Source organism: Lampetra fluviatilis, chromosome 16 (genome assembly GCF_964198595.1).
Source record: "Lampetra fluviatilis chromosome 16, kcLamFluv1.1, whole genome shotgun sequence".
Classification (NCBI taxonomy): domain Eukaryota; kingdom Metazoa; phylum Chordata; class Hyperoartia; order Petromyzontiformes; family Petromyzontidae; genus Lampetra; species Lampetra fluviatilis.
In genome coordinates, this window is record NC_136290.1 from 1,639,764 (window position 1) to 1,783,942 (window position 144,179).

Here is a 144,179-nt window from a genome sequence, read left to right on the forward strand (position 1 = left end):
AACCCTTCTTGAAACACAAAGATAACTTTTTGGAACAATTTTATTAGTCCCGATATGCGTGTTGTGTGCGTGTGTCTTTTTTGCCACTTGTTGACTTGGCAGCTTACGCGGTATGGCGTTCCTTGTGCTGAAAATACCTCGGGTTCCCAGCAGGGCCGGTGGGACGGCGTGTGTGTGTATTAAACACACGGCGCTCTTGCCTGCGCCATTCCTCTTGGCGTTGCAGCTCTCCACTGCTGGTTGAGTTGGCGCGATGCTCGCCGTCGACGGTGCGCGATGATTCCGTCGTCAGATAGCACGCGCAGCTCACCGCTGGTCACCGTTCCTCACTCTTGTCTTGGTTCCCAGCTGGTGCTTGTCGGTGTGTGTGTGGGTCGAACCCACGGCGCTCTCGCTGGCGCTGACACTCCTGCTCACGGGCGGCTGGTCAGGCTCTTTCCCCTGCTCCGTGCTCTCTCCTTGATCGTGCAGCTGCCAGCTTCACACGGACACCCGCCCTTACTTCAGGGCTGCGCTGGCTCGGGCTCTTTCCACTGCTCCGTTCTCTCTCCTTGCTTCCTCCGTGCTCTCTCCTTTATCGTGCAGCTGCCAGCTTCACACGGGCACCGCTGGTGCCTCTCCCGCCCTCACTTCAGGGCTGCGCTGGTTCAGGCTCTTTCCACTGCTCTGTTCTCTCTCCTTTCTCTCTCCTTGCTTTTACCCTTGGCGTGCAGCTACCAGATTCACACGGGCACCCGCTGGTGTCTCTCCCGCCCTCACTTCAGGGCTGCGCTGGCTCAGGCTCTTTCCACTGCTTTCCGCCCTTACTTCAGGGCTTCGCCTTGTCGTTGCTCAAATTTCGTGCTCTTCGCCTTCTTCCAAGAGGGCTCTTGCTGTAAGCTGCTCGTCGCTGGCTGGATCACTCACTCTAAAAACTTGTAAATTGTATTAGCACACCTCTTACACAACTCTGATAGCTTAGTACTGTACAACTTATCACAATCCCCGATTCTGCAAGCAACTCAAAACATCAGGATAAATATAGAATAAAACTTTCAGCGATACTCTGTCGGTTCATGCCGAACTCAGCTCTTAACAACACATTGTCCCTTCTCTCTACGAGACACGACACCCATGGTTGATCTCGAGGCCATGCCCCGGAGCCTGCCCCTTTGCAAGACTGAATTGCATGATCTCTGTCCATGCTTAAATGTGAAATTCTCTCCCCTCTTTGCGCGTCTCTTGCGAAAAAAAAACAGATGCTCTCTGTCTCGTTCTCCTCCCGTGGCCGCAGCGGCCTGGCTGCCCCCTTTTTGTTTTCATTCTCCCCCCCCTCTTCATAGTGTTTGTTATCTCGAGGCCAGACACCCTTCATACGTATTTTATGGCTACCATGTGTTTGTGTTAAATTGTTGGAAGACAAAGGTGGCCGGGGAGGCTCTGATTTCATGGAATACATATTATCTAGTCTTGTGTGTTGGACCTATTTTTGTATCTCTTATTAGTTACTCCCAGTCAAATATCACGTGGTTATTATTTGGTTTATATGTAATGCCCCTCGTTGTTACCACCCTTATTCCAAGGGTTTGCCAAGCTTTGTTGTAAGTCTGTGTCACCAGGGATCGGTGTTTTATTTTAGAGTTATATTTTGATATCCCGAGGTTGGAGATATAACCAAGCCCTCACTTTCTTGACTGCCAGAATTCACATTCCTTGGCTCTCTTGGTGAAGTTACATGGATAGCAAGATGCAATACAAAACAATATGAGTTGAATAAGGGTGAAATAAAATAAGTAATAATAAAGCCACTAATATAGACTGCAGTCTATAACGTCGATTTGTTCTTTTTACTGAGTTTCAAACTTTTACCGTTAAATAAAGCGCCAGTTGTAATGTCCGTTTGTCTCTGCTATGTGCTTTGGAGATTTGTTTGTGAACTGTCCAAAACGTCCGGGGAGGTCATGTCATACGGTCCTTTGACAATCTGGAGATTTTGCAGATAGTTGTTAACCTTCCTTTGCCCCGGAGTTTGTTATTTAATGGCCTTTTACGACCTCCAGATGCTTGGTGCTTGTGGGAGGGTGTTTTTTATTATTATTTTAAAATATATATTGGCAGTATTATTTTTAATATAAATTTTTGAAAAAGGCCTTTATATACAACAATCTTAATTACAAGCAGACATGCCACTTTCATTATTTACAGTGTATTTCAAGTGTTCTCTATGAGATCCATTAAAAATATACTGTGAATACAAGCTGTGAAAGTGTTGTGTTATCATGGGATCTCCATTGCCTTTCTAGCAATAAAATAGGTGTTATGATGTTAAAAACACCAAACAGAAACCTTTTGCAAGGAATCATGTCTGCATTAAACACATATACTTGTGGTGAATATGCAAACAAAAAAACATGCTCTGGTCTTATATTGTCTTTGTGTTTACACCATTGGAACCTCATTTGCCAGTAAAAAATATGATAATTGTTTTTTTACCCTTCTATCTGGCAACAAAACTGACACCTTTTTTTTTACAAGGAGTCATGTTTGCATAGACCACAATACCTGCAGTCATAATGCAAACAAACACATAACTCTGATAATGTATGCACTGTCCTTGAAGTTGATTGGCCCACATCCGAGACAGCTTTCCTTAGAGCCTGGTCTCACATGGGTTGGACCAGATGACGCCAAAAGGCGCACAACTCAAAGACAATGCACCATCAGAGTATGAGAGCTTGGGGTAAGAATTAACACCATTGGAACCTCATTTGCCAGTAAAAAATATGATAATTGGTTTTTTACCCTTCTATCTGGAAACAAAACTGACACCTTTTTTACAAGGAGTCATGTTTGCATAGACCACAATACCTGCAGTCATAATGCAAACAAAAAACATAACTCTGATAATGTATGCACTGTCCTTGAAGTTGATTGGTCCACATCCGAGACAGCTTTCCTTAGAGCCTGGTCTCACATGGGTTGGACCAGATGACGCCAAAAGGCACACAACTCAAAGACAATGCACCATCAGAGTATGAGAGCTCAGGGTAAGCATTTACACCATTGGAACCTCATTTGCCAGTAAAACTATGATAATTAGTTTTTTATCCTTCTATCTAGCAACAAAACTGACACCTTTTTACAAGGAGTCATGTTTGCATAGACCACAATACCTGCAGTCATAATTCAAACAAAAAAACATAACTCTGATAATGTATGCACTGTCCTTGAAGTTGATTGGTCCACATCCGAGACAGCTTTCCTTAGAGCCTGGTCTCACATGGGTTGGACCAGATGACGCCAAAAGGCACACAACTCAAAGACAATGCACCATCAGAGTATGAGAGCTCGGGGTAAGAATTTACACCATTGGAACCTCATTTGCCATTAAAAAATATGATAATTGGTTTTTTACCCTTCTATCTGGGAACAAAACTGACACCTTTTTTACAAGGAGTCATGTTTGCATAGACCACAATACCTGCAGTCATAATGCAAGCAAAAAACATAATTCTGATAATGTATGCACTGTCCTTGAAGTTGATTGATCCACACCCGAGACAGCTTTCCTTAGAGCCTAGTCTCACATGGGTTGGACCAGATGACATACATTATCAGAGTTATGTTTTTTTGTTTGCATTATGCCAGTAAAAAATGATAATTGGTTTTTTACCCTTCTATCTGGAAACAAAACTGACACCTTTTTTACAAGGAGTCATGTTTGCATAGACCACAATACCTGCAGTCATAATGCAAACAAAAACATAACTCTGATAATGTATGCACTGTCCTTGAAGTTGATTGGTCCACACCTGAGACAGCTTTCCTTAGAGCCTAGTCTCACATGGGTTGATAATGTATGTCATCTGGTCCAACCCATGTGAGACTAGGCTCTAAGGAAAGCTGTCTCAGGTGTGGACCAATCAACTTCAAGGACAGTGCATACATTATCAGAGTTATGTTTTTGTTTGCGTTTTAACTGCAGGTATTGTGGTCTATGCAAACATGACTCCTTGTAAAAAAGGTGTCAGTTTTGTTTCCAGATATAAGGGTAAAAACCCAATTATCATATTTTTTACTGGCAAATGAGGTTCCAATGGTGTAAATGCTTACCCCGAGCTCTCATACTCTGATGGTGCATTGTCTGAGTTGTGTGCCTTTTGGCGTCATCTGGTCCAACCCATGTGAGACCAGGCTCTAAGGAAAGCTGCCTCGGGTGTGGACCAATCAACTTCAAGGACAGTGCATACATTATCAGAGTTATGTTTTTTGTTTGCATTATGACTGCAGGTATTGTGGTCAATGCAAACATGACTCCTTGTAAAAAAAGTGTCAGTTTTGTTGCTAGATAGAATGGTAAAAAAACAATTATCATGTATTTGTGTTGTTCGCCAAAGGCCTGATAGTTCATTGTCTTTGTGTTGTTCACCAAAAGGCGAACAACACAAAGAAAATGAACTATCAGGACATTGAGAGCTCAAAACATTGTAGCTGCTTACCCCGAGCTCTCAATGTCCTGATAGTGCATTGTCTTTGATGTGTTTGCCTTTTGGCACCTTCTGGCAATCCCCGAATGTAAACATAAGCACAAAACTACTTTTTAATGCAGATGTGTTTGGTTGATTTGTTTACCTTCCTTGTACTTGTGTAGTGAGTCCAACTGAGTCGCAGACGTTGTCTTGGGAGCAACACTATTAATTAAGCAACTTCAACCTAACATCACACAATCTACACTCGGGTATCGGATGCCCATCTAACCACGCTACGGCAGAAGTAGACATGGTTCGCTATCCTGGCCCGGACCACAAGCTGGGGCCCGGACCACGTGGCTAGAGGCTTCGTCTCCGCGACGTCGATCTTCTTCACACCAGCACACGAAGAACCCCGAGCTCCTCACGGGGCCCCCGTTATATCCCCCTGGGCTAAGGCTGGCTCCGCCCTTCGCCCCGCCCACCTTCCAGATCTCTTGAGCTCTTTCTCGAAGGCTCCCGAGAGCTCTTTTAGACCACATGACCGCCCAGCAGCCCCTGTCCACCAGTGGCGCCCCTCCAATATCCGGTCATGTGTCAGCAGGTCAACCAGCGTATCATGCCCCAACGTAACCCTGGCTGGCTGACTCTCCCTCTCGCTCCCTCACTGGGAGCCCACACCGCACATTGCTCGCGGTGCCTCCACGCTGACCAGCGCTCACCCAAGCCCCGCTAGGGCTGGTACTACACCCCGTAAGCAGGCTACACATAATGTTAACACATTATCCACCGTGGCTTCGTAAGCCCGGCACCACACAGTGACAATCACAGTCACTACATTACCACCCCCCCCCCCCCCGTAGCTTCCAGCCGTCTGGCTGCCAACTCTCCCCCAAGGAAGCAACCGACGTACAAATATACAGAACATAACAACAAGTGTGCTCCAACAAACAAAACAACGCAATAAATTACCCAACCCAACTGTACAATATAAATACGAAAAAAAGAAAAAAAACGAACAAACAACACAATAATCGCACGGAATGAGATCCCCACAATCAAAATCTCTTACCCACAATGTGTAACAACACCTGTGAGCTCGATGGCGAGCAGGATCAGCCAAATACTCGCCATGACTCACGCGAGTGCGACAGCTCTTGACGGTGTGGGAGTGTGCAATGCGCGGGGATCACGCGAATCGAGTCTTTGAACGAGAAAAACAAGCGCACTCTCTGGGCGCTGGCAATCGCGATAGGGCATCGGTGTTCATATACCGAGAACCCTTACGATATGTGACATTGAATTAAAAATCCTGCAGGATTTCGAGCCAGCGTGACAATTGACTGGAGGACTGGTCCACACACAGCGCGTACTGGAACGCCGCGTGATCGGAGCGCACCTCAAAGTGTCGCCCGTAAAAGTATGGCCGATATTGTTGCACAAAAACCACAATGGCCAACAGTTCCTGGCACGTTACGCAGTACCGCTGCTCAGCCGGAAACAGCACCCTGCTGCCATACGCAACCATGTGCTCCACGCCATTTATTACTTGGGATAACACCGCACCAATGCCGGTATTACTGGCGTCCGTGTTCAAAATGAACGGCAACGAAAAGTCGGGATAATGCAGGGGAGGGGCGTTAACCAGCCCATCACGAATAGAGCAGAACGCAGCCTCCTCCTCCTACCCCCAATTAAAATTTTGGCCCTTTGCTGTCAGGGCGTGGAGAGGTTTAGCTACAGACGCGAACCCCGCGACAAATCTGCAATAATAAGAGGCAAAGCCGATAAAACTGCGCACCTCGCTGGCAGAGGTGGGGGTCGGCCATGTCCGAATGCAAGCAGTTTTCTCGGGGTCTGTCGCAATACCCGATTCGCTTACTATGTGGCCCAAGTATCGAACAGATTTTTGGAGCAGATGGCATTTTTGGAGCTTGAATTTCAGGTCGGCCGCATGCATCTTAACGAAAACAGCCCACAGGCAATCCAAATGCTCATCGAACGTGCGGCCGAAAACAATGACATCATCTAAGGAGATTAGGCACGAATCCCACTGGAGGCCAGCCAAAACCAATTCCATCAACCTCTGAAAAGTGGCCAGCGCAGAATGGAGCCCCATCGGGAGCCAGTTAAACTGGAACAACCCTTGCGGTGTTTGAAAAACCGTCTTGGGCCTTGAGGCCTCGTAAAGCAGCAACTGCCAAAAACCCAACAAAAAGTCAAGGGTGGAAAAGAACCGCGCGCCCACCAGAGCATCCAACAAATTCATGAAAGAAACTTTGTTAAGCTTTCGGAAATCGACACAAAAACGCAGACTGCCATCGTGCTTCTTAACAAGGACGATCGGAGCACCCCATTGACTGGTGCACGGCGAGATGATATCCACGGCCAACATTTAATCCACATGCCGCACGAACGTGTTCCTTTTCAGCTGGACTCAGGCAGTAAGGATTCCCGTGCCAATATGGTGGCTTAACAGGGACGTGCGACCTATATAAAAATTTACTTTCACTAATAATGTCCGAAAACTCCCGCAGGAGCGCTCTCACCTTCCCCGTTTGCCCCATGGATAAATCGCTGCATTCCAAGCATCCATGCCTCATCCACATTCCGAGGTCCATGAGACCGAACGCCGACCCTGATATTCCCCACGACATCTGCTTCCGGACATGCCGGAGACGCATGAGCGATCACGGAACCCTCCTGAATGACCGTAGTGTCCGACCCGGCATTAAGGACTTGAATAAACAGTGCCTGGTCCCGGGAGACCAGCGTCTGAGCCGCTACGAGTGACATCCCCCAACTAAGCTTATTCGAGGGACCCAACACAATACCGTCCCCCACAGTGCACGCATCGAGCGGTTTACGCAATCGAAGGGGCACCAACATTTGCGCACCGGGCGGAATCCAGACCGTTCGGCACGCAAGTGCTTGCACCGTGGCGTTAGCAGAATACATGCAGGTCAGAGATGGAAGAAATGCCATACGCTGTCCCGACGGCAATTCCAAATAGCCTTGGTCGAGACAAATCTACAGGGAAATTTTGCCGAGATAATCAGTCCCCAGCAAGCACGGGACAGCCAGGGCCGTAGAAACCAAAACATGGCCCAACAATGAGACATCGGCAATGCGCAACTCAACAGAAATCCGACTGATTATCCCCAACGATCCGCCGATGGCGGTGAAACACAGAGCATCCACCGGCTCCAAAACCCAACACCGGAGGGGCAAAATGTTGTTAATTAGTTTGAAAATAATAGTTGAAGATGCGCCGGTGTCAACAAGCATGCAAACTTCAACCCCCTCAACGAACCCAAGCACGGCCGACGACCCCACGGTCGCTGCGATCACGTGATGAGCCAGCTCTGACCACTGATCTGGTTGGAGCCGCCACGCCTCGCGAACATACACCAACTCCCCCCGAAACCACGCGCGACCCTGACGCAAATCGGACCCCCCCGATGGGTGAAGTGAACACCGGGGCCAAGTGTGAGGTGTGCCGCGACTCGCCTTAGGAAGCAGGGAGTCGTAGGAAGGTGTACGTCCCAGGGGCCGCCGTCGAGGAACCCGGCAGCCCAACAGAACGTGCCCCGGCAGGCCGCAGTTGTAGCAGGTGACCCGTCCGCTGTTGGACTGGGACGAAGCAGACCTCGGCCGCCACTGGTCGTCCCGCCACCGATCTCCATCACCCCGACGATCGCCGCTCCGCTGATGCAGCGAGCACATGGAAGACGCGGAGCACGCCACCAACACCCTGTCATGTTGCAAGGTCTGCTGCACCTGTATGCACTTGGCGATCTTGAGCGAAGACACCTCCCCGTCCTCGGCGGGAAGCAGAGTATGGAGATCCTTGGCGAGTCCCAACATCTTCTCGAGAACTAAGGCGTCAAGGCCATCGTAGAACATTTTCGGGAAGGCGGCATTCGCCAGCGCCAAGGGAACACTTCTGTAGGCGAGAGCCTACTCACCGTCCCCTTTTCCGCCTCACGGCAAACTTCTGACGGGTGTTCAACGCCTGCATGAGGGTGGACCTCTTGAACAGCGGAATGGCGAGGAATGTCGCCAAAGCATCATCGTCGAGGGCGGCGGGCAGTGCCTTCAGCGCGTACGACTCCGACCATCCCGCCAAGTCGGCATTTGTGAGAAATCGCCGCTTAAATGCCACCAAATCGCCGCTGTCAGCAACAAATTATTTAATGAAGGGCAGCTGACGGCGGAGCGACTGGACGTCGATCAACGAGGACGTCCCCACTTCAAGCTTGGCGGGCTCAGCGCTCCCCGCTGGCGGCAAAATGGCGCCCGCTAGCGCGGGCAATGGCAATAGCATTCCTTTTGTGAAATGGTGTCCGAGTCGCCCCGTCCAGACAGCTCCACCGCCCCATCCTTCGCCGTCGAGGGTAGGGACCGCATCTCGACGAGAATGGAGGACGCTGCTTGGAGGAGGTCAGCGAGATGGCCGTGCGGATCCCTGACGAGCTCCTCCAGTGAAGGCGAGGCGCTCCGCGCCCCAACTGCGCCCTGCTCTGCCGGCAGCGCCTCTGCTCCTTCCTCGGCGGCCGTGGGCAGAATCAGCTCGTCTTCATCATCCGACGCCCGTAAACGAACTCTGCGACGCATAGACATGATTCGTCTACCGCTAGCTACAGTCTAGCAAGTTGGCCACTTCCGACACCAGTTGTAGTGAGTCCAACTGAGTCGCACACATTGTCTTGGGAGCAACACTATTTATTAAGCAACTTCAACCTAACATCACACAATCTACACTCAGGTATTGAATGCCCATCTAACCACGCTACGGCAAAAGTAGACATGGTTCGCTATCCCGGCCCGGACCACAATCTGGGTACCGGACCGTGTGGCTAAAGGCTTCTTCTCCCCGACGTGGATCTTCTTCACACCAGCACACGGAGCACTTGGAGCTCCTCACGGGGCCCCCGTTATATCCCCCCTGGGCTGGAGTTGGCTCTGCCCTTCGCCCCGCCCACCTTCCAGATCTCTCGAGCTCTTTCTCGAAGGCTCCCTAGAGCTCTTTTAGACCACATGACCGCCCAGCAGCCCCTGTCCACCGGTGGCCCCCCTCCAATATCATCCGGTTACGTGTCAGCAGGTCAACCAGCGAATCATGCCCCAATGTAACCCTGGCTGGCTGACGCTCCCTCTCGCTCCCTCACCGGGAGCCCGCAACGCACACTGCTCGCGGTGCCTCCGCGTTGACCAGCGCTCACCCAAGCCCCGCTTGGGCTGGTACTACGCCCCGTAAGCTGGCTACACAAAATGTTAACACATTATCTGCCGTGGCTTCGTAAGCCCGGCACCACACAGTGACAATCACAGTAACTACACTTGTGTTGTGTAGTAACTCTTGACACCAAGCAGGATTGTAGAACCACAAGGAGATGGAACTTCAGGTAAGGGCTTACGCCAGTTTAATAACACTCTTCACACAACTCTGTGTACTGCACACTCACTGACTAGTTACACTCTACACTCAAAGCCTACACCCGTTATGGTGCGCGTCAAAACTCTGGCCTGCACGTAGAACTTCTTACAACTATCTACGCCCCGGTACGGCTTCCCTTGCCTACTTCCTCGTCTACCCCGGGCAGAGTCTCACCCATCACCGCCCGGCGACGAGGTGAGGCCTCTACCCCTCTAGCCTTTCTACGGCGGCGGCTGGGGTGTTCCTACGCAGGCTTTCGTTCCTCTTCCCATGGCGGCCACTTCATTCTCCCTACGGCAACCCCACCTTCGTCCCGGGGTCCCCCTTAAGTACGCCGCCGCCTCGATGACATGACATCATCACATCACGTCATCCCACTCCTCTACATATGATATGACGTCATCCCACTACTCCTCGACACTTGCACCACTATCATGTTTTTGTCCTGTTTGTTGTTGTAACGTTCTGACCTCGTGTCCCTACTGGACATCTATGAAAAGAGCTGTATAGCTCATCAGATTCCTACGGCAGTATAAATGAATATTCTGATGTATGTGAGTCCAATTATGCAAAATTAACATCTGTAATTTAAAAAATCGCGTTACCGGTATTTACTTTGATCCACATTGCTCACTGTAGCTATTAGGTTGCGCGGAAGGTACCACTCGCTCAGTGAGTGGACGATACCAACAGTTTCGCATGGACTTATACATTTAAACATAAAAACAACCAATAAACATCATAATAAAATAAGTGCAACTATTATTGTACAATTATGAACAAATTACAATTTATATCAACAGAATATGGTTACGTTTTATTTGTAAAATTGTGAAATAATTGGATATAATCACCCCTGTGGTTGATAATGGTTTATCCGCGGGTTTTAGCGGAGAAATGTTTTAAATATATTTTATTCAATTGTAATTAAACTTTAAAATATACGTCTTAAATATACAAATACTTTTTTTTGGTGTGTTAACATCCCGATTGTAAATGTTGTTTTGACCAATCAACAGGCGTTAAAGAAGGAGCGTTACCACGACACACGCACAAAACTATTAACTTTTATATATAGACGTTTTACATTGACTTAAAACGCAAAGTAGCACTTGCAAACTGACCAGCGGAATTATTTTGTTCAGCCGAGCGATCCTCCGCGAGATGTAATGAGTCAGCCTCGCGCTGGGAATTACTGTGTGCACGCGTACGTGTGTGTAAAAGTGTGAGTGTGTTTGTGTAAATTGTCTATGTTTAAATAGTGTGGTGTACTGTAGCATGGGGTGTAGTGTGGTGTACAGTAGTGTGTGTAGTATCGTGTATGTATGTGCTGTAGAGTGTTGTGTACCGTGCCGGTACTGCCTGGACCTTTGTGGAATATAGAAGTCCGGTGCACTGGTTCTAGCTCCAGTCATCATGAGGGGTGGACAGTTCTTCACTCGCGGTAGGAAACTAGCAAACAGCAGGAAGTGGCACTTCTTTTGAACAAAAGAATAAAGGGGGTGTGGGAGCATGGCGGTGAGGTGTGGGAAGCTATAAGTCACAGGCTACTGTGAGCTTGCCTCATCAAGAAGAGGTTAGGAATGGTGGTGGTGGTTGCTTACGCCTCCAGCGAAGATGAACATTAGTGGAGGGATGCAGACAATGGCGATGAGTCAGACGCCTTCTAAAAACCCCTGTCCCAGGTGCTAGCTAAAGTGGCCCCTCAGGATAAAGTCATCTTGTTAGGTGACTTTAATGCCTGAGTGGGTCATGATGCAGACACTTCTGTCCAGCCCAAGGGCTTGTAATTACAAACATGCTGTTCCGGCATCGGCACATCTACACAACATCATGGATGCACGCTGGGTGTAAGCAAAACCATCTGCTGGACTATTTAATTATGGACCAGCGGATGCGGGCCCATGTCCTTGACACCAGGACTTACTGTGGAGCTGATCTGACCACTGACCATCGACTTGTCATCTGTAAGATGCGCCTGCCATTTTTCCACTCCGGTGGTGGGTGTCCATCTAGGACCCCATTCAAACCCACAGTGGCCTGGTCTCAACTATCTTCTTGGTTCTTTCAGTAAAGTCACGCAGAAGGGAAGTAATAAAATAATAAAAATAAAACATAATAAAATAATTCTCACGAAGTTTCGGCCACAACGCAAGTAGCCGTCTTCAGGTGAAGAATGAAACACTGCCAAGCTTGGAGCGTATATATAAGCTGGGTTGGAGGTGGAAGAAGAGCGCCTTGACAATTGAATTTGCATATCAAGAGGAATTTAGCATAATTATGGGAAATGCGTAGGAGGTGGGTGGGGGGGTTTTCAAAGTCATATTATGCCCATGCATTATGCAGGATTAGCAGCATCAGAGAGAGGGGGTAGCATTAACAAAGGGAGGGAATGTTAATAGTACGTAGAAGCCACGAAACATGTCAATGGGAGAGCGGCAGTGGGAGGCCCGCAGCGGAGCAAATAATGCATTCCCTGTGGAGAACACAAGATACACAGTCAATGCCAGTGAGTGGACTACGGTCTGAAAGTCACCATAAACGTGAACAACAATCAGTTAAGATCCGAAATGGTTTATTACGTCCTTCCAATGATTGCTGAGCCAGAATCCATCTTCTCGGTTGAAATTGTCTCTGTGTTTGTATATGTGGATCGCCTCATGAACGAATCTCTCATGGTAGCCAGATGGCTTGCAGAGAACCTCTGTCTTGGAGAAGTCAATGTCATGTGAGCCCACTGAATTGTAACAGTGATCTGCCACGGCTGAGGTGTTTGTCCTACCGTGTTTCAGGTCTGCTTTATGTTCACGGATGCGGTCCGAGACATGTCGTTTGGTTTCTCCAATGTAACTGCTACCACAGAGGCAACTTAGTTTGTAGACGCCTGGGTACTGTATGTCTGGAACCACGTCTTTTACAGACGGGACCAGATCACGGATTTTATGTACTGTGTTGAATCGGACCTGGATCCTGTGTTTAATCAGGATTTTGGAGATTTTTTTGTGACCCCAGCAATGTAGGGTAAGGTGATGGTTTTCAAAGGCTCCTCTACAGGATCCTTCTTGATGGTTGGAGTGATGGCTTTGCGGATTGTGTAGTCGGAGTAACCATTAGCCTTAAGAGCTTGGCGTACGTGTTTGAGTTCACTGGCAATGTGTTCCTGATCGGAGATGCATTGGGCTCAATGGTATAGAGTCTTGATGAGGGAGTTCTTCTGGGATGGATGGTGGTGGGAATCCGGTTTTAGGTAAGCATCCGTATGGGTGGCTTTCCTGTAGACAGAATGGCTCATTGAACCATCAGGTTTCCTTTTAATTAGGACATCCAAAAAGGGTAGCTTGCCATCTTTTTCGACTTCCATGGTGAATCTGATGGCTGGGTGTATGAAATTGATGTGGTCGAGGAATTGGTCTAGAGCAGGCCGGCCATGTGGCCAGATGACAAAAGTGTCATCTACGTACCTCTTCTATAAGGTCGGGCGTAGAGTGGCAGTCTGGATGGCGTCAGTCTCAAATTTCTCCATGAAAACGTTGGCTACAACCGGAGATAGGGGGGAGCCCAAGGTCGGGCGTAGAGTGGCAGTCTGGATGGCGTCAGTCTCAAATTTCTCCATGAAAACGTTGGCTACAACCGGAGATAGGGGGGAGCCCATTGGGGTGCCCTCAGTTTGTTTGTAGAAAGTTCCATTCCAGGTGAAGTATGTATTGGTTAAGCAGTGTCTCACCAGGGGGGTACCCCAGTATTCAGTCCTTGATGAACCAAGTCTTCAATGATTGCGATGGTGTCAGGTACAGGAACTTTGGTGATATGCAAATTCTTTTGTCAAGGCGCTCTTCTTCCACCTCCAACCCAGCTTATATATACGCTCCAAGCTTGGCAGTGTTTCACTCTTCACCTGAAGACGGATACTTGCATTGTGGCCGAAACGTCGTGAGAATTATTTTATTATGTTTGATTTTTATTATTTTATTACTTCCCTTCTACGTGACTTTACCGAAAGAACCAAGAAGATGAATCCCTGCAGTCACGAAAGCTTTAAATCGAAATGGTCTCAACTAGTTGAGGATAGTTGCAAGTAGAAGTTTCAAAATTGCGTTGCAGCTGGAGTTGGCTGAGGGGAAATGGGTAAGGTTGAGTACTGTGGGTCATGCAGCTGCAACGGCTGCACTGGGTATGCGGTCCAGACCTCCCCAGTGTCCCTGGCTGAAAGAGGAGGTGTTCTGGCTAGTTGAGAGAAAACGACAGGCCCACTCCCATCGTTTACAACATCCAACATTGGAGAATGAGGAGGCTTATCGCAGCCTTCGCTCCGAGATTCGGAGAGCCATGCGAGCGCCATGTGGTGCTGCAAAGATGAGTGGTGGGCGTGGGTTGCTGAGGAGATGGAATCTGCCTCAGTAGTCCGCAATTAAAAATCACTTTACTTTTCATAAAAAAAGTAACTTGCAGCACCTTACCAATCACCCCCCAGGAACAGGTCTAGGTTTGCAGAGCATTTTTGTGAGGCCTTGGGGGAGGGGAATTCCCTCAACCCAGACAACATGAGGCAAGGTGGGGACAACCCTGCTCGGGCTGTGGACCCTCAAATATTAACATAAGTAGCCACTCCTTCTGAATGGTTGGCTGAGGTGCCATCTGTGGACGAAGTGCGAGGAGGGATCCGAAGTCTGAGACCAAGAAAAGCGCCGGGCAGAGACGATCTGCTAAGTGAAAATGCTGAGGGAGGGTGGCATCTGTGTGCAGACTGTGCTACATGACATCACAACTGTTTGGACCAGAGGATGGGTTCTGCAGGATTGGAAGAATGCCCTGTTGGTCCGCACAGATTTTAGCTATAGGGGCATCTCTCTTCTAAGTGTGTCAGGAAAAGATTACTCAACATCGCCTTGTCAGGCACCCTGAGGAGAGGCTTGTAGAGCCCCAATGTGGTTTCAGACCAGGGCGGTCCTGAATGGATGCAATATTCTCTGTCCGTCAGCTACAGCAGAGGTGTACGAAATTATCACAATACCTACATCTCTGCTTTATTAACCTGGTCATGGCCTATGATACCATCTACAGACCAGGGCTGTGGGCAGTTATTCGTGCTTTCGGAGTCCCTGACTCTCTGCTCACAATCATTAAGGGCCTTCATAATGGTGGGCAGACCTGGGTAAAGCTACGTGGCCAGGAGTCGGAGCCATTCCGACTCCTGGGATGTCCTCTGGCTCCCACATATAACATAATCTTTAACCACTTAGTTCGAGAAGCTTTACATGGCTGTACTAGAGGAATTTCCTTCTGGTACAGCAAAGCCGTAGCCATGGAGTCAACATTGGGGGGGACCAAATCTTCCAGGGTGTCTGGGGTCCCAACCCAGAAAAGATCTAAATTTTTATTTAATTTTTACAATAATGTCTAATAGTGTATTGTATTACATTGCTCTGTTTTGACTTTTTTACCATTTCTTGTTTCATTGTATGTAATGGCTGTCTTGCCTCATGGCAGATGTGGAGCGTGCGTTCACAGGAAGTTCCTGTTTTTTTATGCTAATTTTGGTCACATGACCAGGAAGTGACGATTTTAGATTTCCACTGTACCACGCGGGCATCGGCCATTACACAGATAAGTCAAGATGGCGGCATGCATCGCATCTCAGTGAGACCACAGCCGCACTTGTCCATTGTGGGAGCTTAAGAAGCATTATCTTTTTACCTTGTTACAATCAATAAATGACGATTGGAGTTGGACGTTCATCCTGGCTCCGAGGATTTATTGAACGCAAGGTTATCTACTCGACTAGCGGTGCAACGCAGTGCACAGCGAGGCCGAGATAGTAAAAAGACAGTCTTCTTGAAGCTCCCAACCGGTGCTGCAGCCAGCCCTGCAGCGAGTAAAAAAGACACTCTTCTAGGAGCTCTCAAGCAGTTAGCCTGCAGCAAGCAACCAGCTCTCAAGCAGTCAGCCTGCAGCAAGCAACCAGCTCTCAAGCAGTCAGCCTGCAGCAAGCAACCAGCTCTCAAGCAGTCAGCCTGCAGCAAGCAACCAGCTCTCAAGCAGTCAGCCTGCAGCAAGCAAGGAGCTCTCAAGCAGTCAGCCTGCAGCAAGCAAAGGCGCTCTCAAGCAGTCAGCCTGCAGCAAGCAAAGGCGCTCTCAAGCAGTCAGCCTGCAGCAAGCAAAGGCGCTCTCAAGCAGTCAGCCTGCAGCAAGCAAAGGCGCTTTCAAGCAGTCAGCCTGCAGCAAGCAACCAACTCTCAAGCAGTCAGCCTGCAGCAAGTAACCAGCTCTCAAGCAGTCAGCCTGCAGCAAGAAAAGAGCTCTCAAGCAGTCAGCCTGCAGCAAGCAAAGGAGCTCTCAAACAGTCAGCCTGCAGCAAACAAGGAGCTCTGCAACGAGTCTGCATTAAAATCGTGCTGCAAGCATCACAGCATGGAAGCCACAGTTCAGCAGGGAGAGATACTGAAGAAGGTGATTTAAGCAATCCAGGACCTCCCATCCTGCCTCAAGAGGACCAAGGGAGTTCAACAGGGGCGGTTTCTTCATTAGGGCGATTGGGCGACGCACCACCAATGTCATTCAACCACAGAGTCACGCTAGCCGTCACTGTGCCTCTGGATATAGTCCAATCAGCGTCATGCTACGTTCTGTGGAGTACCGCCTCTTTTTGGGCGATTTCCCTCCAGCTGAGAATCGCCCCGAGTGGTCCCATAGACTTACATTCAAAGATGATTTTTTTTCGAACGGGGGCACTGCAATGCATTCTCTATGGCTTCTGGGAGGGCTCGCCCTAACGTGCTAACGTCATCATACGTAAGCACGTTTCATCCAACAATATAATTTGTCGCCACCTAGTGAAATCTTTAATAAAATAAACTTGAGTGGTTTGTTTTAATAGTGAGTATAGAAACAAACAAGATGTATTGTAAGAGTCACTTTATTTTTCATTAATATTAAAGAAGTGAAGTTGCCTTTATATGCTTCAGCTGTTAATTTATCCATTGCATGGGTGGACCTTATCCTTATCAATCATCCAGACATTTGCCCCCCCTGAGAGATTTTGCAGGAGCCGCCACTGGAGTTCAAGGCCCCAAAAAGAGGTCAGGCTGACACAAACGGCCCTGGAAAGCTATGATGCTGAGAAACAGGACCTTCATGCCAGGATACAACGGGCATGGGACCGGGTTGAAGCAGATTTATCTGAAGCTTCAAACGCCTCAGACACAATGGCCTCAATTCAGCGGGCCATCCAGCGAGTGAAGGTGAGCAGCTCAAGCTACAAGCTCCTGGAAAATAAATACATCTCCCTCCTGATGAAGGTGAAAACAGATGAGGGCTTTGAGGGAGTGCGCATGCAAGAACACTTGCTCGAACTGCTCGATGATAATGTGCAGGCAGTGATACAAGAGGCAATGGACCGTGTGGAGGGCTTAAGAGAGACACGATCTCAGCACTCTGTCTCATCCAGGTCCACCACAAGATCTAAAGGCTCAGCACACTCAAAGACATCATCTACTAGTATGGCAGCAGCTCAGGCACGCACAGCAGCAGAAGCAGCAACGGCCCGTATTGCCTACATGGCTGAAGAGGAAGCCATGCTAATTGAAAAGGCTCGCATACAAGAAGAAGCAAGCATAGCAACTTCTGCCGCACGAGAGCAAGAAAGTATATTAGAGGCTACTGCCACACGGAAGAAAATTGAGCTGGATGCTAAGTTAAGCACCCTACAACTCAAAAGGGAAGCAGCTGCTGCAATGGCCCAGGCAGAGGTGCTCGAAGCAGCAGCCAAGCTGGATAAGGAAGAGAATTGGAGTGAGTTTGGCACTTAGATACCTGTCATGGACCGTGATCAACTCACCAGAAAAAATATTTTGGACTGGTCTGAACAATGCATCAATGCTCCTCCACCAAACAATGCTGAACAAAGGGTGGACGTTCAGGCATCGCCATCTCCACACCGAATGAACATGAATGGTGTCTACAGGAATGGTGGAAATGCATATCCTGCCCTGGCAGTTAGTCGCCAACTCAGCGTCGCGCACGTGGGGTCAGACGTGGATGCACCAAGTCAGACCCACATTCCAGACAGTCACATAAGGGGATCCAGCCAACGTGATCGAAACCCTTTGGGCCCACAGTCCAACGCCATCGCAAATGACGGCATGCAAGGCAATACAGACAATAATGCCACCTCACAAGCGCCAGTATGGACACACCCTGGATCAGCAGGACTAGGGGACTTTTCTAGGTACCTGGCTCACCGCGAACTAATCAACACAGGACTCGTTAAGTTTGATGACCACTCTGAGAACTATCGAGCCTGGAGATCTACCTTCAGGAATGCAATCCGAAATGCAGACATCTCTGCAAGTGAAGAACTCGACCTGTTGGTGAAATGGTTAGGAAATGAGTCTGCAGAGTACGCAAAGAGGATCCGGTCAGCAAACATTTACGACCCCACCTCAAGCTTGCATGCGGTGTGGGAGAGGCTCGAGGAGTGCTATGGTAGTCCAGAAACCATTGAGAAGGCTCTCTTCAAGAAGTTGCAGAACTTTCCAAAAATCTCTGGTCGAGACAATAAAAGGTTACGGGAGCTTGGAGATCTTTTGATGGAGCTTGAATCAGCCCAGGCTGACCCCTACTTACCAGGTCTCATTTTCTTGAATACCTACAATGGCGTGAACCCTATCGTAGAGAAATTGCCATTTGACGTGCAGGATAAATGGAGAACAGCGGGTTCAAGATACAAGTCAGAGCATCAAGTTGCATTCCCCCCATTCTCTTTTTTCTCAAAGTTTATTCGCAACCTGGCTAAGACTAGAAATGACCCGAGTTTCATGTTTGGCACCACGGGGATTTCCAGTCCAGATCTCCCAAAAATGGAAAGAGCAATGACGAAACGAGGAACAGCGAGAGTGCCAATTTCCGTACACAAGACTGAGGTCTCTCCTACGACATTCGCAAACTCCGTCCAGGCGACCACCACAAAGAAGAAGATAGAGGATCCAGAGAAGCAATGCCCATTGCATGATAAACCTCACTCCCTCCAGAAATGCCATGAGTTCAGGAGGAAGCCATTGGAAGAGCGGTAGAACATGCTCAAAGAATTTGGAGTGTGCTTCAAATGCTGTGCTTCTACAAACCACCTTGCAAGGAATTGCAAGGCAGATATCAAGTGCGAGGAATGTGGCAGCGACAAACACGCAACTACTCTGCACACATTTTACTCGAAACCCAGTGGCACTAAGGCTTCTGATCCCGAAGCAGAGCACGGCGGGGAGCAAGGCGAGACCGCTGCACTCACTTCGTCAATCACAACCAAATGCACAGAAGTCTGTGGAGAAGGCTTCAAAGGAAGATCTTGCTCAAAGATATGCCTCGTCCGAGTCTATCCCAAAGGACATCCTGAAAGGGCAGTAAGGATGTACGCCATAATGGATGACCAGAGCAACAGGTCTTTGGCAAGGTCAGAGTTCTTTGATCAGCTAAGCGTAGGTGGGAATTCCTTTCCATACACGCTCAGAACATGCTCAGGACTGATGGAGACAGCGGGAAGAAGAGCGAGCGGCCTCATGGTGGAAACCATGGATAGCACCATGAAGCTAGCCCTTCCTACGGTGACAGAGTGCAATGAGATACCGGACGACAGGAGTGAGATTCCCACGCCTGAAGTTGCACGTCAACACCCACACCTGAAACCCATAGCAGAGTTCATCCCGCCATTGGATCACACGGCACAGATTTTACTTCTGCTCGGCAGGGACATGCTGAGAGTCCACAAGGTTCGCAATCAACGCAATGGACCTCGCGACGCTCCCTACGACCAGAGACTCGACCTAGGATGGGTCATCATAGGTGATGTTTGTCTCGATGAAACACACAAACCAGACCACATTAGCACATTCAGAACGAGTGTGCTCGTGAATGGACGCACGTCGCTCTTCAAACCGTGCCCCAACCACTTCACGCTGAAAGAGAAGCTTGGAGACAGAAGTGAAGGCTGTGCCGTGCAGACTTACAAGGAAACCACCATGCTGACCACAACTTCGCACGTACATCCACCATCTTCGCTGGATTTTATTCCTCCACGTTTCTCCAATCCAGTCCTCACTGACAAGAGGAAGCCAAAGACGAAGCCGCTGCTCGTCGCTCTGCTGGTGGTCGTGGCGGTGGTTGCTGCGGCCGTGGCCTCTTCGTTCCTAGACCCGCAGCTGTCATCCGAGTGGGAATCCTGGAAGGAGTTCCACGGCAAGGCCCCACAACCGGACCATACCATCCCAAGGCTTGAGCTTTGTGGAGCGGTTCTTGCTACAGAGGTGGCGGAACTGATCTTGGACGAATTTGACGTCAAACTGGACGTGGTCAAGTTCTACACGGACAGTAAGGTCGTACTAGGCTACATAAACAACCAAACCAGAAGGTTCTACACCTACATCAGCAACCGGGTGGAACGCATCAGGAGATCGACGCAGCCGGAGCAATGGAATTACGTTCCAACTGACCAGAATCCAGCAGATCTCACAACTAGGTCCGTCCCTGCATCTCTGCTGAATCAAACCATCTGGCTGACGGGTCCAGCGTTCCTGTTACGACGTGACGGTGGCCCATGTACTACCAAGGAGACCTTTGGACTCGTAGAGCCCGAGTCCGACAAGGAGATTCGTCCTCAAGTGACAACTTTCGTAACAAATGTGCGACCAAGAAGTCCACTGAGTCCACACCATTTTGAACATTTCTCGAAATGAACGTCGCTCGTGCGAGCGATAGCACATTTAACGCATATCACAGACTGCTTCCATCGCCCGATGAGAGACACCACTGGTAGCTGCAATGGATGGCATCACTGCACAGTGCCACGCGCTGAAGACGAGCTTTCCAGAGCAAGGAAATCAATCTTCCGCTGTGTGCAACAGGCAGCTTATGCAAGTGAGATCAAGGCCATCAACAAGGGAGAAGACCTTCCTAGGGTCAGCACCCTCAGGAAGCTAAACCCCAGGATGGACAAAGACGACTTGCTCAGGATCGGTGGTCGGCTAGGGAATGCAAAATTAGATGAGAATGAACGAAACCCCCTCATAATCCCAAGCCAGAGCCATATCGCAATCTTACTTGTACGCCACTACCACGAGAAGGTCAAGCACCAAGGTCGGCACTTCACAGAAGGAGCAATCCGATCTGCAGGGCTGTGGATCGTTGGAGCAAAGAGGTGCATCGCCAGCACAATCCACAAGTGTATCCGGTGTCGTAAGCTACGTGGAAAACAGGAAGAACAGAAAATGGCAGACCTCCCAGCCGATCGACTCAGTGTGGAACCTCCCTTCACCTCTGTAGGGATCGACGTGTTCGGACCATGGACAGTCATCTCCCGCCGCACCAGAGGAGGGCTCGCGAACAGCAAACGTTGGGCAGTGCTGTTCACCTGTATGAGTACACGAACAGTGCACATCGAAGTCATCAAGTCCATGGACTCTTCGAGCTTTATAAATGCACTCCGGAGATTCTTCGCCATCAGAGGGCCAGCCAAGCAACTCCGTTCTGATTGTGGAACCAATTTCATAGGAGCATGTAAAGAGCTTAAGATCAATACGGAGAAAGTCGAAGATGATTCTGTCAGGAAATACCTTACTGACCAAGGCTGCACATGGATCTTCAATCCTCCCCACTCTTCGTATATGGGTGGAGCCTGGGAACGTATGATCGGGATTGCTCGACGCATTCTCGACTCCATGCTATGTGATGTCGGGTCCACACGGCTCTCTCACGAGGTCTTGACCACTCTCATGGCCGAGGTCTCAGCCATAATTAACTCAAGACCCCTGATCCCCGTCTCAACCGACCCGAAGTCACCATTCATCTTGACTCCTGCTACACTTCTTACCCAGAAGACAGATTTGCTCACAGCACCTACCGAGGAGGCCAGCACTGCAGACCTCTACAGACGTCAATGGAGACAAGTGCAGAGCTTTGCAAACACGTTCTGGCATCGCTGGAAAAACGAGTACCTTGCAACACTCCAAGTGCGCAACAAGTGGCAGTCTAACAGACCAGACATCTAAGAAGGCGACTGCGTCCTACTGAAGGACAACCAAGCCAAACGGAATGAGTGGCCAATGGGCCGCATCCTCAAGTCGATTCCAAGTGCCGATGGAAAAGTTCGAAAGGTCGAGGTTATGATTGCGAAGCAAGGTGTCGCAAGAACTTTCATCAGGCCCATAGTTGAGATAGTACTACTTCTCTCTCGCAAAGATATGGACAAATAAGTCGACCCGTTGAAGTTGTTATACACTTGTTAATGAGATAGGAAATAAATGGTGGTATCTCCTAGATACCAGACGGGGAGTGTCTTGCCTCATGGCAGATGTGGAGCGTGCATTCACAGGAAGTTCCTGTTTTTTTATGCTAATTTTGGTCACGTGACCAGGAAGTGACGATTTTAGATTTCCACTGTACCACGCGGGCGTCGGCCATTACACAGATCAGTCAAGATGGCGGCAGGCATGGCATCTTAGTGAGACCACAGCTGCACTTGTCCATTGTGGGAGCTTAAGAAGCATTATCTTTTTACCTTGTTACAATCAATAAATGACGATTGGAGTTGGACATTTATCCTGGCTCCGAGGGTTTATTGAAGGCAAGGTTATCTACTCGACTAGCGGTGCAATGCAGCGCACAGCGAGGCCGAGATAATGGCAGAGATTAAGGATTGATAAAGTAAATGTATGCATTGATTTGTATGAAGACAAGTTCAGATATTGTGGCCAAGGTTTAGCAAATTTTTGTTTTTATTTACATAGCATAGCAAAACATTTTATAGCAATATTTTGGGGGGGACATTTTGAGAATATTGGAGGGGATGTGTCCCCCCCAATATATATTATAATTCCGGCGTTGTGGTACAGATACAATGGGAGGCTAATCGATGCCCGGGTGCGGTCGAGAGATGGCTCCCTATTGGTAAACCATGTTACATATTCTGATAATCTGGTGATTGCTGCTCACTCAGAGTCGGAGTTGGAGGCTCTGCTGCTGAACCTGGAGTGTGCCACTAAGAGGAGGAGTTGGAGGCCCTGCTGCTGAGCCTGGAGTGTGGCATTAAGAGGTTTTACCATCAGCCCCACAAAAATAATCACCTGCATGGGTTTTTTGTGCTACCAAACACTCCACCCCCTCAGCTCCCCATCGGTGGTGGAGCAGTTGTGGAGAGAGTGGAGAGTTTTGCATACCTGGGCAGTGTTTATGACCAGTTACGGTTTGACTGCAGAGGTCTCCGAATCAGTCGGGCGGCATTATCTTTTCATGTGCTGCGCAATGCTGTGTGGAAACTACCTAGTCTGTCGCTCTGCACAAAGCTTCGGGTCTTCTCGGCCACAATCATGCCCCCCTTCTCTATGCTTGTGAAACGTAGACCCCTCTAATGGAACATCTGCACCGGTTGGAAACATCCAAGCTGGCATGCCTACAATCCATCCTGGGTTTATCCAGGCTGGATTGTGTAAGGAGCTCAGAAGTCCTTGAAAGATCTGGACACATTCCCGTCAGTGAGCTCCTCTGGCAGGCAAAGCTTCATTGGCTGGGTCATGTGGCCCGCATGCCCAGCCACCGCATGCCCAAGCAGCTTTTGTTTGGCCGCATATAGGAGGTTAAATGGACATAACATGGGCTGGAGAAAAGATGGACTGATGGTGTCGTTGAGGATGTGGAGCTGAGTGCACTTGCCGACAACTGGTACCAGCGGTGTCAAAATCGGCCTCTATGGAGAAGGCTCGTTAAGGACGCTACTGGGCAATTGGAGGCAGTCACCCTTCAGCAACAACAGGCGGCAGAGGAGCGATGCTCACAACAATGAGTGGAGCGCCGGGCGACTAAAATGCAGCAAATTGACACAGTAGGGGGTACAGCTGGTGCATCTGCCAGTCATCTCAGTCAGCCAACCCATGGCACCTGGGTCTGTCCCGTGACCTGTCAGCGAATCTTCGACACTTCACATGGCCTCAAAGTGCACCTAGCCTGGCACAGGTGCCGTGGTAATGTCACCGTCACTTCGTGGTGAATGCCGGGTATTGTTATTGGTGTATTGTAATCTATAGTGCATTGTGGTTTGTATAGCACAGTGTGTAGTGCACTAGTGTGTACAGTGTGGCGCTGAGTGTGCGTGTGTGTGGTGCATGCTGAATGTGTAAGTATTGCAGGCTATGTGTACGTGTGGGCCGTGGTGGTGTGAGTGGGGGGTGTCTATGTAGATAGATTAGTATGTGCGAGAGGCTAGTAACCCCTCAACCTGGCACTTTCTCTACCAAGCACCATGGTGGAACACCAAAATAAGCTCGTGCTCAGGACCATGGGGCCAGGCGTTCGTGATCCCTTGTGGCCAAACTCCATCTGGCAGAACCAGACTAAACCCCCCTCTCAAGGTTCCTCTAGGACAGGGATAGGGAACGTCCGGCCCGCGGGCCGTATAAGGCCCGCAAAATAATTTGGTCTGGCCCTGCCAAGGCAACCGCAAGCGGGACTCGAAATTAAATAAATCTAGGAGCAAACCTGGAAAAGCAGTTGCGAGTAGCAACATCATCAATACCAGCTAACATCACACGCCTCACCAAAGAGAAGCAGTTCAGCCATTACATTAGGGGTTAGTTATTTAAATGTTTGACCAAATATAACAGGATAATTTTTAAGTTGATAATTTTTTATGGCCCGCGAATGATGTTATAAATATCCAAATGGCCCTTGACAGAAAAAAGGTTCCCCACCCCTGCTCTAGGAACAGGAGAAGACTGAGATTGGCCACGTGGAATGCTCGGACTCTGGTTGCGGAGGGGAGGCTGCCACTACTCTGCCGGGAGATGGACCGGTACTGCTTAGACCTCTGTGGAATACAGGAGGTCCGGTGGACCGGTTCTGGCTCCAGTCATCATGAGAAGTGGCCAGTTATTCACTCACGTGGCCTCAAAGTGCACCTGGCTTGGCATATGCGCCATAATGATGTCACCTTCACTTAGTGGCGAATGGCGGGTATTAGTGTGGGGAGCGGTAGTGTAGCAGTGAGCATGCTACCCTACAAAAGCGGCGACCCGAATTTGATTCCTGTTCATGGCCAACATCAGTGACGATTATCTGCACCGCCCCTGGGCCTCTCCTAGGTCACTAAGCCTCAAATGAGTACCTGGTGTGTGTAAACATCGCCACTGGGGAGACAAAGGCAGCCGGGCATAGTGCTAGCCATTCACCCCTCGTGTACCGTACTGGCCTTTGGCACTGCTTTCTAACAGTACTTACTCAATGGTCTGTTAAGGCTATATGGAGGATCGTTGTCGGGGTGTGTACGCTTGCCCAGTGTGTGTGTGTCTGTCTTTGTGTGTGTGCATTTGTGCTCATGCGGGAATACCCCATGTGTGTGCAATTGTGGTTACTCAATTTCTAACAGAACAGCATAGAAACATTTCCTCGAAACTGATACAGGAAGTATGTGACATCCTAGGCACCAAGAAAGTACGCACTTCTCCACACCACCCACAAACCGATGGGATAAATCACACCATCACTTCCATGCTATGTCAGGTGGTCAATGAGACTCAGACAAACTGGGACTTACACATAGGCTGGATCCTGGCGGAATAGCGGCTAGCCCCGCATGCATCGACGGGATACAGCAGTGGGAGACGGTGAGGGAGGCGGCATAAGCCACAGCGGCTTCCGCCCATTCTGTGAATGAACGGGCTATGCCAAAGGGAGTGATGCCCCTGACTTTCATAGTGGAAGATAGTGCATGGCTACACTGCCCACAGGTCCCCTTAGGGACCTCGCCCAAACTGCACCTGTCCGTGGCAGGGTCCTGTGAAGGTCGTGGAGATTCTCAGGCCTCAATGTATACTTGTCCAATTGGGACGCCGGCGATGATATGTACAACCGGTCAAAGCCTACTGCGGACATGCCACTAAACTTGGAAGAGCACCCACTACACTCACCAAAAACTGGTTTATTGCGAATACATACACCTTCACCTCTTCACTCACCATCATCACTGCCGAGGTCGGGGAAGTCACTTGCCGCGACTAACCAACCTCAAGAAGGTTGCCTTCCTTCTCCAAGACCAACGACAAGGTGCAGCAACATCTCACCCAGCCGAACCTAAATGGCCTGGTTACCCGGGCACGGGCCCGGGCAATGCTCCCACAGTGATGAACAACCACCGCATGCTAGACCACGGAACCGCAGATGAAAAGGACATTGTTGTTCTTTCGTGCCAGAAGTTGCTCGCTAGTTGCTCGCTAGTTGCTCGCATGTTACGGTTGGAGGGTCCGGTTGAACCCCTTGTAAGCACCGTCTTGTTTTACGGTTCTTCATTTATTGCTGTCTTAAATTCTGTTCTGCATAAACATACATTCCATACCTATACACAAAGTAACAAGACTCGGGTTGAGTTAGAAATTGCTTGGTATTGACCAACAAAAGTGTTTTTTTTCGACTTGCAGGGCTACCCCGAATCCCTTGTATTCACATGGGCTGTGTTTAGTCGAGGACAACTTTTTCTTCGGGGTGGGGGGAGGGGTGATGTATTACTGATACGTGATCCGAGGGTAGAAATACTTGCGTAATCCAAGGGTACAGTGTCAGGATGACGTCACCGGGAGAGGCGGGGAAATCGGAGTAGGATGGACGCGTGTGGCATGAGCTCGCGTGGAATAAAGAAAAGTGTCGACGAAAGCCTGGTGGACCCTCTACAAATATATACACATGCGGTATTAGAATTAGGGACAATGTTAATTTGGTGAGTTAACTTGTACTGTCTTATTTGAACCCTGTTTGTTATATTTGTTTGCAGGTCTCACTGAAGGAGTTGGATCTAAGTGGAAATTGTTGGCGAATGTACCATCAAAACTTACCATCCACTCACTGCAACCATAAATTCACCATTGAAGAAGATGCTTTCGTTGACCTGCTGAATTTAACTTCACTCAGTCTGAATAGAAACAGCCTCATACTCGTTCCCAAAAAGCTGCCACAAAGTCTGAAAACGCTATGGCTGGAATTCAACCACATTACAACTTTAAGCAGCGGAGATTTTTATGGCTTGCACAATCTTCAAAATTTACACTTGTGTTGTAATTGTTACTTGTCAAACGCTTGCTACAAATCGTTCAATATATCACACGATGTTTTTACCCTACCAAATCTCACTTTTCTAGATGTATCTAGTAACAATCTAACAGATGTTAAGCTGAATCTTTCAACAACAATACGAAATCTCGTCATTGGCAATAATGACATTAGGAAATTAAGAAGACAGCATTTCCATGGCATGATGCACTTGGAATCCCTGGATGTGGCCTTGAACTGCCCACGGTGCATCACTGCATCCTTCCCCTGCAAACCATGTCCAAACAATGGACCACTAGATATTGACACGTTTATTTTTTCTGACATGCCACTTTTAACCCACATAGACTTAGCTAGCACATCACTCAAGAAGATCCCACCCCTGCTGTTTGAGAACAACACTCACATGACATATTTAGATCTGTCACATAATTATTTGGGTGGTGAAATTGAAAATGGCATATTTCTAAATTACCTGCAACGAATAGAGCATTTAGATCTATCCTTTAATTATTACTTTCAAAAGTATCCAGTCGAGCTGAAACTTTCATCAAATTTTGCAAATCTCACTTCTTTAAAAGAACTTATTTTGACGGGTCTTATTTTTCAGTATCTGGGTATAAACAATTTAAATCCTCTGAAAACCCTCCTAAATCTAACTTCCATAAATTTATCACTTAATTTCATTAAGCAGGTGAATATTATGGCATTCAAGGGACTTTCACAATTAAATGAGATAATTCTCAGTGAAAATCTGATTTCACCAGAAAACAATGCAGGCTGTCTTATTCCAAAACCAGATGTATTTTTGAACACTGTGGAAAAGAATGAAGGCAGTGTTTTGCTCTTGATATCAAAACACGACAAAAAAGTCGGTGTTCCACAATGTAAGATGTATAACAAAGTCTTAGACCTCGGCAACAATAGTATTTTTTTCATACAAAAAAAATACTTCCATGACATGGGGAACATTGAATGCCTAGTTTTGAGCAGAAATTTTATAAACCAGGCATTAAATGGCACTGAATTTAGCAATCTCCCAAAACTTAAATACCTTGACCTTTCTTATAATCGAATAAGTTTGGTTTTCAACACTGCTTTTTCAGAGTTGCCTTACTTAGAGGTGTTGGATCTCAGCTATAACCAATATTACTTTTCATTAGATGGGCTTGTGCACAGCATCAATTTTATTTCTGGTATGTCTGCACTAACAGAGCTTCGCCTGGTAGGGAATGGTATCAGCAGTCTGTCGACAGACTCTCCCCTGTACAGTAACACTCTAAAAACGCTAAACTTTCAAGGAAACAGACTTGACATATTATGGGAGGATGGAAAACATTTCAACTTATTTGAAAATTTTACACAGCTGCAAAACCTTGATATGTCTCACAACAAGATAAGGTTTATTTTAAAGAACAGTGTGTTTGTGCATTTAAAAAAACTGAAAGTGTTAAACATTAGCCATAACCGACTGACACGTATTCCTTGGGATGAACTTGCCAAACTAGAACATTTACAACAACTGGACCTTAGCTACAATCATCTGACACAGTTATCAGATGTATCAAATAGTACATCCATCACAAAGCTGATAATGCGTAACAATAATATAGCTTTTATCAGTGCAGATTTTGTAAAATCAATGCGACTCCTGACTGTTTTAGATATAAGGCGCAACAATCTAACTGCAGAAAGCCAAGAAAGGTTTTCTATTCACAATATGAAACAACTCGAAGTATTGCAACTCTCTGGAAACCCATTTCTGTGTACATGCTCCAACGTATGGTTTCTGTCTTGGATCAACTCAACTACTATTATTATTCCTAAGCTGGCTACCAATGTGAAATGTAAATACCCATTGGACACATTTTCTGGAAAGAATATAGGAGTTATTTTTTCCCTGAACGAGTCACAATGTGAGTATATAACCACTGGCATGGTATTATTTTTGATATACAATGTGTTAATTATTTCATTGATGGCTACATCATTCATCTGGGTACGTTTCCGTTGGAATTTTGCACATTTGTTCAGGTCATTTTGTCGAGGAAAAGTTAATTATAGCTATGAAAACCTCAACCAAAACTCCTATGATGCGTTTGTCGCATACGACTCATCAAATGCAGATGTGTGTGAGTGGGTCCTGAAGGAAATTCGTGTTCATCTGGAAGAGAAATCAAACTACCCCTCGCGTTGTCATCTCTGTATTGAGGACCGTGACTGGATGCCAGGGATCAGTATTTCGAACAACTTGGCGACCAGTGTCTACAATAGCAGGAAGACTGTGTTTGTCCTAACAAAAGACTACATCACCTCCGGCCACTTCCGGCAGGCTTGGAGTATGGCCCAGCAGCGAATGATTGATGAGAAGAAAGATGTAATGGTGTTTGTCATATTGGAGAGGATGCCATCGAGGTTTTTATACTCACGATATATGCGCATGCGAAAGCGCCTTTGTCCAGATTCTTTTCTGCAGTGGCCACCAAATCCACATGCCCAGCATCTCTTTTGGAAATGCCTTCGGGCTGAGATTACAAAATCTCAAACAGAGCAATACTGGCAGGTAGCCCAATAAAAAATGTACGTGTTTGTTTTTGGTTGTAAACTACAGTATATGAAATTTAGCTGTGTTACAAAATCATAATAACAACACACTTCATTGTCCTTTACGCAACCAGAGTAAATGCAAATCATATTTGGTTGGCATGTTAATATATTTTCTTCTGATGTATTGTCTTATGATACAAGCAGGCATTTTTATGTATTTTATGGACCTATTGTTACGAGGACATGTGCAGGTGATGGGTTTGTGTCCTTTATTTAACGCATTGTTATTCACATTTATATTCGCCAACAATAGCAGTTATGTTTTGCTGCATTGTTGACTTTGCAGCAGTGTGCTCTGAAAACAAGAGGCAGAATAATGTTACCTCAAGGGCATGATCTACAACGGAAACGATAAGACAATTATCATTGCCAGCAATGGCTGTCCTAAAATTGTCCCAGTGGATTATGGCCTTAAGTCACGAGAACTGATGTAGGGCAACCACTGATGGTGATAAGGGCCGATGTACCGTGTTTGTGCCCTACAAGTCATTCTCTGAAGAGTGAAGTTAATTTAGCATTGGTAGTGGGGATCGGACTGTCGGCTTGTGTAAGATATCTCAGTACTGATAATTTTGGATACCAAGTAATTATATATTTATGGGTGCCAGATAATTATATTACTCTGAAATTAAATTCTAAATGTGATTGATTTTGTTTTATTCTGACAAGAGGCAAGTACAGAGCACGGGCAAAAACAAGGGGAGGGGATATAAAGACATTATGTGGACAGAAGCCCGGACACAGTGCTCATGGATTAGGGGAGGGAGAGGAATGGGCTCACTCACTGCCCTCCTTACCTTGGGACTGCGAGCGGGAATGAGAACATTTTATGAGGGGAAGGGAAGGCAAGGGAATAGGAACAAAAGTAAGGGGGAAAGGGTGGGGTGGAAACAAATGTGATTATGTATTAAATCATTCTACTTGGTTTTGTCGTGAATTTATTTTTGTAAATAAAATGCACATATGTATGTGCTGTATGTTGAACTTATTTTGCAGCACTGTACATAGCCAACCATGCTCAGGGCCGGATCATGGTCTCCTGAGGCCCCTGGGCACATGTCTTTTGGAGCCCCCCCCCCCCACTTTCCTATATTGGTGTCTTTCTTGCCTTCCTCCTTGCAAAATCATCCACTAGATCGTCAAAATATAGCTGTCTGACAAGGTATGACTATTGATATAAGTGACAAAAGTGGCAATGATCTGAGACGTGTTTGGCACATGCTACTCCGCAGCTCATTTTTTATTCTGCCTTAAAGGGCAAATGTCCACTCACCCTGGCAGTTTATCACTGGCAAAATTAGACAAATCCGAAGTGCCACAAAAACATTAGGGAACACTGACTGCAGATTAAGTGCCTGCAACTTCTCAAGCAATTTAGTTAGGCACTTCTCACCCTCAGTCAGACATGAAAGACTTGAATTTGATGAGTTCGTTGGCAAAGTTCATGTCCAGGTCTGATGGAAATGCAGCGGAGAGTGCATTTACCTTTTCCACGATGACATCACTGTTAGACACCTGATCTGACATAAACAGAACTCCAAAGAGATTGTTGATTTAAAGCTTTCGTGACTGCAGGGATTCATCTTCTTGGTTCTTTCGGTAAAGTTCCATTCTACGTGACTTTACCGAAATAATCAAGAAGATCCAAAGAAATTGGTCAAACGCTTGTAAGCGTCCAAACGATATTGAAGGCATGCCACTAGCTTATCAATGACCACATAAAATGTTTCTATTTTGAACTTCTCCCTCCCCTAATTTGTCACACCTGACTGAGCTCTCATCAGCAAATGTTTTGCGTTTCCTCTCTTGCTGAAGATCGTGCTTATATGACTGTCATATTTAAGGCTGCCCTTTCAAAAGCCTCAAACTGGTCTCGCTGTCCCGCCACAAAATCCCTCAACGAAGACAAAAGCTGTGCTACTACAGAGATGTCAATGTCACTTTTCTGTGGGTGCATGCTTGTAGCGTAGAATCGGTCAAGTATGATGTCCCAGAAATGTGCCATGAACACCATCTCTAAGGTGTCCAATTTAACACATAGTCCAGCGGCCTCAATTCGAGTATCTCTTTTCTCATTATCATCATTACACATACCACCGAAGGCCTCTCTAATGTGGGTGTATTTTTTCCACAGTGCCTTGGTTGACTCTGCCCGAGCACTCCATCGAGTACTGGACAGCGATTTTAATGTTAGTCTTCCGAAAGACTTTCCCCCATCTGTGTGTGGATGAAGAGCAAAATATGTAAAGTGACTGCAACATGTAAAAAAACTCATCATCCTCTGGGCTACTGCCGTCTAAGGTGTTAACACTAACTAATTTAAATGAATGTACTGCGCAAGGCACATACTCTATCGGAGGGTTTTTTTGTTTCAGGTGGGCCTGTAGCCCATTGTATTTTCCTGACATGTTGCTTGCATTGTCATATGACTGACCTCTACAGTTTGAGAGGTCCAACCCAAGGCCCTCCACCATCAAAGTCACACAGTCTGCTAAACTTTTACCAGCGTGGCTCTCAATTGGCTCAAAAGCCCAGGAATCGCTCCACCACATCCCCGCTGCTGTTAACAAACCGAAAAATGAACGTCAATTGGTCCACTGGTGACAGGTCTGGGGTGGAGTCAACAATTATTGAAACATATTTGGCGAGTTTTCTGACCCATTAGCTCAATTAGTTATTCACATTGTCGATGACAAATAGGACACTGTGCCTCTTCCTTTTCCGCCAAACTTTTTAATATGTTCAGCTAAGAATGGGTTAAAATGTGATAGCAATTCTAGGATTCCAAGGAAATTGCCGTTATGGGTTGACCCAAACCGTTCATCATCTCCATTAAACGCAAGTCCTCTTTCACCCAATAATTTGATCACTGCTACAACTCTTTTTAAAATGTCCCTCCAGTATTTACGTTCCCCATCAAGTTGCTGCATGAGATCTGCATCTATTGCACTGCCCTTTGTCCGCTGGTGCAAGGCAAGCATGCATGATCTGTGTTCTGCACTCTTTTCGTGTTCCCCTATTTCAGAGTGCTTCCAGTCACTAAACCCCTGACTAAAGCCACCGAGCTTGCTGGAGAACAGTTTGCATGCAAAAAAGTACACAACCTGTTGAGGGTGAGTACAGTAGCCACTGTTTAGAAACCTGCCCATTTGGCAATATACAGTTCAGAAGTTCATTGTTGAAACTTCTAGTCTTTCCACCAAGCGCTCTATCTCGGACTGAAGTTGGCTATTTTTCACTGCGGTTTTTGAAGGGGACTGCTCCTCTTTCACTAAGCACTGACTTAACAATTTCACTGGAAGTGCTTTGCTATAATGCAGGGTCAGTGACCTCATAGCACCATGAATGGCTTGGTTGCTGATTTGATTCTTGTGAACTGCCCAACTATTCCTGATGTGGAAATGATGGTTCTTGTATACCATTAGCTGTTGAGGGTTCGCCTTCAAAGGATGGCTCTGGGGGAGTGACACTATTACTGGAAACTGAACTAGTGCTAGTTCCTTCCTCACAGCTGTCCCAGGTCGTGAACGGTGCGGAGAGGGTTATAGCCTACGGGAGCACTGTACTGTCCCCCACAGAGCAGCATTATTGCATGACGCGCAGAGAATTGTTGGCCATAGTGCACTTCATGCAGCAGTATAGGCCGTACCTTTACGGACAAAACTTTGACGTGCGTACGGACCACGCGTCTCTTCAATATGCCTTACGGGTTGACCAGCCTTCTGGCCAACTTTCCCGCTGGTAAGAAATTTTGCAGGACTATTTAACGGTCACCTACAGGAAGGGTGTACGTCACTGCAACGCGGATGCGCTGTCCCGGTTACCACCAAGACACCGGTGTGTATGTCTAATGGGTGCCGGCCGATGTGAACCATCGGCTGTGGAATTTCCATGTGCTGTTGTGGCGTCTGTCAATGTTTGACCACCCGCGACAACTGCTCCTTGAGACAATAAAATTGGTCTCATGCACACTGAATGGGGACACCTCCAAGTTGAGAACGCCTCCTTGTTAAAGTTGTGGCATCACGTTGGGACGAGGGGTAGTAAAAATGTGACAGCGGGAATGTCCCTTATAGCCCTCCATGAGGGGCTGTTGATGAGGTGGGATGAGGAGCTGCAACGTCATTGCATTGTAGTGCCGACTGCTCTGCGGGGTAAGCTTACACGGGCTGTCCACGTGAAATTAATGCACCTTGGGGTGCGTAAAACTTTGCTGACACTGAAGCATGACTTCTTTTGGCCCGGGATGATGGATGACGTGTACCACATGGTTAGGGGATGCACTGACTGCACACGCCGCAAGCCGCTGCCGAGGCAGGTCAAGCCGCCGTTACAATCCATCGCGGTGTCTCGTATTCATGAGCTGGTTGCTCTGGACATCCTAAGAAAGTTTCCCGCCACTCAGAGGGAAAATAAATTCCTCCTCATCGGGGTAGAATACCTGTCCTGGTGGCCGGTGGCGTGGCCTCTGCCAGATCAGTCAGCCGCATCGATTGCGGACGCATTTTTACACGGGTATGTTTTGGACAAAGGGACCCTGGAATAAGTCTTTACGGACCAGGGGCAAGATATTTTTCTTTGGTTCTTTCGGTAAAGTCACGTATAAAGATAAAATAATAAATTAAATAATAGCATACGACGTTTCGATTGCAACACAAGCAATCATCATCAGGTATAATGAAATAGCGACATAAAATCTAACCAGAAAACTATAGACAGACATATAAGCAGACAGATATCACCAAGATACATAGAGCGAGCAACACAGGTACAGAGAGGGGTGATCGTCTCTGTGGGGTGGCCTTAAATAGACAGAGGGGGGCGGAGGCAGCGAGAGGGAGGGGTTAGAGACAAAATTTACATGTCAATGAGTACGAGGAGACGCGTAGAGAAGTACGCAGGCTTAGAGGGAGAAAGAAACACACTAAAATTAAATAACCTAGCAAAGTATCGAAATGTTATGTAAAACGACACAGAGAGTCGGTCAACACACAATTAACGCATAGCCTGGTCGATTACGTATTTCAAAGATTGCTAAGTTAGAATTTAAGTGAAAATTCCAAAGAAAGACAAAAGATAAAAAACAAGAGGAACGGAGACACACAGACAGAGCAGAACCTAAGAACGACAAAAAACGAGTGTTGACAGAAAAAAGTACACTAAATATACAGGCAGAGAGCGAGAACAAAAAACCCAGAGAGAGAGAAAAAAGGTAAACTTGGAACTTCCCCGTAGAAGTGGTTCAATCTTAATTTTGGAGCTTTCGTGACTGCAGGAATTATTCTTTGGTTCTTTCGGTAAAGTCACGTATAAAGATAAAATAATAAATTAAATAATAGCATACGACGTTTCGATTGCAACACAAGCAATCATCATCAGGTATAATGAAATAGCGACATAAAATCTAACCAGAAAACTATAGACAGACATATAAGCAGACAGATATCACCAAGATACATTATTTAATTTATTATTTTATCTTTATACGTGACTTTACCGAAAGAACCAAAGAATAATTTCTGCAGTCACGAAAGCTCCAAAATTAAGATTGAACCACTTCTACGGGGAAGTTCCAAGTTTACCTTTTTTCTCTCTCTCTGGGTTTTTTGTTCTCTCTCTCTGCCTGTATATTTAGTGTTATTTTTTCTGTCAACACTCGTTTTTTGTCGTTCTTAGGTTCTGCTCTGTCTGTGTGTCTCCGTTCCTCTTGTTTTTTATCTTTTGTCTTTCTTTGGAATTTTCACTTACATTCTAACTTAGCAATCTTTGAAATACGTAATCGACCAGGCTATGCGTTAATTGTGTGTTGACCGACTCTCTGTGTCGTTTTACATACCATTTCGATACTTTGCTAGGTTATTTAATTTTAGTGTGTTTCTTTCTCCCTCTAAGCCTGCGTACTTCTCTGCGCGTCTCCTCGTACTCATTGACATGTAAATTTTGTCTCTAACCCCTCCCTCTCGCTGCCTCCGCCCCCCTCTGTCTATTTAAGGCCACCCCACAGAGACGATCACCCCTCTCTGTACCTGTGTTGCTCGCTCTATGTATCTTGGTGATATCTGTCTGCTTATATGTCTGTCTATAGTTTTCTGGTTAGATTTTATGTCGCTATTTCATTATACCTGATGATGATTGCTTGTGTTGCAATCGAAACGTCGTATGCTATTATTTAATGTATTATTTTATCTTTATACGTGACTTTACCGAAAGAACCAAAGAATAATTCCTGCAGTCACGAAAGCTCCAAAATTAAGGCAAGATATTTCTTCAAAATTGTTAAAGTAGGCGTACGATTCCCTGGGTACGAAAAAAATCCGGACATCGCCCTACCATTCCCAGACGGACAGGATGGTAGAGCGTTTGCAAAGGAATCTTACGTCCATGTTGTGCCAACAGCTTCATGAGTTACAGTCGGACTGAGACGTACACATTCCAGGTGTCCTAGCCGCGTATAGGATGGTCCCTCATGCCTCAACAGGATTCTCCCCGTTTTACCTCATGTATGGGAGGGAAAGTGACCTCCCCATGGAGGCTTAGTTGGGCATGGATTTGGGCAAATAGAAGGCCGGAATGCCCATGCTGGTCACGATTGGGCGGCTGACAGGCACGGCATGCGCCTCGAGGGAATTCGTCTAATGACAGGCCACGAATTAAAAACTAGGAGGGCAACGGGAGTCCGGGATGTTGTATATATGCCTTTTCCAAAAAATATACAGGTAGTCCCCGACTTACGATGGCCCGACTTACAATATTTCGATCTTACGATGGCGATATTTGGACCATCTTTTTTGACAGGCACTATTCTTCAGTTACCGTATAGTTTCTTCTTTTTTCACACACTGGTTTTCCTGCTTTAAGTTTTACCACACATATTTGGCAAATCTAGAATTAATCCCAGCAACGTAGCAAAAGTGCTGTTTTATCTACATAACAAAGGCTCAGTCCCGTTCACAGCAGCCGCACCTTTACATCAGCCGTACCTTAACAACTCTTGGAACCTCCCATTTCAACCAGTCTACCCAACAATGGCTCATTACTAGCAGCGGTTTCAGCCGCACCACCTCTACATAACAAAGGCTCAGTCCCATTTATAGCAACCGCACCTTTACATCAGCCGCGCCTTAACAACTCTTGGAACCTCCCATTTCAACCAGTCTATACAACAAAGGCTCATTCCTAACAGCGTGCTTCAGCCGCACCGAACCTCACAATGGCTCCTCTCACCCTCAACCAGTATATATACAAGGACTGTTTTATTGGAATTTATCTTACTTGATGCAGCAGTCGTGCTGTGACGGTTCCAACCTGAAGACGGAAGCTTGTGTTGCCTCCGAAACGTGATTTTTATTTTATTTTTATTTTACTTTTATTAATTTAAATGTAATTTTTTTACCTACGTGACTTTACCAAAACAAACTAAGAATACAGACTTCAAAAGCCGCCATAAAAAAAGAACAGTTCAAAGTAGCTATATCTTCAACCTCAAGATATCAAAATACAACTTGAATAAGAAGCACATATCCCTGGTGATACAGACGGGGTACAAAGATCAATAAAACACTTGGAATACCTTTAGAAACAACTATGGTATACCACAAATTTTAGTTAAGCATAAACCAAATAATAATTATGAAAGTATTAGACCTCGGGTCATTCAGAAGAGATACAATGTTAAATAGGTCAATCACATACGACCAAGATAATATGTATTCCATAGGATCAGAGCCTCACCAACTGCCTTTGTTTTACAGCAGCTAACCCAGCACATGGTAACAGTAAATCATGTATGCAGGGGGTCGCCTCCCATTAATATATCAAATACCACGCTGTAAACACTGCTAATTACACTGCTCAAAACGTACTTTGAGGCACTTGCAGAGTCAAAACTGCGGAAAGTGATACGGTACCAAGCTATAAGAGGTGTCAAATATACTTTTTTAACTTCCAACCCATCCACAAGAGGCCACGACTTGAAAGACTGCCTGGTGAAAACGGGGGTACGAGCAGCATCAGCGGACAAGCTGCGAGCGGTGTCTGATGACGGGGTCATCGTGCACATTGATGGAGATGGAGCCGGGCCCATCATCATTTTGCCAGCACGAGCAACGCCGACGGTGTAAGCATCGTACCGACTCCACAACCACCCCAGCAGTGGACAGAACCTGTCGGTGCAGCCAACATAAGGAGCACCGTGTGTATGACACGCCCACACACACGACTCATCGCCCCAGCTGGGAACCAAGGTATTCTCGATACAAGGAATGCCTCACCTCAGAGCCTGCTTAACTCAAAGAGTTAAGCACATATTGGGATAATAACATTGCTCCAAAATGTATCTTTGTGTTTCAATAAGGGTGGTCATCTCAAGGTGGTGCGTTAACTATTAGCTGATCGTGAAAAACATTGTTCGGTCCATTGAGTTGCATGAATATGGTCGTTTATAAGTATTTTATACTCTTTGGTACTTTCGGTAAAGTCACGTAGGTAGAAAATAATAGATCACGACGTTTCGATCGCAGCACAAGCGACTGTCATCAGGTGAGACAATCACAGCAGGGAAACTGCTGAAGCAGGCGAGAGAGCTGCCGTGACAAGAGGTTATATAAGTAGGGTACATGGGCGGGGCTAGAGATGGGAGAGAGAGGGGGGCGGGGCAGCAAGATTGGTGGTGCCCGGAGAGCTCGCCAGGGGGAGAGAGAGGATGGGGGGCAGAGCAAGATCTGCGGTGGAGGTGAGCGCTCGCCAGGGGGAGAGAGAGGGGGAGGTTGGGGGTAGAGCAAGATCGGCGGCGGACGGGAGAGCTTGCCAGGGGGGGGGGGGGAGAGAGAGGGGGGGGCAAAGCAAGATCGAAACGTCGTGATCTATTATTTTCTACCTCCGAGACTTTACCGAAATAACCAAAGAGTATGGATTCCTGCAGTCACGAAGGCTTCAATTCAAGATAGAAGTATTTTAGTCATTCGTTTTCGTTAATTGCCTAACTGCACATTAACAGGAATACAATTGTATTGAGATTTTTATTTTGATCACAGAATCTTGCCTGCGAATTCATTGAAGCTCAATGGCCAATTGATAAGCATCTCTTAGGCAAACAGGCACACTGTAGCACACTATTGTTCCAGGACATTTCGTTAATTGCATAATCTTACCAATCAATTCATTGATGTCTACTTTTGCCTTGGGCACATGTTTCTTTATCACTGTTCGTATGAATATTGTCATTTTTTAAAGGACTTTTTCCTATTGCCGTGTATGGTCGCTCTACTCTGAGAAATTAGCCAATTTGTTCTGTTGCTCAGTTTAAGAAACGTACCCATTGAGGGTTAATTGTACCATCAATGAGTAGGACATCTCCATTGCATATTAGAGTGTTTTTAGATATTAAAGTTGCTTAACGCAGAAGAGTCTGGGTGGTACCTGACTAAGTTCATGCATAATAATCGTAATTATAAGAACTGTAGACTGCGGTGAAATCTGAATTCTGAGACCTGACATGAACACACTAAAATATAATCAGAAAAAGTTAAAGCAAGAATCATTGTATTATCACGATTGTTAATACACCCCTAGAAAACGAAGCCAAGCCTAATGTTCATAATTACATACTCTTGCATAACTTCCTACAATTACACCTTCATTGTATTATCACAATAAGTAATACACCCCTAGACAACGTAGCCAATCATAATTAGCATAAATAAAAAAAATAGCATAATTACGTAAATTAGCAGGACTTAATAAAAATAATACACAATTTTTCATTTTCACTCAATAATTATTATTTTTCAAGACATAATGTATACAACAGGGACCCCATGGACCGCTGGAGACAAGGCATAGTTGCATTGTCCCCAGGTGACCCTGGGTACGTCCCCTAAATTGCACCGGCCATGGCAGGGCCCTGTTGAGGTGATTGAGGTTAAGAGGCCGCAGTGCATGCATATACAGGTCGGTCGCCGGCGCTGATTTGTGCACCCGTCATGGTTGAAGCCCAATATTCCGCCCTGTGTTGACAGTTCATCTCCACCTCCTGAGTGCCGGGTGTTTGACGTGTCCGACAAGCTGGGGTGAGCGAGCCCGGAGGTTACGCCTCAGAAGAATTCAATTGTATTGCCCGCAGGATTCCAGCTTCTGATGCCCGCAGACCCACCGGCAGCGCCTCCGGAGGACGGACCAGGGGTGACAGACCAGTTGCCATTTGCTTCTTATTCCCTGGAGGGGCCGCGCCCATTAGGCCATTTGCGTATTGTCCCGCGGGTCCCCAGCATGCCAATTCTCGTCCCAGCTTGGGGTCCGGCAGCGAGAACCTCGCTCAAAAAGTGTTTCGTTTCAATAACCCGCCCCTTTTCCATTATCCAAATGAGTTCCGACACCGTCTGGTGGGTGGATGCAGACGCGAGCTGGGCTGTAAATTCTGGTTGACCTGGGGTCCTTCCCGATGCTCGCGGGCTGCGGCACGCCGGCGGTCATTGGACATTTTTCACTTCCTTGCAGTTCGTGTTCGTTGTTGAGGTTTATCACCGATAATTCGTTATTCCTCCATGTTAGCTTTGTTGTGTTAGCACATTTGCGCAATTCCCCTCTACATAGGTGATTGATGTCAGCTGGGGCTATTGTGTAGAGTGGGATCCCCGTCGTGCTGCTGAAGTCTTCGTCACCATTCTTCTCATCGTCTTCACCATTATTCTCGTCATCTTCACCATCCTTCTTGTCATCATCTCCATCTTCACCATCTCAAGTCGTCACCAGTCAGACAGCCTACCAAATGTCCTGACTGAGTAACGTTTGCGACAATAGACGGCCTAATTACAGTGTGTAACATTTTTTTTGTTCCTGGGTAGTTAGTGTTATTTCCTATTTGCTTATGCCTCAAAATTAAAGAAAATGGCTATTAGTCCCCACAAACTTTGCTTTTGTGACCAGGAAAGTTATATTTTTTAATTGACCTATTTTCCAGAACATTCCAGATAGATTCAGTGCTGAGTAAACTTGGAGTAACTTCTAGAACATTCTAGAACTTTCCAGTAATATAAATAGTACTATGAATACAGGAGCCTTAAGCCCAAGAGTTCAGTTTAGGTCCAGCTGCCTTCGTGGATACATATCTGCATTTTTCTGAGATGGCATCAAGAGGCTGCAAGCATCTGGCAGACACATTTTGCTATGTCTGCGGCCAATTTATCAAGACAAGAGCGAAAAAGTAATCTGTGGAAGTATCTACTAAGATGTGTGAGGCCTACAAGGCATATTTCGGCATGCCTGTCGGGGATCAAGACAAACCCTGGGCACTTCATTTCAGCTGCGAGCAATGCAAAAAACTCTGGAAGGTAAGATGGACAATTGTTGCTCGGAATTTGACGTTATAAATTTTGTTATTTAAAAAAAAAGTTTATTTTTTTATTTTAAAATGTAATTTCAATTTTCAATGTTGTTGAAAAAATATATCATACATGAAAAAGTTGCGAGAATCTCTTACACATTAGTCATTGGTGAAATCAATGTATTTTTGTAGGATTGTACAGAGGGGAAAAGAGAGCCATGAAGTTCGCTATCCCAAGAATTTGGCGGGAACCCACTGACCATTCAAGTAACTGCTACTTCTGCATGGTGGACCCTTCCAAACGTCAAGCTGGCAAGAATGCACCTGCTATCACGTATTCGGACCTTCCTTCATCCATTGCCCCGGTGCCACACTGCCATGAGCTCCCCGAACCCACTCCTTCGGAGAGAGAGAGCAGCCGTCTTTATAAGAGAGCAGCAAGTCAGAGAGCGACGAAGACGTTGTAGATCCAGATGACAATTTTAGAAGTGAAGCTGAGGAGGGAAACCCATACTACCCCAACCAAAAAAAACGCAACGACTTGATCAAAGATCTTGGTCTCACCAAGTATAATGCCAAGCGTTTGACGTCTCGGCTCAAGCAGTGGAACTTGTTGAATGAAAGTGTGCAAGTCGCAGATTAGAGGAAGCGTCACCAACCCTTTTTTCAGCTTCTTCACCCATCAAGATGGGCTCTGCTTCTGCCACAATGTGACCAGTCTGTTCGAGGAAATTAGAATCGCCTGTAACCAGAATGAGTGGCGCCTCTTCATTGACAGCTCATCCAGGAGCCTCAAAGCCGTGATGCTCCATAATGGAAACAAGTACCTGTCTTCTTGGTTCTTTCGGTAAAGTCACGTAGAAGGGAAATAATAAAATAATAAAAATAAAACATAATAAAATACAATTCTCACGACGTTTCGGCCACAACGCAAGCAGCCGTCCTCAGTTGAAGAACAGGTCTGTCGGAAATACAGCGTCTGAATGAACACCACCAAGCTTGGCAGTGTATATTTAAGCTGGGTTAGAGGGGGAAGGGCGCCTTGACAAAGGAATTTGCATATCAACAGATGAATTTAGCATATTTATGGAAAATGCTAATATGGGATTAGTCACTACTTGTGGAATGCGTAGGAGGTGGGGGGGGGCTCAAAGTCATATAATGCCCGTGTAGGATTAGCAGCAACAAAAGGAAGAAGTAGGGTTAGCAGTAATAAAGGGAAGGAATTTTAATAGTAAGAAGCTGCAGCAGCCAAACCACCACGTAAAAAACTAAAATATAAACTACATCGATATCATCAATATACTAAATATACTTTCCAATACGCTGAGCTACTAACAGTAAGTCATACATTACAATTCTACGTCGCAAAAAATATAATATGCCTCCAGCTAAACATTTTCCTTGCATCACACGGATCTACCCCGTACTATATGCTGCCATAGACAAACCCAACATTAAATTATATACTGTATTACTATACACCACCCTATACCTTCGACTAGACATTGTAATATTACACTATGTATTATTCTACCCACCCTACTGTATATCACACTGCTGTATATTCACTATACGATTATGATACTATATACATTGTATTAAACATTACAACTTTATACTATTTATTATTATACAATCTGTTATACACCGATATAAGTGGATCTATACCATCCACTTATATCGGTATATTACACCCATTATATGTACTGTATGTGTACAGTATACGTTCTGTATCTCACCATTGTACAGCTTACTACTTTACATGTGTTCTATTCTCAATAGCATTGCAAGTAGTCATACTCTGGGTACATGGGCATGGTTATAGACTAAACAGTATTAGAGTTAGAGAATTACAATGACAGTAACTAATTACAGTGCGTCATCCCTTTCCAATGCACAGTGCTAAAACGCCTCTAATTGCATATATCACAAACGAACAATTCAAAGCCAAGCTTAAAGTATAGAACAAGTCTAGAACAAGTCTAGAACATTTATATAACGATCAAAAACAACCTTTGGGTCCTTCACCTGTAAAATGCAACAGCACGTGTTACACGCAGCAATCCTTCCAAGACGCCATTAACCATGTGGCTGATTTACACGTGCGGTTATTCATTAACCATGCCAGCCACCTACAGGCCCGACTCAGTCATCACATGCTGCTGTACACACATTCATTGATGCACTGCACAGCACATCAGGACCTTCACAGAACCACACTTTACTCCCTTGCTGCACAATGATATAATTAAAAGAGTGATCCATTCCTAATGTGCCACACTGCACATACGTCCTTCCAATGATTGCTGAGCCAGAATCCATCTTCTCGGTTGAAATTGTCTCTGTGTTTGTATATGTAGATCGCCTCATGAACGAATCTCTCATGGTAGCCAGATGGCTTATAGAGAACCTCTGTCTTGGAGAAGTCAATGTCATGTGAGCCCACTGAATTGTAACAGTCATCTGCCACGGCTGAGGTGTTTGTCCTACCGTGTTTCAGGTCTGCTTTATGTTCACGGATGCGGTCCGAGACATGTCGTTTGGTTTCTCCAATGTAACTGCTACCACAGAGGCAACTTAGTTTGTAGACGCCAGGGTACTGTATGTCTGGAACCACATCTTTTACAGACGGGACCAGATCACGGATTTTATGTACTGTGTTGAATCGGACCTGGATCTTGTGTTTTATCAGGATTTTGGAGATCTTTTTTGTGACCCCAGCAATGTAGGGCAAGGTGATGGTCTTGAAAGGCTCCTCAACAGGATCCTTATTGATGGTTGGAGTGATGGCTTTGCGGATTGTGTAGTCGGAGTAACCATTAGCCTTAAGAGCTTGGCATACGTGTTTTAGTTTACTGGCAATGTGTTCCTGGTCGGAGATGCATTGGGCTCTATGGTATGGAGTCTTGATGAGGGAATTCTTCTGGGATGGATGGTGGTGGGAATCCGGTTTTAGGTAAGCATCCGTATGGGTGGCTTTCCTGTAGACAGAGTGGCTCATTGAACCATCAGGTCTCCTTTTAATTAGGACATCCAAAAAGGGTAGCTTGCCATCTTTTTCGACTTCCATGGTGAATCTGATGGCTGGGTGTATGGAATTAATGTGGTCGAGGAATTGGTCTAGAGCAGGCCGGCCATGTGGCCAGATGACAAAAGTGTCATCTACGTACCTCTTCCATATTGTCGGGCGTAGAGTGGCAGTCTGGATGGCGTCAGTCTCAAACTTCTCCATGAAACATAAAGCAGACCTGAAACACGGTAGGACAAACACCTCAGCCGTGGCAGATCACTGTTACAATTCAGTGGGCTCACATGACATTGACTTCTCCAAGACAGAGGTTCTCTGCAAGCCATCTGGCTACCATGAGAGATTCGTTCATGAGGCGATCCACATATACAAACACAGAGACCATTTAAACCGAGAAGATGGATTCTGGCTCAGCAATCATTGGAAGGACGTAATAAACCATTTCGGATCTTAACTGATTGTTCACGTTTACGGTGACTTTCAGACTGCAGTCCACTCACTGGCATGACTATATATCTTGTATTCTCTTCAGGGAATGGATTATTTGCTCCGCTGCAAGTCTCCTACTACCACTCTTCCATTGACATATTTCGTTGCTTCCTCTTAGTATCTTTCACGCGACGGTCAACCGTATAGTGTATAGCAGATTGAATAATAATAAATAGTATAAAATTGTAATGTTTAATACCATGTATAAGGCAATCTATAGTATCGTAATTGTATAGTGCATATACAGCAGTGTGATATACAGTAGGGTGGATAGAATAATACTTAGTGTAATTTTACACTATGTATTATTCTAAGGTAGAGGGTGTTGTATAGTAATACAGTATATAATTTAATTTTGGGTTTGTCTATGGCAGCATATAGTACGGGATAGACCCGTGTGATGTAAGGAAAAAAGTTTAGCTGGAAGCATATAATTTTTGCGACATAGAATTGTAATGTATTACTTACTGTTAGTAGCTCAGCTTATTGGAGAGTATATTTAGTATACTGATGATACTATGTAGTTTATACTTTAGTTGTTTACGTGGTGTTTAGTTACTGCAGCTATATACTATTAACATTCCATCCCTTTATTAATGCTACCCCTATCCCCTCCCTTTGATGCTGCTAATCCTGCATAACGCCCACCTCCTACGCATTTCACAAGTAGTACTAATCACATACCTGCATTTCCCATAAATATGCTAAATTCCTCTTGATATGCAAATTATTTTGTCAAGGCGCACCTTCCCACCTTCCAACCCAGCTTAAATATACGCTCCAAGCGTGGTGTTGTTTCATTCAGACGCTGTCTCCCCGACAGACCTGGTCTTCACCTGAGGACGGCTGCTTGCATTGTGACCGAAACGTCGTGAGAATTATTTTATTATGTTTTATTATTATTATTTTATTATTTCCATTCTACGTGACTTTACCGAAAGAACCAAAAAGAAGAAGCCTTCTAGTTATTCAACCCACTACACATGCACAGGTGCACGAATGGTATCTCTGGCGTGTGAGAGGTGGCGACAGCTTGTGAGGTGTTCATCCAACAATGGATAAAAAATGACTGCTGATCAAAAATTGCGAACTTTAACGTGTATACATCGTTTGCTGTAAATAGACAAGCACACAGTGCATTAGCATGTTGTTTGCAGCAGTAAAAAGCAAATATAATTTGTATAATACTGAGCTTTATGTTAACAATGCACTTCACGATTCATCATTAACTTCATATAACCAGGAGACTTTTGAGATTTATATTTCATATGAAAACTAGGAATGGCAAGATGGGAGCAATAGATTTTAAACAATTTTTTTTATTTGACCAGTTAAGGTCCAATAAGCTATATAGCTCTTTATCAGAAGTGACCTGGCCACAAATGATAGCTCAACGAAGTGGTTTATCGTACGGAAATGTATAGCAGCCAAAATACTCTAAGCGCATGTTTCTAAATGTGGCGGGGAAAACTAGAAGACCTGCAGAAAAATCCATGCGACCACGGGGAGAAAATTTTCACTCCAAATATGCAGGTGTCAGGGTCAGGATTACCCCCACCGACCTCCTATATGCCAGGCGAGATAGCTAACATCCCACCACCGTGGCAAAATGGTTACACATAGATTATGTAAGTCAGGAGCCGTCCATAAACGACGTCACGCACCTAAGGGGGGAAGGGGGGTCAGACATTTGTGACGATGTGTGACGAGGGGGGGAGGGGGGTTTTAGAAATATAACGTCACATCAAAATGCGCAACTTTAAATAAATATTAACAACACGTTCTACTCAATTCAATAGAATTGTTATAACACGAATTTTTATTAATTTTCATTATTAGCTATTGATTATTTTAATTTATTAAGGTCATTTTTTATTTATAGTATAGATTATATTATGTTAAACATAAGAACCGGAAGTCAAACACGTCACACTTTTATACAGAATAATACTTCGTTAGGAAGAGGAAGTGCACGTAACATTTTAATGCAGTCGTTATATTAAAAACGCTTGATAGTTTCGAATACAATTTGAAAAACGTAAGCACTATTATTCCTGTCATATTGTTGTATAAAAAAAATAATTAAAGGAAAATTGGAAGATGTGTGTCAGTATTCGAAATTATGCTAATTTATGTAATTATGCACATAGTTTATGCTAATTATGGAGGTGTAATTGTATTAAGTTATACAAATGCATGAGATGATGCTAATGCATGTAGTTATAACTAGGCTCTGCCTCGTTGTCTAGGGTCGCTTTATCAATCGGGAAAATACAATGAGTTGTATGAAGTTATGCAAGTGTGATGTAAGTATGCTAAATTAAGCTCGTCTTCGTTGTCTAGGGTTGTATTATCAATCGGGATAATACAATGATTCTCGGTTAAATTTTTACTGATTGTGTTTTAGTGTGTTTATATCAGGTCTCCAAATTCAAATCTCATCGCAGGATACAGTTCTCATAATCAAGATTATTATGCATGAATTTAGGAAGCCACCACTCAGACACTTCTGTGTTAAGCAACTTTAATCTCTAAACAAAAACATAACACTCTAATATGCGAACTCTTATGCTTGGAATGTCAACACAGTACTCCTGGAGATGTTCTCCTCATTGATCCGTACATTTAACCCTCAATGATTACGTTTGTCAAACTGGGCAACAGAACAATCGGTTAATTCCTCAGTGTAGAGCGGGCATATACGGCGATAGGAAAAGGTTCTTAAAAATGAATGTGACGATATTCATACAAACGGCAATAAAGAAACATGTCCCGATAGCAAAAGTAGACCTCAATGAATTAATTAGTAAGATTATGCAATTAACGAAATGTCTTGGAACAATGGTGTGCGGCAGTGTGCCTGCTTCAGCAAATGCTTATCAATTGGCTAAGGCTTCAATACATTCGCGGGCAAGATTCTGTGATCAAAAGAAAGGTTTTAACACAATAGTCTCCCTGTGAGGGTGTAGATTCGTAACGTAGGTTTCTAAGTGTGTAGTTTCATCAATGAATTCATTGGTACGTTTATGCAATTAACAAAAAGAGTTGACTAAAATACTTCTAAACGACCGTATCCACGTAACTCAATGGGCAGCAATGTTCTTCATGATCAGCTAATAGGTGACACACTCTCATTATTAGTCTTCTTATTATTAGTCCCGATATGTGTGCTATATGTGTGTTGGTGGTTTTGTCTCCTTGTTCAACTCTTTGCGTTAAGCAGACGCCGAGGTTTGGCCTTCTTATATCAATATTTTTAGTTGTTCCTTGCGGAGCGAGGAGTGTGTGTGGGTTACAAACGACTCTCTCGCTCGGCGGCAGCTGCAGGCTCTTTTCACTGCTGGATGAGCTGAGTCGGCACGATGCTTGTCTTTGCAGGTGCTCGATCGCGCTCGCCGCTCGTCGGCTGGCAGTTGACACCCTTGCTCGGTGCTCTCTGGCAGTGCACGATTGTGCTTGCAGCTGGTCCTCTGCAATGCTGGCTTGGTCGATGCTTGACGCTTTCCGCCCTTTCTCCAGGTTGATTGCTTGACATTGCTCATCACTCTTTCTATCGGGCTGCAGCTGCTGGTGGGAGCTGGCACTCAATGTAGAATTAACTTTTTGCAATACTTCGTCTTTCAGCTCTGAACTCAACACTCGGTGACACATCGCGACTCGGCAAGCTTCGCCATCCTTGGTCGATTGCAGGGCCCAGCCCCGGAGCTTGCCGCTTGCAGTACTCAACTCTTTGCATTGACTTCGTAGACTCGTGGCTTCTGCTGATGCAGCTCATTGACGATGTGCCAGTCACGGTGGCAGATTCCCGGACCCTGCCGATCGCAGCACTGGCAATGTATGGGTCGTGTCTCTGTTTTTAGGTGGAATTCTCTCCCCTCGGCTCGCCTTCTCACAAAGGACCGGAACGTCATTTGATTTCGCTCTTTGCTGTGGGGAAAGTTATACGAGTACGTGTCCGGGTGTGTGTGTATGTTCTGATTTATTAAGTAATCTTTTAAGTCTCACCCTGGCCTGGTTCCTGCCCCTCTCAAGTCACCTTTTCATCCGTGGAAAACAGATGCTCCAAATTGCCTTTCGGTGTTTTCCTAGTTTTTAAACTTTTGTAATAATTACTCTGGAGGGAGGAGTTCCTTTTGCCTGGTTGCATCCCCCCCCCTCTTCCCTCATGGTGGGGTGTTATATTTGTGTTTCTCTTGAGAGGGGCGCAGTCTCTCCCTTTGTGATTGTATGGCTATTCTGGAAGACAAAGGCGGTTGGGAGGCTTTCTCTCTATGGAATACATTGTATCTTGGTCATGTGTGATTGACCTATTTGTATCTCTTCTGGATGACCCTCGGTCTAATACTTTATAATTATTATTTGGTTTGTTTCCAAAGATTTTTGGAAAAAAGGCCTATATATACAACAATATCAATTGACAATATTTTAAATCACACATTTGTTTATTAAATATACATTTTTTTATAACAGTATGAAATTTTTATACTATTATGCTACGTTAACATTTCTAATAATATAGAGAGAAAAGTTTTTGGGTACAAAAGATAACAGCCATTTTTAAGCATGGAGGGATAATTAATCATGGAGTACCTACTAAATAAACGTCATTCGGCAAGCGTACAATGGCCATTAAATTTTTGTTCTTTGTAACCAGAAAATGTCGTCATGCTTCATTTCACCCTTGTCTTACTATGAACCATGAGCGACTGAATTTAACCATTTAGGATATTTTATTTAACTACGGAGTTCCCTTATGGAAATGAAAAAAGAATAAAACCGCTCATGATTCAGTATATCGTGTGCACGATTTAGTATTTTATGCGCAAAAAATAATACATTCTGCGCAAGAACTAATCATTCGCACAAATAAAATAAATTGCGCATATAATTGAAATTTGTTTATTTTACATGTTTCTCTAAAGGTGCTCCGTACTAGCTCTTTTTTATATTTCGTATCAGTTTCATTCTGAGATAATTGAGCAATCATAGTAATCAAATAATCATAGAATAGCTAATAAAATAATTAATTAAATTGACGCTATCTATTTAAAATATTAAGGCTCGTCATTACTTTCAACTCAAATCATAATTAAAATATACATGTATAAAATTGTATAATTAAAGTTTATATTATACCAATAAAATCGCAAATATTTTTTTAAAGCGAATTGACCGTTACGATGGATAAAAAATTAAATCTATCAGTGTCTTATTGACGCGTACGTGCTGGCATATCCTACAATGAGCAGAAAGGTTTGCCTAGAAGAACTGGTTCAAAAGTGGAATAAAATAAAAAATGATACAGATTTGCAAGTTAAAGTTGATCAATCTAGATTTGAAATTTTCGTAACTGCAGGGATCTATACTCTTTGGTTCTTTAGGTAAAGTCGCGTAGGTATAAAATAAAATAAATCACAATTTATTTTATGTTATTCCTACGTGACTTTACTGAAAGAACCAAAGAGTATGTTAAAGTTGATCATTGGTTGCAATAATTAAAGGCGATTTCCACCGTAATAAAAGGATCACTTCTTACGTTTTGGGCTAAACAAAGATCATGTCGATAAAAAAACCTCCAAAATGTGCCTGTCGAAATACCGCAGAATTCTGTATCGTAGTCTGATGGACAAGTGACTGATGCTCAGGCTGATGATTCAGCGCCTAGTGCTAGCAATTCGGCAACATCAAGAAGTGCTACAGCCCAGCTGCATTTGCAGTCACAGATTGACATTCTGAATTGTGATCTGATCGGCTTGTACGAACGCCAAAAACGTGGAATGCTTACACAGCAACAGGATGTGGACCTAACAGAGAAAAAAAAAACTGAATTGGAAAACCAGTCGAAGAAAAAGGGTGTTAAAAAAAGTGCACAGAAAGCAAGAGATGAGAATAGAAAATGAAATGCTCTGTTTGAAGATAATCCAGACCTACACACATCTCTGAACGTCAGGGCCAAGCTTGGAAGGCCGAAAATTGAGGAAAATCTGCCTTCGTTACTGGAATCTATTGTGGATATTGCTATGCATGGATCGGCATTGCATGAAAGAAGGCAAAGCGACGTGTACAGAAGCATAAACGCATTAGATCAGCTGACCGAACAGTTGAAGATGGATGGCTCTACCTTCGTCTTTTTAAATCCTTTATATTAAGTTTACTTGCTTGCGCGCGCGCGCTTACGACCGTGCAAATCTTTCGGTCGTTTTTTAACCCACTTCCAGTGATCCAATCGAGCTGACATTTTGCACAGACTCGTTGTGCGTGACAATTAATTTTCGTGAATTTTTTCTCTCAAAATTTTTACTTTTTAGGAATTTTTTTAAAATATTTAATTACCAATTGCTTAATGGTGGCAGGCAATCATCTGACCCATAGGTGGCAGCCATCTCAAGCCAGAGGACGAGAGGACTCTAGCCGCCACGCATATAAAGGATTTATAGTGAAAAACTTTGTTTTTACGGGTTAATTTTTTCTAAAGCGCAGTTCATCTCTTGAAGGGCAGCGTCATGTGTCAACGGTCCCTGTGAAACTCCATTAGAGCACAGAACGATCGTCATGCCAAACATATCGAAGGTTTGTTTTGTACAGCAACAATAAGGCACTTGGAAGAGTTGGCGTCCATGCTAGGACCGAACGTTGTGTGCTTTGTGAGTTAAGACGACAAAGCTCGTGTTCCAACAGGGTTGACCGCTGCTAACAAGCAAAGTCCATTGCTGATGCACGTCGAGTACAGTGTCAGTCTGCCTGACCATGACTGGGTTGTGGCTGCAGAACACAAGCTAATTCCTTCGGTCTATGCCGGAATCCAAATTCAGTCTAATGGTCTAGGAAACCGAGAAGCTGTTGGTTATTCGGGACCGACCTACATAGCAATTACATCTGGAAAACACTCGTCATAAACAGCATTCAACCATAAATTTGATTTCGGAAAAATTGCTTACTCTCGAGAAGTTTGACGTCATTACAAAGAGTGGTATTGATCGATTGGTCAAACCAATTTTAGTGTCGACAGTTGATGGTGACCCGGACGAGAACCCGAGACACCAAAACGTGATTAAGGTCCACCACTTTATTCAGCATGATTTTGACGCTATATTCCTCGCCACCAACGCTCCAGGAAGAAGCGCATTCAGATTCCAAAGAACACAGGATGAGATGTTACTATCCTTTGTGCAAGCACTTCCAAGAGTTCATGAACAGTGAGCCTGGTGAAATTTGGGGAGCGCATCGTCAGTAGTGAACCTTTGGTTCCTAGGGTGTTTCGGCCTTTCATACTATACACCCTCCCGAAAGGCGGCCAGCGACAGGGTGATCAATCCTACGCTTGCGTCCTATTCCCAATTAGTCATAGGAGTTGCCTTGTTGTTGATAGCCAACATCCCATGGGACTATGCATGGCAGGGGTGTCCTCCTCCCTGAGTCAAGCATTGTTGACTGCATACCTCCTGGCCCTCTCACTTTGGGGCCCAGCTGGGGTCTTTCCTCTTCATCCAGAGCCACTGACTGCTGCCTTCTGCCGCCTCCGATACAGCTCTGATTGCCGAACGCTGGCTCTGGCCCTTAATTCCCAGGTCTCTAAGCAGTCTGGTTGTAGATGTTGCCACAAAACCTCTGCAGCCCACCTCCACTGGTCGGACTTCTGTATTCCAGCCATGATGCCGTGCTTCGGCAGCTAGATCGGCATAGCGCAGATGTTTTCGCTCATAAGCCTCATCTACTGAGTCCTCCCAAGGTACTGTGAGCTCAATGATGAAGACCTTCTTGAGCGAACGGGACCAGAGCACCATGTCAGGTCTTAGGGTGGTGGTTGCGATCTCCGGAGGAAACACAAGTTGCCGGCCAATGTCAGCTAGCATTTTCCAGTCGCGGGCCAAGCGCAGCTGGTCTCGCTCTATTGGTGTAGAGCCGCTCTTCGGTGGTTTAGCCCCTTCGCGGACAAAGGTCGTCCGTAAGGGGTGTGATGCTGCTGGGGGTGGCATTTAATAGGGTCGAGAGAAAAATGGCGCCACTCAGTAAGGAACTTACTGGATTGATATTACCACATGACCACTATGGTAGTTATTTGAACGAAAGAGGCATTACCATCGATGCTGATTTAGAGAAGAATAATTTAAAGTTTGCAGAAAACATTCTAGCCGAAATTTGGTCACAGTTGATGGTCGATAATTTTCCGACAGTGGCTGAATACATCGAGCCAAACGAGTCTGAGCTCCAGAAACAAAACCTCTTGTTCGTCGATAAAAATCTATGCTTAGCGATAGGATTTGCAAGAAAAGTCACACATACTTCTCGCGTCGTTAGTCATGCTACGCAACCACTTTGTAACACACAAACATGAATCAATTATTATTCTGCCCAAACGCATCAGGCCACAGAGAGTCGCTGCACGTCGGCAACGTGAACTAATGGTTGCAAACGAAGAAAATGTAAAGAGTGCAGATTGGATAGACGAAGAGCTTGATCTGAATGGAATATCCATTCCACAGGATGAAGAGATCCATACTCTCCCTATTTATTCCATGAAGGAGCATTTTGCTTCTCCATGGGAGAATGGAGAAGCGTACATTTTATAAAAAATATATGATTGCTATGAAACATTTTTAGTCTAATGATTCTACCAGGGCTTTTCATTCTGTGGAATGAATGTGATTTTTATAATTGTGCTCCCCATTTTGCTTCGTTCTACGACAAAGTTTCAAGTATTTTTTACAGTTATAACTACTTTTAATATTTGATAATTATAATATAATTTCAATATCATATTCTGAACATCTGCAAGTGAATTTTATGCTAAATTTCAGCTTTCGAACGCCTCCTTTTTAATACATGTTTTCTCCTACAACATCAGAGTGCAGCGCCACATTAAATACGCACTACAATGACAATAGTTTAAAGTTATTTGAAGTATGTTTTATTTTCAAAATGGAAATATGGTTTTGGGGGGGGGGGGCAAATCTTTGTGATGTCATATTTGAGGGGGGTCTGACTTTTCGTGACGCCGTGTGATGAGGGGGGGAGGGGGGTGTCAAAAATCGGCCAAAATCGCGTGACGTCACTTAAAGCTTTCATGACTGCAGGAATTCATATTATTTGGGTCTTTCGGTAAAGCCCACGTAGATAGAAAACTAATAAAAAAATATCCCGACGTTTCAATCGCAACACAAGCTATCGTCATCAGGTGAAAAAATATATAGCGGGAGAGCTGGTGAAGCAGGATGACAATTGCTTGTGTTGCAACCGAAACGACGTGTTTTCGTTTCTTTTATATATTTTTCTATCGACGTGGCTTTACCGAAAGACCCAAAGAATATAATTGATATAATATATCAATTTAAACATCTAAATTACATGGTATTCAATGTTAAACAGTAATCTACATTTTTGTAAAAAATAACACAAAGAAGATTGTGGCACAATGGATACATTTTCCATATTGTACACACATAAATGTAATCCTCCCATAAAAACATGAGGTGAGATACGATGTAAAGCTCTTTGAGTTGCAGAGGCATTTAAGCACCATATAAATTCAAGCATTATACTGTTATGATTGTAACTTTGCAACCAGTGCAAGGCATGGGACAAAATCATATTGACTTGAACTTATATACCAAGATCACATCCAATGCCTTCTTCAAGGCATGTTTGTCATAGGAATGACAAGTGTACTTTGTCATAAAAACATAAATGTTCATGAATTATAATCTCAATGCAACATCTGAATTCTTCCAGGAGACGTCGGGAAGGTGACTGGCTTTTCTGAAACACATCAAAGGTGGCTACGTTGGAATCTCTCACGCAGCACATTCAGAAAAAAAACATACATTTCATGAACATATTAGCATTTACTTCATAAACTCAAGTCTTTGGACTTACATTTATTCATATCAATGAAAAGTTATTTAGTAATTCATTCATAAAACAATAATGCGGATGAATGAGACCGAGGATAAGACAATTCACAAGCAAGGAGAGTTGCCCTCTGATCATGTCAATTATTCCTGGGTTATGTTATCTGAACTGTGGTGGTTTGGGTTCCACACCGCCTCACCAGAACGAGCCACAAGTTCTAAAGCTTGCTTTCTCATATGTGATGTGGAATCGTCATTAAAATCCAATCGACTTCAACTGAATCTGCATTAAAATGAATGGGGAGTCTATGGATGGACAATGGAGATTCTGGAATATTCACCTAACATGTAAGTTGTGGCAAACTCACTTATTATCTGCGCTTGTCCATAGGTTTGACTGCAAATGTACGTCATTCATTCTATTGTCTGGTCTCATGTGTGGATACCATGGAAGTATCAGCCAATTAAACCCATTATTTAATGACACTCTCTCATGTGTGGATACGAGATAAATGCGTGGCCAAAAACAGATAATAGGATAATCCTCCCAATATTAGCAGAAATCAGAGGGCTATTATACTTTAGAAACTATGAAAAACTGCCCCAATTGCACTGTCGCTGGAGAGACAGAGTGAGTCATGCCCTTGTGATGATACACGAAGTGGGCAATGTCACCCATTTTTAACATGCAACGACTGCTCTGTATTTGAGGTGGACAGATAAGTGTGATTCCCCACAAACCCAAACACCAATGGTAAAGTAATGGGGGCTGTGCTCCAGTGTGGGATTTCGTTTCTGGCCACAACAACAGTTGGGAAGTTAATGCCAAACGGTCATCTGATTTATCTGTACATCACTTGAAATCCTTGGGTAACAATAAATTGTGAGTTTAAAGACTGCCGTGAATAAAATAAACGGTTGAATGGTCAAAAATAATGTATTATCAGACTTTGACTTTACACACTGCTAAATGCATTTAACGCTGCCTATGATAATGAAATGTATTTTTTACAATACTTTGGTAATGGCTTGAATCTGTGGTCAGCTTAATATAGATATCTATTGTGAACTAATGAACCTTTTTAAAATGATGAGAAAAAATGGCGAAACATGACGAAAAAGTGTGCATTCTATATAAACGGGGTGTGCCGAGTAAAAGATGAAGGAGATAGTTATCTAAGATGTGAAGATATATCTGTTGCAGAATAGTGTGGCCTTACTCAGGAGCAGAGGGAAGACTTTCTCGGTGCTGCTCACCACCACCTCCAGTTCTGTGTGTGAAGCTTCGTCTATTGCAGTCACCGTCAGCACCACATTGGCTACTGTTGCAGAAAACTTAATTTTGTTGCCCAGGTAAGTCAAGCCAGTCACCACACCCTCTGAAACGTTGTCGGGAATATTCGGGTTGAATTTTAAACCTTCCTTTGTTATCCTAGACAGCAAAATAAAATGAGAGTATTTAAAAGTCAAAATTATATCATTTCTAACGAGCTTGATGTTGCTGATAATTGAGAAATGGAGTAAAATGAGATGTTCATTCTGGTCTAGAATCACTACTTAATATGTAAATATAAACTTAGCATGTTAAATGCTACCACTGCAGTTTTAAATATGCATAACACAGAGCCTTGAATATGTTTTACAATTTCCATGAATGAGTCCAAATATAACTTTAATTACAATCGAAATTCATCTTCCACCCGCATCTGCTGTCGATTAATAGACTTTTTTTTATTCACCTTGAATGTCACTCATAAGAAATGCACTCGATTAAATTATGTGCTATACAGAAGGCCTACTGCATATCCTTTGAAGGCAGTGGTTTGTGACAAAGTGTTATTATGTTATTTGTGTTTTTGCAACACTGCCAATGCAGTAGCACTGATTTTTTTTTATTGTACTAGGTTAGGCTTCTGATCTCAATTATTCTCTTATTTATAAGTGTGTGACTTGGGCATGCATTACTAGCCAATTAAGGTCTGGGTTCGCGAACACAAAGTGGATTTGAAACACGGCAGAACCAACTCCACGGCGGTGGCGGATCATTGTTTCAACGCTGTGGGCACACGCGGTGACATTGTTGTCTCCGAGACCAAGGTGCTCTGCAAACCCTCGGGCCACCTTCAGAGATTTGTTCATGAAGCCATCCTGATATACAAACACAGACAAAACTTCAATCGAGAATATGGATTCAGATTGAGCAATCATTGGAATGATGTGATAAACCACGTCAAGTTTTAACTGCTATAATTTTCACTCACCCACTCGGTTGTCGTCGTCCTCACTCACCCACCCGGTTGTCGTCGTCCTCACTCACCCACCCGGTTGTTGTCGTCCGATTACGACTTGTACTACAAGTCCATTTACTTGCTAATTTCTCTAGCCCACCCGTCCATGCACGCCACAAACCCTCCCCCCCCTCTCCACCCGATGCTAGCCCCGTCCCTGCACACCACAAACCCTCCCCCCTCTGAACTCCCACAGCCAAACTCCTTCCAACCCCCCTTGCCTCTCCCCTCCCGTGCCTATATAAAGCCACAACAGCAGATCATTTTTTCACACCTGAAGACGGACGCTTGTGTTGCGACCGAAACGTCGTGTTTTTTTTATCTACGTGACTTTACCGAAAGAACCAGAGAGTAAGGTCCACAATTGTCTTTGAGTTGTGCGCCTTTTGGCGTCATCTGGTCCAACCCATGTGAGACTAGGCTCTAAGGAAAGCTGTCTCGGGTGTGGACCAATCAACTTCAAGGACAGTGCACATTATCAGAGTTATGTTCTTTTGTTTGTATTATGACTGCAGGTATTGCGGTCTATGCAAACATGACTCCTTGTAAAAAGGTGTCAGTTTTGTTGCCAGATAGAAGGGTAAAAAACCAATTATCATATTTTTACTGGCAAATGAGGTTCCCATAGTGTAGATGCTTGCCCCGAGCTCTCATACTCTGATGGTGCATTGTCTTTGAGTTGTGCGCCTTTTGGCGTCATCTGGTCCAACCCATGTGAGACTAGGCTCTAAGGAAAGCTGTCTCGGGTGTGGACCAATCAACTTCAAGGACAGTGCACATTATCAGAGTTATGTTCTTTTGTTTGTATTATGACTGCAGGTATTGCGGTCTATGCAAACATGACTCCTTGTAAAAAGGTGTCAGTTTTGTTGCCAGATAGAAGGGTAAAACACCAATTGCACATGACTGTCAGTTTAACCTGTATTTAATAAATTACCATATATTTTATAAACAATACTACGGTTACTATTCATCTGTCAAATATTATTTATAAACTAAAATAATGTAGATTATTACACCTGCAAATCGCTGATGTTGCAAGCCTATGTAAACATGGGATTTTCTTCCCTTGTTTGGTGAGTTTGTGCCCATGGATGTACCTTGCTTAAGATACGAGTCATACGTGCAACACGGTGCACATCTCCAAAGGAAGCGCGAGAGCTCGAATAACATCTGCCAGCGAAGTGTGTAACGTGCAAGACATGTACCTTATTCCAAAGTATCCAAAGAGGTTTGCCTGCAGGAATCCTCCGATTCCTGTGAGGAAATTCACAGCTCCAGAGCCATCCGGGTTTTCACTCCACACCTGCACTTTCCAAAGAAAAATCCCATAAACGTTAAAGGCGTTAAACCAATGCCCACACTGAATCATTATGGTCAGCATTATCAATCTACGTCTGAATGAAGACATCCCCTCATTGTTTCCATCCGTCATGCTTCTGTGATGCCACAAATCTATCTGGCTCCTGCACAAAAGCCGATCTTCATTGCTCTATCTTCATTTCCTCTCATGCAATACCAAGTATACACCTCTGCACGCTTCCTTCGGTACACCTCTGCTTTCATTCTACATGCTTTCTCAAGGATCCATGTTCATGATCCGTATATTATAGAAAGTAATATACAACACGGTAAAACCAATACCTCTGCCATGGCCGATCATTGTTATAACGCAGTGGGCTCGCACGATATTGTTTTTTCCGAGACCAAGGTACACTGCAAACCTTCGGGCTACCATGAAAGATTTGTCCATGAAGCCATCCAGATATATAAACACAGAGACAATTTCAACCGAGAAGATGGGTATAAGCTGAGCAATCATTGGAAGGACGTTATTAACCAAATAAATTCGTAACTTGCTGTGGTGCTTCCATCCTTCCTGCTGTTTGGCTGTGATCTCTGACTCTCTTCAGTTGCATTGTCCTGTTGGGTGCCTCTGCATTAACGGGCTGGGGTCTCACTAACATGGCCACCTCTGCTCCCTTAGCATCGAGGTATCGATGGTTCTGGCTGTGTGATGGGCTGTTTGTCTCACTGGCGCGACCACCGTTGCGGTGGTTCTCTTGCGTGAACGCGCTTGCCTCACGCAGTTGGCAGCGCCGCAGCTTGTGTTACACATAGACATGGCATTAACTTGCTAATCCTGTTAATCTCCCTGCCTAATCTCTCCCATCAACATCTTGCTAATCTTCCATTAACACTGCTGTTGTGCGATATGCAGGGACGATACTCTTATGCGGCGACGGAAGCTCATTTCATGCTAATCTCTCTCCGGAAGCTCCCCCATTAACACAACTGACGTCCTTTCGTCCGGGGATGGAATTCCTTTCCAGCTCAGACCCCGCCTGGTTGCCCTTCGCCACATATTTAACCTCTTGTTGTAACCGCTCTCTCTTGCTTGTTCAGCAGTTCCACTGCCGGATTATTTTTTCCGCCCGCTTGTGTTGCGATCGAAACGTCGTGATATATTATTTTTTATTACATTTTTCTACCTACGTGACTTTATCGAAAGAACCAAAGAGTATGAATGCTAATATAATGCTGACTAAACACTTACATTTTTTTATGCACATTGCTATGTTGCTGTTCATGACTAAGTAAAACAAAAATAACTCCATTCTATTCTTATCGACCTCTTTATTTCAACATTTTTAACCTGGTCCACCTTCAATTACTGTCCTTGGCATGGATGTGCATGTATGCTGAATTTCTATAAATACCACACGTAACCAACTGTGATAATCGGTGGTGCATACTCTGTGTTTCCAGTTTTGTTCGTATTACTTTTTTTAGCAGCACTTTGCAGCCTTTTTTTTTATTAAGTTCAATCAATTTCTGTCATTTATGGCAAAAGTTACGAAGAATAATGTCATCAGCAAATCTGAGATAATAAATACTTTCATTATTTATCTCTACGCTTTTATTTATACTATTGTATTTTTAGAAAGTATCCTCCAGTGTAGTGGTTTTTTGCTGTTTCTGGAAGAGCCCCGAGGGTAAGAAAGTCTCCTAGTTCCACCAAATGGGGTTTGGCCAGGAGACGTCATAGACGCCTGTCCCAATGGGGCCTCCGGCACAAGCTTATTAATTACAATTTTCCCTCGTGGTTTAGCGGTAATTAATTGAAGGTGGAGGGTTTACCAGCCCCTCGCACCCATCCAGAGCCCCCATTTGCCTGCTGTGGTGGTCACAAACGCCATGAGGGGAAAGGCCGGAATTGGCCCTCCCGCCACAGCACTGACCACGACAGGCGTTGCCTGTCCGGCATCACAGACTCACACACACAACGCCCGACACAAATATGGACTCACACACACAGACATCGACTTTAGATACACACACATGGAGTTACACATACACATCGACGCAGACACGCACATGGACTCACACGCACACATGGACTTAGACACATACATTATTTTTTTCAAATTTAGTAACCTAATTTTTTAATATTAGTTGTACACGCACACACATTGACTAACACATACATATGGACTGACACACACAAACACATGGACTTACACACACACATACATCGACCCACACACACATCAACTTGCACACACACACAGCGACTAACACACACACACACATCGACTTACACACACACATATATGGACTTACACACTTCGACTCACACACACAAATAGACCCCCCCCACACACACACATAGACTTGCACACACACACACACAAACGTACACACACATTGACTTACACACACACAGACATCGAATCACATACATCGATTTCGACGAACACACAATTGATTTTTTAATATCACTTATACACACACAAAAAACAGACAAAGATGCCCCATATAGCCTTAATAGGCTGTAGGGGTAAGTGCTGTTAGCGAGCACCGATGAAGGCTGGAACGGTATATGAGGGGGTGGGTGGCCAGCACCACGCCCGACCGCCTTTGTCTCCCTAGTGGTGATGTTTAACCACACCAGGTACAGTAGAACCTCTGGTCACGACCATAATTCGTTCCATAACTTTGGTCGCAACCCGATTTGGTCGTGACTCGAACCTAATTTCCCCATTGGATTGTATGTAAATACGATTAATCCGTTCCAGACTCCTACGAACTGTATATAAATATTGTTTTTTAAAGATTTTTAAGCACAAAAATAGTTAATTATGCCATAGAATTCTGAGTGTAATAGTAAACTAAATGTAAAAACATTGAATAACACTGAGAAAACCTTGAACAACAGAGAAAACTAACATTGCCGCGTCAAGGTTTAGAATCGTTCAACAAGATGATTGTTTCGTCTGCTACATCAGTCGGTCGATTCTGAGAGAGAGAATATTCGTATGAGCAATTCATGTTTCTATTGAAAGTAAGTTAACAGTAATATTTGGGTACAGTATTGTTTTTGGAAGCATTCACCGTAATATCGTATGAACGTTTACTTCACCGCATCATCGTATGAATGATGCGAGAAGAGATTAACAGGTTCTTATGTTAGTGATTTACGTACTCAGCGCTTTCGCTCTCTAAATTACGGTTTGAATGAGGGGGGAGGGGTATGACTACACTCACAAAATTAATATCTTACTAAGCGAGACTGACTGAGCATAGCGGTTACACGTGGATCGCTGTTGTTTGTAAACAAACGACAGGAAATTTGGCGCTTAAAAAAAAGTGGCGCGGAAGGGGAAATCGGCCGCGGCCGTGTTTGATCGCCATCCGAGTTTTTGTTCGTGACCAGATTTTAAAAAATAGTGAATTTTTTGGTCGCAACCCGATTTGGTCGTGGTCAGAAGCGTTCGTGACCAGAGGTTCTACTGTACTCATTTGAGGCTGAGCCCACCTAGGGGAGGCCCAGGACCGGTTCAGATAATCGTCACTGGTGTTGGCCGTGAGTGGGAATCGAACCCGTGTCGCCGGGTTCATAGTGCAGCGCGCTAACCGCTACACTATCGCTCCCCACACACACACATCGACTCACACATACACGCGACTGACACAGACACATATCGACTCACGCACACACACATCGACTCACGCACACACACATCGACTCACACACACACATTTACGCAGACACGCACATCGACTCACACGCACACATTGACTTAGACACACATTATTATCTAAAAATTTAGTAAGGTATTTGTGAAATATTAATTGTGCACACACACACCACACACACATTGACTAACACACACACACATCGACTGACACCACAACAGTGGGCATGCACTGCTGTAGTTAAAGCAAAAACCACCAGAGTCAGTATGCACTGCTGTAGTGAAAGCAGGTCCTACAAAAGTTGGTATGCACTGCTGTAGTCATAGCAGGTACCACCACAGTCGGTATGCACTGGTGCAGTGATAGTAGGTACCACCAGTCGGTATGCATAGCTGTAATAATAGCAGCTACCACCACAGTCGGTATGCACTGCTGTCGTGATAGCCTGGTACAACCAGTCGGTATGCACTCCTGTCGTGAAAGCAGCTACCATAAAAGTCGGTATGCACGGCTGTCGTTGAAACAAGTACCACCAGAGTCACTATGCACTGCTGTAGTGAAAGCAGGTCCTACCAAAGTTGGTATGCACTGCTATAGTCATACCAGGTACAACCACAGTCGGTATGCACTGCTGTAGTCATAACAGGTACCACCACAGTCGGTATGCACTGCTGTAGTGATAGCAGGTACCACCACAGTCGGTATGCACTGCTGTAGTCTTAGCAGGTACCACCACAGTCGGTATGCACTGCTGTAGTCATAGCAGGTACCACCAGTCGGTATGCAATGCTGTAGTCATAGCAGGTACCACCACAGTCGGTATGCACTGCTGCAGTGATAGCAGGTACCACCACAGTCGGTATGCACTGCTGTAGTCATAGCAGGTACCACCAGTCGGTATGCAATGCTGTAGTCATAGCAGGTACCACCACAGTCGGTATGCACTGCTGCAGTGATAGCAGGTACCACCACAGTCACTATGCACTGCTGTAGTGATAGTAGATACTGCTATCGAGTTGGTAGATACTGCTATATAGAGTTAGCAGATACTAAAACAGTTAGTATGTACCACTACGGTCAGTAAATACTGCTACAGTCAGTACATACAGTACTACTAAATCTAGATTTGAAGCTTTCGTGACTGCAAGGATTCATAACCTAAGAATATACATACTACTATACAGTCAGTAGCTACTACTGGCTCAGTGGATGCTACTGTACAGTCAGGAGATACAACTACAGAGTCAATAGATACTACTTGCTCTGTTGTATATAGGGTGTGTCGGTATATATACCTACGCGGGGGTAAATATATATTTTGAGGTGGGGGGGTCGACAATTTTCGGTAACCTTTTAGATCAACCATTTACCCCCCACTTTCTATAACTTTTTAGACTTCTGCAAGCCTCTTATAATTTTGTTAGTGGAGAAATGGATAAACGGCCCACCGGGCTTTCACAATAACTTAGTATCTGTGTATGTATATGTAAGGTTTTTAAGAGAAGTTTTGAAATGTATTTTTCGCCCGGGCAACGCCGGGTACTTCCTGCTAGTATTATATAATTTTTACATTTAAGGCAGCATCATTGATGAATGTGTAAAGGGTTTGTTTGGTTATTTGTAAGTGTGCACCACTTCCAACGCAATTTCACCAAAAATAATGTATCATAGCATATTAACATACATGTATATTACCACTTGCATTAAAAGTTGCACTTGGAAAGTACTGGAATGCCCGGATGCTGCTGACGAAAAGGGAGTTTAAGTGACTGTGGTTATCTGTGGCTCCCATGGGAAGCAGCCCAGAATTTTGCTCAGGTTACCTTGAAGGGCTCGTGAATGTTCTGATAGCACCTCGTAATCATCTTCTTGGCCTTTTCGGAATCATTCATTTCAAGCCACCCCACTGCAAACATACTCTGTGTGCAACAACGACACATTGCAACATAAACAAATTCACATACATCGACATAAATTAAATCTCTACTTACAACACTTACAGTCATAAGTGTTTTATATATACATTTTTTGACAGTATCTAATGAATGCAAAGCTGATAATACGTGATGTGTGTTAAGACACATTTCCACATCTGCGATTTGCATTTGATTGAGACATTTAGTAATGGCTCATGTATTACTATTATATTTTCAAACTCTTTGCAGATAATGATTTGAGCTTTAATTAGATTCAACTGTCAATGCTTTTCCTATTCTTTGGTTCTTTCGGTAAAGTCACGTAGATAGAAAAATAAAGTGAATAAAAATAATAAAATAAAAATCCTGGTTCTTAATTTGATTGAGTGTACTGGCAGTCTATAATGTAGACTGTAGCAATGGTTAAAAAGCTGGGTGAGTGTACTGGCAGTCTATAATGTAGACTGTGGCCTGGTTCCTAACCTCGGTGAGCATATTGGCAGTCTATAATGTAGACTGTAGCCTGGTTTTAAGCTTGGCGAGCGTATTGGCAGTCTATAATGTAGACTGTAGCCTGGTTCTTAACCTGAGTGAGCATACTGGCAGTCTATAATGTAGACTTATTCTTTGGTTCTTTCGGTAATAAGAAAAAAATTTAAACCACTACATTTCGATCGCAACACAAGCGGTCATCATCAAGGAAAGGGGGGTTAGCCTCTGAAGGCAAACTGTTTATAAAGGTTTAAAATGGGTGTAGCCCAAGTGTCAGCAGCATGAGCGGGGCAGCTAATGTTAATGTAACTGATGGTAGTCGTGGGCCACGACGGCGTCCACCAATTAAAGGGCTGCCAGGTAAAGGTTTAACATGGGCGTAGCTCAGGTGTAGCAGCATAGGCGGGGCAGCTAATGTTAATGTAAGTGATGGTAGTAGTAGTAAACGTAATTACCGAAAGAACCAAAGAATAAGTCTACATTATAGACTGCCAGTACTATCACCGAGGTTAGGAACCAGGCTACAGTCTACATTACAGACTGCCAGTACACTCACCAAACTTAATAACCATTGCTACAGTCTACATTATAGACTGTCAGTACACTCACCAAACGTAATAACCATTGCTACAGTCTACATTATAGAATGCCAGTACACTCACTCAGATTAAGAACCAGGATGTTATTTTTATTATTTTTATTCACTTTATTTTTATTATTTTTTCTCTATCTGACTTTACCGAAAGAACCAAAGAATATTAATTCCTGCAGTCTCTAAAGTTTTAAGTCAAAATGTCAATGCTCTTGTTTCTCATCGAATATTGCAAGGACTCCTGAAACATAATCTTATTAGGCCTCACGTGTCTGGGTTTTAAAAACATTTTACAATGTCCCAGGCACATTTTAGACAAATAACAATGCAATAGAGCATTAATCTACACCGGTAAATGGATGAATACTGCAATCGTTAGTTTTCCCACATGTTTGTCTCTCTCTATGTATCTCTGTGATATCTGTCTGCTTATATGTCTGTCTATATGTCTCTGATTTCGATTTAAAGCTTTCGTGACTGCAGGGATTCATCTTCTTGGTTCTTTCGGTAAAGCCACGTAGAAGGAAAATAATAAAAATAAAACATAATAAAATAATTCTCACGACGTTTCGGCCACAACGCAAGCAGCTGTCTTCAGGTGGAGAACAGGTCTGTCGAGAAGGCAGAGTCTGAATGGCACGCCCCAGGCTTGGAGCGACTATTTATGCTGGGATGGAGGGGTCGAAGAGCGTCTTGACAAAATAATTTGCATATCAAGAGGAATTCAGCATATTTATGGGAAATGCAGATATGCGATTAGTACTACTTGTGAAATGCGTAGGAGGTTTGGCGAGGGGTTTAAAGTCATTATGCCCATGCATTATGCAGGATTAGCAGTATCAAAGGGAGGGAGTAAGAATAGAATTAATAAAGGCAAGGAATGTTAATAATATGGCGCCGCAGCAACTAATATGCTTATAGACTATACATTGTAATATTACACTATGTATTATTCTACCCACCCAACTGTATACCACACTGCTATATATTCACTATAAAATTACGATACTATATATTACCTTATACATTGTATTAAACATTACACTGTAATACTATTTATTATTATACAATATGAAAGGTACTAAGAGGAAGCAACGAAATATGTCAATGGGAGAGTAGTGGTGGGAAGCTCGCAGCGGAGCAAAGAATCCATTCCCTGCGGAGTGCATATCAAGAGGACCATGGACTTTCAGACCGCAGTCCACTCACTGACATTGACTATATATCTTGTATTCTCCGCAAGGAATGGATTCTTTGCTCCGCTGCAAGCTTCCCCTCACCACTCTCCCATTGACATATTTCGTTGCTTCCTCTTAGTACCTTTCACGCGACGGTCAATGGTATAGTGTATAGCATATTGTATAATAATAAATAGTATTAAAATGTAATGGTTAATACAATGTATAAGGCAATATATTGTATCGTAATTGTATAGTGAATATATAGCAGTGTGGTATACAGTTGGGTGGGTAGAATAATACAGTGTAATATTACAATGTATAGTCTATAAGCATATTAGTTGCTGCGGCGCCATATTATTAACATTCCTTCCCTTTATTAATTCTAACCTTACTCCCTCCCTTTGATACTGCTAATCCTGCATAATGCACGGGCATAATAACTTTAAACCCCCCGCCCAAACTCCTACGCATTTCACAAGTAGTACTAATCGCATATCTGCATTTCCCATAAATATGCTAAATTCCTCTTGATATGCAAATTATTTTGTCAAGACGTTCTTCGCCCCTCCATCCCAGCATAAATAGTCGCTCCAAGCCTGGGGCGTGCCATTTAGACTCTGCCTTCTCGACAGACCTGTTCTCCACCTTAAGACCTTCTACGTGACTTTATATGTCTCTGGTTCTGTTTCATCTCTCTCTCAAATTTAGCATTCTCAGGAAGAACGTAATCAACCGACTCTCTGTTGTATTACATTACATTTCTAAGTATACTAGATTTGTGTTTCGATTTCATTTATACCTGATGATGATTGCTTGTGTTGCAATCGAAACGTCGTATGCTAGTATTTAATTTATTATTTTATCTTTATACGTGACTTTACCGAAAGAACCAAAGAGTATATGTATAGTATTGTGTTTAATTGCCAAGGCAACTATGTTTTGAAACATACCTACATATTTAATAACAAACCACTCATGGAAAGTTAATTTCTGCAAGTTTAATCGTACCCAGGTCATGGCAGGCCCATCATGGTCTGTCACTTCCTCGTAAAATTCCAGGTCGTTCTTCCTCATCTGTGCGCTCATGGGAAACCCCAAAGGGAAGCCAAGGAGGATCACATCGGCTTGCTTCACTGACTCACCTGAGAGTCAAAACACCAGGAAACAACCGTGAGCGTGCCTCCGTGTGAAAACGATACTGAAGTTGTTAAAGCCCTGCCATGTTACACGAAACAAAGACAAAGATCCCTTGTATATCCTTAACAGACTGTTGGGGCAAGTGGTGGTAGCGAGCAACTATGATGGCCGGCATGGTACACAAGGGGGTGGGTGGCCAGGACCACGCCCGACCGCCTCTGTCTTCCCAGTGGTGATGTTTACACACTGTACCAAATACTCATTTGACGCTGAGTCGACCTAGGAGAGGAGGATCAAGACCGGTTCAGATAATCGTCACTGGTGTTGGCCGTGAGCGGGAATCGAACTCGGGACACTGGGTTTGTAGTGCAGTGCGCTAACCGCTACATTGCCGTTCCCCACAAAGACCCCTGTATAGCCTGAACAGACTGTTGGGGCAAGTGCTGTTAGCGATCACCTATGAAGGTCGGCACAGCACACGAGCCGGGTGGGTGGCCAGCACCACCTACACCTCCATATGTTTAAATGGACTCATGTAGGAGTCGCAAGAGCTAGGTTTAAAGAAGCATCTTCTGGATTTCGAGAAAACACTGGGTTTTCAAGATTAAACACATTTTTAAAACCTAGCTTTCACATCTGAAGACAAATTTGTCAACTTTATTTGAAGCTGTTTTACACACGACCATTGATTGCTATTTATTTATATCTCAATGGAAAGTGCTTTTCAGACATTCAAAATTGATGTCTCGATGGTAAGATCATAATCTTTTTTAAACGTTTAATCAGAATATTATTTTGTTCACCTTGAACTTACATTTTTTGTATATTATTATTGCTATATTTTTTCATAAGTTTTCTGTGCAACGCTATGTGTGAGGAAAGCAATCTGATTGATAGATGTATAATTGGACAAAGAAAAACAATTATTGCTGAAATGAACATTTAGACATTGGTGCTCATCTCTTGTTTGCAACCCTGAGCAAGTGGTGGAAACTCCAGATTCTTATGGCTGGGGTGAAACTATCATTAGGACAACCACGGTTGACTTTCCCACAAGTTGGTACTCATTTATTGACCCCCAGGCAGATGAAGGGCTGAGTCAACCCCCAGCCAGGATTTAAACACTCAACCTTCTGATTGCGAGCCGCTCGCTTTTGCGCAGTGGTAGTAAACAAAACATAAAACTAATGTTCTTTCACAAATAAGCATAAGTTGCTAAACATGTCGAAAGGACCCTAAAAAAGTGTGATCACAGGTGAGAATGGGCAACCTCAGATTATAGACCAGGCTGTGTAGAGCGGTAGTGAACACATTAAACTTCATAGGGCCATAACAGCCAGAAAGTGTTGCACAATTGAAACGTATCAAGAAAAAACACAATTTAAGCATCTTCTTGGTTCTTTCAGTAAAGTCACGTAGAAGGGAAGTAATAAAATAATAAAAATAAACATAATAAAATAATTCTCACGACGTTTCGGCCACAACGCAAGCAGCCGTCCTCAGGTGAAGAACGGGTATGTCAGAAAGACAGCGTCTGAATGAACACCACCAGGCTTGGCAGCGTATATTTAAGCTGGGTTGGAAGGGGAAGAGCGCCCCGACAAAGGAATTTGCATATCAAGAGGAATCTAGCATACCCATGGGAAATGCAGGTATGCGACCAGTACCACTTATGCCCGTGCAATATGCAGGATTAGCAGCATGGGTATGCTAGATTCCTCTTGATATGCGAATTCCTTTGTCGGGGCGCTCTTCCCCTTCCAACCCAGCTTAAATATACGCTGCCAAGCCTGGTATTCATTCAGACGCTGTCTTTCTGACAGACCTGTTCTTCACCTGAGGACGGTTGCTTGCGTTGTGGCCGAAACGTCGTGAGAATTATTTAATTATGTTTTATTTTTATTATTTTATTACTTCCCTTCTACGTGACTTTACCGAAAGAACCAAGAAGATGAATCCCTGCAGTCACGAAAGCTTTAAATCGACAATTTAAGCACGTTATCTGGGTTTGCCACTTGGATAAGAGGTGTCAAATTAATTGATAAACTCGGACAATATAATCCACATCGCAATAGCATCTCCCCTGGTTTTCAACAAAGATTGACGAATGCCTCTAATACTGAAAACAGTTTGGATGTTTTACCAAGATTGTATCCATCATACTCTGGGTGGTAGTTTTTCTCGTGGTCGATGGGAATTTTTAGTTTGCTTGAAATGTCTTTCCATTTCGGAGGGACGGGAACTTTCAGTAGTTCTCCAAGATCCGAGGCAAAGTCAAGGCTGTGGCAAAATGGAAATAAAAATTACAATCGGCACGTACATTATCACTCATGGTCCACCATAAATTGCATCCACTGCACAAACCATGGCAGATGCACAAATGGAAAATGTAAAACTCTGCGGTGTGGGACTGTGTTCATCAAGAATGTACAACGTATAACGCTGAAATGCCCTATCCACAAACGTGGAGACATCACAGCAATACACTCCACGGCTCCTGGCACGGTTATCTGACTTGACCACCTAAATGTTAAATTGTAGTTGTTGCTCTGCATCTACATCAGCCATAAAAATAATAAGAAGACTCAGAAACAAAGTTGAAGTGGTTTCTCGGTCAACTGAACATGGTGCTCAGGTTCCAGAACCACTCAGGTTCCGGTGAGTTGTAACTCCACAGCTGATAACACCTGTTATGCATGATTACCCATCCAATCACTACCAAGCACAACTCTGCTTCGCATCAGATACGATCCGGTGGATTCCGAGCAATTTGGTAATAGGTGGTCCATTATCAACATACTAAATTTAAAATGCTGACTGGATTGTGTAAATACTCTTAGTTCTTTCGGTAAAGTCACGTAGGTAAAAAATAAAATAAAAATTAATAAAAATAAAACAATAAAAATCACGACGTTTCGGAGGCAACACAAGCTTCCGTCTTCAGGTGAAACCGTCACAGCAAAATATCTGTACCTTATATAGTGCCTTCTGGCTACCATCAAAGGTTTGTACACGAAGCCATTCAGATATACAAACACAGACATAATTTCAACCGTGATGATGGGTACAAACTTAGTAATCATTGGACAGATGTTATCAACCATGCAAAAAAATATTTAATTACACATTTTTGGACCATCTTATCTGACAGGCACTATTTTACTTCACCGAGTATTAACATCCCTAACGTTTAACAGTACTCTTTATTGTCAGCCAACACTGGTATAAACATGGGCATTTCCGCTCCTTTTCTATTATGTACCTCCACAGTTACTTGCGCAACACGTCTCTGACCACGAGTCCATTCATCCCACAGTGACTTGCGCACAACCAGCATAACAAAGAGCGGCTTAATCGTATCTAATTCATTTACCCACCCAGCAGTATAACAAAAGCAGTAATTGACCACTTCACAACTCCTCCTCCCCCGCTGCCCTTCCTGGCTCCTCCCCCCTTAACCACTATATAAGGTACAGATATTTTGCTGTGACGGTTTCACCTGAAGACGGAAGCTTGTGTTGCCTCCGAAACGTCGTGATTTCTATTGTTTCATTTTTATTAATTTTTATTTTATTTTTTACCTACGTGACTTTACCGAAAGAACTAAGAGTATGAATCCTTGCAGTCACGAAAGCTTCAAATCTAGAATTAAATGGATTGTGTAAACTTGATTTGGAGCTTTTGTGACTGCAATAATTAATTGTGTAATTTAAGGTAATTTCAGGGAGTAGAAATAGATGGGACTAACAACTTACAAATTAAGCTTTAAATGAAACTATCACAATACATTGGGAATATTTTACCCATAAGCAAGAGTACAGTCCACAATTAACCCCAATTCACAATTTGTTGACAAGCTCACAAACGTTCAGTACGAAATTATTCTGCAGTAATTCACCCCTTTGGCATTCGCTTTTGAAATAAAACAGATATTTTCAATACAATTTGGATAAATAAAGGATCTAAAAGTGATTGTGTTTGTTTTGTTGAATATCATTTGTTTCTTCCTTAAATTTTGTTCATAAAATGTAGTAATGTTTTTTTGCCAGTCCCCTATTCTTGTAACATGTATAGAATGTACCGATACTTGCTGTTTGTAATGCGACACATGAAACAATGATTGTAACGAAGATGTGTACCGTACAACATTTGTACCGTCAAAGGATGCCCATGAAATAAAGCCTAACAGCTCATTGGGCACCTACGACTGAAATAAGACAAATATACAAATATGTGACCGTATCTCAAGACGCTGCACAAATACGAGACACGTGCTCATCTCGAGTTTGGCCTCTCTGTGTGCTGTGAAGGGCCATTGCCTGACACATCCCCTATAATATACTTTTGAAGGTAGTGTTACTGATGCATGTGAGTTTATTTATTTATAATTGTGCACCAATGCATTATCACCAAACAATGTTTGAGTTTGAAGAGTTTTTTTTATTTTTTGGCAGCAGTATATGTTAGGTAGAATCACTGGCGAGAAAGGGAAATAAGATTATGCTATGGTAGAATAGTCTAGGAAGACACTTTATAGAGATAGTTATATGCAAAAGAGAAAATAAATGTATTGAATGTGGACTTGAATCGGTCTTAGCAGTGTAGATGGCCATTGCACAGGAATTCCAGTCACCAGTGTTCTTCCTATTGAACAAAGGTAGATGAAGGGTTTTGACAGAATACCTTTGTTGTTGTTTAAGTGGAGATCAGGAAGGAGTAGAGTGAGATGAAAGGGTACAGGTAGGCAGGGGTGAGTCCATGGAGGATTTTGAAGACAGTAAAGGCAATCAATTTTTTTTTTAATCCTTTATATTAAGTTCGCTTGCGTGCTTGCTTGCTTGCTTACGACCGTGCAAATCTTTCGGTCGTTTTTTAACCCACTTCCCGTGATCCAATCGAGCTGACATTTTGCACACAGACTCGTTGTGCGTGACAATTAATTTTCGTGAATTTTTTTTTCCTAAATTTTACACTGTTTAGGGAAAAACAATTAAATACTTAATTACTAATTGCTTAATGGTGGCAGACAATCATCTGACCCATAGATGGCAGCCATCTCAAGCCAGATGACGAGAGGACTCTAGCCGCCACGCATATAAAGGATTTATAGTGAAAAACTTTGTTTTTACGGGTTAATTTTTTAAAGTGCTAATATCACCCTCAATAAATTCGGCATCAGTACACATTACAACAGAATGGGAGCGGTACAGGAGGCACGGAGCAACAGGATTGAGAACAGAAACCTGTCACGCATTTTAGCGGCTAACACTGACTGAGCAGAATCAATTGCAACCGCGCGCAAAATAAAGTGCAACCGTGAGCAGCGAATAACATAAGACAGGTAAGTAGTAAATAACATAAGCAAATAAAACAAATAAAAAGTAAAGAAACAGTTTTTACTTAATGTTAGACTTCATGGGAAGGCAAGTCTGATTAGGTGTCTTACACAGACCACGGAATTGACCACAACATTCTTGAGTTGATACAGAGTTGAATTAGGAGCCAGAGGGATATGAGTATGGTGGTGATGCGAATCGATAAGTGGCATGCTGTAGAATTAGTCTTGAGAAAAGCAAGTTTCAGGGGAGTATAGACACACGAATGCATGGTTATATGTCTCAACAAAAGATGTGGATTCGGGAGCTGTTGCACCAAGCGGAGGTGTGAGATCCTGCAAAGTTGAGATGTTGCAAGAGACAAAACTTGGGGATTGATGACAACTCCAGGGTTCGACGTGCTCAAAGCCAGCAAGATGTCAAGAGTTTAGGAGGTGCATGCTCAAATTAGAATCTGTATTGAGTGCACAGTTTTATACTTCAAGGTTTGTACACTTAATGTTAATGGGGTCCCACTAATACCAAAAAGTGCCATGAAGCACCTCAATAATTACCACAAAGTATCGCAAAGTACCACAAAGTACTGAAATAATTACCTCGAATTATGTTTTGTGTCTGTTATTTATTAAAAATGCATTGTTGTTCATGATATTCAAGTATTGTGGTACTACGTGGTAATTTCTGGTGCTATTTAGTATTAAGTTGCACTTTGTGGTACATTGTAGTAATTAATAGGATCAGTTTAACACGTAGGCTTTTGCGACCAATATTATTCATAATAAAGGTTTTTGGGTTAGATCGCGTTATTTATAAATGTGTCGCAACCCTCCACCACCCGACACGGCCCATCAGTAAAAAATATGTCACGTTGACAAAAGACAAATAGTCCTCGCCGAGCTTACATTTACAAGCAAATATCTCTCTTCTACTCGCTCCTACATGAACATTAGCTGCCCTGCCCATCTCTAAACCTTTGTAGAGGAGTAGAGGAGAGTGGTGGCGTCGTGTGCGCTGTCCGGTGCGATGACATCACGGGACGTGGGGTCGCACGCGCTGGGCAGTGCACGTGATGTCACGTCTCCTAGGGTATTTAAGGGATACCCCGTGACATAAGCGGGGTCACTGTAGGAACGGGGATAGTAAACAGGGTGAAGAGAGAACCAGGGATAGTGAGAGGGATCGAATAGGGAGTCTGGGGAGAAGCCGGTGGTAGACGTAGAGGTGCTTCTCTCTCCGGTCGGTGGAGTCGGCAGACTCCACGATCCGACACGAGAGAGAGAGACCGGAGCTAGCCGGCAGGGACCCGGACTCAGAGTAGCCTAGCCCCTGGGAGTTGTGTACCCTGTGTAGTATTGATAAGTGTTAATAAACCCTGGCGGAAGCCCCTAACTTACCTCCGTCTCCGAGTACGTCCATCGGAACTACCTTTATAAAAACCGCCTGCCTCAGAAGATTTCCCCCTCTTTTTCACCTGAAGACGATTGCTTGTGTTGCGATCGAAACGTCGTGATCTATCATTTTTCTACCTATGTGACTTTACCGAAAAAATCAAAGAGTATAAATAGTTCACTAGTTTAGCCCACTGGTGTGTTGAAGAGTGAATCCACAACATTTACAATTTTTTAGTACGACGTTTTGCTGGTAATTACATCCAGAATCATCGGGCAATTTGCCAGAATAGTTATTATGAATTAATAGGATCCTCTGCCTATACCACTGCCAAGGCAGTTCCTTCAAATCTCATTAAAATTTAAATCTCATATTTCTTGTATCTGCTATAAAGTGTTCTTGGAACCTTACTCTGTGATAGTCCTACACCACAACACATATGAATTGTCTGTGAGCTTTAGAAATAAGTAATTGATTAATCAAAGCAATACATTACACATTGTCATTAATCGCTCGTGGAAGTTGTACATTTCAGAGGCTAAAATTAAATAGATTAACAACAATACAAAGGTCTGCAGAATATTTATGTGAGTTGGTGTAAAGTTAGTCGAGTGGAAGTTCAAAAGTGGTGGGGGGAAAACATGGGTACGTATTTCCACCTCTTTCAAGATGTCTGGAAAAATAGGCCAAATTACTCTCGATTAAGGGTCTCTTGAGCTCTCTCTCGTGGAGGCCCTTCTGCCAGCGAGGACATGAGCAAGCAATTGCAAGGCTGCACCTTTACCTACGTGAGTTACCTTACCTGTATTTGGCCACGACATTTGTATAGACAGAGTTTTTGACGCCATTATGGTACTCATCTGGAGGCATCACATCTATAAAGAGAACACATTAAACGTGACAGAGCAGTTGTGGCCAAGTGGCTCAGTGGGATCAACCTCTTCGATAGCAAGCAAATCATTTTATTATGTAGAACTGGAAGCTACTGCTATTTCATACTGTCCTTTGAACCATGGCTTACAGATTCAAATGGTTCCTATTTTGAACACCACATTTCCACCCTTTGCACTGCATTGAAACAACTCAAACTCCTGAACAACCCAAACTTCCTCCAGCATTTTCTCTGCCCCTGATATGATTTAGCACTTTGAACAAATATATCTCGAAATCACTTTTAAACACTTTCTGTAGATTATGAGAAACACATCCGACAGAAAATGCATGAAGGCTGGTAACAAAAAACAGGAGTAATAATAATAAAACGTGAAAAAGGTGATTTGCATAAAAGAAACGACATGGTTGTAATCAAAATATTGATTTAAAAAAATATGGTCACAGGTTATGTAAAAGAGTTAAGAAATCTGATGAGGAAATATATACTGAAATGGATGAAGTGTCATTGCTACTAAGCCTTGTTCACTCCAACCAGTCTGTGTTTTACACATCCTCAAAGCCCCCCTTTTAATAACACTCCACTAATTACCGGATCAGTAAAAAAAATAGCGTCTGTTTTTTTTTAAATATTTGGTATAAAATTCGATCCATTCCATATTTTGTAACCCAAGTGGCAAATTCCACACAAACACTCCCATTCCACTTTTACAGCACACTTGCAGAATGGCTCGAAGTGGGCAGAGTCAGTTGCCATTGATAGAGAAACGTTTCTGCTAAAATATGGAGATTTTTTTAAAGTTACAATGACATCTATAAAATTACAACTGCTTGCCACCAAACACAAAGATCTATTTAAATGAAAGACAACACAAAAATACGAAAGATTAAATCTTGATTTGAAGCTTTCGTGACTGCAGGAATCCATACTCTTTGGTTCTTTCGGTAAAGTCACGGAGGTAGACAAAATAATAGATCACGACATTTCGATTGAAATGCAAGCTACCACCCTCAGGTGAGGACGGTCGCTTGCGTTGTGATTGAAACGTCGTGATCTATTATTTTGTCTACCTTACGTGACTTTACCGAAAGAACCAAAGAGTAATACTAAAGATTGTTGCATTTAGTTTTTTACTTTTGGGAAGGTGCAAGGAAAACAACAATCTAAGCTTTGATTGAGAGGGACTGCCTGTACCTCGAATAGACTGGACAATTGCTACCATTTGAGGTAACGTTATTGCTTAGCCTTCCCAAGTACACATGGACAGTACCATTATCTAACAATGCACGTCTTTGTTATTCAATAACCTCAAATTCCCCATGCAACTTGTCCTTACTTATATGTACAGAAGACTTACTGTTAATGTCATAGCATTTCTCAGTCTTATTCCACTCCACACGACTTTTCCAGTATTCCGCGATAGACTTCACCACATCCCATCCTCCCAGTTGTGAAAAGAACTTTAAATCCTGTGACAGTACGATGACAATCAGTACAGAAGTGCATCTGCAAAGCTGCACAATATTCATAATATTTTTCTCATGTCACCCAGGTCTTTCTTACAAAAAGGCAACCTTAAAGGGCTCACGCAATCTGAAAATGTAGACATTTAAAAACAACAAAACCCAACAAACTGTCTCATATTGCAATAGCTAGGGAATTTGTATCCAAGGCTGCCTGACCTGAGTGTGAAGCTTCATCAGTGAGAAGAATGGAAAGTTATGGCTAATAGCACATTTATTATTTGGTTGGTAAAATTAGAACCATATGGAGAAGCTAATTAACGTATTGCCAGGCAGTCAACAGTTGCCTTTATATTTGTAGTGGAAGAAACGCGCGCGGGGGCTTGCAAGCTGTGTGCATGCATGTGTGAAGTTACGGACAGTGAGGTCGCATCGGGACAGACAGGTGCGAAGAGAGAGCCAAGGAAGGGAGACGGCCAATATATACGGGAGCGTGAGGCAGAGGAGTTGAGTTGGTCATAGTGAAGGCAGAAACACAGACAAGGGAAATCCCAAGCCCCGCTCTTCTCACCTCGCCCTCACCCGTGGTGATGGCTGAACCCCCACGGGTGGCAAGGACGAGGTAGGAGAGGCGAGGGAAGAGAAGCTAGCGGAAACCTAAATGTGAGCGTGTGTAGCTAGCAGTAGAGAAGCTAGCGGAATCCTAAGTGTGAGCGTGTGTAGCTAGCAGTAGAGAAGCTAGCAGAGTGAATAGTGGAAGACTAGCAGTAGAGAAGCTAGCCGAGTGTATAGCGGAAGACTAGCAGTAGTGAAGCTAGCAGAGTGAATAGCGGAAGACTAGCAGTAGAGAAGCTAGCACAATGAATAGCGGAAGGCTAGTAGTAGAGAAGCTAGCCGAGTGTATAGCAGGAAGACTAGCAGTAGAGAAGCTAGCAAAGTGTATAGCGGAAGGCTAGCAGTAGAGAAGCTAGCAGAATTTATAGCGGAAGACTAGCAGTAGAGAAGCTAGCAGAATATATAGCAGAAGGCTAGTAGTGAAGAAGCGAACAGAGTGTGAGGTGATAGGTTAGCAGAAGAGAGCCAGCAGAAGAACAAGGAGAGACCAGCAGTGGAGAGGCTAGCAGAGTGCACAGTGGGAAGCCATCAGAGTGTGTAGTGGTAGGTCAGCAGTGGAGTGAGCGAAGCGAGCGGAGTGTGGCAGGCAGACAGGCAAGCAGTGGAGAGGCTAGGATAGTGAGAGAGAACAGGTTAGCAGTGGAGAGGCTATGAGAGTGAGAGAGAGAACAGGCTAGCAGTGGAGAGGCTAAGAGAGCGGAGCGAGCGGAGTGAAGGAGGCGAGCAGCGCCGGCGGGAGAGTTGCGACGGAGTTACGTGGTGTTGAACGCGAGAAGTTCTGTTGAATAAAAGTGACACCGGAGAAAAAGAAAGAAGAAGTTGTCTGCGTGAAATAAAAACACTACATATTTAAAGAGAGTGATCACTACAATAGACTTGTAGAATGAGGGTGATAGAGAGGCAGATGTCCGTCTTTCACGGAAGATAACTGGAAAACATCGCCAAAAAGGACATTCATTACGTTATGTTTTTGAAAATATACATAACTGTACATGCTATACAAAATTACTCGTTTGGACCATCACTGTGCTCCCATTGGGTTCTGTGTATGGTACCTGAGTGACAAGGAAGTACTGCTGGAAAGCAAAGGACACATCTCCATTGATGTGGATTTCCTGCTGCCCGTAAATGTCTTCCGGGCAAACTTCATGTCCAGCCACAGCGCTCTCCCAGGGGAACTTTGCTCCCTGTTGACAAAAAATGAGCAACGTTTCCGTTTGCAAAAAGATGGCCCACGTTAACAGACCGGTTAACGTTAGAGTGATGTTTAACACGAAGGCTTTTCGCGACTAATATAATCCAGAAGAGGTTTTTGGAGGTTAGATCGCGTAAATATATAAATGTGTCATTAAAACCCGCCCCCACCTGACAGCCAACTAAAAATGGTTGTCACGTAAACCGAACATGCCAATTCGTCACTAGTACAGCACACCGGTGTGTTGGAGAGCCAAGCCACAACATTTACAATCTGAGTATGACGTTTCGCCAGTAATTACAACTAGCTTCATCAGGCGATAGCCAGATTTGTGGAGAAGTCTTAACTGTTTCGTTCCTTATGTTGAGGCGTAGAACCACATGGAGACGGAACTTCATATAAGGGCTTTCGCCATTTATTAACAAGGGTAACACTCAGCTTACACCAGAGGTAGACGTTCTTTACACTCGGTCCTTCCCGTGGACCCCCAGGCTCTACTCGCCCTAACCTCGGCTATCCCTCAGGCTCTCTCACTACGACCGGGTTCTCCCACACTTCTTGTAGCCCTACTCTTGGCTATCTCCCCGGCTCTCCCACTCGTCGACCCCGGACGGTCACGAGCGGGAGAGACTTCTCACAGGCGATCCACCTCTGGCTCCCCACAACGGCCCCGCTCACGTCACGGGATCCTCCTTAAGCACCCCCTTGGGCAGCTCCTCCCCTTCACTCGGACCCGCCCCCTTTCTTGAGGTCTCCTTACAGAGCTCATGACATGACGTCATCACACTTTGCGGCGCCCATGACATGACGTCATCCCGCTGCTCCTCTACACTTATATAGAGGCGTAGATGTGGTGACCACGCTTCTGCGCTCTTGCGTAAAGTGGGGGGGGGGGATTACTGAGTCAATGTACATTATGCATGTGCATTATGCGAGACAGGAAGGATAATATCAAAGGGTTCGCATAATGCACATGCATAATGTACATTGACTCAGTAATCCATCCCCCCCCACATTGCGCAAGAGCACAGAAGCGTGGTCACCACATCTACACCTCTATATAAGGAATGAAACAATTAAGACTTCTCCACAAATCTAGCTGTCGCCTGAAGAAGCTAGTTGTAATTACTGGTGAAACGTCGTACTCAGATTGTAAATATTGTGGCTTGGCTCTCATTCAAAGGAGTGAAGTTAGTGCAAACAATGCATCCATAATGAATAAATAGTAAACAAAGCACGCCTGAAAGCAGTTTTGGTACCCTGTGTCCAGCGGCCCGAGAATTTTCACGTGCGGCGCCAAGCCGTGCCACACGGTACTCCAGCATGGTGCGTGCAACCCTGGGGTGGAACAACAGCGCTACGGGATACATCCATGTCTCCTGAAAACATAATGTGACCACACAAAACATCACTTTTTACGTCAACCATGTTAAATTCGAATTACAAATTGGAAAGTAGGTTTAGAGGGAACCTTCACACTTCTGCACAGATCATTTGATAAATGTATAACAGGACTGGGAGGTGGCGAAGGGGGCTGGGAATGGAGTCCCTACCCATGTGACCTCCCTGTCGCCATGTTCGCCACAAGTATGTGTGGTTAATGCAGACATGATTTCTTGCAAAAGGTTTCTATTCGGTGTTTTAACATCTTAAGACCTAGATTTGAAGTTTTCGTGACTGCAAGGGTCCATAGGCAACACAAGCTTCTGAAACGTCGTGATTTAATTTATTTTTATTTTTTACCTACGTGACTTTACCGAAAAAACCAAAGAGTATCTTAACACCTGTTTTATTACCAGAAAGGGTAAAACATATTCTTATATTTTGATATTGCCAAGGGAGGTCCCATTAAATATGATTATAAATTTACGTAACACAACCAAAGTGGCCACTATTACAGGTTACAAGCCATGCAAAGCTACCTGGTCCCAGAAAACGTGTCCAAGATAGTCCTCGTTTCTCTCTCCGTTGGACAGCCCGCCAGGACTCAGTCCAAAGAAGGGATGATCCAACGTGCTCGTAGACGGCAATGCGCTGAGCATGTAGAACATGCACGCATACAACACCTGGGTAAGGTAAAAGTCTCCAGTCATGTCAATGCAGCTTGCGGCCCACAGCTGGGACCAGGCTGCCTTGTGGGTGAGGTACAGCTCGCGTGTCTCAGCTGCACGCAGACCCGCGCGGTATTCGGCTTTGGCTTCACTCTCATCCGTGCTCAGGGCTGTTAGAAATGTCCACTTTTTCACGATCTGTCCAGCAGGCAGCTCCAAGCAAGTTGGGACTGGTGTCCAGACCATATGTACAGTGGTCTTTGAACATTCTTTCCCTTCCGGCGCATGAATCTCACCGTAAATGTACCTGCAGATAATCATATGTACAATGAGAAAGTCCCCGCGAAAGTCAATGCATTTGCCATCATTGTCTAATAAGAAATAATAATTTACAGGCCTTTGTCAATCCACTGTTATATGAAGGACTCTTTACCCTTCTCAGGCATGGGGTTTATTTGCCCATACTTCCCCACACCGGTCAATCCGAGATAGTGAATGGGGGGGCCCCAAGACTGGTTCAGATATTACTCGCCAGTGATGTTAGCCAGGTTGGTGAGTTCGTATCGCAGTACGTAAGCCATTGCATCACAACATGCTGCCCATTAAACCTCATGATCTATAATATATAATTTAAAAAAGGATGCTCCTAAACTTTTCTCACTGTTACATTTGAGAATGACTTCAACATTCAAATGGATGTTGTATGTTCGTATTTTCGCCAACGTATTGATAATTGGGCTATTGGTGGCACAATACCATGTGTTACATAACAGCTCACATAAAAAAGTATAACAGAACTTCCAACATCACTTCATGTTAAGTCTTCTTATCCAAACTAGGTAGCACACTTCCCCACATGTTCACCGCATGAAACTTTAAACAATATTTGAAACACTAAAAGTTGCGATTTAACCCAATTAAGTGAAAAAACTAATGTAATGTGATGTTTCTCTGTGCAGTCATTGGTTATTCATTCTAGATTTGAAGTTTTCGTGACTGCAAGGATCCATATTCTTTGGTTCTTTCGGCAAAGTCACGTAGGTAAAAAATAAATACAAATAAATTAAATCACGACGTTTTGGACGCAACACAAGCGTCCGTCATCAGGTGGGACAACCACAGAAAAAAACCGTTGCTGAAGTAGGCAAAACAGCTGCTAGTAACAGGGGGTTATATAGATGAGGGAGGGGGGGCGGAGGCAAGGATAGAGAGGGTGGGGGGGGGAAGCAAATATGACATTGACGGCAAATAACCTGAGGATCAGCGAGCGGTAAATAACCCCGTTACTAGCAGCTCTTTTGCCTACTTCAGCAACGGTTTTTTGCTGTGGTTGTCCCACCTGATGACGGACGCTTGTGTTGCGTCAGAAACGTCGTGATTTAATTTATTTTTATTTATTTTTTACCTACGTGACTTTACCGAAAGAACCAAAGAGTACAGTCATTGTTTACTCAGCTGAGACTCCACTCACGACACTTCAGAACCCAGATTCACGGAATGCCGAGGCACAGATTCGAACTCAAGTCTCAGCGATGCCAATTCAGCGCTCTGAGCCCCTAGGCCATCTGGTCAGCTCTCAAATGGATGTGAATATATATTCCCATATATTACCAATGTCACAATTATATTATCATAATAAATCATTTTTAAAAACACAACAAAAGCATGTTTTAAAATACCAAAATACTAAATGTTTAATAACCTCACATTAAATGGGTCAACATGCTTAGAGAATTTTGATAACATAATAAACTCAACCATGCCACATGTGGATACATTAATTGCACCTCGGATTAGCATGGTTGGCTATGTACGGTGCTAAAGAAGTTCAACGTACATACCTACACACATTGTAGTATTATGGGTGTATAGTTTAAGACATCACCTGTATTAATAACAAGGATGGTGCCAAACATGGGGAAAATAAAAAGCAAGATAACGAATGTCTGTCTCCCCACCAGAAAATGGGTGACAGTAAGGTTATTGATATGTAGCAAATGAAGAATACTTGTGGATTGAGGAGAGCAAGTTACTGAGACAAGTGTAGTGTGTTGGACGAGGCACACGCAGAAATCTGGAGGCACCACACTTTATTATAACATCTCGCCTAGGGATAACACAACACTTAACACAACTCTAGAAGGCAACACTTGGGAAGGGGAATCAATACTAGACCCCTTGGAAGGGGTCCCCTTATCCCTCAGCCCCTATAGCCAATCTCCCAGGCTCCCCGCGCCGCCGCACCGATCGCTTCCATCGTTAGACTGAGCCCTCCGCTCCACCCCCGTTCCTCTCTCCTCCCCCCACCCCTGAGCCTGGCCCCGTGCCGCCCCTGGCCACGCTTCCTGCTGCTCGGTTTCTCGAGAGAACAGGAGCCAGCGTCACATGTCCCAGGGCCCTCCCATCCGGGTCCCCTGAACTCCCCTGAGCCGGCACATCCCCTCTCTCTTCCAGTGACGGGGCCCCGCCCAGCAGGGCCCGCTTCCCGCAACGTCTCCGTCGACTCCCTGCAGAGGTACGTGCCCTCACTCATATAGATCGTGGGTGCTTACCGCATACACCCCGTAGGGACGCGACTTACGTCCCTACACAAACATTGCAGTTGCACCACGAGATCAGCAGCTAAGGGGAACACGCAAAGCTAGATGGACGGATAGAGTAACTGTGGTTTATGGAGGTCGGATGTCAATTGTGGAAGCAAGCGATGACAAGGTGTGGTGGCATTGATGACGAGATGAGCTCTTCATTTTGGTTGATCTTTAAAACAATTGTTACTGTGTGCATTCATTTTTGAAATATACATTTATAAAATGTATAACCTTTTCAAAGCAACAATTCAATCATACGCTGCATCTCACCTTGCTTCAAGAAATGCAGACCCTTCTTTAAAGTCAATATCTTCACTGAAAGGTGTGAAGCTGCTGGACAGGTTGAGGTGGAGGGGAGATTGGTCCGGGCCAGTGCGCTGCACATGCACGCTGTGCACCAGCAGGTTTCTACGAGAGCGGTGCGCGTACATTCGCTGCACCACCAGCATACGTTCGCTCTTCAGCACGCATTCAAACACACCTGCAAGAGAATGTAACACTTGTGTAGGTTCATAAAGGCTACAGAAAATATACACGACATATATGCACACAAGCCGATTACCAAATCACCTAAAAAAGAGCCCAATCTCATCAGGCCTCAGAAGCAAAGCAGAATTAAGCCTGGATAGTGCTTAGATGGCTGACCACCATGCACATATTAGTTGATATATGCAGCTGAGAAGCTGTGGCATATTGTGGTAATCAGAGGGTAATGCAGAAAAATGCTTTGTTGGATTCTTCTATGCTCACACGTCTATGCTACATGCCTTCACCAACCCAGAGACCAGGGTGGTCATGTTCAAACAACTCCTACGACTTGCGCAGTGAAATGACAAAAGGGTTGTGCATGTATATTTAAAAACATATGAATGCATAGTAGTTCCAGAGAGTTGTTTCCATATACCATATAAAGAAAAATGATTTGTAAAATGGTAAATAATGCTGACTTACATGTTAACTCAGTTAGAGTTTTACTGCAGTGCCTTGAAAGATCCAGCAATCTGTGGTTTGGACCAAATGTTTGACATTTCTCTCACAAGCGCATACTGAGGAGATGAGGGAAGGTTCCCTCCTCGGCCTAGCCATGTCAGTATTCCGTGGAGGCAGAGAGCTCGTGCCCAAGTGAATATTATAAAACATGAACCTCATGCTGAATTAAATGGGTTCAATCAGCAAAATTAATTCTCAATCATAAGTAATTTTTTTAGTCTTTTCAACAATTTTACTCCAATAGAGCAACTGGTGCGACATCACTTTAAGTATGCTCATAGAATTCCAGCAAAACAATGCATACCCCACGTTATACAACGGCCTGTGCAAGCAGGAATCATTTATCTACTTCTGAGCTCCCTTGATCTCAAATGCCAACTGTTTTGCGGTAACCTTCCGTCATCATTGGCTCCACCCGAATCCTGTCCCAATTGCGTGGTGGCCGAATGGCTGTGTTTTTGTGCAAACGGCTACGTGATTCTCTGAATGCAAAATAATTCAGATTTTGTACGAAAATGGCCATCATTATGCCATGTTGATCCACATGGACGAAATATTGTTTAAGAAATTTTGTTTAAAAGAAATTTGCACCATTTCAGTCGGCTTAATTATTTATCCATAAGGTTTTTTTTGGCTTAGATCGCGTAAATATATAAATGTAAAACCCGACAGCACCCGGCACAGCCAACTAGTAAGGTTGTCACTAAAAAGAGCACCATAACATAACACAACCTACACTTGGGTGTTGAATGCTCATCTAGCCACGCTACGGCAGAACTAGACACGGTTTGCTATCCCGGCCCGGACCACAAGCTGGGTCCCGGGCCGCAAGGCTAGAGGCTTCTTTTACCCAACGAGGATCTACATCACCAGCAACACGAAGAACCCCGAGCCCCTCACGGGGCCCCCATTATATCGTCCTGGGCTGGGGCTGGCTCCGCCCTTCTCCCCGCCCACCTTCTAGATCTCTCGAGCTCTTTCCCGAAGGCTCCCCGAAAGCTATTTTAAACCACGTGACCGCCCAGCGGCCCCCATCCACCGGTGGCCTCTCTCCAATATCATCCGGTCACGTGTCTGCAGGTCAACCGGCGTATCATGCCCTAACGTAACCCTGGCTGGCTGACGCTCCCTCTCGCTCCCTCACCGGGAGCCCGCACCCCACACTGTACGTGGTGCCTCCGCGCTGACCAGCGCTCACCCAAGCCCCGCTAGGGCTGGTACTACGCCCAGTGAGCAGGCTACACGTAATGCCAACACATTATCCGCTATGGCTTCGTAAGCCCGGCACCACACAGTGACAATCACAGTCACTACACATTTATGCGTTTCATTGTACTTCTAAATGCTACTGTAATAAAACACAAAATACACAGCAATCAAAAACCATTGTGAAAAATTGATGGTCATATAGTCATGGAAGACAAGCGCACACTTCTGGGCAGTGTGGATGTTTCGATTTAAAGCTTTCGTGACTGCAGGGATTCATCTTCTTGGTTCTTTCGGTAAAGTCACGTAGAAGGGAAATAATAAAATAATAAAATACAACATCATAAAATTATTCTCACGACGTTTCGGCCACAAAGCAAGCAGCCGTCCTCAGGTGAAGAACATGTCTGTCGGGAAGACAGCGTCTTCACCTGAGGACGGCTGCTTGCGTTGTGGCCGAAACGTCGTGAAATTATGTTATGTTTTATTTTTATTATTTTATTATTTCCCTTCTACGTGACTTTACCGAAAGAACCAAGAAGAAGTGTGGATGTTCTTGACACACAAATGGCACAAGGCATCAGTGCCTGCAACAGTGCGTACCTTTCCTGGTGTTGAGGCCATACAGGAGCTCCCCTGGGCCTGTGTTCGAGAGCAGCACATTGAGCGTGGAGGGGATATGCGCACGGTGACTCTCCGTCCCATTCCCGTTGTAAACGTCGCCCATGTGCAGCGAGCGGCCGTACACCTGGGTGCCCAGGTACCCATTGGCAAGCACCGCCATGAACCGTGCATCTGAGGGCAACTGAGAGGCCACAAACACCGCAGGGTCCTTTCTGGGAGTCTCCATACTGAGGCCCACGCAGACAACGAAGGCCTGCGTCAGTGCGTAACCTGAAACACAAAAACATAACACATTACCTGCAAATGTGTTGTACGGTTTACAGTCATTTCTTTCAACTTCATAAAAAAAATAAAGGCAATTCCAAATAAAAAATTTAAGGACTGGTAGAGTATGTACGGCATTGTCTTTATAACTCAATATTTGAAAAATGTAGGGTGGTGCACACTCAACCGATGGATCAGGCAGGTGCACACAGTTATGGCCTCAGGCTAAGACATCAAAACCTCACTGGCTGACTGGGCATGGTCTGGCGCTCAAGCTTCCTTGTAGGATTGGCCAAAGTCATAGGGGCAGTGCAAATTAGACTAAACACAGCCATGACACAAAACACCAGCCTATGAAGAAGAGAGTGCAGCCTCAGGGAGAAACAGAAGCCAGTTTCATGCCAAGATACAGCATGGCTGAGGGTCAACCTTTTTAGGGATTTTATACGTTACTTATTGCTATGCCTGAGGATTATATGTTGGTTGGTCCATCTGTCTGAGGACACATGCCATGTTTTCGTGAAAACTATGGTTGTTGGGGTATAATGTTTTTAAATAAAGTAAGTTTCACGATATTATTGTGATATCAGTTTGCCTTAACTTTTTAACCATTTAACATTTTTATCATCTTGTTTTGTGCTTTGATTTATTGAAAGCACAGACGACTTAAACATTATTCCACTAAAGTTCACTCAACATAAGCCTGCCATAAGTCTTTACAATTATTATCTGTAAAATGTGTAACATTATGATGTGCATGGTGTCAGAAAGTGGTCATATAACCACAATGCTGTAAAAATATTCAGAAAAGTTGTATAATATTCGTTATTTCATTAATACTGTTCAGAAATAATATTTAAACCCGTAAAAATTAACAATGATAATCATGATATAAGGATAATTTGCTAAATATACTACATGATCATGAAGCTTTTATCATGATAAAATGTAAAACCTCCAAATCGATAACTATGAAACATTATGAAATAGCTCATCAAATAAATAAAAATGAAGCATTTGTATCAAATTATTGAGCTTCATGCAGCATAGCAGTGTGGTTAGCACGAGTGCGTTAGAACTACGTATGTGGGTGTTATCTAGCGCCCGAGGGACACAGCGCGAGATGCCTTCCGCCCGAAAAGCATTCAAGACGGCGTGCCACAGAGCGCCACACGTTGGTAACACTTCTTACCAACACATGCTGCCCTAACATGAAATTACACCCATATTTAACGTGCTCTCAGTCTTTTCCTGTCTATTACAATTTGATATTCCTCTTTAGGCAGGCAATTTTTTTCATGCTTATCATGTGTCAATATTAAATGAAACTTGTCCTTCCTTTTTTGTCTAGATATTTCTCAACCGCCAGCTCTTCCCTTAAACATTTAAACCATACCGATTAACGTTGCAGAGGGAAACTTTTGAATGAGTGTACATCACAGTTAAGATATGCGTTGTATCTGTGCAAATTCAGCATTCCAGTGACCATAAAAATATTTCACCGAATTTCATGGCAGGATGCGAAGAATGAATCATATTGACTTAACAATAACACCTCCTAAAATGTCTATCCACGTAAAAAAGATAAAGGTATTTTATACATAACCCACCAGTTGCATGGCCTTCTAGGAGTGCATCTTATCTGGAGCATTGGTTCAATCATACTTCTTACCTTGTAGAAACATGATGTTGTAGATTATGTGGACAATGTAAAGTCACAGATGAGCTAATCAAGGAAGTTCGGAATGCTATAATGGCTTTTAATGGTGGGTGTGATTTCACTTCCCTATCAGGACTTCATGCACATTTCTTCAACAGTGGAAACACAATGTATTTAAGATGTCTTCCACCAAATGAGGAAACATTTAATCACCATCTGCTAAAGTCCCTCTTGGCCCACTTGCGCAGAAACGAGCCTACGTAGCTGCCCCAGATCTGCCTTCAGCCCTAAACTTTGGATAGAAAAGGGAAGGAAAATGTTTGGAACCAGTGCCCATGACATTGCCAACATTTCCTGAGATCACACAAGCTCTCACAAGTTGTACGTGTGTGGATTTAGTGCACCCAGAATTGTTCCTGTAAGGAACCACAAGTGGCTGCTGTGTTTTTTGTAGATGTAGGAACAAAGTGTTCTTTGGCATTACTTATTATAACTTTGGATTAGGGATCATATTTAAATGAAAATGACTGAGATTATTCAATTAACATATTATACGATTTAAAAAATACAAGCTTGTTGTTTGGACTTTAAATACTTTGGATAAGCTACTCCTAAAATTATAACTTAATGTAACAATGAAAAAACAAGTAGATTTTCTATTTTAGTCAGTAGTTCAGAAATGCCATGATTTGCATGTTTCATGTATAATGTACAAACACTATTTACTCCAAAGTTTGAGCAAAGAAACATTCATCAACTGCATCCAACTTACATGAAACATTGGTTAATGGAAAAACATAACACACACGGTGTGAGAGCGAGGTAAACAGGGTTGGGAAGGTTACCCTCACGGTCCTTATTAGTTATGACCTTAGCATTAGGGGCAACCAAAAATATCAGAAGCTCACCCGCACCCACGCATTTTGTGTAACCTCTGTTGCCTCTGTCTACATACAAGAATGTGAGCCGGTTTAGTAGGCTGAACCGTTGATATAAAACCAATTTAAAATTACTTTTCAACACAGAACACATCATCCATCTCTGGGATGTCGTTTTATAATGTTTGGGTCAAATGTTTTTTTAAGCTAGTTTATATAATGCTTTAGGAAGGGGGTTATATATTTTTTTTAAAGTTATTTTTAATTATCTATTGGCCTGCTGATAATTCTGACGATGTCGCTAATGCTCATGACGGTACTGCAATACAGAAACACATCGATTACATGAGCGAGCTAAATCTCTGCAGTGGACAGCCTCTCGGGTGCATTAATTTATCTGGCTGTCACTATGAGATCAGCCATCATCCCTTTTTGCCATGTGTCCTGCCCAAGCGACTTTTATGAAGTCAAAATATGCATCAATCTTTCATTTGTTCTCTAATTCGTGTATTTATTTCCTCTTTGTGTCTCTCAGTGTCATTTCATGCATCGTTCCATTCTCCTTTGTGCACTTTTCAGCTTTTGGTCCATTTTATTTAACATTGTTTATGATCTGTATGTCATAACCGGTAATATCCAATGTTTAAAACGTTTTCTTCAGGCACACTGCTGTGCTCATTCTCATTAGTAAGGTCAGTTTAGCAAAAGCACTTCAACCTTCCATAATATAGCTTTTTTGGGTTCGATCGCGACACAGCCAATTATTAAGGTTTGTCACGTAAACAGAACATGCCAATTCGTTACTAGTACAGCACACCGGTGTATTGGAGAGCAAATCCACCATATTTACAATCTGAGTACGACGTTACAATCACTTCAACCTGTTCTCATCCGCCTCTCATCATGTCCTCACGTTTAAGTACACCCGCTCACTCTTACACACTCAATCACTTCTAAAATGCATACTCCTTTACCCATTCGCTCACTTTCACTCTTTCTAAAATATTCGTGAAAAAATATTTAAATACTCAATACCCACACACATTTGATCTTACTCATTCACACTCTTGAACACTCACAGGCTCGACGAAATGCTCCCTACTAGGAAAAATCCGAATGACATTATAGTTACCACCAAAAAATCACTTCACCATCAGTCCTTAGGGGCCGTCCATAAATGATGTCATGCACCTGGGGGGGAGGAGGGCCAGACATTTGTGACGATGTGTGACGAGGGGGGGAGGGTGGGTTTGAGAAATGTGACATGATGTAAAAATGCGCACCTTTAAATAAATATAAACAACACGTTCTACTTAATTAAATATAATTAATTTTAATTATGAATGTTTTGATTATTTAAATTGATTAAGGTCACCTTTTATTTATAGTACAGATTATATTATGTTAAACATAAGAACCGGAAGTCAAACTACGTCACACTTTTATAGAGAACTAGCGGTAAGTACCCGGCGTTGCCCGGGCGAAAAAGACAGACACACACATCGACTTACACACTTTCTATGTACATGAGTTTAGCAGAAGAAGCAAAGAACAGAAATATTAGTTGTCCGCACACAAACATTATGATTGTAATATTTGCAAGGTGATTATTTAAAAAATATGTACCTATCAACGTGATTTGACACAATAACAAATATATCAATGCAGACCAAGTTATTAATAAATTATTAGTTGTGAGCGCAAAAACGAAAGTATGTGAATATTTGCAAGGTGATTATTAAAATACTAGGTTTCTGTGTAGATTAGTTGAGCGAAAGAAGCAAGTACCGTATTTTCCTGCATATAACCCGCAGACGCATATACCCCGCAAAAATAGCGTTTTGTGTAAAAAATAATTTCAGATAGCCCGTACCTCCATATACCCCGCATGCATTCATATCTTTAACGTCATTACCGCAGCTTAATTCCATCATATTAATACGAAGTTTACATTTGTAATACATTCCACTATCAATTGTTAACATTAAAATCATAATGTAGCACAAACAAAACAAACTAACCGGAAACGAGTGAACTTAAAACAGTAAATAAGTAACAAAAGTAAATATCCAATAAATAAGTAACACATAACTGGTAGATAGGTACAGTTTTAGCACTGGTAGATTGCGCACTGCGCAGATAATAGCAGAACTACGGTAATGCCGTTGCCTCGCCCCCCACCTCTCTCTCCCCCCAGCTCTCCCGTCGCCGGTAAACAGTGCGCGCACTTCAAACATTGTCGTTTAATTGTATAAACAATTCATTTAAAATGTGATAACATGTGCAATTTTAGTGTGAGTGGTTTATTCAGCAGTGCTTTAGTCAAAGGTAAGTGTTGCATAGTGGATAGTCCTACCATGAAAAAATGTAACGAGTTATGACATGTCACACGTGTAAAATATTTTTGGGATAGCCCGCACCTCCATATACCCCGCAGGATCTTGTTTTGTTTGTAAAAAGTGGTATACCCCTCGGGTTATATGCGGGAAAATGCGGTAATAGAAAAATTAGTTGTCTGCACACAAACATTATTAATGTACATTCATTTTGTCTTTCAGTAAAGTCACGTAGATAGAAAAATAATGAAAAGTGTAAAAAATATCACTACCATACAACAACCGCCATTCGGCACTAAATGGCGGTGACGTCACCACAACGCTTGTGCCAGGCTATGTGCACCTTGAGGCCACGTGAAGTGTCGAACGCCCGCTGGCAGGTCACGGGGCAAACCCAGATGCCACAGGTCGACTGAGACGACTGGCTAATGCACCACCTGTGCCTCTTACTGTGCCAACTTGCTATGCTTTGGACACCCAACGCTCCGCCAATTGTTGTGAGCGTCGCTCCTACGCCCTCCGTTGTTGTTGGACTGCCTCCAACTGGCCAGTAGCGTAATTCACGAGCCTCCTCCACAGAGGCCGATCTTGACACAACTGGTACCAGTCATCGGCAGGTCCACTCAGCTCCATATTCTCTTGTAGGACATCACTCCATCTCTTCTGTAGCCCGTGCCGCGCCCATTTAGCCCCACGATCCGACCTAACAAAAGCTGTTTAGGCATGCGGTAGCTATGCATGCGGGCTACATGGCCCAGCCAACGCAGCCTTGCCTGCTGGAGGAGCTCACCGATGGGACTTTGTCCACATCTTTCAAGGATTTGTGAGCTCCTCACACAATCCAGCCTGGTTAAACCCAGGATGGATCGTAGGCAGGCCAGCCTAAATGTTTGTAACCGGCGAAGATGTTCCATTAGGGGGTTCCACGTTTCGCAAGCGTAGAGAAGTGAGGGAATGACTGGCCGAGAAGACCTGAAGCTTCGTGCGGAGCGACAGACCAGGTAGCTTCCACACAGCGTTACGCAACCAATAAAAAGATAATGCCGCTCGACTAATTCGGAGACATCTGCTGTTAAACCGAAGCTGGTCATGAGCAGACTGTCCAGGTATGAGAAACTCTCCACTCTCTCCACTACTGCCCCATCACCGATTGGGAGTTGTGGGGGTGGAGTGTCCGATGGTACAAAATACCCAGGCAGGTACTTAGTTTTGGTGGGGATGATGGTAAGGCCCCACCTCTTAGTGGCACGCTCCAGTCTCAGCAGGTTGTTCTTCGTGCTTTCGGAGTCCCTGACCCTCTGCTCACGATCATTAAGGACATTCATGATGGTGAGCGGGCCCGGGTAAAACTACGTGGCCGGGAGTCAGAGCCTTTCCCTGTACACCTTGGGGTGTGGCAGGGATGTCCTCTGGCTCCCATATTATTTAACATCTATTTTGACTGCGTAGTTCGTGAAGCCTTCAATAGCTGTACCGGGGAAATTTCCATTTGGTACAGATATAATGGAAGGCTGATCGATGCCCGGGTGCCATCAAGGGATGGCTCCCTATTGGTCAACCACGTTATGTATGCCGATGATTTGGTAATAACTGCTCATTCAGAGGAGGAGTTGGAGACGCTGCTGCTGAGTTACACACACATCGACTCACACACACACATAGACTTACACACACATATGGACTCACACACATATACATAGACTCACAGACACATTGACCTACACACACACAGGGACTTACACACACACATGGACCCATGCATACATCGACTTACAGACACACATCGACTTACACACACAGACATATGAACTTACACACACACACATATCGACGCACACACACATGGACTCTCACACATACACACATTGACTGACACACATAGACTCCCACACAAACATACATGGACTCACACACGCACATAGAGCACACACACATGGACGTACGCACACACACACACATGGACTCACACGCACACATGGACCAAAACACACACAGAAAGAAATGTACTTTCATTGACTCACACACAGCGACTAACACACACGCACACCGACTGACACAAACACACAGACATATCGACTCACACACACAAACACATTGACTCTGACACACAGACTCACACACACACACATTGACTCACACACACAGACACATCGACTTACACACACATCGCCGCAGACACGCACATCGACCCACACGCACACATGGACGTAACTCAATTTTTAAAAAGTAGTTGTCTACACACGCACACCACGCACACACATTGACTAACACACATACGTGGACTTAGGCACACACACATCGACGGTATGCACTATCACTACAGCAGTGCATACCGACTGTGGTGGTACCTGCTTCAAATACAGCAATGCAAACTGACTGTGGTGGTTCATGGTATCACTACAGCAGTGCCTAGTGACTGTGGTGTAACCTGCCATCACAAAGGCAGTGCACACTGACAGTGGTGGTACCTGGTATGACAAGAGCAGTGCATACTGTGGTGGTACCTGCTATCAGTACAACAGTGCATACTGACTGTGGTGGTAGCTGCTATGATAACAGCATTGCATACTGTGGTGGTACATGGTTTAACAACAGCAGTGCATACTGAATGTGGTGGTCCCTGCTATGATTACAGCAGTGCACAGTGTGGTTGTAGCTGCTTTCCCTACAGGAGTGCATACTGTGGTGTAAGCTGCTATGATTACAGCAGGGCAAGCGACAATGGTGGTACCTGCTATGATGACAGCAGTGCATAGTGACTGTGGTGGTACCTGCTAGCACTAAAGTAGTACATGATGACTGTATAGCAGTATATATGGAATGTATAGCACAAAGTAGTAAGCAGACAGAGTGCCGTGGTGAGGCCTAGTCCCGTGCAGAGCCCCCGGGCTCGCCTAGATTTCCCAGGCCGCCGAGGTGTCACCTTGGCAGGCTGGGGGCTGGGTCGGTCTCCCCGGCCACGCGACAATAATGGCATGTAAGCGCTATAATAATGATATGTAGGGGCTCTATAGTTGTTTCAGGACGCATTGCGGTATCAGTGGGGTGGGGTGGGGAGAAGAGGACATCACACTGTGAAGAATGTACGTATTTGGTGTTTTGCTGCATGTGTAAGGCGAATTAAAATGTGGCGATCGTGTGTGCGTTGCTAGGGGCAACCCATGTGAGCAGTGCAAAGTGTAATGAGATAAATGCTTATAAGACTCATTTGTGGGACTTAGGTCTTATATGAATGCATATAATGCAAAAGTGTGAGACTTACCTTGGGCGATGGCGCGTGTGGATTGCCAGGGGGTAAGCTAGTGGGCGCTGTGTGCAAGTGCAGCTGGCTGCGTTGTGACCCAGCGCGCGGCGAAGGGAAATAAATAAATAGTAGTTAAGCTGACTAAATAATTTAATAAAAATATACAAAAAAACTCTAATGTAACTAATTTAAAGGTGTCAGACGTGAAAAATAGCCTATTCCCAACGCGGGGCTTAGGGCGTGCTGTCTGGCAAAAAAATTCGACATTAACCCCATCGTTTGAGAGCCAAATCCCTCAAGCGCGCGCGCAGAAACTTTTATATATAAGAAAGAGAAGAAAGAAGAAAAAAAGAAAGAATACTTCGTCAAGAAGTGCAAATACAATTTTAATGCAGTCGTTATATTAAAAACGCTTGACAGTTTCGAATAAGAATTTTCAAAACGTAAGTACTATTATTCCTGTCATATCAATCGACATAATTTTTAATCACACACATTTGTTTATTAAATACTAGCAGAAGTACCCGGCGTTGCCCGGGTGAAAAATATATTTCTTAATAACCTTACATATATACTAAGGTATTGTCAAAGCCCACTGGGCTTTGACAATACCTTTCACCACTCACCACTCACAACTCACCCTCACCACTCATCCTCACCACTCCCACTCACTACTCACCCTCACCATTCACCATCACAACTCACCACTCACCAATCTCCCTCACCAATCTCCCTCACCCTCACCACTCACCCTCACCAATCACCAATCACCACACACCCTCACCACTCACTCTCACCACTAACCCTCACCACTCACCCTCACCACTCACGCTCACCACTCACCACTCACCCATCACCACTCACAACTGCCACTCACCCTCACAACAACCACTCACCCTCACCGCTCACCACTCACCCTCACCACTAACCCTCACCACTCACCCTTAGCACTCACCCTCACCACTAACCCTCACCATCACCACTCACCCTTACTACTCACCACACAACCTCACCCTCACCACTCACCCTCACCATTCACCCTCAACACTCACCCTAACCCCTCTCTCTCACCACTCTCCCTCACCACTCACCGTCACCACTCACCACTCACCCTCACCCCTCACCATCACCACTCGCCCTCACCACTAACCCTGACCCCTCACCACTGACCACTGACCACTCACCCTCACCACTAACCCTCACCATCACCACTCACCCTTACTACTCACCACTCAACCTCACCGCTCTTCGTCATCACTCACCCTCACCACTCACCCCTCACCACTCACCCCTCACCACTCACCCTCACCACTCACCATCACAACCACCACTCACCCTCACCACTCACCCTCACCACTCAACTTCACCACTCAACCTCACCCTCACTACTCACCATTCATCCTGACCAATCACCACTGACCAATCACCACTCACCACTCTCCACTAACCCTCACCACTCACCCTGACCACTCACCCTCACCACTAACCCTCACCACTCACCCTTAGCACTCACCCTCACCACCACCAATCACCCCTCACCACTAACCCTCACCACTCACCCTCACCACTCACAATCACCACTAACCCTGACCCCTCACCACTGACCACTCACCCTCCCCACTCACCCTTCCTACTCACCACTCAACCTCACCACTAACCCTCACCCCTGACCACTCACCCTCCCCACTCACCACTCACCCTTCCTACTCACCACTCAACCTCACCACTCACCCTCACCACCCACCACTCACCCTTCCTACTCACCACTCAACCTCACCACTGACCACTCACCACTCACCCTTACCCTCACCACTCACCACTCACGCTCACCACTCACCCATCACCACTCACAACTGCCACTCAACCTCACCACTCACCATCATCACAAATCCTAACCACTCACCCTCACCACTCACCCTCACCACTCACTCTCACCACACCCTCAGCACTCACCCTCCCCACTCACCACTCACCCCTCACCCTCACCCCTCACCACTCACCCTCACCACTGACCACTCACCACTCACCCTCACCACTCACCCTCACCACTCACCCCTCACCATCACCACTCACCCTCACCACTCTCCCTCACCACTCACTCTCACCATTCACCCTCACCACTCAACCTCACCACTCAACCTCACTCTCACTACTCACCATTCATCCTGACCAATCACCACTGACCAATCACCACTCACCACTCTCCACTAACCCTCACCACTCAACCTCACCACTCACCCTCAAAACTAACGACTCTCTCAGCACTCACCCTCACCACTCAGCACTCACCCTCACCACTCACCCTCACCACTCACGCTCACCACTCACCCATCACCACTCACAACTGCCACTCACCCTCACAACAACCACTCACCCTCACCGCTCACCACTCACCCTCACCACTCACCCTCACCACTCACCCTGACCACTCACCCTGACCACTCACCCTCACCACTAACCCTCACCATCACCACTCACCCTTACTACTCACCACTCAACCTCTCCACTCTTCGTCACCACTCACCCTCACCACTCACCCTCACCATCACCACTCACCCTCACCACTCTCCCTCACCACTCACTCTCACCATTCACCCTCACCATTCAGCCTCACCACTCACCCTCACCACTCACCGTCACAACCACCATTCACCCGCACCACTCACCCTCACCACTCAACCTCACCACTCAACCTCACCCTCACTACGCACCATTCATCCTGACCAATCAACACTCACCACTCTCCACTAACCCTCACCACTCACCCTGACCACTCACCCTCACCACTAACCCTCACCACTCACCCTTAGCACTCACCCTCACCACTAACCCTCACCATCACCACTCACCCTTACTACTCACCACTCAACCTCACCACTCATCCTCACCACTCACCCTCACAATTCACCCTCAACACTCACCCTAACCCCTCTCTCTCACCACTCTCCCTCACCACTCACCGTCACCACTCACCACTCACCCTCACCACTCACCACTCACCCTCACCACTTACCCCTCACCATCACCACTCACCCTCACCACTAACCCTGACCCCTCACCACTGACCACTCACCACTCACCCTCACCGTCACCACTCACCCTTACTACTCACCACTCAACCTCACCACTCTTCGTCATCACTCACCCTCACCACTCACCCCTAACCCCTCACCACTCACCACTCACCGTCACAACCACCACTCACCCTCACCACTCACCCTCACCACTCAACTTCACCACTCAACCTCATCCTCACTACTCACCATTCATCCTGACCAATCACCACTGACCAATCACCACTCTCCACTAACCCTCACCACTCAACCTCACCCTCAAAACTAACGACTCTCTCACCACTCACCCTCACCACTCAGCACTCACCCTCACCACTCACCCTCACCACTCACCACTCACCCAACACCACTCACAACTGCCACTCACCCTCACAACAACCACTCACCCTCACCGCTCACCACTCACCCTCACCACTCACCCTCACCACTCACTCTGACCACTCACCCTCAACACTAACCCTCACCCTTACCACTCACCCTCACCACTAACCCTCACCATCACCACTCACCCTTACTACTCACCACTCAACCTCTCCACTCTTCGTCACCACTCACCCTCACCACTCACCCCTCACCCCTCACCATCACCACTCACCCTCACCACTCTCCCTCACCACTCACCACTCACTCTCACCATTCACCCTCACCATTCAGCCTCACCACTCACCCTCACCACTCACCCTCACTACGCACCATTCATCCTGACCAATCACCACTGACCAATCACCACTCACCACTCTCCACTAACCCTCACCACTCACCCTGACCACTCACCCTCACCACTAACCCTCACCACTCACCCTTAGCACTAACCCTCACCACTAACCCTCACCATCACCACTCACCCTTACTACTCACCACTCAACCTCACCACTCATCCTCACCACTCACCCTCACCATTCACCCTCAACACTCACCCTAACCCCTCTCTCTCACCACTCTCCCTCACCACTCACCGTCACCACTCACCACTCACCCCTCACCATCACCACTCACCCTCACCACTAACCCTGACCCCTCACCACTGACCACTCACCACTCACCCTCACCATTACCACTCACCCTTACTACTCACCACTCAACCTCACCACTCTTCGTCATCACTCACCCTCACCACTCACCCCTCACCCCTCACCCTCACCACTCACCACTCACCGTCACAACCACCACTCACCCTCACCACTCACCCTCACCACTCAACTTCACCACTCAACCTCACCCTCACTACTCACCATTCATCCTGACCAATCACCACTGACCAATCACCACTCACCACTCTCCACTAACCCCCACCACTCAACCTCACAACTCACCCTCAAAACTAACGACTCTCTCACCACTCACCCTCACCATTCAGCACTCACCCTCACCACTCACCCAACACCACTCACAACTGCCACTCACCCTCACAACAACCACTCACCCTCACCGCTCACCACTCACCCTCACCACTCACCCTCACCACTCACTCTGACCACTCACCCTCAACACTAACCCTCACCACTCACCCTTACCACTCACCCTCACCACTAACCCTCACCATCACCACTCACCCTTACTACTCACCACTCAACCTCTCCACTCTTCGTCACCACTCACCCTCACCACTCACCCCTCACCCTCACCACTCACCCCTCACCATCACCACTCACCCTCACCACTCTCCCTCACAACTCACCACTCACTCTCACAATTCACCCTCACCATTCAGCCTCACCACTCACCCTCACCACTCACTCTGACCACTCACCCTCAACACTAACCCTCACCACTCACCCTTACCACTCACCCTCACCACTAACCCTCACCATCACCACTCACCCTTACTACTCACCACTCAACCTCTCCACTCTTCGTCACCACTCACCCTCACCACTCACCCCTCACCACTCACCCCTCACCCCTCACCCTCACCACTCACCCTCACCCCTCACCATCACCACTCACCCTCACCACTCTCCCTCACCACTCACCACTCACTCTCACCATTCACCCTCACCATTCAGCCTCACCACTCACCCTCACCACTCACCGTCACCCTCACCACTCACCCTCACCACTCAACCTCACCCTCACTACTCACCATTCATCCTGACCAATCACCACTGACCAATCACCACTCTCCACTAACCCTCACCACTCAACCTTACCACTCACCCTCAAAACTAACGACTCTCTCACCACTCACCCTCAGCACTCAGCACTCACCCTCACCACTCACCCTCACCACTCACGCTCACCACTCACCCATCACCACTCACAACTGCCACTCACCCTCACAACAACCACTCACCCTCACCGCTCACCACTCACCCTCACCACTAACCCTCACCACTCACCCTTAGCACTCACCCTCACCACTAACCCTCACCATCACCACTCACCCTTACTACTCACCACACAACCTCACCCTCACCACTCACCCTCACCATTCACCCTCAACACTCACCCTAACCCCTCTCTCTCACCACTCTCCCTCACCACTCACCGTCACCACTCACCCCTCACCACTCACCCTCACCACTAACCCTGACCCCTCACCACTGACCACTGACCACTCACCCTCACCACTAACCCTCACCACTCACCCTTACTACTCACCACTCAACCTCACCACTCTTCGTCATCACTCACCCTCACCACTCACCCCTCACCACTCACCCCTCACCACTCACCCTCACCACTCACCGTCACAACCACCACTCACCCTCACCACTCACCCTCACCACTCAACTTCACCACTCAACCTCACCCTCACTACTCACCATTCATCCTGACCAATCACCACTGACCAATCACCACTCACCACTCTCCACTAACCCTTACCGCTCAACCTCACCACTCACCCTCAACACTCACCCTTAAAACTAACCACTCTCTCACCCTCACCACTCAGCACTCACCCTCACCTCTCACCCTCACCACTTACCCTCACCACTCACGCTCACCACTCACCCCTCACCGCTCACCTATCACCACTCACAACTGCCACTCACCCTCACCACTCACCCTCACAACAACCACTCACCCTCACCGCTCACCACTCACACTCACCCTCACCACTCATCCTCACCAATCACACCCTCACCAATCACCACTCACCCTCACTGCTCACCCTCACAACTCACGCTCACCCTCACCCCTCACTAATCACCACTCACAACTGCCACTCACCCTCACCACTCACCCTCACCACTCACCCAACACCACTCACAACTGCCACTCACCCTCACAACAACCACTCACCCTCACCGCTCACCACTCACCCTCACCACTCACCCTCACCACTCACTCTGACCACTCACCCTCAACACTAACCCTCACCACTCACCCTTACCACTCACCCTCACCACTAACCCTCACCATCACCACTCACCCTTACTACTCACCACTCAACCTCTCCACTCTTCGTCACCACTCACCCTCACCACTCACCCCTCACCACTCACCCCTCACCCTCACCACTCACCCTCACCACTCACCCCTCACCATCACCACTCACCACTCACTCTCACCATTCACCCTCACCATTCAGCCTCACCACTCACCCTCACCACTCACCCTCACCACTCACCGTCACCCTCACCACTCAACCTCACCCTCACTACTCACCATTCATCCTGACCAATCACCACTGACCAATCACCACTCTCCACTAACCCTCACCACTCAACCTTACCACTCACCCTCAAAACTAACGACTCTCTCACCACTCACCCTCAGCACTCAGCACTCACCCTCACCACTCACCCTCACCACTCACGCTCACCGCTCACCACTCACCCTCACCACTCACCCTGACCACTCACCCTCACCACTAACCCTCACCCTTAGCACTCACCCTCACCACTAACCCTCACCATCACCACTCACCCTTACTACTCACCACACAACCTCACCCTCACCACTCACCCTCACCATTCACCCTCAACACTCACCCTAACCCCTCTCTCTCACCACTCTCCCTCACCACTCACCGTCACCACTCACCCTCACCACTCACCCCTCACCATCACCACTCACCCTCACCACTAACCCTGACCCCTCACCACTGACCACTGACCACTCACCCTCACCACTAACCCTCACCATCACCACTCACCCTTACTACTCACCACTCAACCTCACCACTCTTCGTCATCACTCACCCTCACCACTCACCCCTCACCACTCACCCCTCACCCTCACCACTCACCACTCACCGTCACAACCACCACTCACCCTCACCACTCACCCTCACCACTCAACTTCACCACTCAACCTCACCCTCACTACTCACCATTCATCCTGACCAATCACCACTGACCAATCACCACTCACCACTCTCCACTAACCCTTACCGCTCAACCTCACCACTCACCCTCAACACTCACCCTTAAAACTAACCACTCTCTCACCCTCACCACTCACCCTCACCTCTCACCCTCACCACTCACCCTCACCACTCACGCTCACCACTCACCCCTCACCGCTCACCTATCACCACTCACAACTGCCACTCACCCTCACCACTCACCCTCACAACAACCACTCACCCTCACCGCTCACCACTCACACTCACCACTCACCACTCATCCTCACCAATCACACCCTCACCAATCACACCCTCACCAATCACCACTCACCCTCACTGCTCACCCTCACAACTCACCCTCACCCCTCACTAATCACCACTCACAACTGCCACTCACCCTCACCACTCACCCTCACCACTCACCCTCACTACTCACCACTCATCCTCACCAATCACACCCTCAACAATCACCACTGACCCTCACTACTTACCACTCACCCTCCCACTCACTACTCACCCTCACCACTCACCCTCACCATTCACCCTCACCACTCACCCTCACCACTCTCCCTCACCACTCTCCAGTCACGCTCACCACTGACGCTCACCACTCACCCTCACTACTCACCCTGCCCACTCACCCTCACTCACCTCATCGCTCACCACTCACCCTCACCCTGACCACTCACCACTCATCCTCACCAATCACACCGTCACCAATCACCACTCACCCTCACCTTCACCACTCACCCTAACCACTCACCCTCACCACCACCACTCACCCTATTCCCGTTTTTAAAAAAAAACTTGCTTACGTGTCGCCAAGTATGCTTAACATTTCACTAATTTAGATTTTGACATTACACATACAAAACGTCAGCTTGTACTACTGTCATGATAGCAGGTACCACCACCACAGTGATGGTGAGTGGTGAGGGTGAGTGGTGAATGGTGAGGGTGAGTGGTGAGTTGTGAGAGTGGTGAGTGGTGAGGGTGAGTAGTGAAGGTGAGTGGTGAGTGCTGAGGGTGAGTGGAGAGGGTGAGTGGTTAAGGTGAGGGAGAGGGAGAGTGGTGAGGGAGAGTGGTGGTGGTAAGGGTGAGGATGGTTGGTGATGGTGAGTGGTGAGCGTGAGTGGGAAGGGAAAGTGGTGGTGGCGAGGGTGAGTGGTGAGGATGAGTGGTGGTGGTGAGGGCGAGGATGATTGGTGAGGGTGAGCGTGAGTGTTGAGGGAGAAGGGTGAGTGGTGAGGGTGTGTGATGGTGAGTGGTGAGTGATAGTAAGTGGTGAGTGGTGAGGGTGAGTGAGGGAGAGTGGTGAGGGTGTATATACTTTTGCCTATGATGACAGCGTAACATGCTGACGTTTTGTATGTTAAATGTAAAAGCAAAATGTGTGAATGTGTGTGTCTGGTACACGCAGTTTGTTAAAAAGGGAACAGGGCGATTCTAAATGAATCGACAACCATCGATTCCTTTGCGCGATTCAGAGAATCGATTCTTGGCGCGTCGGGTTTAAAAGTAATTACAGAGCTTTATTTGCATTGGTATGTTATGTTTGAACGTTTTCAGGAGTTTTTAATTATATTTTTGCCCCGGTTAACGCCGGATATTTCCCATTCGTAGCAGTTTATTTCGACTCTATAATCAACTTATTTTAAACGGGAACAGGGCGATTCTAAATGAATCTACAACCATCGATTACTTTGCGCGATTCAGAGAATCGATTCTTCCTAAACCCCACGGCCCGAGCGCCAAATCCCTCCAAAGCGAGCGTACGCAGAGGGACAGACGGACAGACAAAAAGTGACGTTTATAGGTTAGATTAATTTAAAATATCAGTTTTATACTATTATGTTACGATAACATTTATAATAAAAAGAAAAGTTTTTGGGTACAAAGATATCAAACAGCCATTTTTTTGCATGGAGGGATAATTAATCATGGAGTACCTACTAAGTATACGTCATTCGTCAAGCGTACAATAGCCAACACTTCCTCCATGATTAATAACACTGGTCAACACACTTTTTCTGGCATAAGGTATTCCAACGGGTTTAAGGTAATTTTGGGGTGCTGATTTCAAATCTGGAATCAGTTTTTGTCTATCACATCAGGTTTTTGAGATATAAAATATTGCATTTTCAATAAAAACAGAAAATGTATGCTCATATACGAATAGCTAAACAGACATCCATACAAGAATAAGATAAGATACAATATACAATAATAATGAAACAAACATTTAATGAGCCGTAGCACAAAGTTGTGAGAGTGACTGCATATCAATGTGAGTGAATGCATATTACCATGTAAGAATTGAATTGTGAAGATAAGAAAAATATGTACAAAAAGGTCATTCACAATAGTGATGTTACATCTGCATAAACGACCTCTTCTTTGACTATCTCCGATGTATGTCTCTCATCAAGGACCAGCAGTAATCTGCCATCATGTTTGAGTCCCATCGGCCTTGGTAACGTTCTTCCATAACTTTAATGTCTTGATGAAAGCGTTCACCTTGCTCTTCGCTCACGTGACCCATGTTCTCTGGAAACTGGGCCAAGTGACTATCTAAGTAGTGAACCTTGATGCTCATTCTACATCCAAGTGCTTGAAAACTCAAGAGCAGCTCCTCCACAATCTCTCGATAGTTGTCCGCTTTCCTGTTCCCAAGGAAATTCCACACCACATCAGAGAATGCATTCCAAGCTCTAGCCTCTGCCGCAGTCATTGTTGTAACAAAGTGTGGATCCCTGATGAGTGTTCTTATTTGAGGGCCATCAAATATACCTGCCTTTTTCTTCTCGGCACTGAGACTTGAAAAGGTTGAACATATATAGCTGAAGCAGTCTCCAGTGTGATAGAGAGCTTTGACGAATTGCTTCATTAACCCAAGTTTTATGTGCAGTGGGGGAAATACAATTTTATTCCTATCAACCAGAGGCTCATTCTTGATGTTCTTGTCACCAGGTGTCAAACTGATTCTTGGTGGCCAGTTCTTTTTAACCCAGTGTTCTAATGTAGCCCTACTGTCCCAGTAGCACAGGAAACAAGGGTATTTGGTGTGACCTCCTTGCTGACCCAGCAGAAAATTAACCATTTTCAAATCAACACAAATTAGCCATCCATGAACATGGTATTCCAATCTATCCAGAACAATCTTGATGTTGGCATACTCTTCAATAATTTTTACAGAGTGTCCTATTGGGATTGAACCATATATATTTCTGTTGTGAAGTAACACACATTTCAAACTCCTTTTACTACTGTCAATAAAAAGTCTCCATTCACTTGAATCATATGCGGGCAGTCCCATATTGAGAAGAAGCCCTTCAACATCATTACAATAAACAAGTTGACCATCTGAATGGAAGTACTTTCGCAGTGCTGCTTCTCTGTTACGATAAAAGGAGACACTCGTGCCAGGTCTGAGTAGTCCTTTCTCTTGCAGCCTGGAAGCCAACAATTCAGCAGACTGCTTTGGCAAATAGAAATCTCTTACAAGATCATACAATTCAGGCTGACTAAACAGAGAAATGTCATGACAATCTGCATCAGATGGCGTATATTCGATCTGAGCATCATCATCATCTGTAGAAGCAGGTAAACTGAGGGATTCAACATCAATCTCTGGTAGCTCAGTAAATACAGGCACAGGTATTTCCTCACAGTGCTTAACTGGTCGTCTGGCAGATGGGATATCTGGGTATTGTAAGTGTTTTTCTTATTGAAACCTTTTAAACAAGGCAGAAGTAGCAGTTATCCAAATGGTTTGTAGGTTCTCTCCAAACCATTGGCGCACCAAACTTCAGCTTAGCATTCTTTCCTTTAGACCATGATCGCAAAGTTTCAACACAGGGTTTACACACTTTGTGAGGAGCCCAATTTTTGTCTTGGTCTCTAAGTCGTACTTTAAAGTAGGCAAGATAAACCTTCTTGACAAAGGTATTGATGTTGTGCCTTTGATCCTGCAAAGTGAAGCTGCCACAGATGTAGCAGAAGATATCTGGGTCATTACTGCATTTCCTTCTTTCGGATGTTATAGCCATTGTTAGATCACGCCCTGCAGAAGAAAAATATTAAATAAATGTGGATATCTACATTAAATTATATTATAAACACACTATCCTAAAAATACAGCACCATATTTTAACACTAAAGCAGTCACTGACTCGCAACAACTTGCAATCATAAGTGACATAATTAATTTCGGGTAAAATCAATGAAAATGGGGTATGCCGATAGCATAAAAATGTGATAGAGCAAATCTGAGATCAGATTTGGAATCAGCACCCTGAAATTAGTCTAAAACAGCTGCAAAAGTCCAGGCCAGAATTATTATTTTTGTTGACCAGTGTTATTCCTCCATTAAATTTTAGTTCTTTGTGCCCAGAAAATGGCGTCATGCTTCTTTTCGCCATTGTCCGACTATGAACCATGAGTGACTGAATTGAGCCATTTAGGATCTTTGATTTAACTACAGAGTTCCCTTATGGAAATGAAAAAATGCAACCTCTCACGATTGAGTATATCATGTGCACGATTTAGTATTTTACGTGCAAATTTTTTTTAATTGCGCAATTAAACTTCTGAACCTTAGCCGTCAAGGCGTGGAGGGGTTTCGCGATGGTAGCAAACCCGGCAACAAAACGGTGATAAGACACGAATCCTATAAAACTTAATTTAGATCTATAAAACTTCGCAACTCCCCCACCGACGTGGGGGTCGGCCAAGTCCGAACACACGCTGTTTTCTCAGGGTCCGTTGCAATGCCCGATTTACTGACAATGTGACCAAGATACCACACGGATTTTTACAGGTGACATTTTTGGGACTTAAATTTGAGATTTGCCGCACGCATTTTGAGAAGGACAGCACGTAACCGATCAAGATGTTCTTCGAATATACGGCTGAAGACGATAACATCGTCGAGGTATATCAAGCATGAGTCCCACTGCAGTCCATCTAGGACCAACTCCATCAATCATTGGAACGTAGCCAGCGCGGAGCCCCATTAGAAGCCGATTAAATTCGAAAAGGCCCTGTATTAAAATTCCAGATTGGACAACAGACGGAGCATCTCATAAATTCCCCTCTCTGTTTGCAGCACAAAGTTTGAAAGTGGATGACATCCTTCCTCACTCTTCAAATCCTTATCGGTCGATTACATATGAATTGTACTGTCCGTCAATACAATCAGTGAATAGCGATAGAATTTGCAAGAAATGTCACACATACTTCGCGTCGTTAGTCATGCTGCACAGCCACTCTGTATCACACAAGCAGGAATCAATTATTATTCCGCCCAAACGCATCAGGTCACAGAGAGTTGCTGCACATCGGCAACGTGAAGTAATGGTTGTAATGGGTGAACGAAGAAAATTGAGAGAGTGCAGATTGGATAGACGAAGAAGAGCTTGATCTGAATGGAATATCCATTCCACAGGATGAAGAGATCCATACTCTCCCTATTTATTCTATGAAGGAGCATTTTGTTTCTCCATGGGAGAATGGATATGCATAAATTGTATACTTTTTTTGAATTATTGTTATTAAACATGTTTTATCTAATGATTCTACCAGGGCTTTTCATTCTGTGGAATGAATGTGATTGTTATAATTGTACTCTCCATTTTGCTTCGTTCTACTACAACGTTTCAAGTATTTTTTTAATAGTTATAATTACTTTTAATATTTGATAATCATAAGAGAATTTCAATATCATATTCTGAACATCTGCAGTTTTAGTTAGATATTTTAAAATTCATTTTATGCAAAATTTCTGCTTTCCAACGCCTTATTTTTAATACATGTTTTCTCCTACAACAGAGTGCAGCACCACATTAAATACGCACAATGACAATAGTTGAAAGTGATTTGAAGCATGTTTTATTTTCAAAATGGAAATATGGTTTTTGGGGGGGTGGAGCTTTGTGACGGCATATTTGAGGGGGGTCTGACTTTGTGCCGCCGTGTGACGAGGGGGGGGTCAAAAATCGGCCCAAATCGAGTGACGTGATTTATGGACGGCCCCTTATAATGTATCGCCCGTGTCATCCATTGCTAGGTGAAGGCCTCTCCACCAATCCGCATCGAACCGGTCGTTATTTTTTGTTGATATATTTCACCTGGATGATCACTTGAGATGGAGCACCTCATTTTGCACGGTCGTTCGGGTGTCAATTGCCAAACAGCAAACACGCAATGACACGTGAAGATTGTATACAGCACTTTTACCTTATGGACAGTCCTTGACTTACGAACATAATTGGTTCCCGGGGCCCGTTCGTAAGTTGTTAAGTCGGAGTACAATAATGCACTATATTTAAATTCACATAGGTCAGTGTTACGAAATGTAAGGTTCAATAAAAAAGGAAAGCATTGTTAAACTCATAAATGAGAAAAAATATTGTACATTTGTATATAAAAAATACTGTAGCGAAAATGAAATAAAGTAACATAGTTACATTTTCAGTTTTATCTTAACTTACCTTGAGTGTGCATTCTCGTGTGGTTGGTGGTGCAATGGCAAAGCAGGCTGGTGCAACTCACCCCGCTACCTGAGTTCAATTCCCGGTCACGGAGCGGCGAATAATATCGTGAACCGGTCCTGGTCCTGCATGTTTTTTTTTTATCAATTCGGCATAAAGGCGGCGGAGTTCAAACTCCACCACTTGAGCCGAGTCCACGCTGTGGACGCGCACCGGATGCGGTTGCGCCGCGAATGCACGAGTTTACACTGAGCCCTGGAGAGACAGAAAGGAGTTTCACACGGAGCCTTACCTCGCTGCTGCTCGGCTCACACGTCGCCCCTGGGCAATGGTCGTCGGGGCAGCGGTCGGGACAGTGGTGTCACGACAGAGGTTTTACCTCCAAGCCCGGAAATGTTTTGTTTTAACCAAAGCTCCCACCGGGTTACAAAAGTTTGCCAAAGTCTATGCTGCTGTACCGTTTTCCTGTTTCTGTAAGATTGTACAGTATTCCTGTTTATCACGTGATTCCATCCACTTCCCAAGGTGCTTCTTTGAGGAGTCATGGCTTAGCCTTCGTCGAACTTTCATGATTTATGGATGTGTGAGGTTATAGTAACTTTTTATGCCAAATTTATTTGTATTTACTCGACCTATAACTAATCTAGAATCAGGCAGGCCCTAACCGCATGAAACTCGTAGCCTATTTTCAAAAGCAAATCAAAATTGCACATGGTCACAATAGTCAGTCCACAGATAACATGCCGAGATTTTTTTATTTTACTCCTGTAAATGCATTCATAAAATCTTGCTTTCATTTGTTTTAACTAGTGAATGTATATAATTACCCTGTCAATTGTAGCCTTTTCCCCAAAACAATGTAAATATTTTTTTCTCAGCGAGTTTGCTCTACATGACTTTTTTAGATCCACCATAACTTTTCTTCCAACAAAATGTACTTGGGATAAATCAATTTGTCCTACAGCGTAATGTAATTTTTAGCATAACTGACGATATGTCTTCGATCCATGTCAACAATACCAAAATCACAAGTAACCCTTTCTTCAAGAGTCATCCAATTTTTTGAGTTTCAACAAGATCAACAAGACTGCCAATATCTGAGCATATTGCAATCGACGAATTGATGGTTGAGTATTTCTGCAGGCATGGTTGCAAACAATTCATAAGATGGAAGGCGATCCACTGGCTACAAGATATAGTCTTGTATCTTTCACTTGATTTGTATATCAAATGGAGCCATGTGCAGGATCGCAAACTCGCCTTGCAGAAAATGGATTAAGTCAGGGACCAAGTGTCGTACATAGTTTGGCTTAGAACGTGGATGTTCCAACCGGATGTAAATTATACCGTTATAATCTCTTCACAAGCTCTTCTGGATGAGATGAGCAAGCGTGGTTATGGAAGCTGCTGAACAGTCTGAGAAATTTGTTTATTTGGTGTTCCACTTACATCAGCCCAGAGTTTCAAAAAAAAAGTGAGGGGAGTGTGAAGTCCTAATTGATAGTGACAAGCTAGTCGATGGAATAACAGTGTGGTCACTGTAGCCACAGGCATGGAATACAAATACACGTTAGTGATTGCCTCACGATGGAACCGGAAGAAATGTGTCAAGGAAAATGTGAAACAGCTATCATGCATTAGCAAGTGTAATCTGGCCTCTGGCTATCACCTGACGAAGCTAGTTTTAATCACCAGCGAAACGTCGTTGTGTTTACTTTCCAACTCACCGGTGTCCTGAACTAGTAAAGAATTAGCACGTTTTGTTCACGTGAGAACCTTTACTAATTGGCTGTGTCGTGTGGTGGTGGGTTTAACGACATTTGTATTTAGGCGGTTTAATAATAATGTAGGGGTGTCAGGGGAAGGATTCCCACCAATAGGTGGGTTAGTGGGAGGGGTGATCGAGGAGATATAAGGAGAGAACGGGCGGGAAGAGGGGGCCTTTGGCGGGAACGATATTGGAACGGCTGGGGACAGGTGTGGATGGAAGAAAAGGAATAAAGGACGAGACCCCTGCAATCTTGTGTCGGCTCCCCTTTACAATAAGAAAGCTTTATTATGGATATTGGTCACGAAAGCCAATGTGGTAAACTGAGTGTAGAGTTGTCCAACAAAAGAGGAATTGCTATTCATGGAGGTTAATGGAAAGCCAACATGCTTGATCTGCACACAGCAACACAAGCAACCGTCATCAGGTATGAATAAAAGAGAAAACAAACCTAGTAAACTTAGAAATGTAATGTAATACAACACAGATAGTCGGCTAACACAACAGTCAACACCCTACCTGGTTGATTACGTTCTTCCAAAGATTACTAAATTTGAGAGAGAGAAAAAATACAGACAGCACATAGAGAGACACACAAGCAGAGAGAGACACACAGAGAACACAGTGAAACAACGACGTTATGTTCTCCGTCTGTATTTTGTCTCTCAAATTTAGAAATCTTTGGAAGAATGTAATCAACCAGGTAGGGTGTTGACTATTGTGTTAGCCGACTCTCTGTGTGGTATTACATTACATTGGAGTTATTTTAATTCTCAAAACACCAAGGCCTTGATTATGAATTTTAAAAGTAATGTTGGAGAGGCAGGGTTTTTATTATTGTCATCCTTAGGACAGCAGGGTGACATTTATTTATTGCCTCCAGCAATAATTGCCTCTGACCTCACACGGGAGGCATCTTTAAAAAGCTACCTGCTTAAATAACACACCAGGTCATACATTCCTTTGGTCCCTCCTCATTCACACCAATTTTTATTGTGTGTTTTTATTCTCAACGCACCCAGCCATCAAAGTCTATGTCCTACATTTTATACGTTTTTGACAAAATGATCATTTCCATGTGGCACGCTCGCTGTTTCATGACCCAGAATGGCAACGAATGCACATGTAATGAGCGAATTCCACGACATGTCGTATAGAGGGTACTTCTTTATTACTCACACTGGGCACAACCCAGGCCAACAATGATTCTTCCTCCCACTGAATATACTCTAGGCAATAACACCTCTACCGGCTACACGCACAACCGATCACTCGCTGTGGTCCCTTCACCCTCACTCGTCTCCGCCACTGTCTGGAGGCGTGACAACAACGGAACCCACGCAGGAGATATTCCGCGTAGCCAGACGACGGAAAGAGATGTCGGTGAACCGCGACACGCCAGGACCCATGACCCCACACACGAGCCCCGAGCTGCGGGTCCACTCCCCCTTATATCCCCCCAGGCGTGGCTAGGCCCTGCCTCCGGCCACGCCCTCTCGTGGAACATTCGAGCAGGTTCCCGGAGTATCTTGGCTAGCCCCACCTGTTACCTTTGCCCCAGATACACCTCCATCCCTGATTGGTTGTTACCTCTGTAGCCGTACCCGTGAATCCCTTCCCAGACTAGCGGGTGTCACCCTGTCATGTCAGCAGGTGTCACCCTGTCATTACACACATATAGATATACAAGAAAACATAACATTCAAATTGATATCACATTTAAAATGAATTCTTGGAAAAGATAAAGACCCAACACTTGTCTGAGTTTCCGTCTCCTGGAAAGAGCATCCCCTCCCCCGAGTGCAAGGTATTCCTCAGCCGTGCAGTCGGAAGCTGGCCAATGGTGACCTGCCCCCTTACATGAGAGGGAGCCACCCCACTTGGGCCCCCCTCTGGCTCACTCTCCCTACCTTGTGACTTGGCTGACCCCAGGGGAGCCCTGGCGCAGGGCTTGGTGGGCAGTTGGAGGGGGAGGGGAGACCCAGAGCTGCACCAGCATGGGGTGGAGTTTTGATTTCCATGACTCCACAGAACCCCGCAGGTGTGATTCCACCACCCCCATTGACTCCTGTGTCTCCAAGACACTGAAATCACAGTCGCGTAGTACCCAAGGCATCCATCTACTACTCCTATTCGCCCGTGGCCCCGCTGGCTCTGGAGGGGGGCAATTCCCTGGCCTCATCACACTCTCCATCTGGAGAACAAACTCAGGCACAAATGGGTTAAAGGACATTGGCTGATGCATAAATAACAATAGGTTTTAACCTTTCTGGCAATAAAAAAAAACAGGTGTTAATCTGTTGAAACACCAAATATATACCTATTGCAAGGCATCAAGTTTGCATTAACCACACATACTGGTGGAAAACCATGCAAACATGCTCGGATAAAATATGCATTGTCTTTAAAACTGATTGGCCTACACAAGAGACAGCCCTCTTTGTGGCCTTGTCTCATCTGTGTGAGACCAGACAACAAAAGGCAAACAGCACAAAGGCACTGCAAGTATTGAAGTATTAATAGCTCGGGTTGAGCAGTTTTACATAGCACAGGTTGAGCAGATATGCTACACCTGCAGTGGCCCGGTCCACGGGCGAATGAGCTTTGCATATTGGACCAGCTTGGGAATCAGGTTGTAGAGCCACACGCATAACAAGGCTTGAAGTGCGAGGCCGCCACCCGAGGCCGGTTGCTGTATTGTTGCCCCAGGTGTGCCCTCTCGCTCTTCTGCCAGGCATCCGCTCGAACCTCTGTGGTAGTTTCGACTACCACAGAGGTTCGGGTTGTTCCACTCTGGGTGGTTGCATTTCCTCTATGCCCGAATAGCAGGCATCCAAATCAAATAACAAGAGCATTGAAACTGCCCAAGTAATTAAAACGATCAAAATACCGTAGATTGCGGGAGTAACTGATAAACTAGACAGATGTTTGGAAAAACAAAACATCTGAGTCAGATTGGAATGGTACATAGAATACAGAAATTAGTATCTGGTACAAAAGATGTATTACCGAAGCTAACAACAAGATGTGTACAGGATTAACTGCACGTGTGGTAAATGTTATGTTGGGCAAACAGGACGAATGATCAGCACGAGAAATATAAAATTCTCCCAAATACAACTGTCAGCAGTACCAGAACATGCGTGCCAACAAGGACACTCAATTGATTTTGATAATGTTGAAGTTTTGTGCAAAACTAGCTACTACTGGTCAAGACTAATTATATAATCTATCGAAATTGAAAGAAATCAAAATAACTTTAACCGTTCAGATAGCTACCACCTTATTGCTGTGTGGAACAGAATAATCAAATAATTCATTATTTAAATACATGCCGACAAAGGGCAGCGTACTTCAATAGGGATTACCGTTGGCAGGGCTATTTTAATAAACACAGACAGGAAGGACAAGTACTAAGGGCTCGCATAATGTACGTGCTCAATGTATGTTGCCTCAGTAATTCCACCCCCCCCCCCCCCCACATTGTGCAAGAGTGCAGAAACATGGTCACCACATCTACGCCTCAATATAAGGAACAAAACAGTAAGACTTCGCCACAAATCTGGCTGTCGCCTGATGAAGCTAGTTGTAATTACTGGCAAAATGTACTGGTAAATGTTGTGGCTTGGCTCTCCAACACACTCGTGTGCTGTAGTAGTAACGAATTGGCATGTTCTGTTTACGTGACATCCCTTACTAGTTGGATTTTTCGGGTGGTGGCAGGTATTAACTTGACATTTATATGTAGTGAGTCCAACTGAGTCGCAGACATTGTTCTTTAGAGGCAACACTTTTATTGTAACATTAACCCGTTAACACAAGGGGGTAACTGCCCCTTCACCAGATACAGCCTAGGGTGGTGACCACACAGCTAACTACTCTATACGTAGGAGTTATAGCTACGAAAGGTCAGACCCTCACTTGGGTCCCCGACCACGTGTTGATACCTCGTAGAGCTTCCAGCCTTTAGATGTGGACCTTCCAGCTTGTAAAACGAAGAACCCCGGTCCCTCCCAGGGATCCACCTTATATCCCCCCGCCCTTGGCCCTGCCCGCCTTCTCGAGCGTTCTAGCTCCCTCTCGATCCCTCTCGAGAGCTTTCCCCGGACACATGATCACCCCCTAGCCCCCCCACCTGGGGCCTTCTCTGTGGACACTCCAGATCACGTGTCCACGGGGTCAACCAGAGTGCCATGGCCCGGGGCAACCCTGCCTCTGGGCTGACACTCTCCCACTCCCCCTGGTGGGAGCCCACACTACACACTATGTGTGGTGCCCGTCTACGGGGTGTACGTGATGACAGTGCATCGCACGCCTTGCTGTGCTAGAGCCGGCCTCACACAGCAACCCACCCAGTGCTGTCCGCAATGTAGGGACATCGCATGCCTCTCGGGCCGGCACCAAACAGTGATATCCCCGATGTCACTACATATATATTTACGCGATCTAACCAAAAAAACCTCTATTATGGATCCCAATAAAAATTGATCACCCACTCCTGAATGTCGCACGCCCAGACGGGCACAGCATTGGCTGTGGTCCTCCAAGTCATCTTCCACCCAGAGGACACAACCCCGACAACTCCACTATACCTGCTCTTGTGCTAAGAAGAGATTTTCACACTCGTGAAACCGGTCAATCAAAGCATTTATGCTGAGGGTGCTGGTACACCCCACCTTGTCTTGCCACGATTCTGTGGCCCAGAGGTAGCACTGAAACCGGGCCCACATGTCCAGTAGTGACCTCAAGTCGAAGTGCTAGTTTCGTTAAATCCAGGAAGTCGTCCGTGAAAATGCAGATGCCCTCATCAAAGTTCCTGGTCTGGGTCTCAAGGCAGGTATCAAAGGCAGCCCAAACCACTGACAGAGGGTCTCCTGTGGTGCCACGGCCGCAAAGCAACTCTGCCAGCGCCGTGACTCCCCCCTGGCCCCACACTGAGTACACACACTGACCAACCACATGATGCGCACACACGTAGTGTTCTGGCGGGGGATCGCCTGGCGCAATGGGTTTTTATCCGAAGGGTCTCTAGTAGGGTGTAATATTAAGCAAGAAGAGCAGACCATGAGGTCAGGAGAATCGCAGCGCCATTGCACGTCCCCTAACCCAACTCACTTCCCCTAAGAACCCTTACCATTGGACGGAGGCCTGCCAGACGGCCTTCACCACCCTCAAGGACCCCCATCCTGGCTTTCCCTGACTTTTCCACAAATTTTATCCTGGACACTGACGACTGCAGCAGTGCGTTGGCAACTGTATTGTCGCAAGTGCAGGATGGGGTGGAACGGGTCATCGCGTACGCCAGCCGGACCCTGAGCGGGGCCGAACTGAACTATTGTGTGACCTGTCGTGTACAAGCAGTTCCGGCCGTATCTGTATGGCCAGAAATGTCACGTGCGCACTGATCATTATGCTCTGCAGTTCCTCTTCACTTTAAAGGAGCCACGGGGGCAATGGCCTGGTGGCTGACGCAGCTGCAGGAATATAACCTGCAGATCGAGTACAGGGTTGGACGGACACATGCAAATGCGGACGCATTGTCGAGACGACCCGCGGTGTGCTCCGAGACATGGGCTCAGGAGGCCTGCCTGTGTTTCACGGGGGGGCACTGCCAACAGGCAGCAGCCCCCCTGGAACGCCCTGAGACTAACCCCCCTCTGTTGAGAGAGAGTGCCGTGTGTGTCACAGAGGTCCCTGTGGAAAGGGCCGAGGGCCCAGGGGGCCGCCCGACAGGCACGGATCCCGCACCTCTGGGCCCGACGAGATGCTCCGACCAACCCGGTCGGATCCAAGAGGACGTCGGCTGTGCATTCCCTGGCCTAGACAACAAACAGCTGTAACAGGCCCAGCATTGGGACCCGGACCTGGCGGCGATGGTGGTGGCCCTAGGAGGAAAGTCCCACAGTTTCCCGGTGCCAGGAAATTGGCCGACCCTCACAGGACAGATCACATTATGGTGCCCCTGAGTTGGCATAAAATTGTATGGGTGCAAAAAGAAACGGTTCACTGGGCCAGCCGCAATGAGTTATTCATGACATCGGGAGGGACTGAGGGTGGAATATTAAGCAAGAACAGCAAACCATGAGGTCAAGAGAATCGCAGCGCCACTGCCACCCCCATCTCAACCCTCATACCGAATACACCCTGGCAAGGTGTGTGTTCACCAGGCGGGCGCCCTTCCAGACAATGAGCAACGAGGGACAAGGGATGGCCGGCGCCGCCACGGCGGCACTCCACAGAAGACACGGTAACAGGGGGCGGTAACCACAGGTAGGCAGGTGCACGATTGGCCGCGTGGTACAATGCCACCTCAGGCCTTTGAAGTTAAGGGAATAAAAAGAGTAGCCCGGAACGATTTTTGGTCTCTTGTCTTCAACCTCTGGGCCGCAAAGACCCACTCCCTGCCGTCGTGCCTTCTCGAGCCGCTCACAGCATCGGTGTGATGCCAGTGAGTGTCGCTACGAGGCAGTGATAGGCAAGGTTTTTTTTCCGTCCTCTTCCCTCCTACGCTCACAACGTCTATGCGATGCTGTGAGTACAATTACGCGGTACGTGGTAGGACATTTGAGGTACTAGGCACTTAGGCAGCGTTAGGCTAGGCTCTTTTCGCGAAATATTCCCCCAGGTAGTGTGTATTTGCGCCGCGAATAAAACTTAGCACAGAGCATTGGTGTGGTGTCTGTGATTTGTATGTGGAGCGCAGCGTGTACGTGCGTGTTGAGAGGTAATCGCTCACAGGTCCCACACCTGTGAGTGATTACCTCTCAACCGCTGTGCACCGCATTAGCGTGAGTGTTGGTGTGCGTGGGAGAGTGAACGTGGAGCCGCGTGTGCATGCGTGCTAGGAAATAATCGCCCGCAGGTGCGAGCGCGGTCGCGGCCCTGGGTTAACTCCGTGCGGCGGTGAGCCAGCAGTTTAGCTATGTCCCTCAGAGAGGGCACTGAGTGGATGCGGAGCTGCAGCACGGGTGCGCGGTGAGGTAATCGCTCGCAGGTGTGGGCGTGGGCGTACCGCTGTGCACCGCGTTAGCGTTGGCTGTGGTGTGCGCGCGTGTTTGGAAATAATCGCCCGCAGGTGTGAGTGCGTACGCGCCCCTGTGTTAACTATAGCTGCAGTGTGCACAGACGCTTGTTGAGGTAATCGCTCGCAGGTGGGGAACGCGAGCGTGCTGCTGGAGGCTGGGTTAGCGATAGCTGTGGTGTGCACGGGTGTGTTGGGTAACTCCTATTGGCCGTGAGCCAGCAGTGCGAACATGTCTCTCAGAGCGGGCGCCAGTGCGGGGGTTCCATTCATTCAGTCGGCGGGGGCCCGGCCGGGGCCCGGCGGGGGCCCGGCGAGAGCCGGCTGATGCGGGGGAGGAGGGAGCGGAAGGGGCGGACGTTGCGCCCCACCTGCCTGGCGAGGGCGGTGGGGTGGACGTCGGCCCCCACACTCCCGCAGTGGACAGAAAATGCCACTTGGATTGCTGTCTTGATCGACCACCCATTGCCACTCTACACGTTCCCCAAGAGCCATAATAACTCCTCCCACCAAACTCCCTGCGAAACTTAACCTGTGGAGGTTATCATTATATCCCACTGCTGCCACCAAGGTAGGGTGGAAAAATGTGTTATAACCTGGGTCTCACTGGGGCTGTGGGAGTCAGCCTAAGGTAATTCCTGCCCACGTCCGGTTCTCACTCGTCAATATCCATGACTCCACAAGAACAAGCACTAAATAACCACAACCTTAAACCTCTCAAACAACCACACATAAGAAGTGCTGAAACAATCACAACCATACATCACTACAACTAGATTTGAAGCTTTCGTGTCTGCAAAGATTCATACTCTTAGGTTTTTTCGGTAAAGTCACGTAGGTAAAAAATTTAAATTAATAAAAGTAAAATAAAACAAATTAAAAAATTCACGACGTTTCGGAAGCAACACAAGCCTCCGTCTTCAGGTAGAACCGTCACAGCCACGACAGCTGTTTCAAGTAAATGAGAGATCACAAGAAATACTACCCCGTATATATAATGGTTGAGGGGGGAAGGGCCAGGAACGGCACACTTTTTTATTAATATGGTAAGGGGAGGCTTAAGACCAAGAGTAGACTGCATAACAAAGGACTGAGCCTTTGTTATGGAGAGGTGCGGTTTGTAACTAACACATGACAAACATGACAAAAGTGTGAAAAAAGAGAAGCAAGTAAAAAACTAAAACTGGTAAGACAACAAACTGGCTGTCTATCAATGACCTGTAATAGTTATCATTGGAAAGATGGTTAATCACATCTTTCCAATGATTACTCAGTTTGTAACCCTCATCACGGTTGAAATTATGTCTGTGTTTGTATATTTGTATGGCTTCGTGTACATACCTTTGATGGTAGTCAGTAGGTTTGCAGAGCACCTTGGTCTCGGAAAAGACAATTTCATGAGAGTGTAGTAAGACTGAATTAGGTGCACACACACGCAGCTTGGAGGCAACACTATTTATTAAACGGTAAATAATATAACGCTGTACATGAGGTGGTGACCACCTTCCTCAACTCACTAACACTCTGGAACGCGACACAGACTGGACCAGGCAGGCAACGGCCTGCCTGGCCCAGGACGACGACTCGGGACTTGACGACCGATGATGTCTTCACTTCGGAGTACAGTACAACAGCCTCGCTCTGCGTTCACACCACGCTTATATCTGGTTTGGCGTGGCTGGCTCCGCCCCGGCGTGGCTGGCTCTCTTCAGGCCACGCCTCCCTTCCCAGGACACGCCTCACTTCCCCCACCTCTGGGAAGGTCCGGATCCCTCCACCACGTGACCCCCCAGGCACCCCCTTGGGGCCCCCAGCCTTCGTACAGGCCGACACAGTAGTGACCATTCTATGTCACTACATCACCCCCCCCTGTATAAACACACAGCCGTCCCCGGCTGTAACACATCTGTGAAAAATCGAAAAGGTGTGCCTCCGAACCAGCAACATGAATAAATGACCGGCGACCGATAAGAAATACAATCACGTAATATATACAGAATCGATGAGGGTAAAAGGGAACCGCATAGAAAACGGGGAATAAACAACAAATATACATGAAAACTGGCTAACCCACTTACGCTCCAGCACAGCCCCCCCCCCCCCCCCGTTAGAATCACGCATGCAATGACAGTCACCCGTTAGCACCCCCCCGCCTTTCCGATGTGGCGTCACAACCAGTAGCACGCGTCGGCCATATCGGGGGGGGAATTTCCATGTTACCACCCCACCGCCTTTCCGACGCGGCGTCACAACCAGTAGCACGCGTCGGCCATATCGGGGGGGGAATTTCCATGTTACCACCCCACCGCCTTTCCGACGCGGCGTCACAACCAGTAGCACACGTCGGCCATATCGGGGGGGGGATTTCCATGTTACCACCCCACCGCCTTTCCGACGCGGCGTCACAACCAGCAGCACGCGTCGGCCATATCGGTGGGATTTTAACCCAGTCTCTCTCCAAGACTCGCATCGCAGCATATAGCTGTACCGACCGAGCTGAGACGACCCAGTCTCTCACTCACTGCACAACATGCACCCTAACAACTGAGGGATACAGTCTCAACGTAACAGGACAACTCCACCTGAACCTTACAAATCTCCAGCCCACTGTTTCAACGCGCCTCAGAGGGTCTCAACCTCCGAGCCGTCAGGTCAAGCTGTCAGCCATAGCATGACGGGACCACACTCCCCGAGCCATGTGAGCGCACAGCCCACAAGGCTAGACAAGCCACAGAGTGTCTCGATCTCCGGGCTGTCAGGTCAAGCCATCAGACACAGCATGACGGGACCACACTCCCCGAGCCATGTGAGCGCACAGCCCACTAGGCTAGACAAGCCACGGAGTGTCTCGATCTCCGGGCTGTCAGGTCAAGCCGTCAGCCATTGCATGACGGGACCACACTCTCCGAGCCATGTGAGCGCACAGCCCACTAGGCTAGACATGCCACGGAGTGTTTCAATCTCCGGGCTGTCAGGTCAAGCCGTCAGCCATTGCATGACGGGACCACACTCTCCGAGCCCTGTGAGCGCACAGCCCACTAGGCTAGTCATACCACGGAGTGTTTCAATCTCCGGGCTGTCAGGTCAAGCCGTCAGCCATAGCATGACGGGACCACACTCTCCGAGCCATGTGAGCGCACAGCCCACTAGGCTAGACATGCCACGGAGCGTTTCAATCTCCGGGCTGTCAGGTCAAGCCGTCAGCCATTGCATGACGGGACCACACTCTCCGAGCCCTGTGAGCGCACAGCCCGCTAGGCTAGACATACCACGGAGTGTTTCAATCTCCGGGCTGTCAGGTCAAGCCGTCAGCCATAGCATGACGGGACCACAACGTTCATGTTAGACACGCAACACTCACTGGGCCATCCTGGTCAGGACCTGCGCCCCAAGATAGGTGACAGCCAGCAGCACAATTCCAAATCCCTGGCAGCATGTCACCATCGCAATTTAACACCATCACAACACATACAATTTGAATTATGATCCCCCACAGAACTGATCCAATGCCGAACAGGTACGCACAATTTGTGACGATCCCGAATATTCAATGGTCACAACAATACACCTCACATCCCGTATCCGTACACATCATCTCCGAGACTCGCATTGCAGCATGCAGCTGTACCAACCGAGTGGAGAGAGCAACGCAATTTGACGGCAATTAACGGAAACGCACCCCCGATCCACGTAGAACACAAGGAGCATTCCCGCACAAAAGACATCATCTGTGCAACAACGGACAGGAACCAACCAGTGAGTTTGAAACAAACCGAACCTGTCATTTCAAAATCCCCTTCAACATTAACCATGGGACTCAGGGCATTCGAATTTTGAGAGCAAAAAAAAACTAGACACAAACGTCCAAAATCGCCGAATTGATTAATACAGTATATGCAGTATACGAAGTTCTTACAGTCAATCATTTGGCGCAATGCTCCATCCAGTCCCCACATATAAACAACAACAATCCTAGACAACCGCAACAACAAACCAATCCTAAACCCCTACGCCAAGCATCAAAAACGCCACACAGCAACACACCACAACACCAAGCACCCAACTAACATCCCTATGAATAGCAAACCAAAAGCCCTAAGCCAACCTCTTCCTGGCCACAACATCACAACAACAATATAACACCAAATAACACTCGCACAAGCCAAAATGCAAAAAGAACAGAGGGAAAAACCGTCCGCGAGGAACACAAAACCGGAGAGTCAAACTGAAAAAGTCCCTCCCAGCAGTGTCTCCAACGTCGAAACCCTCTCTTCAATCACGGGCCCCTCTCGCTCTCACCACCGATGCCCTCCCCCGCTCTTCTTACTTCAATGTGGGGAGGGAGGCCCGTAATCACAGGGCTGCCGCGGCGCGCCGCCAGGCCGGCGCAGCACCCAAAGCGCAAAAGGCGGGAACGCCGCCACCGCGAAACCACTGCCGCGGTGAAAATGGCGGGAACGCGGCTGTGGGAAGTGCGGGAACGCCAACACGTTGAAATGGCGGGAACGCCGCCGCCGCGGGAACGCTGGCACGTAAAAAAATGGCGGGAACGGCGGCACGTTGAAATGGCGGGAACGCCGGCACGTTGCAAATGGCGGGAACGCCGGCGCTGTGAAACTGGCGGGAACGCCGCCGCAGTGAAATGGCAGGAACGCCGGCACCGCCGAAACGGCGCGAACGCCACAGCTGCGTCATCTTGCAATTTCGCCATCACTCACCAACACCCGGCCACTCCCTTGCCACCAGCAGCTGGTCGAGTTGACGAGCGACGTCGCTCCAACTCGCCGTCGATGGCGACCAGCCCGGGCCCGCAGCCTCCTCCCATGCAGGCTGCAGTTGCCCATCCCCCGGGGCACATCACCGGGGCCCCGGACTCCGGGGTCGTCGCAGGGAGAGGCCAGGTGCAACCCACACCGTCCATCCGCACCTCCGGTTGGGTCTTGCACTTCGCTGCCAGCTTTTACACCATGGCAGCGAAGGGTACAGCTTCTTCAAATTAATCAGCGAAAGTTCGATGACCACTTCTACACCAAATGTAGTAAGACTGAATTAGGTGCACACACACGCAGCTTGGAGGCAACACTATTTATTAAACGGTAAATAATATAATGCTGTACATGAGGTGGTGACCACCTTCCTCAACTCACTAACACTCTGGAACGCGACACAGACTGGACCAGGCAGGCAACGGCCTGCCTGGCCCAGGACGACGACTCGGGACTTGACGACCGATGATGTCTTCACTTCGGAGTACAGTACAACAGCCTCGCTCTGCGTTCACACCACGCTTATATCTGGTTTGGCGTGGCTGGCTCCGCCCCGGCGTGGCTGGCTCTCTTCAGGCCACGCCTCCCTTCCCAGGACACGCCTCACTTCCCCCACCTCTGGGAAGGTCCGGATCCCTCCACCACGTGACCCCCCAGGCACCCCCTTGGGGCCCCCAGCCTTCGTACAGGCCGACACAGTAGTGACCATTCTATGTCACTACAAGAGCCCACAGAGTTGTAGCAATGATCGGCAACAGCCGAAGAATCAGTTCTGCCGTGTTTCAGATCTGACTTGTGCTCGCGGACACGATCAGAAACATGACGTTTCGTTTCTCCAATGTAGCAATCACCACAACTGCAACCCAATTTGTAGACTCCAGGATACTGTAAGTCAGGAACGACATGTTGTATGTGTCGGGTTATGAAATTTTGATGAAAATAATAAAAATTAATAATTTTCCAAAAAATGCGCAAATCGCATTAATTATGTTAATGTGTGTATTAACATGCATAAATTATGATAATGCATGTGATTATATGCATAAATTATGATAATCGCTGAGATAATCGTAGTAATTTATGCGGATGCTTGCGATGATGTTAATGTGAGCAGTTGTGATAATTAGGCTTAGCTTCGTTTATCCAGAGTTATATCAATCAGGATAACACGATTATCATCGATTAAACGTTTACCGATTATCTTAGTGTGTTTATTATTATTTTAGGTCACCAGTTCAGATCTCATCACAGGATACAGTTATCAAGAATAAGATAGTTTTGCATGGATTTGGAAAGAAGCACTCGAACAATTGGTGTTAAGCAATTTTAATTCTAAACAAGCACATGACACTCTCTTATGCGAAAGCAGGTATACGTCAATAAATTCATGGGCAAGATTATGCAATTAACGAAAATGAATGACTAAAAATACTTCTTCATTGGCGAAATTATGCAGTTAACAAAAATGAATGACTAAAACATTTCTTATTCATGTAACTCGACGGCAGCAACTGCTTTGCACGATCCGTTGATATTGAACGCACCACCTCGAAATGGCAACCCTTTCTGAAACGCAAAGATAATTTTTTTTTAAGTCTTATTCGTGTGCGGGCTGTGTGTGCGTTGTCCCCTCGTAATATTAATTGTGTCGTTAGCTTGTGTGGTGTAGGAGGATACAAACAGCGGCCAGAAGTTTTCTCTGGGTTGGGCGTGGCCGCCGCGAGCCCCTGCGTGTCTCTGCTTGTGCGCTCTCTCTCCCTCCACTGCTAGATGACGAGTTGGCACGACGCTCGGTGACGCCCGGTGACGTCCGAGTCGTGCTGCTCTTGCGCTCTCTCTCTCTCCACTGCTGGATGACGAGTTGGCACGACGCTCGGTGACGCCCGGTGACGTCCGAGTCGTGCTGCTCTTGCGCTCTCTCTCTCTCCACTGCTGGATGACGAGTTGGCACGACGCTCGGTGACGCCCGGTGACGTCCGAGTCGTGCTGCTCTTGCGCTCTCTCTCTCTCCACTGCTGGATGACGAGTTGGCACGACGCTCGGTGATGCCCGGTGACGTCCGAGTCGTGCTGCTCTTGCGCTCTCTCTCTCTCCACTGCTGGATGACGAGTTGGCACGACGCTCGGTGACGCCCGGTGACGTCCGAGTCGTGCTGCTCTTGCGCTCTCTCTCTCCCCACTGCTGGATGACGAGTCGGTTTTGGTTGATGCTGGTTGATCTGGGTGTGTATTAGACAGACGGCGCATTCAACAGCGCTGTCCTTCTCCTCACAATCGTTTGACCAGGCTTTCTCCACTGCTTCGCGCTCTCTGCTTTGCTCGCTTGGTCGACGCTTGGCGATCTCCGCCCTTTTACAGGTTGATTGCTTGTCGTCGCTCGTCACTCTCTCTGCTCCGTGCTTCCCTTGTTCGTGCAGCTGCCAGCTTCACTCGCACTTAACTTCGTTCTGCGAGAAGCGACACCTGCTATCGGCATCGGTGTTTCGTTTCCTCACGACGCTCCGCCAGCCGGAGCACGGCTGAAACCCAGCCCCGACCCAGGTTGAACTCAGACTTCTGCGACTCGAACGACCCCTCCTCGTTCCATCACTTCTCGAGGCACGATCTGCCCCCGCTCTCTTGTGAGCCCTGTCGCAACGCTGCGTCGCAAGCCGAGTTGCGAGACCGAGCACGACTCGACCCAGACTGCTCTCAGACTGTCACTTTAACGACGTCTCGTCGTCCCATCTCTCCTTGAGGCACGACTGCCACACCTCTCTTGCGAGCCCCATCGCAACACCGCGTCGCAAGCCGAGTTGCGAGACTGAGCACGACTCAACCCAGACTGTCACTTTCGCGGTGTTCACCCGTGCCTAACTCAAAACGTGACTCCCCTCTCTTCGCGTCTCTTGCGAGAGAAAACAAACAAGACAGAGCGAGAAGAAGCAGACACCCCCCCGCCTTGTGACCTTTTGCTCCCTCCTTGCCCGTCAGACCCCGCTGGAAGACAAAGGTGGCTGAGGAGATGTTTGTAATACATTTATGTGGTCCTGTGTGTTACATTTATTCTTGAATTATATTTATGAGTTCCTTCGGTCTTAGTATCGTGGTAATCATTCGTCTATGTTTAATGAATATTCGTAATGATTCTCGTCACATTATTATTTGGCTTCGCCAAGTTTAGTTCTCCAGAGATTGGTGTTTATTCTGAGTTATATTTTAATGTCCTGAGGTTAAGCGTTATTATGTTTCCACTTAAGCTTTCTGGAATTCGTACTCTTTAGTTTTTTTTTTTTTGGAAGGTCGTGTAGGTAGGAAACATATAATAATAGAAAAAAATATTATTGTTTGTTGGTTAATTATCTTTGTTAAGTTTCTACTTTTCGGTAAGGAAAACGTTAAGAAAACGCGAAGTTTCAACCGTTATTTATTCTGCACCTTATCTGTACATCTCCAGATGTCTTGGGAGGTTAGTCCATACATCTTTTGTCCATCTGGATGTCTATGACCTCTCTGTCACCGACTTCTTACCAGTTTAATGGCCGTTTCACAGATTCCTGGTGTGTTTGTAGTGGGTTGTTTTCATTATTTAATTAAAAGGTATATATAGATATAATAAAAAGAGAAATAGTTTTTTTTTTATTATTCTTAATATTAATAACGGAAAACAGGGCATAGATCCAACAGACATCCTTCACAGATGGAATCAGATCACGGATTTTATGCACTGTACTGAATCGGACTTGGATCTTATGTTTGTTAAGAATTTTAGAGATCTTTTTGGTCACGCCTGCTATGTATGGTAACGTGATAGTTTTGGTCGGAGTTTCATGTGGTTGTTTCTATATGGTGGGAGAAACAGCTTGGCGTATGGTGCGGTCAGAGTATCCGTTCATCCTGAGGGCCCGATGTACATGTCTCAATTCACCGGCCAGGTGGTGTTGGTCAGAAATGCCATGGGCTCTGTGGTATAGCGTTTTGATTAGATAATTCTTTTGAGATGGGTGGTGGTGGGAATCCGGTTTCAAGTAGGAATCTGTGTGGGTGGCTTTCCTGTACACAGAATGTCCCAAAACGCTATACCACAGAGCCCATGGCATTTCTGACCAACACCACCTGGCCGGTGAATTGAGACATGTACATCGGGCCCTCAGGATGAACGGATACTCTGACCGCACCATACGCCAAGCTGTTTCTCCCACCATACAGAAACAGCCACATGAAACTCCGACCAAAACTATCACGTTACCATACATAGCAGGCGTGACCAAAAAGACCTCCAAAATTCTAAACAAATATAAGATCAAAGTCCGATTCAGTACAGTGCATAAAATCCGTGATCTGATTCCATCTGTGAAGGATGTCGTTCCTGACTTACAGTATCCTGGAGTCTACAAATTGAGTTGCAGTTGTGGTGATTGCTACATTGGAGAAACGAGACGTCATGTTTCTGATCGTGTCCGCGAGCACAAGTCAGATCTGAAACACGGCAGAACTGATTCTTCGGCTGTTGCCGATCATTGCTACAACTCTGTGGGCTCTCATGACATTGTCTTTTCCAAGACCAAGGTGCTCTGCAAACCTACTGGCTACCATCAAAGGTTTGTACACGAAGCCATACAAATATACAAACACAGACATAATTTCAACCGTGATGAGGGTTACAAACTGAGTAATCATTGGAAAGATGTGATTAACCATGCAAAAAAGATGTAACTACACTTATTTGGACCATCTTATTTGACAGACAACTATTACAGGTCATTGATAGACAGCCAGTTTGTTGTTTTACCAGTTTTAGTTTTTTACTTGCTTTTCTTTTTTCACACTTTTGTCATGTTTGCCATGTGTTAGTTACAAACCGCACCTCTCCATAACAAAGGCTCAGTCCTTTGTTATGCAGTCTACTCTTGGTCTTAAGCCTCACCTTACCATATTAATAAAAAAGTGTGCCGTTCCTGGCCCTTCCCCCCTCAACCATTATATATACGGGGTAGTATTTCTTATGATCTCTCATTTACTTGATACAGCTGTCGTGGCTGTGACGGTTCCACCTGAAGACGGAGGCTTGTGTTGCTTCCGAAACATCGTGAATTTTTTTATTTGTTTTATTTTACTTTTATTAATTTAAATTTTTTACCTACGTGACTTTACCGAAAAAACCTAAGCGTATCACTACAACTGTGTACCACAACTGCTCAACGATGGGCAGATGCTATTTAATTAATGTCGGGTGCTCTTTCGCCACGAGATAGCTATTTTCACCACTAGAGGGTGCTATCTTCTTGGTTCTTTCGGTAAAGTCACGTAGAAGGGAAATAATAAAATAATAAAAATATTCTTTCGGTAAAGTCACGTAGAAGGGAAATAATAAAATAATAATACAAATAATACAAATATTTTGTTTTTATTATTTCCCTTCACGTAGAAGGGAAATGTTATTATTTTATTATTTCCCTTCTACGTGACTTTACCGAAAGAACCAAGAAGATGAATCCCTCCAGTCACGAAAGCTTTCAATCGAAATTTAGAGGGTGCTATTTAACCATTAGAGGGTGCTGTTTCACCACTAATGGTGCTGTTTCACCACTAGACGGCACTCCTTCACCACTAGACGGTGATGTTTCACAACGAGAGAGTGCTGTTGCATTCGACCAGGGGTCCCCAACCCCCGGGCCGCGGACCGGTACCGGACCGTGGCCTGTTAGGAACCAGGCCGCACAGCAGGAGGTGAGCGGTGAGTCCACGCGTGGCCCGCCCATGATTTTATTTACCACTTCCGTCCGCGCCTCTTTCCCACACTGCGCAATTGTCTCAGTCACAGTTTTGGGGCCGTCCATAAATGACGTCACGCACCTGCAGAGGGGGGGTCAGACATTTGTGACGATGTGTGACGAGGGGGGGGGGAGCAATGTGACGTCACATCAAAATGCACAACTTTAAATAAATATAGACAACACGTTCTACTTAATTAAATAGACGTTTTACTAAATGTTTTCTCCTACATCAGAGTGCAGCGGCACATTAAATACGCACTACAATGGCAATAGTTTAAAGCGATTTGAAGCATGTTTTATTTTCTTTGGGGGGGGCAGTGCTTTGTGACGTCATATTTGAGGGGGGGGTCTGACTTTTTGTGACCCCGTGTGACAAGGGGGGGGGGGGATAAAAAAATCGTCCAAAATTGCGTGACATCATTTATGGACGGCCCCTTTGGAAAGCCCACAAGCTAACCCTAGCCAAAATGAGTAAAAGCAAACGTCGCTGGAGAGCTTCTTTGAAGAGGGGGAAAGACCCAATGATGACGCCCCCCCCCCGTCCGTGAAAAAAATGTCTTCCACAAATCCGGTCCCTGGTGCCAAAAAGGCTGGGGACCGCTGCATTAGACGACGCTGTTTCATCGCTAGAGAGGTGCTGTAATCACCAATAGAAGGCGCTCTTTCACCACTCGGGGCCCAAATTTCATTCAAAATCTCCCATAGCTGAATTTTCCTGGAAATTACCTTAAACCAGTTTTTCAACATGTACGTTGTAAAAGTGGTATTATACAAAATCCAGCAAGAGCAACCGAAAATTGCTGTGAAAACAGTAAATAGCAGCATCCATCTACGACGGTGCGATTTTGTTGGAAATTTGCATTGAAATTGCATTTTATTCTTAAAATAAATAACAAAGAAGAGAATGTGCATATACTAACATGGGAAAAATAGAATGTTATTGGCAAAGGTGCAGGCAACAAAATGCCCAGAGTATTGGCAGCTTGGTAGCCCAAATCTTTGGCGTCTCAACATACCAATAGTCTCCGAATGACGGCTTATGATTGGGGTTGGGACAATCTCAGGATCACCAAGTATCTGATTCTGTGGAAGAAGTTAGAATCGACCAATAGGAAGCCAACATGTCATTGTACTATAATGTAAAGCAAATACTTAGGTGTGCTGCCCCAGTTCCCATACAGACCAGCTGCCACGACTAAAATGTATGTTCATGGCTAAACAACACATGGAGATAAAAACATGTCCACTAAGGCCTTCACGACCAACATTATGTATGTTGAACTTATTTATTATTCGTTAAAGATTCTTGGTTCAGATCACCTGCACAAAATGCCAATGTCGATGGTACACCCTCCTCCACCCGAGCAGCCAAATAAATAAACATGTCAGGTGAAGAAATGCGGTTACAACATTTTGCTAGCCATGATCAGTTGCGACTGCATTCCGCGGGTGCTGATCAATAGATATTTGTTCAATTAATATAAATATTCATTTGACGGGGAAAATGTTTCACGGCAAACAGTATTACAAGGATGAAGCATAGACAAGATGACCTAATTTAATTCCTGAAGATCTCCGCAGTCGTAGCGTGGGTGGAAACTTTAGAAAATAAATGCTCAACACACCCCGACCTGTACAATCTCAACATAGCCATCTTCTCTTTGTAAACAGTTTTGATAGTTTCTGTAAACAGTAAACCCTTGCTAAGCGCGAGTTCTGGATTTGCGAGCTTCGCATATACTGCACTAGCTTTACTACCCGGCTTCGCACGGGACTTGGATTCACCACGCCCATCCGCCTTTGTCAACCCAGTGGCGATGTTCACACACCACACGAGTTACTCGTTTGAGGTTAAGTCGACCTAGGGGAGGCCCAGGACCGGTTCAAATAATCGTCACCGGTGGTGGCCGTGAGCGGGAATCGAACTCGGGTCGCCGGGTTCGTAACGCAGCACGCTAACCACTACACTACCGCTCTCCCCACACATACACGCGTTTGCAGCAGACACACACAACTTTCAGGGTGCGTACGGCAGTAAACGACTGAAATAATAAAGCAATGCTGCGCGAAGAACGCCTTAGACCTGCAACACATTTGTATGGCACTTTACTCTTGGAGGGTTGGGGGGGGATGCGTGACATCAGCAGGCACACTGCGTGACGCTTCCGCATGCGGGTGACATCACAGATGTGACGTCACAGCTCACACGCCGTGCAAAATATATCCATTATTGCGCCCCCCCCACCCCCCCAAAATACAAAAGTCTATTTTTATAATTGTTGCATGGTGTACAGTCTGGGAAGTACCCACATGCCAAATATTCTTGGGTTTTTTCGGTAAAGTCACGTAGAAATGTAAATAAAAATCACGACGTTTTAATTTAAATTTTTTACCGAAAAAACCCAAGAATATGAATCCTTGCAGTCACGAAAGCTTCAAATCCACATGCCAAATTTCAAGTGTGTTGCATGTCGGGAAGTATGCTAAACATTTTTGACACACATATTCACAAATTTCCCTTTTATATATATAGATGTATACTAATTTCCTATTTGCAACCCACACGGGCTCCAGTATTAGTGAGTCTCTGTAGTGCCGGACCACCGACACCGGGGAGGTACGCGCAAAATGTTGTTACATTTGAAATGGTCTGCGAAGATTAGGCATGCCCTCTCGGATTCCCGCTTAGTCCTCAGTCTCCCAGTGATCCCACTCTGAACTCACTACTGTGCAATTTTACTTTATATACGTAGTTACAGTCGACTCATTTATGCATTTTGGTATGAGTCGACTGTGAGGTCAATTAAAAAGAACGCGAAAGCAATCGGAGAATGTGTTAAGGCTAGTGCTCTCCAGAGTGCTAAAATGATAACTGTGCAATGTTATCAAACACCTGCATCTCCTGAGGAGTCATGTTCACCATTACCACCACCTCCGTTGTTGTAAAATCATCATCAAAGATAATAATAAAAAGCTACATTGTTCTTTATCATTTATTTATTGTATTCACTGTTATTAAAGATGTACCTCCCCCCCCCCCCCACGTTCACTCATGCCAGGAACATAACCCCATTTTTCCCATCTGAACAAGGATTCTGCATTCGCAAATTCTACATTCGCGAGTATTTTCAAGAATGTAATTTTTGCGGATAGAGACAGTTTACTGTATTTGTTTTTATTAAAGCCTTAGTTTGTGAAAAGGTGGGACTGCTTCGATATATCATTCATTCCATGCATATATATAGCACTGTAATACATATGTAATAAAGGACTCTTACACTGGGTCTGTCTCCGTTGTCCTTTATTGGTTCGTACAACTTTGCCCGCACGGCGTCTCGCTCAGAGTCTCCTCCGTCTCCCGCTCGGCAGCCCCACTGCTGCCGTCGCTCCTGCCGACTTGTTGCTGGCTCACTATGCAGCCCCGCTGCTGGCTCATTACTCAGCCTCTCTGCCTCCGACCTGCAGCCCCACGGCTGCTCACTATGCAGCCCCGCTGCTGGCTCTCCGTCGCCTCCGTGCCCGGACACCGCTGGCCAACGGTGCTGAGTCCCGACCTGTGGCGATCACGCCACTTTCCTCCTCTTGCCCTGCGTGGCCTCCTCCTGTCTTTATTCCCACACTCTCTGTCCTTAAAAGCTCTCCCTCTCCCCACGTGACCCTAACTCCTCCCACCTGTTACGTCACATCCCGCGAGCCCGTTTACGCTCGCATTACACCACCCTCCCCCGTAGAGAAAATTCCAGCCGTCCTCGGCTGAAACAGAACAAGTAATGCGATCGACCACCAACCATCAGCCGTGACCGGACAACGGAGAATGAAACGATAATAACAATAACAACAAGAACGAAAACAACAATCAACGAAAAGAAAGAGATTTCGAACACGTGCGGGTCGCCGGCCCGTCCCGGACGAGCGGCGGCCCCCCTGCAGACCGAGAACGCGACGGGGTTTTAGGAGCGACAGGATCAAAACCGCCTGTCGCTATTGGAGGCCCGCCAACGCCAAGGTCCCGTTCCCCCGAAGGACCAGAGTCCGGGGTGTCCCGCAACCGTGTCTGTGGTGGGGTTGGAGGGGCGGCGGGGTCAGGTGTCCCCGCAGCCGTGGTAGGCCCACCCAGAGCAGAGTCCGCTGCCTCCTGCAGTGTCACGGCCGGTTTGTCTGTAGAAGGGACGACAGGCGCTCTTGCAGGGTCAACAGGCACAGGCAAGGGTGCGTCGGCAGCAACAGACTCCGGCAAGGCAACATCAGGAGATGACGCATCCGTCCGAGGGGCCACGTATGGTTTCAACCGAGACGTATGGACGTACCAGCGCCGAGATCCGAACCGAACGCGCGCGGACTGCGGGTTAGGAACCTCAATGAGCCTAACAGGCCCCTGCCATGGTTTATGCAATTTAGGGGAGGTTCCTGCTTGCACCTGCGGGCAATGCAGCCAAGCCATGTCCCCCACCTTCCAGGGGCACTTCCCCTTCGAGCGTCGAGCACAACGTTCGTTTCGGGCCTGGGTTTTGGCAGTAGCCAATCGGGCCCCCTCCCGCGCCTCAGCGACGCGGCGAACGGCGTCCTGAATGTAGTCGGGGAGAGGCTTAGTAGGCCCTCTCACTCCCGTTCCCAACTGCACATCCATTGGCGGCACGTTTTCGCGACCGTACATGAGAAAAAACGGAAAATATTCTGTGGACGCGTGAGGCGTCATCCGGTATACCGAGAGTACCCCAGGGATGTGCAAATCCCAGTCAGCTTGCTTCTCATTAACCGTGTGACACAGCATGGCTGACAGCATCCGATTTAGTCGTTCCACCATGCCATCCGTCTGCGGGTGGTAGGGGGATGTCCGGATCTTTTTGGTCCCCAGAGCAGCGCACACCTCCCCCAACAATTCAGAAGAAAAATTCCAGCCCTGATCCGTGAGCAGCCTCTCCGGCGCCCCTTTGCCCATGACATATCCAAATAGAAAGGCGTCCGTAATAGACGCCGCCGACTGGTCGGGCAAGGGCCAGGCCATTGGCCAGCGGGAGAGATACTCCACCCCAACTAGCAAGTATGTATTACCCTTAGCGGATGGCAGGAAGGGTCCCAAAATATCCAACGCCACCAACTCGTTAACTCGAGACACCTGTATAGACTGTATCGGCGGCACATATGGGTGTTTAGGCGGCTTCCGCCGGGCACACTCGGGACACGCGCGAACGTGCCCGACGACATCCGTCATCATGCCGTGCCAGAAGTAGTCTCGCTGCAACGTCAACAAGGTTTTCTGCACCCCCAGGTGTAATAGCGTGTCGCAATGCAGAGTCCTAATCAATTCGTACCGTAACGACGATGGTACAACCAGACGCCAGCGATCATGTAACCCCTCCCTCCACATCAGCAGTCCGTCGCGGGGGGGAGGCGGCCCCCGGCATCCCTCCGGAAACCAGTCCCCCCCCGCCCTTTGCAGCCCGACTCCGCAGGGTCCCCAACGAGTCGTCAAGCATTTGTTCACGAATCCACACCGCTCGTGGAAGGTTCAGAACCCCATCGGCCGGGCCCAGGCACACTGGAGCCTCAGGCACCTCGACCGCTAACGCAATAGGCCGAGGGGGCTGCTGGGTCGGCGTACACCTATGCGTACCCGACGCGCAAGCGGATCCTTGCGGTAACCTGGAGAGCGCGTCCGCATTCGCGTGACGTGCCCCCTTCCGATGCTGAATTTGGACGGAAAACTCCTGCAGAGTGTCCAACCATCGTGCCAGCTGGCCAGATGGTTGGTCTACCCTCAGAGCATATTGTAAAGCCGCATGATCCGTGCGCACAATAAACGAACGGCCGTAGAGATACGGCCGAAATTGGCGGAGAAAATAGACAATGGCCAAAAGTTTGCGGCGAGTGACGCAGTAGCGGGTTTCCGCTGGGGACAAGATGCGGCTACCGTACGCCACCACGCGTTCCACACCGCCTTTGGACTGCGACAGAACGGCCCCAATGCCCGTGTCACTCGCGTCCGTGTCCAGAATGAAAGGGTGATCAAAATCGGGATAGTCCAATGTTGGCGCCGTCGCCAAACGATCGCGCAGGCCCTTAAACGCCGCCTCCTCTGGCGGTCCCAAACTGAATTTTCGTCCTTTATCCGTAAGGAGGTGCAGAGGCCTAGCGATCGTTGCAAAATTGGGAACGAACCTACGGTAATATGAGGCAAACCCCAAGAAGCGACGCACATCCCCCACCGTGGCCGGGGTTGGCCAGTTGCAGACGCACGCCGTCTTCTCCGGATCCGTGGCAACCCCGTCGGCACTGACTATATGTCCCAAATAGCGCACAGACCGTTGCAATAGGTGACATTTCTTAGGTTTATATTTCAGATTGGCGGAGCGCATCCTGGCGAACACCGCCTCCAGTCTCTGTGGATGTTTGTCAAATGTGCGGCTAAAGACGATGATGTCGTCTAAATATATCAGACATGTCTCCCACTGCAACCCCGTTAATACCAGCTCCATCAACCTCTGAAATGTGGCGGGGGCAGCATTCAACCCCATCGGAAGACAATTAAATTGAAATAGGCCCTGTGGCGTACGGAAAGCAGTCTTTTCCCGCGAGGACTCATCGAGGGGAAGCTGCCAGAATCCCGAAGAGAGATCCAGCGTCGAAAAGAACTTCGCCCCCAACAAGACATCGAGGGAATCATCCATACCCGGCAGGGGGTACGCATCCGCCACGGACACTTTGTTTAATTTGCGAAAATCGACGCAAAATCGCAATTTGCCATCTTTCTTTTTGACCAAGACTACAGGCGCGCCCCATGGGCTGTTAGACGGAGATATTATGTCCGCAGCCAGCATGTCATCCACTGCTCCACGAACATGGTCTCGCTCCGCCGGGCTCATCCGATGCGAGTTCAACCGAATCGGAGCAGCGTCCCCCGTATCAATATGATGGGAAAGCAGGGAGGTGCGTCCCAAGTCCAATTCGTCGGAGCTAAACACATCGGAATAACTCAACAATAGCGCGCGAAGCGCGGATCGCTGTTCCCCGGTGAGGGATGAATTTTCCCCGCACAATTCGGCGACCCAGCGATCATCTTGGCCCGTAGGGCCCGAAACTCCGCCAACCACATCCCGGCGGCCCAGACCGACCTGGGCCGTGAACGCTGTTGTGGCATGGGCCACGACCGTTCCGGCCGGCACGCAAACATTCTCCGTACTCCCATTGAGCACCTGCAAAAACGGCTGCTGGTCCGGCCGGATAATAGTTTGCGCCCCGACCAGCGCCGACCCGCCCGTTATAGTTGCGGACGGCAATAACAAAACCCCAGGCGCTCCTTCCCGCCCAGGCACCGGTTTCCGATATCGCAAGGGGATAAGCATCTGTGAGCCAGGTGGAATGTCAACAGATACTTCGGACAGCGCCTGCACCTGGCAGACCGGAGTGGGTCGCCCCCAGGGCGACGGCAAAAACGTTATTTATCGACCCCCCGGTAATTCAATGCAATTTTGATTAACTCTTATTAGAATGGCCATTTTGGCCAGAAAATTAGTTCCCAACAAACACGGAACCGCAAGGGACCTCGAAATCAACACAGTTCCCGAGGCCGACACTCCCCCGATGGATATATTGGCGTCCACCTGGCCCACAATGCCCATACTTCCCCTATTCGCTGCTACACAGGAATCGTAAACCGGGAGCACTGCGTCCGGCGGGATGCCCAACAGATGGAAAATGACATCCGATATAATCGTCGCGGACGCACTGGAGTCCACTAAAATACGCACGTCGACCCCTTGTATAGAACCCGGCACAGTGAACGAACCAGCAGCGGCCGCAACAACCCGCCGTGCCAATTTATGCCACTGCGTTACCGAGCGACATAGGCCAGTCGGCGGCCTCCCGTTGTTAACGACACCCGGATCGCGCAGCAACGGTGATGAATGAGGTGCCAAGCCTTGCCGGGTGTCTGGTGCGCACCGACTTGCCTGTCCAGGAGGGTCCTTCCGTGGCACATCTGTGGTCGAGGCCTCCTGCTGGGGCGGCCCCGGGATACGGGCCCAGCAATCCCTGGCGAAGTGGCCTTTGCGACCGCAGCGAAAACACTCGACGTCGTTGCGACGCACAGTGCTCCCGCGTCGGCGGCGCAGATCACGGCCCCGGCCCCCCGCGGGCAGACCACTGCGCAGAGGCGGCCGTCAATTCCTGCGGGCCCCCCCCGTCAGGAACGTACACCGCCTTTTTGGGATCCCAACCCACGGCACCCCCTTCCACGATGGGCCCCCCCGTCCACGCTGTCACCTGCTTCCAACGGCGCAGATTAAACTGGGCATCCAAATACTTCACAGCAGCCTGTAACATCAACTTCTCATGGCCGCACACCGGCATAGGGATCCCCAAATCTCTCGATAGCTCAAGCATTTTGCCCAAAATGAGGGGTTCCAATAGGTCAGGCTCCGTCTCAGGGTATGCGGCCATGGCCAATTCCAGGACAACACCCCTGTATGCCACCTGCGACTCTTCGGGTGCTCGCTGGCGCTGAACGAATCGTCGGTGAGCGTCATCCGGTGGCTCGTACGCATCCGCCATCTCGTCAAAAACCCCTCTCAGTGTCTTCTTCTTCTCAGCCTTGATGGAATGGAAAAATCTGACCGACTCATCGTCGAGGAGAGTTGGCAGAACTTCCAGGGCCTCTGCGTCAGTCCATCTGGCGGAGCGTACCGCCGCCAAAAATCGGCAGGCGAACGCACTCCAGTCGCCTACAATTAAAAATTCTTTAACTGTTGTCAAGTGACGGCTGCGGGTCGTCGCTCCGCTGTCCTCCGCAGACGGCGCATCGCGTGGCATGTTCAAGATGGCGTCGCACCGCAACGTGTCAAAGATGGCGGCTTCCCGCCGCGGAGGGCGCAAGATGGCGGCTTCCCGCGGTTCTTCTCCCGCCACGCTCAAGATGGCGTCCTCGTGCCGCATGGCGGAGGGCACTGGTGGCGCAGGCAAGGCCCTGGTCTGTTGTTCACCCCCGGGCCTCCCCGAACCCGTCGCCGGCGTGACGAGGTCGCACAGTTGCGCCAAGACGGTCTTCAAGGTCTCCAGCTAGGCCGCCATCTGTCTCCATCGCTGGTCAGCATCCCCCGGCGCGGGCGGATCCACTGAAGCGGCGACCTCTTGCACCCCCGGGCCGTCACTCGTTCCCGCGTCGATTTCTCCCTCCATCGTTGGCAGTGCCACTGCCTGAGGAAGGTCGTCGTCGTCGGAAGATGTAGCAGACGATGGTGCGGGGATATTCGTTCTTCTGAGCTGTTTTGACATGCCGTTTCACTTCTGACACCAGTGTAATAAAGGACTCTTGCACTGGGTCTGTCTCCGTTGTCCTTTATTGGTTCGTACAACTTTGCCCGCACGGCATCTCGCTCAGAGTCTCCTCCGTCTCCCGCTCGGCAGCCCCACTGCTGCCATCGCTCCTGCCGACTTGTTGCTGGCTCACTATGCAGCACCGCTGCTGGCTCGTTACTCAGCCTCTCTGCCTCCGACCTGCAGCCCCACGGCTGCTCACTATGCAGCCCCACTGCTGCCTCTCCGTCGCCTCCGTGCCCGGACACCGCTGGCCAACGGTGCCGAGTCCCGACCTGTGGCGATCACGCCACTTTCCTCCTCTTGCCCTGCGTGGCCTCCTCCTGTCTTTATTCCCACACTCTTCCCTAGCCCTTCCGGTTCCTGTCCTTAAAAGCTCTCCCTCTCCCCACGTGACCCTAACTCCTCCCACCTGTTACGTCACATCCCGCGAGCCCGTTTACGCTCGCATTACACATAGTACACTGAAATTTAGTGACAAAGCCAAATGTATAAAAATAAAAGAGGCTGTCTAAAAGCATGAAATGCATAATTAGAAAAAGGAGTGGTGTTAACCAAGTTTATTAAATTATTGACATTCTACAGCTTGAATATATTATACATAGTTATGGTATACAGCTTACATATAACATATATATTCCTACTTAGCATAAGTAATTTGATAGTGTAGTAAATGTACCACAGTGATGCCAGACACATCCTGGGTGATTTTCTCTGATGGTAGCTGCCATTTGCCCGCGGAAACCTCAGCCTGTACAAAGCAAGCTGACCGTAGATGGATGAACAGTAGAGGCCGTTTTCCAGTTCGCCTTTAAGGCCACTAAAGCTTGTGCACAACAGCAATTCGCTTAGCGAGCTGGACATACGTCACCACCGACGTCAGTTGCCCACGAAAGAAGCGCCGCCTGGGCGAGGTGGTGCAACTGTCGGTTCCCATTACAGTACGAAGTTTCAGTAATACGTACTTTGGATTTATTTCCACTATTTTAATGGTACCAAAGAAAGTAAAGTAATAAATAGATCCACTGAAACGAGTAAATAATACAATCCATAAACAGTACGATATAATTAAATATCAAATTATAATGAAATACGTTTCTTGAGCAGTGTCATGGAATGTTTGTTTACATTCGTCTCGGCCAATCAGCGCGCAGCAACGCACTCTATGTAGCTATGGCGTTTGGTGGGCAATGCAACCTTAGGACTGCATTCTAGATTTGAAGCTTTTGTGACTGCAAGGATTCAAACTCTTAGGTTTTTTCGGTAAAGTCACGTAGGTAAATTTTTTTTTTTAAATTAATAAAAGTAAAATAAAAAATCACGACGTTTCGGAGGCAACACAAGTTTCCGTCTTCAGGTGGAACCGTCACAGCACGATTGCTGTATCAAGTAAAGAGAAATTCCAAGAGACCTGACCTTGTATATATACTGGTTGAGGGGGGAGGAGCCAGGGTAGGCCCCTGGATAGGAGTTTTTTTTATTATGACTAGCGGTTAGTACCCGGCGATGCCCATGCGAAAAAGGCAGACACACGCAATTCCATTGATACACACACATAGAGTTACACGCACATAGAGTTACACGCACAAATGGACTCACACATACATACATAGACTGAACAACAACAACCGCCATTCGCCACTAAGTGGCGGTGATGTCACGACAATGCTTGTGCCAGGCTATGTGCACCTTGAAGCCACGTGAAATGTCGAACGCTCACTGACAGGAGGTCACGGGGCAAACCCTGATGGCACAGGTCGACTGACTGAGACGTCTGGCTGATGCACCACCTGTGGCCCCTACTGTGCTTTAGCCACCCGGCGCTCCGCTTGTTGTTGTGAGCGTCGCTTCTCCGCCCTCCGTTGTTGTTGGAGGGTGACTGCCTCCAACTGGCCAGTACCGTCCTTCAGGAGCCTCCTCCACAGAGGCCGATCTTGACACGGCTGGTACCAGTCATCCGCAAGTGGACTCAGCTCCAAGTCCTCCTGTAGCACATCACTCCATGTCTTCTCCAGCCCGTGCTGCGCCCGTTTAGCCCCCTCGATCTGGCCGAACAAAATTTATTTAGGCATGCGGTGGCTGGCCATGCGGGCACCATGACTCAGGCAACACAGCCTTGCCTGCCGGAGGTCACCGATGGGACTTTGTCTACATCTTTCAAGGATTTGTGAGCTCCTCACACAATGCAGCCTGGTTAAACCCAGGATGGATCGTAGGCTGCCCATCCTAAATGTTTCTAACCGGTGAAGATGTTCCATTTGGGGGGTCCAAGTTTCGCAAGCGTAGAGAAGGGAGGGAATGACCGTGTCCGAGAAGACCTGAAGCTTCGTACGGAGTGATAGACCAGGTAGCTTCCACGCAGCATTACGCAGCCAATGAAAAGATACTGCAGCTCGACTGATTCGGAGTGAGACCTTTGCTGTTAAACTGGAGCCGGTCATTAGCACACTGGCAAGGTAGGATAAACTCTCCACTGTCTCCACAACTGCCCCATCGCCCATTGGGAATTGTGGGGGTGGAGTGTCCGATGGTACGAAATTGCCAGGCAGGTGCTTAGTTTTGGTGGGGCTGATGGTGAGGCCCCACCTCTTGGTGGCAAGCTCCAGGTTCAGCAGCAGCACCTTGAACTCCTCCTCCGAGTGAGCAGCAATTAGCAGATCATCGGCATACATAACGTGGTTGAGGAATAGGAAGCCATCCCTTGACCGCACCCGGGCATCGATCAGCCTCCCATTGTATCTGTAGCAGATGGAAATTTTTTCGGTACAGGCAGAGCCGGCCCAGCCACTAAGCGACCCTTGCAATTGCAAAGGGCCCCGTGGCCAGCAGAGGGCCCCCTAGAGTCACTGCTAGCTAGTGGGTGAAAAAAATCATACATCAAAGGGGCCTCCAACCAAATTTTGCTTAGGGCCCCCAAAGGTCTAGGGCCGGCTCTGGGTACAGGCATTGAAGACTTGACAAACTACGTGGTCCAAATATATGTTAAATAATGTGGGAGCCAGAGGACATCCCTGTTGCACCCCAAGGTGTAAAGGGAATGGCTCTGACTCACGGCCACGTAGTTAGACGTGGGGCCACTCACCATCATGAAGGTCCTTAAGGATGGTGATCAGTGGGTCAGGGACTCGGAAAGCACGAAGAGCAACCCAGAGGCCAGGCCTACTGATGGTATCATAGGCCTTGAGCAGGCATGGACTAAGATGCACACATGGACCTACAGACACGCAAAAAAATGGAGTTACACTGACTAACATGGAGGCATGCACACACAGCGACTAACACACACGCACATGGACTGAGACACACACACATATGGACTCACACACACATGCACTTGAGATACACACACATGGAGTTACACACACATATCGACATACACACGTACAGGGACTTACACACATACATACATAGAGTGACACACACATTGCCGTACACACACATACACATGTGGACTGTCACACATAGACATCGACTTGAGATATACACAGATGGAGTTACACACACATATATGGATGTACACACATACAGCGACTCACACACACACACACCAACTCACACACAGCAATACGTGGACTCACACACACATTGACGTAAACACACATGTACTTACACACACACATATGGACTAAGACACACACACATGGACTTACACACACACACACACAGCGACTGATACGCACGCAAATGGACTGACACGCACACTTGGACTGACACAGACACATAAACACTTTGACGTACACACACACATGGGGCGTTGTCCATTCGAAAAAGACAGACACACACATGGAATTAAAGACATGCATGGCTCTACACGCACACACATATGGACTCAAAGACACACATCGACGGGCACAGCAATCCCCGATGATGGCACAGCTATCAGTATGGCAGTACTACGTATGATGAAATAGCGTGACGTGAGCGATGGAAAGAATAGAAATGTGTTGAAGAAATAACCAGAAATCACAGACTGGCAGTAGACCGTGGCAGCGTCATAAAAGTGCAGCAAAAAAAAGGAAAATTGAGCAACGTAAAAATTAAACAAGTAAACCCGTAAAAACAAAGTTTTCCACTATAAATCCTTTATATGCGTGGCGGCTAGAGTCTTCTCGTCCTCTGGCTTGAGATGGCTGCCACCTATGGGTCAGATGATTGTCTGCCAGTATTAAGCAATTGGTAATTAAATATTTAATTTGTTTTCCCTAAACAATGTAAAATTTTGGGAATTTTTTTTCACGAACATTAATTGTCTCGCACAACGAGTCTGTGTGGAAAATGTCAGCTCGATTGGATCACGGGAAGTGGGTTAAAAAACGACCGAAAGATTTGCACGGTCGTAAGCAAGCAAGCACGCAAGCAAGCACGCAAGCAAGCAAGCGAACTTAATATAAAGGATTTAAAAATACTTTTGTGCGCACAAACATAATTATTGTAACATCTGTCAACTTGTTTCATAATGGTAAACAATGAACCTGCGTTGTTATCTGCACACAATATCTGGCAAGGCATTTGTTTAATAATAATAAGCAATAAACGTAATAAATGTTCTGCACGCAAACATTATTATTGTAATGTTTGTGAACTAATGTGTTTAACAATAGTAAACAATGGACTTGAGTTGTTAGTGTAAGAAGCAAGGAACTTTGTACTTACCATAGCCATGTTGAGGCCTTGTGGCATGCGTAGTCCCAGTCCTGGCCTACATTGGAGAGGCGGCAGAGTTGGCACATTGCCAGGCTAGGGGCTGGGCCGCTACCCCCCCCCCCCAGCATCCCTCGCACGTGCAAGAATAATGGTATGTAAGCACCTAAATATTATTATCTACGGAGTCTGTACTATAAACTGGACGCATCGTGTTAGGGGGGGCGAAGAGGACATGACACTGTGAAGAAATATCTGCAGCGTCATGTGTGTATGTGTTGGCTGTAAAACGCGTAAAAGGAAATGTCCCCCATGAGCTCGAGTGAACACGCAGCACTTGGCAGGCCCCCCCCCCCACGCAATTGGCGTCAGTTGGTACAGTCGATGTCTTGCAATAAGTAAATCATTGATAAGAGAAACGGCACAAATGTGTAAATTAAACTACTTTAAAGTTTACGGATGGGAAAACGGAATAGCCTATTCCCACTGCGGGACTTAGGGCGTGCCGCCTGTCAAATGTTTTTCTACGTCCCCACCATCCGAGAGCCAAATCCCCCGCAAGCACGAGCGCGCAGAGACTTTTATATATTAGAAGAAGATAAGGTTGGTGCGGCTGTGGCTGCTGCTAGGACTGAGCCTTTGTTATGTAGACTGGTTGAGCTGGGAGGTGCCAGAGTTGTTAAGGTGCGGCTGCTGCTAATGGGACTGAGCCTTTGTTATGTAGATGGTAGAAGCAGAAAAGCAGGTCAGGAAGAAACAGCCCCTTGCTATGTTGCTGGGTGGGTAAAACTTAAAGCAGGAAACCAGTGTGTGAAAAACGAAGCTAAACATGATAAAACAAAACTGGCTGTCTATCAGTAAACTGTACGGTAACTAAAGAATAGTGCCTGTCAAATAAGATGGTCACAAATATGTGTAGTTAAATCTTTTTTGCATGTTTAATAACATCTCTCCAATGATTACTCAGTTTGTACCCATCATCACGGTTGAAATTATGTCTGTGTTTGTATATCTGGATGGCTTCGTGTACAAACCTTTGATGGTAGCCAGGAGGTTTGCAGAGTACCTTGGTCTCGGAAAAGACAATCTCATGAGAGCCCACAGCGTTGTAGCAATGATCGGCAACGGCGGAAGACTCAATTTTGCCGTGTTTCAGATCTGACTTGTGCTCGCGGACACGATCAGAGATATGACTTTCGATTTAAAGCTTTCGTGACTGCAGGGATTCATCTTCTTGGTTCTTTCGGTAAAGTAACGTAGAATGGAAACAATAAAAATAATAAAATAAAACATAATAAAATAATTCTCACGACGTTTCGGCCACAACGCAAGCAGCCGTCATCAGGTGAAGACCAGGTCTGTCGGGGAGACAGCGTCTGAATGAAACAGCACCATGCTTGGAGCGTATATTTAAGCTGGGTTGGAAGGGGGGGGAAGGGCGCCTTGACAAAAGAATTTGCATATCAAGAGGAATTTAGCATATTTATGGGAATATTTATGGGAAATGCAGGTATGTGATTAGTACTACTTATGTTTTATTTTATTATTTTTATTGTTTCCATTCTACATGACTTTACCGAAAGAACCAAGAAGACAGAGATATGACGTTTCGTTTCTCCAATGTAACAATCACCACAGCTGCAACTCAGTTTGTAGACTCCAAGGTATTGTAAGTCAGGAATGACATCTTTCACAGATGGAATTAGATCACGGATTTTATGTAGTGTACTGAATCGCACGTGCATCATCAGTGCAGGGGGGGTTGGGATTTATTTTTTGCCTTCATAATGCAAATCAACGCTGGGGTAAATTCTTCAAAGTTTCATGTCCCCCTCCCACTCCGATGCGTGCAGTTACTACTATACAGTCGGTAGATATTTATATTATCGCGCTTACATAGTATTATTGTAGCGCGGGCGGGGGGATGGTGTTGGCGGGGGTAGCGGCCCAGCCCCCAGCATGCCAAGGTGCCACCTTGGCCAGCTGGGCAATCTAGGCAAGGCCGGGGGCTCTGCACAGGACTCGGCCTCAGCACGGCAATGTTAAGTACTAATTTCTTGCTTCTTTCGCTAAACTCAAGTACATAGAAAACTATTAATATAAAAATAAGTTTGGAAATTTTCAAATATGAATGTTTGTGTGTAGAGAACTAATATTTAAAAATTAAGTTGCTAAATATTAATGTGTTTTTATGAAGCTGTGCCAGTTGACTGGCAGTCTGTCATGTGGCCTGTTGCCTGCATATTAATGAAAGTCAGTGCACTGGCAGTCTATTATCTACACTGTAAATATTGCTACTGGCCAGGGTAAGTGTATGCCAGTCTATAATCTGTTGCCTGCTTCTTTACCTCGCTCACTGTGCTGCCAGTCTTTTATGTAGACTGTACCTGCTTTTTAAGCTGCTGACCATATTGCCAGCTTATTATGTCGACTGTAGCAATGCTTAGGTCATTGAGTCAGCATACTGCCAGTCTATAATCTAGACCGTAGCCTGCTTATTAACTTAAATGTGCGTACTGCTGCTCTATAATGTAGACGTATTCTAGTTTCTTTCTTCAATACATTTCTATTTGGTTTGCTCACGTCACACTATTTACTGATATGCAGTACTGCGATGCCGATTTCTATGTTATACTGCTAAATACGTTGGACTTTCTTAGCTACAGCCGATTTCATTTCGTCTATCATTTTGTTACATTTGTGGGAAAATCATCCATTTTACATTTGGCGTACCGCACCTTTTCTTTGCACCCAAGCGGGGAGCACGCAGGAAGGTTCAATGCCCCAAATTTTGTTGAGCTTGTTGTTCTTATGGTGGGTGAGGAGCATGGTAAGAGAGACATTGTGTTTCGTTACCAAGACAACACCATCAAACGATTTTCTGACGCAAACAGAGCATATGATGCCCTACAATACCCCATTTTACTGTGGCAAGGCCAAGATGGCTACCATGTCCAGATTCCTCAAATTATAATGATCAAAGCTACAGGACAGAGACATCCTCACCAAACCGTCTCCTCTAAAGACTTCTATTCCTTCATGATCATGGACAGAGGAGGAAACCACATTATGGTGCGCCAACCTCTTTTACCAGTATGTTGTCGATGAGTATGCCAAAATTGAGTGAGCGCCTTCTTTACATTCAACTGAATCAAAAACACCTGCGTGTTGAACAGTACGCTCATCTCTGGGATGCTATCAATTCCGACGAGATGCAAATGCTCAGAATGTGGGCAGATTAGTTTTTTGCCTTCATCCTTCACTGCTGGACCAAGATACATGCATGAGAAGAATCAAGATGCCGTGACGTACATTAGCCAAGATGGCAGGCCTGATCTCTTTATTACCTTCACTTGCAATCCGAAATGGAAGGAGATCCAGTTTGAGCTTTATCCAAACCAAAAGCCAACAAACACACAAGGATCTTTAAACTCATAGTTGATGACCTCATGATGCTTATTATGACTAACGAAGGTGGCGTCTT

The 144,179-nt window shown here is 46.1% G+C and overlaps 2 protein-coding genes across 11 annotated transcripts; one reads left to right on the forward strand and one right to left on the reverse strand.

Annotated features, from left to right (window-relative positions):
- Positions 1–27,853: 27,853 nt before the first annotated feature.
- Positions 27,854–39,639, forward strand: LOC144936431 (toll-like receptor 7). The gene is made up of 2 exons (XM_078863481.1): positions 27,854–28,362; positions 39,585–39,639. The coding sequence occupies exons 1-2, from the start codon at positions 27,854–27,856 to the stop codon at positions 39,637–39,639; spliced, it is 564 nt and encodes a 187-aa protein (XP_078719607.1).
- An 8,020-nt stretch (positions 39,640–47,659) lies between these two features.
- PGGHG (protein-glucosylgalactosylhydroxylysine glucosidase) lies at positions 47,660–107,799 on the reverse strand. Of its 10 annotated transcripts, none has more exons than XM_078863516.1 (16): positions 107,725–107,777; positions 89,126–89,184; positions 87,128–87,407; positions 85,171–85,461; positions 82,642–82,852; positions 79,655–80,090; positions 78,992–79,111; positions 77,593–77,724; positions 75,817–75,928; positions 74,370–74,442; positions 68,986–69,122; positions 66,714–66,847; positions 63,348–63,443; positions 57,753–57,850; positions 55,477–55,688; positions 52,416–54,164 (listed from the first exon to the last, which is right to left on the reverse strand). In XM_078863516.1, the coding sequence occupies exons 3-16, from the start codon at positions 87,138–87,140 to the stop codon at positions 54,112–54,114; spliced, it is 2,118 nt and encodes a 705-aa protein (XP_078719642.1). In that variant the 5' UTR covers positions 87,141–87,407; positions 89,126–89,184; positions 107,725–107,777; the 3' UTR covers positions 52,416–54,111. The 10 variants fall into 10 exon arrangements, with proteins under 10 accessions (XP_078719647.1, XP_078719651.1, XP_078719642.1 ...); XM_078863517.1 differs by lacking the exon at positions 107,725–107,777 and adding an exon at positions 93,592–93,644; XM_078863521.1 differs by lacking the exons at positions 52,416–54,164; positions 55,477–55,688 and adding an exon at positions 47,660–48,220.
- Positions 107,800–144,179: the final 36,380 nt, after the last annotated feature.

Coding starts and splice junctions, on each gene's coding strand:
- LOC144936431 (XM_078863481.1), top strand. CDS start 27,854: ATGTATAACAAAGTCTTAGACCTCGGCAACAATAGTATTTTTTTCATA. Junction 28,363..39,584: donor ATGTCTCACAACAAGATAAG/GTTTATTTTAAA, acceptor CTGTGTTGACAG/TTCATCTCCACCTCCTGAGT.
- PGGHG (XM_078863519.1), bottom strand. Junction 79,112..79,654: donor GACACGTTTTCTGGGACCAG/GTAGCTTTGCAT, acceptor TTATGTTTTCAG/GAGACATGGATGTATCCCGT. Junction 57,851..63,347: donor ACATTCACGAGCCCTTCAAG/GTAACCTGAGCA, acceptor TGGAAAGTGCAG/GTGTGGAGTGAAAACCCGGA.